Here is a 144,179-nt window from a genome sequence, read left to right as displayed (position 1 = left end):
GTCTGCACTGTCTGAGCAACAGCTTCTCCTTCACTGGGCATGCTCTGGGTCTCCCCACAGGGTTCCAGCACCTTGCTCATGTTCAGTTTAATTAACATGGAACGGGAAAGGGGGTATATTTTTAAAACCCAGTCTCAGGGGAACTCCCAGGATCTCTCACTTCCTCTGAGCAGCATCTGGATTCTTAGACAGCTGGACAGCATGCAGGCACTCTCTCCACTTTGTCTCCCAGAAGCAGCTCATTTTTATCCTGCTGGTTTCTGACTCTGGTAGGGATTCAATATTGCCTTTCTCATGCGTGATCTTCCTCTTGCCAATGCCAGGCTCCTCTCATCAGTCCCAGCTGCCATCCTAGCTATTTCAGCTGCTGGGCATTTCCAGGGGGTTCTGAAATATTTCCTCTGCACTTGAGGTTATTTCCTTAAAGAGTCCCCTACCCATTATTCCCCTGCTTTTGATAAATCAGGCTTACAAAGAAAGTGTGCTTCTTTATAAAGTGACTGATGTATGGAGAAGTAGGTTGGTCTGCCTGTGGTTCTCAAGCAGACTGTTTGAGAACAGATGGTTCACTGAGGTCCTAGAGCTTACCCAGGAATTAGCCTGTACCGACCCACAAAACACCACATCCACAAGCTTTCCCCAGTTTTTCTGGAAGACAGGCTTTCGGTCCTCCCACTCTGAAACTTAGGGTTTACTCACTTTGCCTCTAAGGAGCCCATTCTACTCCAGCCAAACTTAAATACCGACTAGGGAACCTGGAAAAAGTCTCCATGTCCACTTGCGATGTTTTATATTCCTCTTCCCCACAGAGCTGAGGTATAGTGCAAATGACCTTTCCAAGAGGAGCCCTGCATACCCTCTTACTATCCCCAGTAAACGTAAACCTTTTTTTTTTTTTTTTTTTTTTTTTTTTTGAGAACATGTCTATCACTCAGGCTGGCGTGCAGTGAGGTGATCCTGGCTCACTGCAGCCTTCACCTCAGGTTCAGGTGATACTCCCACCTCAGCCTCCTGAGTAGCTGGAACCACAGGCGCACACCACCAAGTCTGTCTAACTTTTAAAATGTTTGGTCAAGACAAGGTCTGACTATGTTGCCCGGGCTGGACTCAAACTCCTGGGCTCAAGCGATACACCCACCTCAACCTCCCAAAGTGCTGGGATTGCAGGTACCAGCCACTGCGCCTGGCCAAAAAACCTACATCTTAATTATAACCATAATTATAATAAAAATAAAATGTAAGTACAAGCCCTTTATTTCAACAGTCGCTTTTCAGTGCAGGCTAGGTCCTGGACTCCATAATCTAATCTGATAGGGAGCAGAGATTCTCAGATTTTTACATTTTGAGAGCCATGGAGAAGAAACGCAGAAAACATCTCCATTAGCAAAATAGAGGACAAACAAGTCGTTTAGATCTCTTGGTTTTGGATAGCTTACTCTCTGTGATGACATATTAAGGTTGGAGGCTAGATGTCAAACCTAATCTAACTCTTGACTTAAACATTGTTCAAATTTCTAAAATACATCCCAGCTTCTCCTCCTCCTCCCCAAATGAGGAAAACTCACAGCATCAAATTACGTCTGCTGTAAATTATCTGCTGTTCTTTTTAACTTGGGAGTATTTTACTCAAGCTGATTGCTTGTGTTAGCAGAAGATGCCCCAAAGTATATTTGACCTGTAAGTTACTTCCTGAGCTACATCATCTGCTGTCTTTGACAGCAATGTCTTATTTCAGATAGCATCCAATTAAGAGCCAAGCCCCACTTCCTTGAACCTGCCTCAAATCACTCACAAGCCCAATACCTGTAAGTCCACCCTACAACATATCTTTCCTCTGCCGTGTTTCTCCATGGTGTTCACTCTCCCTCACTGTAAGTCAATAAACCCAATTCCATTTGGCTGCAGGTGTGTTCCTGGTGGCTGCCCGCTGAGGCCACTGATGGAGTGAATGAGTAAATAAGTTCCAGAAACAACTCTGCTGCTCAGTAACACTAAATCCTTGAATAAACCACCTTCTATAAAAGAAATCACTCTCCTTTTTTGGGCACCATTTATCATCCAAAAAATAGAATAGCAGATGTGACTTGGATAATCATAAATAGTCTATATGCAAGCATAACATTCACTTTATTTTTATAAATATTTTGAAGTCTCTTTTACAAGTACTCATCCATTCTTAGCAATGACAAAACTAAATATAAGCCAAAGTGGAAAACTGCCTAGCCTAGTAATTCTCCTAACATTTCAGGTTTAAATGTCATTTTCTTCAGCATTGTCATCCTTGTTATGAGTCACCATGCAGTCCTAAGTTTCCCACTTGACCCACCTGAGCCCTAATCATTTGTCTATAAACTTCCAGGGAACCTTATACTTGACTGCAGTGCCACAAGTCTACAGTGTTGTGGAGAAAAATCCAAACCTCTGGAGGCATGGAGGTGATAGAGCATTATTCATCAGATTCTTGTTTGTTCCTCTGCTAATTGTCTCTCACTCAATGAGCTGTCATAGATGACCTTCAGAGGCAGTCCTGTTTCCTCCCCTATCAAAGTCAAAGTAGCTCAGCTTGTCCCACGGACAGCACAGGCCTCTGGCAGTGGTAACGGGACAAGATAGTCCCCACTCTCCACTCACTTTACAGCTCCCTCAGGGACTGAGGCAAGTTCATGTGTCTCCACTACGGGCTGCAGTGGAGATGCAGTTGCTCCCTTTCTCCCTCTTGCATCTTCTCAGGTGCACCCCTCTGCAGTCCTCCACGCTCAGTACTCACGAGGTTCCAGATACCAGGAAGAATCAACCCAAACCTCCAAATTGGTGCACAACCTCGTGGCAGATTCCCGTGGGCTGCCTCCCAGGTCCAGGTCCCCTGACCCCCTCAGAAAAGGGAAAAGGAGAGAGAGACTAGGGTCCTGTGCTCACCTCAGAAGGCCCCTTGCTTCCTCCTGGCACTCTTCATATCTACTTTTCCAGCCAGCAGAAAAGATGATCCAGCTCAGTTTCCCTCAGGCATCGTTGCCTGCTGCTCTCCACAAGGAATAACCCCCGAGATAATGAGGTAGAACCCTAGAGAGGTAGAGTCCATTTTGAAAATCCACAGTTTCTTCTTCCTCCACTAAAGAATTTTTACATTATAACATAAAATGAGCCTTGAGACTTCCTGAAGTGACACTGCTCAGTGCCCAGCTTTCTTCTCACAGCCAGAGACAGGAACTAGCCTCCTCGTGGGGCTTGATGTAGACTCAACTCCATGTGGGAGCATCATTGGCAACATGGAGCTGGGGTGTGAGTGGAGCTGAGGTGTGAGAGTGAGTGGGATTGAGACTGTGTAAATAGTAACAATCATCACACAGACATTTTCTCAGTCTTTTCTCCTTCCTTTAATTCTGTATGTGACTCTGTGTGAGTCTCTGTAGGGTGTGTGGGTGTGTGTGTGGTTGTGTGGGTGTGTAATCAGTTACATAGTAATTGCAGAGGTTTCAACCTCCATGAAGCGCTGTGATGCTCAGGTTAGTTTCATCTTCCTATGCTCTTAAGAGAGAGACTGAAGTAACAGTAACATAGGAAAGAGAAAGGAATGAACAGCTCTTCTTTCCTTTAACATATAGAATTTAAAAAATGAGTCATATTCATCAAGTAAAATCTGCTGCACAGCTGTGGTTTAAAAGTGAGAAAAGCGGGACTGCCATGGAGATAAAGCAGGTCTTAGATGGTTAATAGGGAGAGAACAAGGAATTGATTAGTTTTAGCGTGAGAAACATTGAACAAAACACAGAGTAAAGCCTGGCCATAAAAGTGGGTTTATAAATAAATGTAAATATTTTATCTATTAATTAATCTAAGGGGAATTAACTCAGTGCTTTATGTGTCTTAATCTGTGGCTCCAATGCTGTTCAGTAGAGGGTTGTTTTTAATAGGGTAAACCTGGGAAACCTAGATGGCCAAAAACTGTGGCAGGGTAAATAAATTATAGTACATCTCTATGATGGAAGAGTACATAGTCATTAAAGACTATGTGGGAATACGTGTAATAAAATGGAAAGATAGTCACTATTTATTGTTAAATGAAAATATAAGCTGCAAACTGGTATGTTTATTTGCTTCTATTTTTGTTGAAGGAAAAAATATATATTCAGATATGGGAAAACTTTCAAGAGGATATACCTTAAATGTTTTACTTCTCTTCTGCACCCCCGGTGAGGTAGGATTACAGATTACTTTCTTTTACTTTTTAAAAACTTGATATATATTTAAATTTCCATAATTAACATATTAATACATGAAAAATAAAAATTTTTCATTTTTTTCAGCTCTATTGAGGTATAATTGGAAAATAAAAATTGTACATGGTACATATTTAAGGTACGCAATATGATGTTTTGATACACATAAACATAGTGAAAAGTTTACTACAACCAAGCTAATTAACATATCAGTCATCTCACATAGTTACCTTTCTCGTTTTTTTCAAGTGAAAACAATTATCTACTCTCTTAGGAAATTTCAAGGACACAACACAATATTATTAACTATAGTCACCACACTGTATATAGATCTTTAGAATTTATTCATCCTGCATATCTGAAATTTTGTATCCTTTGACCAACATTTCCCCATTCCCCTCTGCCCCATCCCCTGCCCTTGTAACCCACCATTCTACTCCATAACTGTGAGAGTTCAACTTTTTTATATTTCACTTATAAGTGAGATCATATGGTATTTGTCTTTTTGTGTCTGGCTTATTTCACTTAGTATAATGTCCTTCAAGTTCATCCATGTTATCACAAATGACAAGATTTCCTTATTAAGGATGAATACATTCTTAATAAATAGTGTCTGTATGTGTGTGTATACATATACAGGTATATCTTGTTTTATTGTGCATTGCTTTATTGTGCTTCACAGATACTGCATTTTTTACAAATTGAAGATTTGTGGCAACCATGAGTTGAGGAAATTTATTGGCAACATTTTCCAAGCAGCGTATGGTCCACTTCATGTCTCTGCGTCACGTTTTGGCAATTCTAACGATATTTCAAACTTTTTCATTATTATTAGAATGTCTATTATGGTAATCTACGATCAGTGATCTTTGATGTTACTGTTGCTTTTCTTTTGGGGTGACACAAACCACATCCACATAAGATGGTGAAGTTAATCAATAAATGTTGTAAGCATTCTGACTGCTCCACCAACTGGCCATTACTCCATCTCTCTCCCTCTCCTCAAACCTCCCTATTCCCTGAGATACATCAATATTGAAATTAGTCCAGTTAATAAAATTACAATGGCCTCTAAGTGTTCAAGCGAAAGGGACAGACATACATCTCTCACTTTAAATCAAAAGGTAGAAATGATTAAGCTTAGTGAGGAAGGCATGTCAAAAGTCCATATAGGTCAAAATATAGATCTCTTGGGCAACACAGTTAGCTAAGTTGTGAATGTAAAGGAAAAGTAGTTTAAGGAAATTAAAAGTGCTACTCTAACGAACACACAAATAAGAAAGTGAAACAGCGTTATTGCACATATGAAGAAAGCTTTAGTGTTCTAGATAGAAGATCAAACCATCCACAAAATTCCCTTAAACTAAACCCTAATCCAGAGCAAGGACTTAACTCTTTTCAGTTCTGTGAAGGCCAAGAGAGGTAAGGATGCTTCAGAAGAAAAGTTTGAAGGTAGCTGAAGTTAGTTCATGAGGCTTAAAGAAAAAAGTTATCTCCCTAACGTAAAGATAAAAGGTGAAGCAGCAAGTCCTGACATGGGAGCTCTGCAGGTTATCCAGAAGATCTAGTTAAGATAATTGAAGATGGCTACACTAAACAACATATTATCAATGTAGATGAAACAGCCTTCTATTGGAAGAAGATGCCATCTAGGACTTTCATAGCTAGAGAGGGAAGTCAATGCCTGGCTTCAAATCTTCAAAGGAAAGGCTGACTCTCTTGCTAGAGGCTAATGCAGCTGGTGACTTTAAGTTGAATCCAGAGCTCATTTATCATTCTGAAAATCCTAGTGCCCTTAAACCTACATTGTTGTAAACCTGCTCTGCCTCTATAGATGGGATAACAAAGCCTGGATAACGGCTAACCTGTTTACCGCATGGCTTACTGAATATTTTAAGCTAACCATTGAGACCTGCTTCTCAGAAAAAAGATTCATGTCAAAATATTACTGCTCATTGACAATGCACGTGGTCACCCAAGAGTTCTGACAGAGATGTACAAAAAGACTAATGTTGTTTTTGTGCCTGCTAGCGTAACATCCATTCTGCAGCCCATGGATCAAGGAATAATTTTGACTTTAAAGTCTTACTATTTAAGAAATACATTTAGTAAGACTGCAGCTGCCCCAAATAGTGATTCCTCTAAAGGGTCTGGGCAAAGTAAATTGAAAACATTCTAGAAAGGATTCACCATTCTAAATGACATTAAGAACATTCACATCTGGGTGCAGCGGTTCACGTTTGCAATCCTAGCACTTTGGAAGGCCGAGGTGGTCAGATCACTTGCACCTAGGTGTTTGAGAGCAGCCTGGGCAACATGGTGAAACCCCTTCTCTACAAAAGATACAAAAATTAGCTGGGTGTGGTCGTGTGTGCTTGTAGTCACAGTTACTCAGGAGGCTGAGGTGGGAGGATCACCTGAGCCTGTGAAGTCAAGGTTGCAGTGAGCTGAAATCACACCACTGCACTCCAGCACCAGCAACAGAGTGAGACCTTGTCTCAAAATAATAATAATAATAATTTTCATGATTCATTGGAGGTCAAAATACCAAAATAAATGAGTTTGAAAGAAGTGAATTCCCACCCTCATGGATCATCTTGACAGGTTCGAGACCAGTGGAGAAAGTAACTGCAGATGTGGCAGAAATAGCAAGAGAACTAGAAATAAAAGTGGGTCCTGAAGATGTGACTGAATTGCTACAATCTCATGATAAAATTTAAACAGAGAAAGAGTTGCCTCTTACGAATAAGCAAAGAAAGTGGTTTATCAAGACAAAATCTACTCCTGGTAAAGATGCTGGGAACATTGTTAAAGTGACAGCACAGGATTTAGAATATTACATAAACTTAGTCAATAAAGCAAGCAGCTGGTTTGGAAAGGATTAACTCCAATTTGGGAAGCAGTTTTGTAGGTAAAATGCTATTAAACAGTATTGCATGCTACAGGGAAATCTTTCATGAAAGGAAGAGTCAATCGATGCAGTAGAATTCATCGATGTCTTATTTTAAGAAATTTTCACAGTCACCACAACCTTCAGCAATCACCACCCTGATCTATCAGCAACCATCAAAATCCAGGCAAGACCCTCCACCAGCAAAGAAATGACAACTCACTGAAGGCTCAGATAATCATTAGCAATTTTTAGCAATAAATTATTTTTAATTAAAGTATACATATTTTTTGACATAATGCTGCTGTATATTTAACATACTACAGTATAGTGTAAACATAACTTTTATATGCACTGGGGAAATGAAAATTTTGTATAACTATTTTTATTACAATATTCACTTCTTGTGATAGTTTGGAACCAAACCTGCAATATCTCCAACGTATGCCTGTGTGTATGTGTATTTTTTTTTTTTTTTTTTTTTAGACAGAGTCTCGCTCTGTCACCCAGGCTGGAGTGCAGCGGTGCAAAATCGGCTCACTGCAAGCTCCGCCTCCCGAGTTCACACCATTCTCCTGCCTCAGCCTCCCAAGTAGCTGGGACTACAGGTGCCCGCCACCATGCCTGGCTAATTTTTTGTATTTTTAGTAGAGATGGGGTTTCACCATGTTGGCCAGGATGGTCTCGATCTCCTGACCTCATGATCTGCCCGCCTCAGCCTCCCGAAGTGCTGGGATTACAGGGGTGAGCCACTGCGCCCGGCCGTATGTGTGTATTTTTATATACGTATGCATACACATATATACAATAAAATTCAGGATTTTCAACCATTATTACTTTGAACATTTTTTTTTCCCCTTTCCCTCTTCACCTTCTAGGACTCCCTTAATATTCATATTGGTTCACCTGATGGTATCCCATAAGTTTCTTTGACTTTCTTCACTCTTTTTTTCTTTTTGCTCCTTTGACTGGGTAATTTCAAATGACCTGTCTTATTCACTGATTATTTCTTCTGCTTGATTAAGTCTGCTTTTGCACCTCACTAGTGAATTTTTGGTTCAGTCATTGTTTTCTTCAGCTGCAGGATTTCTGTTTGGTTCTTTGTATTGTTTCTATCTTTTCTATTGAACTTCTTTTGTTCATTACTTGTTTCCCTGACTTCATTTAGTAGTTTATCTGTGTTCTCTTGAAATTCACTGACCTTCTGTAAGATGAGTATTTTTGAATTATTTATCTTGTAATTCACAGATCTCCATTTCTTTTGGGTTGGTTACTAGAGATTCACTTTGTTTCTTTGATTGTGTCATATTTTCCTGATTCTTCACATTTCTGATATGTTTGCATTGTTGTCTAAATATTGCAAGAAGCAGATACTTCTCTCAGTCTTTATGGGCAAATTTTGACCAGGAGAGACCTTTACCAGTTCAGTGCTTAATTTGAAGCACCATAGTGACTGACAACTGAGGGAGTGCATTGTGAGACTAAAGCAAGGGTCTCTTTACTCCCTTCTCTCCCACTAAAAGAAAAAGCCTCGTTTATGGCTTTTCCCAATAAACAGAGTAGCTCTGGCTTTAAGGGATGCAGCCCCTTTTCTTAGTTACTAATTGTCCCAGGAGGCTGAGATCTGTCAGCTTCAGGGCTTATTATGAGGTGAGATGGAAACCAACTCCACAGAGGGCACCCTGAGATGCCGCAGACAGACTCCCATCACTTCCTTCCCTCCTTTGTGGAAGAAAAATGTCAGTTCTGTGCCTATTCCTAATCTTAAAGAGCAGTAGCAGGTGTAAAGGGCTCACTCTCTCAGGGAACCAGGCTCCACAGACCATCCAGTGCTTACTCTGATGCCAAATGAAAACTGGCCTTTCAAAGGGTGCTCTGAGAGGCCAGAAGGCCAAACAGCCAAGCTCACCCTCCAAACAAATCTCTTGCCCCCACAAGAGAAATCTTGGACAGAGGTATCTTCTCAGTGTTTAGCTAAGGCAGTTTGCAGAAGTAACTGATGTGGGTAAAGTGAAATTGCTCTTCTTACCCAGATAAATGTTACTGTTCTCTGTTTATGCTCCTGTTGAGTGCTTTTGCTTTTTAGTTGGGCTCTGAATTTCTCTTCAAGGTATTTTTGCATCAGCATCATTCTTTTATCAGTGTTTCTGTGGAGGAATGTGCAGCTCAGCTTCCTATGCCATCATCTGTCTGACATCTTCAGAAAAATGTTTTTTAAAAACCAAAAGAGAATGAAAAATAACTGATCTTTTAAAGCTGTGTCAAAATGTTGAGGTTTGTTCAAACGTGCACCTCAGAATTGTCAGTGGCAGGAACACAAAGACAAAGCAGTGGGTTCAAACAGCTTTGCTGTGAGCCTAGGGGTTCCTAAAGAGAACTTATGCTGAGTCATGTAAAATATTAAAGGGAAAGATAAAAGAAAATAGCAATTGAAAATAAGGGTGATGCTTAAAATTACCTCTTGGACTGCAGACCTGAGGACGCATCACACTGTTGGAGGAGATTGAGTCTCAGTAATGCATTTTTGAGAAAAACTTGTTATGACTTCATCACCCTAAAATTGAACAAAGACAGGACTTCTAATAAAGAGAAATGTCCTATATCACCAAGACAGATTCAGAGATAAAAATAAGAAGTAGAAGAATTGTTTCCTTATAAGTTTTAGGAAAAATATCTGAAAGGAAGTAAGGTTTCAATGAGAACAAATGCAAAGGAACAGGAACTGTGAGTGGGACCAATGTTCAGGCAAATATTTTATTTGTAAGCAGTAAAATACCCAGTACACAGTAAACCTCACAAAACAGCAGATACAATTACTTGTGCACAAATTTTAGCTCACTGACTAAATCAAGAGGTCATTCTAAAAATTTCTATTGATATTCTCCCTTCAAAGTACATAGTATTTTACCTTGTCTTTAGAGACTGCTCAACAAATGTCTGTTGAGGAATAAATGAAGATAGTTAATAAGTCCATTTTATCCTTCCTAAATGCCACTTTTATTGAAAATACTTTTCTTTCCTTATCTTTACAGCCTTTTCTACTATAAATAGGGAAGAACAGGCTATGACTAACCACAAACTAGATTATTTCTCCCTATGAAATGAGTGCATTTGGACTCACAGACTGTTGCAGGTAGAAGGAATTTTAGAAATCATCAAATCTAGGAGTTTTTAGGTTGTGCTCCATTATTCCACGTTGGGGTCGGGAAGGACCTACACTCAGCTTCAATAAGTAACTCAGTTCTTATTTGTTTTATATATTGGTCTTTTCAGGAAAATTTTATTTGCTCAAAGCTTGTGAAGCTAAGCAAAACCTAAAAATGATTGAATCTGAAACTCTCACTTCATAAAGCGATAACTAAGAGATGCATTGCTGTAACTAAAAAAGTTTTTCTGTATAAAAAACAGTATTTATTCCTAGCACATCAAGCAGCCCCTAATTTGGGATATGTTTTCTCAAGTCAATTCTATGTAGAGTTGCCAGATAAAACACCAGATGTCCAATTAAACTTGAATTTCAGATAAACAACAAAAAATGTTTCATATAGGTATGTCTCAAATACAGCTGCACTTATCCCACTGTCCAAACACCTGGGTCCATAAACACTCCATCTTAGAAGTTGTAGCATCTATGCTTTCAGTGTATTGCTATCAAGAGACTATTTCTCAACTCTCAGTTTGAACTGCAAAAACTCAGCCCATAAATCATACTCTCAGGTGTGCTATCGTGGACTGACTCAGGATCAAACAGCCATTACCACAATAATCCTGACCACATGTTAGGGTAAAATGAGGGATTTCCTGTTAAAATTGGAAGGCATAACTGATCAGTATTAAATACAATACTCTGCACATGTTCACAATTTAGTGGATCAGGTGGATGTGCCCTGTTGGGGCTGATGAGAATATGTGTCTGTTTAAGGAAGTTGTAACATTTGTGCTGTTAACTTTTGGTGCCAACCGGACAATCAAACTTTAAATCATCTATTGCTTTCCTGTTGTAGGCATCAAACTAGTTTTCTTTCCAAGTAAAATATCTCTTCACTTCCAATTCCCTTCAGTAATAGGCTTCATTACAAATTCCACTTGCCAAGCATAGTGCTGGACATAAAGTAAGGTCTCCCTCCTTAATGTGCACACATTCAGAAAAGGAGTCAAATGTGAAATATACAAATATAGTGTAATGTGCTGTTCTGTGCGTGAGACGCATGAAGAGGGAAGAAAAGGCACACACACAATACCTTTGAGGGTAAACAACCTTTATCCCACATAAATGGCAATGCAGATATAATAAGCAAATTGATATAATAAGCAAATTGCAACGGGAAGGGAAGAAGGGAAAAGATATAGATACACATTCACCAGACTATGGAGGAATCATCACCAGACCGGGAAGCAACAGCTTGAGCTCCGGAGTCAACCACTCATCCGTGCACAGACAAGTAGAGGTCTCATGAAGCTTCAGCATGGTCTGGGACCCTAGCTCTTTTTGTAAAGAGTGGTTTGGCATGAGGCCCAGTCACGAGGGCCCTTCGCGACTTGGCTCAAGGAGCACAAAAAGGTCAGCTTGTTTTTGCGATTGTTTGTTGTTTTTCGATAACTAACATATAGGAATAGACTGAAATAGAGATTTCTCTGAAACAGTGCTGAATGAATGCCTCAAGGGGCTCACACAACCTGTTCCAGGACTTGGTGACCACTGACTGTGTCCATGTTCAATTGAGTTCAAATTTAATATTTAACTTTTTTCTCCACATGTGCTGAGTGCTATAATGGGGTAAATAAGAACCACCATGAGCATAGAAAAGGCATGTGAAACAGAAGTAAAGTGGGAGTTAAACCAAAATCAAAGAAGAAAGTGGATCTACAGGTACAGTACAGAATGATCAAAGGCTCAGAATCATGAAATGCCATAGTGTGCTCAAGAAACTGTGAATAGGTTGGCGTTGCTCAAATGTAAAGTTCAAGAGGAAGAAAACAACAACTAAGTTAAAAATCTAGAGTAACTTTATAACATAAAACACTAAATCACTAGAAAAGCTTTAGCCAGGTAAGTGAGATGGTTCTTTTCCTTATAAATTACCCAGTCTCAGATATTCTCTTATAGCAATGCAAATACACTAAGATAGTATGAATATAAAAATTTGAGACATGGCCAGGAGCGGTGGCTCCTCCTGGCATTTTGGGAGGCTGAGGCAGGTGGATCACTTGAAGTCAGGAGTTCAAGGCCAGCCTGGACAACCGTGTCTCTACTAAGAATACAAAAATTAGCTGGGCATGGTGGCACACACTGATAATCCCAGCTACTGGGGAGGCCGAGGTGGGAGGATCGCTTGAACCCGGTAGGCAGAAGCTGCAGTGAGCCGAGATCACACCTCTGCACTCCAGCCTAGGTGACAAAGAGTGATAGTCCGTCTCAAAAAAAAAAAAAAAAAAAAGAGTGAGACATGGGTTTTGGATAAAGCTACCTGGAAGCAGAATGGAAAAGGATGGAAGTTGGAGTGAAGGAAAGGGAGGAAGGTATATGAAGCTTGGCATCAAAGAGTAATGCATGCTCCATATAGAAGACGGTGACAGTCTCAACTAAGATAATGAGGAAAGGAAAGGGAAGATAGGTTTGAAAAATATTTAGGAGGTCAAATAGGCAAGATGTGGTGGTTGGTTTTATGTGACCGCTAAGAGAGAGGGAAAGGAAAGGATGACACCTAGTTTTCTAGTATGGGTGACTAGGTAGATAAAAATTCTGCCAAATTAAACCATGAAGTTTCCCTGTTGACTCTTAGCTCAAGTCTGTTCCTTCATTATCACTAATCGAAATATGTTAATATTTGTGTGCTTACTTGTTTAGCAGCAGTCTACTCCTCTAGACCAAAAATATAGTGGGGTAGAAGTGTGTCTGGTCTTGTTCGCCCTTGTATCCCCAGCCCTAGCACACTGAGTGGCACAGAGTAGGCACTCAATAAACAGTTGTCAAAAATACAGAATGAGAAATGTAATGTACAGGAAGAAAATACAGTTTAATGAGTTTATTTGCAGATATGGTGAATTAGAAGTAACTGCAAAAATCCAGGTGGAGATAACCAGGAGAAAGCTGGAATATTTGGGAAGATTAGGTTTGTGCTATGGTTTGGATATTTGACTTCTCCAAACGTCATGTTGAAATTTGATCCCCAATGTTGGAGGAGAGGCCATGAATGGGAAGTGTTTGGGTCATGGGCAGATAGCTCATGAATGTCTTGCAGCCTGTCCTCACAGTAATGAGTGAGTTCTAGTGCTAGCTCTATTAGTTCCTGCCAGAGCTGGTTGTTAAAAAGAGTCTCTCTCTCTCTCTCTCTCTCTCTCTCTCTCTCTCTCTCTCTCTCGCTTCCTTTTTCACCACGTGATCTCTGCACACAGAAGCTCCCCTTCACCTTCTGCCTTGGTTGGAAGCAGCCTGAAGTCCTTACCAGAAGTAGATGCTGGTACTAGGCTTCTTGTACAGCCTGCAGAACCATAAGTCAAATAAAGCTCTTTCCTTTATAAATGACCCAGTCTCAGATATTCCTCTACAGCAACACAGACTAAGACAGTTTAGAAATAAAAATCTGAAAGTTATCCAGCACATAATTAAAGGCATAAAAGTAAGAAGTGTGTCAGAAACAGACCCCAGTGAAATTCAACATTTAATGAGATTCACTTCCTTCTACTTCTCAGTCAATCACTTTTGCCTTATACAAGTAGACCATCACTGTCCCCTATGCTGCTCATAGGACTGGAATATGACATGGCCCCAGTGGACATATTTCTATGTTTTGCTTCAGGGAAGGCCAACCTTTGTCTTTAAGACCTTCCAAAGAAGCATCCCGTGCCTATAATATATTGCAAGTAATGGCAAAAACTGCAATTACTTTTGCACCAACCTAATATTTTCCCCCATTTGCCAATTCAGTTCTCTCCGATTCTTTAAACAGCCTGTGTATTCATGGAAATCCTCTTCCATGAAATTGTCCTGCTGTGAACCACAGAACAGCAACTATTCCTGAATATCCTCAGCATCAAATAACGAATTACCCATCTGCTTTTCAAAATGTGGAACTCTTACCCTTTCTCAGTTCTTTTTCCAATTAGATACCTTTGTTTGTTGTTTACCCTTAAGATCAAATTTGGCCTGTCATAATGCAAACTCCTGGTTGTCTGTTGCTATTTCATGTATTGTTTCTAGTGATGTGTTTGCTCTGACTTGGTGCCTACCCTGAAGAAATCACAGACTGTGTCAAGTAGAACAACAGACAGACTGGATTTTCTAGCACAGTTCTGCTGAAAATATTCACCCCATAATCAGGTGTTATGTCAAACTATGTCTTTGGCTCAGGAAATACTGTTAGAGCAGGAACACTTGGCAGATTGCCTGGTATTGACAATTAGGCACTTAATACATGCTTTTTAGAAATAACCACAAAGAAGCTTGAACTTGTAAAGTCTTAGCCTTGTCTAAAACCCACAGGTCTTCTTTAGAAAGGATAATGTCTAAAGTCAACATTATAAATATATTTATGGTCTATATGCCAATATAGTACCTTCTCAGTGATGGATCAGTTAGGAATAAAATTTATCTGAGACCAATAGGAAGCCTGATCAACAATTGCTTTTCCCCTAATAGCAAGTGCAAACATAGGCAGTCCCCCACCAGCATAGTAGCTGCTCAGAGTCGCCATAAAAAAGGGACCCGGGCTGCTCTCACCTGTCCATTCTGCCCTTCTTAGTTACACTGGCTTTTGTCCTCAGACTTGTCATCTCATGGACAGTGGTGGCTGCTCCTCTTCTAAGTTTCATGTCCCCGGGAAGATGGTAGCAAGAGGTCGGGGGTGGAGGGACAAGGGAAAAAGACATTTCTTGTACTGAGGTATTGTCATTTTATTCAGGAAGGGAAACCCTCCTTAGTGATTCCACTTACATCTCATTGACCATCTGTCCCTGCAAGGGAACAGAGAGATGGAGTTTGCAGGTTTTACAGCTTCTATGACAGAGCTAGACAAGCGAGATGGGAGAAATGAAAGTGGGAGTTGCCAATCAAGTACTTCAGACTTAAGAAAAAATCAAAACCATATTATCGCATCTGCATATTTCCTAAAATCCTATGAGCAACACATCTTACGCTAATTTACTTGTGTGGATGTTGACATCCATTTGCATAATTCTTGGGTGATCTTATTTCAAAAATTTCCACGCTATAATATATGAAAAATACTACACTTCTCATTTATATGGTCTATTTTATCAAAGTAAACTAGGAAAAGGTTTGAAAATATTTGTACATGCTAATTCAGGTAACTGAATGAATGAAATAAATTTTTGGCCACGTGTTATTTTTTAATTAGTTCCTGGAATTTTCCCCAGTGGTGGCAAGAATTTATTTGGTTGGAAAGCAACAGTACCAAAGATAATTTTACCTATCTTTCCACATTTTTGCCCTGTTTAGTATATTACATAAATTGGAGTTGCATACCTAAGGCCAGAGAGTGAGTCTTGTCCGGGGTCTTTTTCATTGAGAAGTGCTTTGTCTCCATCTGGTGGACAATTATAACTTTGCAATGTTAGCGGTTAGACGCTCTGAAGCCTGGAGGTACATTAGGATCAGAGCGGTGCTTGCAAACAATCTAATACCTATCCCCTCCCCGGATCAATTCAGTCAGAGGGTGTAGGATAGAATCGGGGTTAGTATTTTTTTTTAAGACTTGTAGGCAACTGTATTGCGTAAATAAGATTAAGAACCATTGAGTTAGAAGAAGTTCTAGATCAGTGATGAATGTTGGACAACGATTCCTGTATGAGACTGCTGTAAAGTAAAAAGAGCAATCTATATAAGTAAACTATATAATCTTCCAAAGGCCCTTTTACATCTTCCAGAGCAGAAATCACCAACGAGCAGCTAGCAATGTAAGAAATCTAAATCTAAATCCAAATTTCTTCTTGTGCAACTCTCCCTATAATGAGGCAGAAAGTGCTATCAGAGACATACAAATACACAATCAGACTTGTCCCTGGGCCAAACTGTCAAGTACAGTCCATCTTTCAGGTCCTCGGGTTCCACATCCATACATCCAACCAACCACAGATCAAAAATATTTTTTAAACCAACAATGTAGATTTTAAAACAACACAGCATAACAATTACACATCATATTTATATTGTATTTGGTATTGTAAATAATCTAGAGATGAATTAAAGTATATGAGGGGATGTGTGTAGGTTATGTCCAAATACTATACCCTTTTATATGAGACTTGAACACCCACAGATTTTGGCATTTGCTGGAGTCCTGGAACCAATGTACCAAGGATACCAAGGGACAACTGCAGTTTCCATCTGATTTTGATATTTTACGTGTTAACAGGCAACTTTCTTATGTATATTCTCATTTAACCCTCCTTTCTTCCCGTGAATGCCAATACTTGCCAAAGAGCACAAGGCCCTCGAGTGCCTTGGGTGCCTGCTCAGGCCCTGCTTTTTCCTCCATCTTCTCTTCATTAAAACTGACTTTGCCAGTATCTGCTTCTTTCTGAGCTCAACTTAAAAAAAAATGGTCACAGATTTACTTAATATTCACTTGTCAAACACACAGTTGATAATCTTGAGAGAAAATACATCCAAGGCACATATACAACTATAGAAGTTATTATGCATGTAGTGCGGAAGGTCCATTTTATTATTTATTACATATTCTGGAAGACACACAGATAAATACATTGAAAAAGGTCGTTATCCTTTTTAAAAGTTTCTCAAACCAATTTCGATGGATAATGGCTCAATCTTCATCAAGATATAGTAGTTCCTCTGCTTATCCATGGTTCCACTTTCTGTAGGTTCAGTTACCCGTGGTAAACCCTGGTTTAATACAGTCTGAAAATATTAAATAGAAAATTCTAGAAATAAACAATTTGTAAGTTTTAAGTTGTGCCCCATTTGAATAGCATGTTGAAATCCTACGCCATCCAATCCAGGATATGAATCATTCATACTGTGAACACTTCCCATTAGTTCCTTAGTAGCCTTCTGGATTATCAGATTGACCATCAGTTATCAGAGTACTTACTTAATAAAGGCCCCAAAGTGCCACAGTAATGATGCTGGCATATTGTTATAATTGTTCTATTTTAGTATTATTGCTAATTTCTTACTGTGCCTAATTTATAAATTAAACTTTATCATTGGTATGTTTGTATAGGAAAAACGTAATATACATAGGGTTCAGTATCTGCAATTTCAGGCATCCAGTAGAGGTCTTGGGATTTATCCCCCAAGGGTAAAAGGACTACTGAATAGCAGGAAAGCAACCATAGGTAATATGTAAGTGGATGGACATGGCTGTGGCCTAATAAACAGACCCCTGGTCTACTGGATCATCAGTCATGATATGTACCTTGTCTTAAAATTTCCACAAAACACTTGAGAAACACTTGAGATTTAAAATCTACTTTTCTTCTTTCCATTAAACATTTCAAAAATGAGTTTTAACTTCAGCTGACTAATAACCGATATACATACTATATCTCAAGTATGACTTTTTGGTGTTATGATACTCATAGTTAATTTTTTATGAACATTTTAATAGCATATTGAAAAAAGTCTTCTAAAGTAATGATAAGAATTTATATTTTTCATGAAGAATCAATATGTCTATCAAGACTAAGAGTAATAAAATTACTTGATTTAGGACTGAAACACCTGTTTTATTTTCCCAATCTAAACAAAATTTCCTTGACGTTAGAGTTGTCACTAGCAACAATTCTTTTTTAATTGTTTTTGTTATTTATAACATGTAGTTAAAAGTATTCATAGATACACAGTTTAAAAAACAAAAAAAAATGCTCAGAAGATCTCTACTTTTAGAAAATGAAAAACATTGGGCACATTTGGAGGATCAGGTATTATCGTTATAAGTGAAGCAATGTAGGAAATAAAAACACTTTTGTTTATAGCAGCACGATTCACAATTGCACAATTCACAATTAGCCTTCTGCTAAGAGAAGACTAATTGATGGAAGGGAGTCAGGGGTAGGATTTAGAATAAATGCTTGTTGAAGCTCTCATGTGTTGGAGCAGAAGGGAGGATAAGAGGAACCATGCTATAGCTAAAATAAAGCCAGTATCTCCGATGCGGTTGTACAGAACTGCTTGGAGGGCTGCCGTATTAGCATCTGCTTGGCCGTACCATCAGCTAATTAGTAAAAAAGACATGATTCCTATACCCTCTCACCCGATAAAGACTTGAAAGTGGTTGTTGGAGGTAACCAGAATTAATATTGTGATGAGGAAAATAAGTAAATATTTGAAAAATCGATGTCATAATCTGAGTTTATGTATCATATTGATAATTCCACAATATGTTAGGTGACAAATAGTGCTACTGGAATAAATATTGCGGAGAAGTAGTCTAGTTTGAAGCCTAGTGAGAGTTTTAGAGTTTGGATCATCATTCAATGTCAGTTTGAATTAATGGCTTCCTGATCTGTACATATAAACAATATTTTAGTGAATTCAATATTTGGGGAGACCAGGAACTTTCATGTGTATGCAAAACTCTGACAGAGGCCAAATCTTTTTCAAAGGTGTTAGTCACCTAAAATAATTGAACGACTTTGAGGAATCAAATCAGCAAGTAAGAAAAATTCCCATGGAATGTCCCATCTGGTCACATTTTGGAATCTGGCCAAAGCAACCTTTATGCTCCTGCATAAGCATATTGCAGCCTATCTGCTTTACAAAATGTATGGAGAGGAAAGAAAAATGCCCATTTTGATTAAACTGCAATCGCTGCAGTTACAGCTGTAGTGATGGCTGGAAGCAGAGGTGAAGTAATATCTAAAGCACTTCTATCTTGATCCAATGTAGTGAAGATCAAGATTAGGAAGGCCAGGCAGTCAGGAGGTGAAGTGCAATTTCATATAATAGATTAGGGTGACAAAGACATCTCATTTATTGTTCCTCCTTCGGGCTGTGATAATAGGAGACTCAGGTCAGCGAGAATATTCAGCATATTGGACAGTGACTACAAAAACCAAGTGGACCAAGTGATGAACAAACGTTCTGAAAAGCCATTGGGATAAAACATAATTTAACATGCCCACCAATAAATCATATTTTCCTGAATTTCTTTGAAGTTATTCCCTTGACTTTAATATTCTTAATCTCTCTTGAATGTTACTGAAGACTAAAAAATCATAATAAAAGAAGAATGAAGTAGCACATACCCTATTTCCATTTTTAGACATAAAATAAACGGCTCTCTTGTGCTTTTAGATAGCACTTATCATCAATTGTTGGTAAACACTTGCTAAATGACTTGTAATCATATACAGTCGTAACCTTCTGTAAGAAAAAAATAAAATTTTAAACTTGTAAAACAGATTAGAAAGTGATTCTACTAATAATTAAAATTTATTTCCTTTACAAAAGGCTTCACACCAGGATTCCTCTAATGATCTTCCTCACGGCATTTATAATTAATTCAACTTATACACCATTTCCAGCATCATCTATTGAGGTAGAATACGGTCTGGAGGCAGGGAACTTAAGGTCGATTCATACAGACTTCCTAGAACTAAATCAAAAGTAAAACTCCAACTTTCCACACCCGAGTAACAAAAAGACCAGAGGCTACTCCCTTTGCAACCTCTGCCACTTTTTCTGTGTGGCAGATGAAAAATTGAAAGTACCTCTGATTGGCCCCCTTCTGCAACCAATCAGGCTTGTGGCAGGCCAAGTCTTCATTTGCATAGAGTATAACTTTGTAACTTCACTTCAGCCTCTGATTGGTCATTCTCCACAACCAATCAGACATTTGCATATGGTATAACTTTGTCACTTCACTTCAGCCTCTGATTGGTCCCTTCCCTCAACCAATCAGACTGATTGTGGGCCACTACTTCATTTACATAGGGTGTACATCAAGTAATCAATGGGAAACCTCTAGAGAGTATTTAAACTCCAGAAAATACTGTAACTGGGCTCTTGGGCCACTTGCTTGGGCCTGCTCACATCCTGTGGAGTGTACTTTCATTTTCAATAAATCTCTGCTTTTGTTGCTTCATTCTTTCCTTTTTGTGTTTTGTCCAATTATTTGTTTGATATGCCAGGAACCTGGACACCCTCCACCCATACTACTACGGAATTTCAAATTGTCCCCAAATCTGCTTCTCATCAAGTGGAGTTATTAAAACTTGTATTCTAAAGTGAACTTTAATAAAATGCTTCAATTATAAATTGTATTTCTAACTCACCACATCTTATATAATTCTTTGTCAAAAGATGTGTCTAAAAAAGCTTATCCACAGTATGAGCTCTTTTTATAATAAACAACTCTATAGCAAGGAGGAAAAAACATGTGCTACAAGCCAGAAAGTTTTACTTGGTAATGCCAGTTTTCTAATTTTACCTTCTAATCTCCAAGGAATAGTATCATGAGAGTGTGTGTGTGAGAGAGAAAGAAAAAAAATATTACCTTTTCCAGCTTTCTATTGCGGTAAAATGTCATACAATAAAATTCACTCAGTTTGAAAGGACAGCTTAATTTTTAATAAGTGTATACACAACAATCAAAGGTAAAGGATAACTCCATTTCCCTAACAGTTCTCATGTCCTTTGATCCCACATCCTGACCCGAGCCTCCAGGAAATTCCTAATCTTCCTTTTCTCCCTATAGATTTGCCTCTCCTTCTGGCTTCCATTTGCATTTCCCTGATAACCAATGACTTCCAGTATCTTTTCATATGCATTCTGACCATTGCCTGTATCTTCTTTAGTGAAGCACCTATTCAAGTCTTTTACGAGATTTTCTTTGAATTGTGTTCTCGTTACAATTTTAGGAGTTCCTTATATATTCCTACACATAAATCCTTTGATTAATGTATTGCAAAAAATATTTCCTTCCAGTCAGCAGCTTGTATGCAATGTGTTGTGTTTTTGTCAGGTTGCTTTTGCTTTCAAGATACTATCTTTATGGGGTTTTTAGCAGTTTGACAATGATCTTCCTAAGTGCAGTTTTATTTGGATTTATCCTAGTTGGGATTTGCAGGGCTTCTAAGTCAATACATCCTCATAGAAGCTGGAAAAATTGTGGGCCATTATTTCTTCAAATAGTTTATTCTGCCTTATTTTCATTATTTTATCCTTCTGAATCTCCAACTACATGTGTTGTTAGCTCTTTTGATATTGTTCCACAGGACCCCGAGGCTCTGTTTTTTCCCTTCAATCTCCTTTATTCAGATTGTATAATTTAAATTGATCTGCCTTCAAGTTCACTGACACTTTCTTCTGACACCTCCTATGTGTGGTTAATTTTATCTAGTGGATTTTCCATTTCATTATTTTACCATTCTGTTGTACAATTCCATTTGCTTTTATCTTTGTACTTTCCATTTGTCTTCCCTTATCTCTTTACTCATTAAGATGGCATTTCCTTTATATCCTTGAACATGTGCATAATAGCTCCTTTAAAGATTTTGCAAAATTCAACATTTAAGCAATGTCAAGGTTTTTTCTTGACTGCCTTCTGTCTTTACTATGGGATTTCCCTGTTTCTTTCTATACCTAGTAATTTTTGACTATATACTATACATTTTAAAAGATAATGTCGGCCGAGCGCTGTGGCTCACATCTATAATCTCAGTGCTTTGGGAGGTCACGGCAGGCGGATCACCTGAGGTCAAGGGTTCGAGATCAGCCTGGCCAACATGGTAAAACTCCATCTCTACTAAAAATACAAAAATTAGCAGGGCATGATGGTGCACATCTGTAATTCCAGCTACTTGGAAGGCTGGGGCAGGAGAATCATTTGAACCCAGGAGGTGGACGTTGCAGTGAGCCAAAATCGCGTGCCACTGCACACCAGCCTGGGTGACAAGAGCGAAACTCCGTCTAAAAAAAAAAAAGATATGTTGTCAAAAATCTGCATTGTATCTTCCTCTAAAATGCTAATTTTTGTTCCAGCAGGCATTTTAATTACTAGCTGGTTGCTTTCAACTTAAGTAGGCTTAGTTTTATGCCTTGTTAGGGTAGATCTGTGAAAAGCTCAACGTGTTTCACAAGTCCTTTTAATTTGGCAGGACTCACTCTGTAAATTCTGACTCCCTTGTGGATCAAACCTTGATTTTAATCCATATTCTAGAAAGGGACACTTATTTACAGTATAATAGCTGAAACAAGAAGGTAGAGTGTTTATCTTATTCAACCTCAGCTGGGAATGTGCATGTTGGGAAACTCAAATTTTTGCCACTGTGCTCATATCCATGACTACAAAAGCACTGCATTAATTTAGGGGTTACAAATAGATTTTAGCTGGTCAGCAAATTTACAAATATAGAATCCATGAATAATGAAGACTAACTACTTTTTTTCTAGATAGCATAATGAAAACATTTTAATGCTTTAAAAAGGCTGTGTATATAATGGCTTTAATGGAAAATTTCCCTAAATATAATGTGTAGAGCTCCTAAACAAGAATCAAAGATAACTTGCCTTATTGACTCGGGATCATCTTTTTAATAATCAAGTCAACAATGCTAAAATTCAATAAAAGCTTTGTTTTAGATGTATAAATGTATGTTCTTAAATTTAAAAGCCCCAGTTGGCAACAATTCTTAAGGTTTCTGCTTTATTTACCTTGTGTTTTTTGTCTCTTATTGGTGTTTTTTAAAACCAATAGCTCAGTACATCTTATTTGTATGACCTTGCAGAATTAAGTAGTTTATGGCTCTGGGTTTTCTCATCTGTAAAATGAAGAAAATGTATTTCTAATGTCCCCCTAGGTCTAAATTCGATTCCTTTTCTAACTGTCACTGTTTTGGCTTCTAGATGCTCTCTCTTCTTCCTTTCTAATTTTCTAAGTCTAATCTTCTGTGTCCTGAAAAAAAATCAGAAAGCCAACTGTATTATTAAAAAATAAAAGACAAGAGGGGGTGGAGCAAGATGGCGGAATAGAAAGCCCCAACCAACCAACCCCAACAAGGATACCAAGTTAACAATTGTCAACTATCTACACAGAAAAAACATCTTCATTAGAACCAAAAATCAGGTGAGAACTCATAATAACTGGTTTTAACTTCATATAGCTGAAAGAGGCAGTGAAGAGACAAAAAAAAAAGTATCCCTGAATCATCTATGCCACCCTTCCCCCACCCCCAGCAGCAGCATGGTGTTGAGAGCTTCTCTGGGCACTGAGGAAGGGAGAACACAGAAAATTATGAGGCACTGAACTCAGTGCTGTCCTGTTAGAGTAGAAAGGAAAGCTGAGCCAAACTCAACTGACACCCACCATGGAGAAAGCAATGAAACCAGCTGTAGCCAGAGGAGAACCACCAAAATCAGCAGTCAGAACTTGAGTTCCTGCAAACCTCACCAATGCCAGCTACAGGACTCTGTGTCTCCAAGTAAACTTGAAAGGCAGTCTAGGCCGTAAGGACAGCAACTCCTGGGAGAGTCTTAGTGCCAAATTAGGCCCAGGGACAGTGAACAGGAGGGGCATGTGACATCTGAATGGCAGCCAAGGGGATGCTAGCATAACCCCTACCCCCTAACACCACGCTACACAGTTCATGGTTCCAAAACAGACCCCCTTCTGCCACTTGAGTAGAAGTGAGAAAAGAGTGAGGAGCACTTTGTCTTGAATCTTGGATACCAGCTCAGCCACAGCAGGGAAGGGCCCTAGTCAGAGTCGTGAGGCACCCATTCCAGGCCCTAGCTCCCAGAAGATATTTCTAGACACACCCCGGGACAGAAGAGAACCCAATGCCTTCAAGGAAAGGACCTATCCCAGCCAGCATTCATCACCTGCTGAGGAGCCCTTGGGCCTTTAATAACCAGTGCAATACCCAGATACCACAAGAAGGCCCTGGGTGAATCTCTGAGGCTTGCTGGCTTCAGTTGAGACTCAGCACATAACCAGCTTTGGTGGCTATGGTGTAAAACTTCTGCTTGAGAAAGCACAGGCAAAAGTGAAGGGGACTTTATCCTGCACCTTAGGTACCAGCACGGCCACAATGGGGTAGAGCATCAAGCGGACCTTTGGGGTCCCCAATTCCAGGATTTGACTCTTGGATGGGAATTTCTGGAACTGCCCTGGGCCAGAGGGGAACCCACTGCTTTCAAGGATGGGTCCCAGGCCAGGCAGCATTCAAGACAAGCTGACTTAAGTGACCCTAAGCCTTAAGGGAACATCTGCGATACTCTGGCAGTACTCCTTGTGGCAGGGGGTGGTGGCGGCTACAGAGTGAGGCTCCACTCCCTTTGGAAAGGTGACAAAAGAGTTAGAAAGACTGCATTATGTAGTTTGAATGCTGGCTCAGCCACAATACAACAGAACACCAAGTAAATTTCTAAGGTTTTTGACTCTAGTCCCTGACTCCCAGACAATACTTCTGGGCCCATCCAGGGTTTAGGGGCACTCACCGCCTTCATGGGAAGGACGCAGGCCTGGCTGGCTTTGCCACTTGATGATTGTAGAGCCCTGGGGTCTTAAGCCAACATAGGCAGCAGCCAGGGAGAGGTTATAGCAGGCCTTGGGCAAGACCCAGTGCTGTGCTGGCTTCAGGTATGACCCAGTACAATCACAGTGGTGGTGGCCACAGGGGTTCTTGAGTCACTCCACTCCCAGCTCTACATGGTTCAGAATAGAGAGGACTCTGTATGTTTGGGAGAAAATAAGAAAAGGGAACAAGAATCTCTGCCTAGTAATCCAAAGAATCCTCCCAGGGCTTGTCCAAGACCAGCAAGGCTATACTCCTGTAAGCCTGGAAGAACCACAGTGTTAGTGGGCTTCAGGTGCCCCCTAAAGTAGATACAGCTTAGATCACAACACCCAAGTCCTTTCAAATATCTGAAAAGCATGACCTCATTTTGTAGGACAGCTACAAAAATGAGCCCAGACAGTGAAGACTACAATAAATACCTAACTCTTCATGGCTCAAAGAACATCTACTAGCATCAACACCATCCAGGAAAGCATGACATCACCAAATGACTAAATAAGGCACCTGGGACCAATCCTGGAGAAACAGAGATATGTGACTTTTTAGACAGAGAATTCAGAATAACTATGTCGAGGAAACTCAAAGAAATTCCAGATAACACAGAGAAGGAATTCAGATAAATTCTGTAAGATAAATTTAACAAAGGGATTAAAATAATTTTTTTTAAATCAAGCAGAAGTTCTGAAGCTGAAAAATGTAATTGGCATAGTGAAGAATGCATCCAAGTCCTTTAATAGCAGAACTGATCAAGGAGAATAATTAGTGAGCTTGAGGACAAACATTCAAAATACGGTCAGAGGAGACAAAAAAGAATAAAAAACAACGAAGCATGGCAACAGGATCTATATAGAAGACAGCCTCAAAAGACAAATCTAAGAGTTATTGGCCTTAAAGAAGAGGCAGAGGGATAGAAATTCAAAGGGATAGTAACAGAGAACTTCCTAAACCTAGAGAAAGATATCAATATCCAAGTACAAGGTTATGGAACATCAAGCAGATTTAACTCAAAGAAGACTACCTCAAGGCATTTAATAATTAAATTCCCAAAGGTGAAGGAAAAAGAAAGGATTCTAAAAGCAGCAAGAAAAAAGAAACAAATAATATACAATGGAGCTCCAATATATCTGGCAGTAGACTTTTCAGTGGAAATCACACAAGCCAGGAGAGAGTGGCAAGACATACTTATAGTGCTGAAAGGAAAAAACTTTTATCCTAGGATAGTATATCACACATGAAGAAGAAATAAAGACTTTCCCAGACAAACAAGAGCTGAGGGATTTCATCAATACCAGACCTGTCCAACTAGAAATGCTAAAGGGAGTACTTCAATCAGAAAGAAAAGGGGATTAATGAGTAATAAACAATCCCCTGAAAAAACAAATCTCACTGGTAATAGTAAGTACACAGAAAAACATAGAACATTATAACTCTGTACCTATAGTGTGTAAACTACTCTCATCCTAAGTAGAAAGACTAAATGACAAACCAATCAAAATAACTACAACAACTCAAGACATAGTCAATACAATAAGATATGAATAGAAACAACAAAAAGTTAATAAGCAGGGGTATGAAGTTAAAAAGTAGTTTTTATTAGTTTTATTTTCGCTCGTTTATGTACATAAATAATGCTGTTATCAGGTCAAAATAATGGGTTATAAGATAGTATTTGCAAGCTTCATGGTAACCTCAAACCAAATATATATATACACATATATATATATATAATGAATATACAAAAAATAAAAACCAATAAATTAAATATTATCACCAGAGAAAAATCACCTTCCCTAGAGGAAGTCAGAAAGAAAGAAGACCAGAAAACAAACAACAAAATGACAGCAGTGAGCCCTTACTTATCAATAACAACATAAAATGTAAGTGAACTAAACTCTCCAATCTAAAGATATGAACTGACTGAATGGATGATAAAACAAGACCCATTGATATGTTACCTACAAGAAACACACTTTGCACACTTTGCCTATAAAGACACAGACTGTAATAAAGAGAGGGAAAAATATATTCCATGCCAATGGAAACCAAAAGAGCAGGAGTCACTACAGTTATATCAGACTAAATCAATTTCAACAAAATAACTATAAAAAGGGACAAAGAAAGTCCTTACATAATGAAAAAGGTATCAACTAAGCAAGAGTATTGATATAACAATGGTAAATATAAATGAATCCAAACTGGCACATCAGATATATAAAGCAAATATCATTAAAAGTAAAGAGCAAGATAGGCCTGAATACAATAATAGCTGGGGACTTTATCCCACTTGCAGCATTGGACAGATCTTCACAGAATATCAAAAAGAAACATCAGACTTAATCTGTACTACAGACCACATGGATATAATATTAAACAGATATTTATATAACATTTCATCCAAGAGCTGCAGAATACATACTTTTTTCCTCGGCACATGGAGCCTTCTCAAAGACCACATTTTAGCTCACAAAATAAGCCTTAACACATTCAAAAAAATTGAAACATCATCAAGCATCCTCTCTGACTACAATGGAATAAAACTAGAAATTAATAACAAGAGAAATTTTGGAAACTATAAAAATACATAGAAATTAATATGCTCCTGAATGACCAATGGGTCAATAAAGAAATTATGAAACTAAACAATTTCTTGAAACAAATGATAACAGAAACTCACCACACCAAAACTTAGGAGATATAGAAAAAGTAGTACTCATAGGGAATTTATAGCTCTAAGTGCCTACCTACATCAAAAAAAGAGGAAAAACTTCAAATAAACAACTTAACAATGCACCTTAAAGAACTAGAAAAGCAAGAGCAAACCACACCCAAAATTAGTAGAAAAGAAATAATAAAGATCGGAGCAGAAATAAACAAAATTGAAATTACAAATACAAAAGATCAATGAAACAAAAAGTTGGCTTTTGAAAAGTTAAACACAAACCTTTAGCCAGACTAAGAAAAAAAGAGAGAAGATTCAAATAAAATCAGAAATGAAAAAGGAGATAATACAACTGATACCACAGAAATTAGAGGCTACTATGAGCAACCACATGTCAACAAATTGGAAAATCTAGAAGAAATGGACAAAATTCCTAGATACACAAAACCTACCAAGATTCAATCAGGAGGAAATCCATAATCTGAACAGGCCAGTAAGTAACGAGATCAAAGTCATAATTAAAAGCCTCCCAGTAAAGAAAACCCCGGGATCCAATGGATTCACAGCTGAATTCTACCAAACATTTAAAGAACTAATACCAATCCTACTCAAACTATTCCAAAATACAGAGGAGGGAACACTTCCAAATGCATTCTACAAGGCCAGTATTACCCTGATACCAAGAACACACAAAGACACACCAAAAAGAAAACTGCAGGCCAATGTCTCTGATGAATATTGATGCAAAAATCCTCAACAAAGTACTAGCAAGTTGAATTCAACAATACATTAGAAAGATCATTCATCATGACCAAGTGGGATTCATCGCTGGGATGCAAGGATGGTTCAACATACACAAATCAATGAATGTGCTATATCACATCAACAGAATGAGGAATAAAAACCATATGATCATTTCAATTCATGTTGAAAGGGCATTTGATAAAATTCAACATCCCTTCATGATAAAAGCCCTCAAAAAGCTGGATATAGATGGAATATACTTCAACATAATAAAAGCCATATATGACAGACCCACAGCTAGTATCATACTGAATGGGGAAAAACTGAAAGCCTTTCTTCTAAGATTTGGAACACAAGGATGCCCACTTTCACCACTGCTATTCAACATAGTACTGGAAGTCCTAGCTAGAACAATCCGAGAAGAAAAAGATACCAAAGGGCATCCTTGAAAAGGAAGAAGTCAAATTATTCTTGTTCACTGATGATATAATCTTATATTTGGAAAAACCGAGAGACCACAAGAAAATTATTAGAGCTGATAAATTTAGTAAAGTTGCAGGATACAAAATCAACATACAAAAATCAGTAGCATTTCTATATGCCAACAGCAAACAATTTGAAAAAGAAATTTAAAAAACAATCTCATTTACAATAGCCACACATAAAATTAAATACCTAGAAATTAACCAAAGAAGTGAAAGATATCTATAAAGAAAACTATAAAACACTAATGAAGAAAATTGAAGAGGACCCCAAAACATGAACAAATATTCCGTGTTCATGGATTGGACAAATCAGTATTGTTAAAATGCCCACACTACCCAAAGCATTCTACAGTTACAATGCAATCCCTATCAAAATACCAATTACATTCTTCACAGAAATAGAAAAAACAATCCTACAATCTATATGGACCCACTAAAGACCCAGAATAGCCAAAACTATCCTAAGCTAAAAGGACAAAACTGGAGGAATCACGTTACCTGACTTCAAATTATACCACAGACCTACAGTAACCAAAACAGCCTGGTACTGACATAAAAGCAGACACATACACCAATGGGACAGAATAAATAACCCAGAAACAAATCCACACAACTACAGTGAACTCATTTTTGACAAAGGTGCCAAAAACTTACAATGGGGAAAAGACAGTCTCTTTAATAAATGGTGCTGAGAAAATTGGATATCCCCACGTAAAAGAATGAAACTGGACCCCTATCTCTTCACTTATACAAAAAACAAATCAAAATGGATTAAAGAGGTAGATCTAAGACCTCAAGCTGTGAAACTACTATAAGAAATCATTGAGGAAAATCTCCAGAACATTGGCCTAGGCAAAGATTTCTACTAGATAAATACCCCACAAGCACAGGCAACCAAAGCAAAAATGGACAAATGGGATCCCCTCAAGTTTAAAGCTTCTGCACAGCAAAGAACACAAACAACAAAGTGAAGAAACAACTCACAGAATGAGAGAAAAAACATTTGCAAACTATCCCTCTAACAAGGGATTAATAACAAGAATATGTAAGGCGTTCAAACAACTCTATAGGAAAGCATCTAATAAACTGACCAAAAAAAAAAAAAGGGCAAAAGATTTAAATACACATTTCTCAAAAGAAGACATAAAAATGGCAAACAGGCATATGAAAAGGTGATCAACATTACAGATCATCAGAGGAATGCAAATCAAAACTACAATAAGATATCATCTCACCCCAGTTAAAATGACTTATATCCGAAAGATAGGCAATAACAAATGCTGATGAGGATATAGAGAAAAAGGAAAACTTGTATACTGTTGGTAGGAATGTAAATTAGTAAAACCACTATGAAAAACAGTTTGGAGCTTCCTCAAAAAACTAAAAATTGAGCTACCATATGGTCCAGCAATCCCACTGCTGGGTATGTACCCAAAAGAAAGGAAACAGAAGAGAGATCTGCACTCCTATGTTTGTTACAGCACTGTTTACCATAGTTAAGATTTGGAAGCAACCTAAGTGTCTATCAACAGATGACTAGATAAAAAAAATGTGGGACACAAACATTCAGCCATAAAAAAAGAATGAAATCCTGTCATTTGCAATAACATGGATGGAACTGGAGATTATTATGTTAATAAGCCAGGCACAGAAAGACAAAGACTGCATGTTCTCATTTATTTATGGGATCTAAAAATAAAATCAATTGACCTTATGGACATACAGAGTAGAAGAATGGTTACCAGTGTCTGGTAAGGGTACTGAGAGTTGCAGGGGAAGGTGGGGATGGTTAATGGGTACAAAAACAAATGAAATAAAAAGAATGAGTATGATCTACTATTTGATAGCACAATAGGGTGACTATAATCAATAATAACTTACTCGTATATTTTTAAATGATTTAAAGAATGTAACTGGATTATTTGTAATTCAAAGGAAAAATGCTTGAGGGGATGGATACCTCATTCTCCATGATGTACGTATTTCACATTGCATGCCTGTGTCAAAGCATCTCATGAACCCCGTAAATATATACATGTACTATGTACCCACAAAATTTTTATAAAAGAAGTGAGACATTCTAATTAAAGACTTGAGATCTTTTCTAAATAATGTATATACATGTTTTGTGATCTGTACACACTCTCCAAATCCTAGCTATAATCTAAACAGATATGTAAAACCAGTTGTATAACAGATAAAGTAAAAAACAATTCATAAGACATTGTTAAATATAAGTAAACCAAGTATCTGACCTATTACATCCTGTATAGCAAAATACATGAGAATAACAGCCTCTTTCCTAGGCTCTTCACTGATCCAATGCCTGAGATAACAGGGAAATACAGTTTGAAAGAAGCTATTACAAAAAAGGCTTATAAAAATACACAAATTTTGACTTATTTATTGAATTAAAATTATACTATGTATAAAACAGCAAATCTATATGCAGAGTGATTTAATGCATAATATATACAATTATCTTTACAAAGTCAGGATGCAAGTTCCAATGATTATGACTATAAAATTTATATTAAACATTTCCATAAGTGATTTATTTGGCTGTTTTTGTTCGAAGTCGTCGTTTGATAATCTGGTGATCACTCTCCTTCATTTTCTGGTCCATTAAAATCTGAAATTAAAAATTCCATAGTTTTTCAAAGCTTGTAAGTGAAAATAAAAATCAAAGCTCATTTATAATGAATAAGACATGTCCATGTGCTTAATAACAGAAATGAATGATACACTGGAGAACTTTTTTACTTAAACTTTTATAAGAAGATGGTACTTATACCATTTCTATAAAAATTTCTTTAAAAAATAGACTTTGTAAAAGATTCAACACTACCAAATTCTAGAAGTAAAATAACCTAGACTCTATTGAATTCAAGGCAGATATAGCTTAAAATAATTATGAAAATATTTGGAGACAAGTGCCTCAAATAATTTTTAAGAAATGATCTTTCATGGCAACAAATGTCTAACTTAGAAAGTAGAAAGCACATTACATAGTAACTAAGAAAACAATTTTCAGCCAAGGGAAGAAATTATGTACTAATCAAACAGATGCTCAAAAATGACTGACAGAATGATACTTACAACACCATGCCCTAATTTACCCTAACTCTTTACATCTTGCATTCAAAAAATCTCATATCTGAAAGCTGTTGTTGCAAAAAAGGTTTCTCCTGATTTTTCTTGGCCACTTCCTTTTAATTTTTTTTAATTTCTTTTAATTGCTTTTTTACCTTCACTTGCATCCACTAAGCAAATGCAAGCATGACAGAAAATTTGAGCTTTCCCTGTGGCAGGACATACTGTTCTGAATCAGAAGAATGAGTCATAGAGTCAGGGTGATAGCTACAGTCTCTTCCTAATAGATCCTCAAAGGCTTAGGGGAAAGGTGGGAGGAAATGGCTGAATGTCAATTTTATATTTTTACCAGGAACACTTGGGTGCAGATTTGCACAACTCTTGTGATTTAAAAAAGAAAAAGAAAAAAAAAGATTTTGGAGGCAAATAAGTTAAATGGTGACAATTCTATTATTGGAAATAAATTCCTCTGATGCATTTTCAAATGCAAATACATGACACTTGTATACATTAACACAGTATTTATATTTAATTAGTATAAACTTAACACATGTGAGACTAAAAGCATGACTTTTAAAGCATGTTTTCAGAGATCTAAAGAACTGAAATTCAAACCACTGTAAAAAATTAAAAAGAACATGAACAGTTTTACATTGATGAAAATGGAAATACTACTAGCTTACCACTTGGCCTGATATATCAATAGGAGATGAAATTTCAGTTGTGTATAATTTCCGTTTGACTCGTTTGGGTTGAGACACATTTTCTTTACTTGCTTCTACATTTGAGAGCTTTGAAGAGCTCATTGTTTCAATTATCTTCTTTGCTATAAAATAAAAATGTTAATTAGTTCCTGAAATAATTTTCTAACTGCAAAGGTGGTTTGAAATCCTTAATAAAGATGGTTTGAAATCCTTAATAAAGAATGAACATACACAAATTAAAAACACTGCAATACATATATGGTGAAAGGGCATGAATAGACAAATCACAAAGAAAAAAAGTAAATGTCAAAAAAACATGAAATAATGATCAACAGCAAAAAAAAAGCAAATAAATAAAGTATTTGATTAATGTTCAATGTAGTAAAAAATCTCAGGCATCTTTAATGACTTGGAAAATGTTTATGCTATGTTAAGCAAAAAAGCAGGATACACACATACTGGATCATGCAGTATTAAAAATAAGGTGGTAGATGATCTACTTCAATGCTCATGCATAAAGTTATGCACAATGAGTACTGCGTGAACATACTTCGTAAACCCTTTACTTGGAGTCCACACGCAAGCGGACAGAAACCAAAGTGTTAACAGCTGATTGCTTTTAGGAAGTAGAATAGGAATTTTAAAATTCCTTACTATGTACATTGCTTTTTTTTATTTTAATAGAAAATATATTTCCATTTGGGAAAATTCCTGGATAGAAATTCACACACATGTGGTATCAAATATATATTTTTTTAAATGGAAAAAACATTTAAGGAAATAGACTAAACTGAGAGACTACTTGTTAAGGGCTGAGTTGGGCTTGAAAGAGCTGAGTCCAGGTATCGGAGGAGCCAATTAAGACAACAAACCAAAATGAAAGTAACAACCCAGCTTTTTAACCACTTATTTCAACAGTATATGCAAGAGGCTAAACCTGAGAAAGCACCAGCTCCTACCCACCCTCTTCTATAGTCCCCCACAGAATAATCCAGATCAGCGTAGAAGTGGTGATCATTTTACTACCCAGGCAGCCCCAAACAAAAGGCTCCTGCAGTTTTATAGACTTCAGGGCTGGAGGTTGGAGGGAGCTATACGTGAAAAAGTACCCAGTTACAGTAGAGAAAAGTGTCTTCAAGGTTCCCCCTCCCGTTCCCCTCCATAAGAAGGCCTCTACCAAAGGCCTCAATAAAGAGGCTCTGAATGGAGGCACTCAGGGTAAATATGCAAATATGAGTAAGAGCATGACTAGCTTCGGCGGGGGCTGGATCCTTGACTATAACTCCCTTAAGAGATTATAACGCACTATCTATGCATCAAGTCTGGTGTGGAAAGGGAGGCTTGTCAGGTAAGTCTTTGTAATTGCCTATGGTACAGCCTAAAAAAAACAGAAATGTTTAAAACTCATATATATGTTGGCCTAGAGCCAAACTCATCACCACTATGTGCTAGCCACTGTACTAAGAGCTGACAGTATGAACTAGACAAGACATTTTGTCCTTGTGCAGATTATATTCTAGTGTAAAAGATAATAAGAAAGCAAAGAATTATAGTTTAAAAAGTGCTAAGACAAAAAATAGGAATGAACAATAAAGATTAAGCGATGCTGGGGATAAGGTGTAGTGAAAGGCTGATGAAGGAAGGTGTCTCCCTAATAAAGTTGCATCAGCTATGAGGGCTCAAGTGTAAGAGGGCAGCTATGAGAAAAGCCAGGGTGTGTTCCAGATAAAAGAAAGCACAGGAAAAAGAGAAAGAAATCAATGATATGAAGGTAAGAAAGAAATTGGCAAATTCTAGGAACTGTCAGAAGCTAGCAGGATTGAAGCTGGCTAGTTATCAAACCGTAGAATAATAAGAGATAGACTGGAGAGAGTCAGAAATCGGGTCATTCAGAAGAACGAGAAATCATTAAAGGCTCAGAGGAGTAACAAAATTCAATCTGCACTCTGAAGGGAACATTCTGTCATGTATGAATGGATGGGAGATGACAAGAGGGGCAAGCTGGGAGACCGGTGATACTAAGCGATGGATTAACAGTGGTTACAAGGAGCAGCAGAATTTTAAGAACTAATCTCCATTTTTTCTTTTCTCTCTATATTTCCAAGTGGCCCAAAACAACAAATATGTATTACAGTTACAGTCCAAAATATGGATATCTTATATTTCTAGAAATAAGTGAAAACAAAAAGAAAAACGGAAAAAAAAAATGTATGTCAAGTGCATTGGTAGGGAAGCTGTTAAGGAACCAAGTCAATGAAGTAAGAGAATCGTTACCCTTACCTGATTACGTACTTATTATAGCTACCTACCTCTCCTTGAAAATACATTGCTTTTTAATATAAAAGTAGTAATCAATAAGCCTAAAGGACTCTAAAGAAAAGATGCCCCTCCTCTCCAAATTTAGACATTTAACAGTTTGCTGTTTGTCCCTCCAGATATTTTATCTGTTTACACAAACACATTTTTTAAATGTATGTATTTTTTAAATGTATATAAATATACAAATGGGTCTGATAGGTCAGAAGTTCCCAAACTGTGTACTAAGGCATGCTGCAGCAAACCTATAGAAGCACCTCAGGATATTTTCAATCTACAGGGGAAACAATGATGCTCAATAGCCCAAGGTTGTTCAGTTTCAAAATGATACTGAATTACATTTCTTTTGATTATGACATCATCTTTGCAATCTGGATTTTCAGAAGCTGAATTTTCAGTGGTTGTTTGGTCTTAAGTTCTAATGCATGAGACTGCTAGTGGTTCTTTGGGTGCAGAGGCAAAATGGAAATTAATTACTGAGACATTAAGGGCACTGTGAACCAACAAAGTTTGGAAACGTCTATGGTAAGTTTTCACAAAAAGTATTCTCACACAACCTATTTGATTCAATTTAACTGCCCCCTGCTTCTAGTTCCTTTACCTCCCTATACTCCTCACTCTGGTCTCTAATTCATCCTATTGCTGTCACTCAGGTAACCTCACAAAAACCCACTCCTCCATCTCACCCCTAAGATAGTCCTTCCACATTCTACATGCCAGATGCATACTGCTGCCTGTAATTGCATGAACATTTCCTACATTTTTCTGATACTCCACCTGTGTTAAAACCATTCCTTCTACATATGTGCACACACACACGTGTATATATCTTAATATACACACAGGTATCAATATGTCCACATTATATTATCAAGAAAAAAAGCACTAATCATACTGTTTTGCAGCTAAACTCAATAGGTATTTATGAAAATACGTGTTTTGACATATACATAAATAGATAGTGTTTACATATGCATAGAAAAAAACACTAGAAGGATATATACCATAATACTAATACTGGCAAACTTGTCCAACCCCCCTTATTTTGTTGTTGTTTTTGTTCTGTTTTATTTTGTTTTAGGCTTTTAGCAGCCTGAAGCCATGGTTTTTAGTTTCTGTCTCTAGTGATAAGCAGAAAACAGGGATGAGGAAGGGGATTTCCTGGCCCAATCAAAAACAGAAACTAAGAACCCATGACTGTATTCTCACCCTTGGACACCCTAGAGAGTGTAATCCTGCCCACATTTCAATACACAGGGTAAATCCTATCTCTCCCATAAAAATCTTCCCAAAGCCCCCCAATCAGAGTAGCTCTTTTCCCTCCAATACTATCATACCTTTGCTTGTACCCCTATTACTATATTAAGTAGCCAGCTCTGGATCAGTTACTTAAATATTGCCTTTCTCCTCTACTACATAGTGAACACCTAGATCTATCATCCTTTTACATGTTTCTTCCCACAGTACCTAGTACAGGACAATGCCTATTTGAAGTATAATATTCACTGAACAGTTGTTGAGTTTATATATCAATTAGGTATTAAAATGTACCCCACATCTAACAAAAAAAGGTCATTATATTAATTTTCTGCAAACCTTTTGATTGAAGAATTGAGGGAGAATGTTGTAAGAAGTCTCCAAATTTCTGTAGTGTTCCTTCTTTTTTCTTAGTGGCCAGGTTTACACCAATTATGGATGCCTGACTCCGTAAAGAATACGTTTTCTTAGATGATGGATGTGTGGGAACCTAATAAACAAACATTTTTTGTTATTGTTGATAAGTGTTAGAAGGAAATAGTTATGGCCATAGCTGAATTAAAGAGGCCAGAGACGGGTTATGAATTCTCAGGTAGGAAACTTGAGATTTAGTGTATAAGGACAGGGATAAAAGGGTCAGACAATGGCAAAAAGAGTTTTTCAGGCAGAGTGTTAAAGTCAGAAGTAAACACATAAAGTAGCTGCTACTGGCCAAATGCTAAAGGTTACATCTCAACTGAATTAGACGTATAGGAAAGAGAAGATAAATGAGTTATAATGGAACACAATTGGATTTCTGGATAATTGCTATAATTTTGGACAAATTAAAAGACACACCTTTTGTTCCTTTTTGACAGAAGAATTTCTATCATCTGAAACAGGAAATTTCAAATTAGTTCTGGGTGTAGCATTCTTCTTATTTTCACATTTCACCAAGTCCTAAAAATAATGAATTTTAGCACCGGTTAATTTGACAATATTTTCTTTCTCTAGACTCAAAAAAGAAAATATGTAAAAAGCTATATTATCACTTAAAACAGTGACTCTTAACCGAGGGCAATTTTGAACTCAGAGGACAATGGCAATCTCTGAGGTTATTTTTGGTTGTCTTTGCCAGGGAGAAGGGGATATTATTGGCCACGAGTGGGTAGAGGCCAGGAATACTGTTAAACATCCCTATAATGCATGGGATAGCCCTTAAAACAAAGAGGTATACAGCCCAAAATGTCAACTGTGCTGGAGTTGAGAAACCCTGATTGAAGGTGTAAATTTTTCACACATATCACAAGTAATGACATTACATAAGCTAAATGAAAAACATGGAAGGAATAGTATCTTTTATTTGAAACTGAGCTTTAAAATACAGCATAGCAATATACCTACCTATTGCCTAACTCCCAAATAATGTAAGCATCTATGTCTAAGTTCTCTCATTGACATTTGACAATATCGAAAATAAAATAAAAACAAAACTTCATATAACCACATGTAAAATGTGAAAACTTTTAAAATATTATCTTTCTTCTCTATAACATGGGTATGGCATCTTACTCTTCTTTTTCCCAAATAACCTCACATAGGACAAAGCCTTTACAGATATACGCACTGACTTGAACTGCTGCAAATCCTAGTTGAACCAAAGACAAAAGCGGAAAAAGGGGGCAAGAAGAGAAGCAGAGAAAAGATCATGACTGAACTTCAGAATTCGAGTTACAAAGCAGAAGTTATAAGGGTCATAAGAAGCAGATGCCATGACAGGGAAAAGACAGATGGTAATCACGGGATGCAAGTGAAAAGAGGCCATGAGGCTACCTCCACACATAGAGGTCAGTAAGGAGCTCTTTAGAGTCTTCACCGGATTAGAATATAGCCTGTCGGGGGATGGGGGGCTAGGAGAGGGATAGCATTAGGAGAAACACCTAGTGTAGGTGACAGGTTGATGGGTGCAGCAAACCACCATAGCATGTGCATACCTATGTAACAAAACTGTACATTCTGCACACATACCCCAGAACTTAATAATAATAATAGTATGTGTAAGAAAAAAAGAAAATAGCATTGCATAAATGATTTTCATGGGAGCCCATATACTTAGTTTATTATAGCAGTGAAGATGTAGTAAAATCAGTTTAAAAATTTAAAGTTTCTACATGATGTATCTACAACAATCTGTAAATCTTTTCTGAAATAGACATGAAGGATATATGCCAATAGTAAAATTAATAAAATATTTATATTTTAACATTCTTGAGAACTACACTGTTTCCTTCTTCGCTGAAAAAAAATGGATCAAGAAAAAGCCAACTAGATGATGAAACTCAGTGTTTTAATGGTATTTTTAAAAATTAAATAAATATGAAACAAAAGTTAACTAGTAAGACTCCACAAAACAATCTCTGAAGGTGTTACATGTGTAGCAGAAAAACTGCGCTAAACAATATTCACTCAGCAAAATTATTACCGGACAGACAGCCTCAGGAGTATGGTTAATACTATTTCTGCTCTTCCACCAGCTTGAAAATATACTACTCTTTAAAGAAGTAAAAGAAAGTTGAAGAAAAATTATTTTGCTAGAGAGCTTGTAATTAGTTTTAAGCTTAAAACAAGTTACTTTAAAAATAAATATTACTATTTATTATGTATCTGCCACTTGCAGGGCAAAAGCTAAGCATTTTAAACACATTAATCCAGTGTTTCGAAAAGGAGAAAACAGGATCAGAAACCTTATCTGACTTGCCAAATCTCCACAACTAGGACATGGTAGGTTTGGCAACCTTTCAATTAAGAAACTGCAGCTTAAGAGGTTAATAGTTTTTAGCCTACCACTATATAGAGGCCCAAATTTTAACATTGGCTGATGAAAAAAGAAATTCTCTTTTAAAACTTGCTATGACCATAGAGACTAAAGATTTTAGTTAAATGACAAAGATTATACTCAAGCAAGTTAGCCATTTCAGTTTCTCTGATTTCTACATAACCCTCTTTTCCATTACAGGGAAAGTGACTAAGTATGAACAGGACTGGTATACTGAAATGGCTCTCCAGTAAAATCCACCATCATTTGATGTATTATAGTTCAACTGAAGCAAAGGATAAGCTATATCTTTTAATATACATAGCTTTTTATCTGAAGATTATTAAACCACAGTAATATTCTTTATTTTTCTGAGATAGAGTCTTGCTCTATCACCCAGGCTGGAGTGCAGTGGTGCCATCTCATCTCATTGCAACCTCCACTTCCTGGGTTCAAGTTGTTCTCCTGCCTCAGCCTCCTGAGTAGCTGAGATTACAGGTGTGCACCACCACTCCTGGCTAATTTTTGTATTTTTAGTAGAGACGGGGTTTCACCATGTTGACCAGGCTGGTCTTGAATTCGTGAACTCAAGTGATCTGCCAGCCCCAGCCTCCCAAAGTGCTGGGATTATAGGCATGAGTCACCATGCCTGGCCCATAGTGATACCCTTGAAGGGTATAAAATATAGCATAAATTGTGATTTTGGTCTCTAACAGCAGTGCCTATGAACAGGAGGGCAATATAGCAGAGTTTAACTCTACACTGTAACAGCTTTATAATAAGATTTGTTTGTTAAATATACTCATCAGTTAAGTATTTACCTCCTCCATTTCATTACTCTTCCTCTTCCGAGCCTTAGGAATCTTAACTGTCACTGGTGTGGTACAACCAGGGTGTTTCACTGCCATTTTGTTTGGTTGTAAAGGTGTAAACTGAATCTCTAATTCAGGTTTTGGAAATCGAGTGCTTTGATCATTTTCTGTTGACACTTCACAAGAGTCAAGGACTACAGATCCATCCTACAACAGAATTTAAAAGGAAAAATATTATTTGTAGAGTATATATTTATAAACCACAGAGAATTAGTTCTCTCAAATGCCTATTCAAGACAATGCATCAGGAAAGACAAAAAGTGTGCTAGGTCACAGCAAGACAGAAAGATTGAGTTATCATCTACCTTCTTCAGGCTCACACATGGTATGTTAAAATTAGGGGCAACTTAAGAGATCGGTATTTCCCAAACTTATATGATCATAAGAATTACTTACAGAATTTGTTTATAAGACTCCTGGACCCTACCACAAACCCAGTAAATCAGAAACCTCCAAGGGAGGAGGCTGGGATTTTTGACAAACAGCCTGGTTATATTAAAGTAGGCTGCAAATACTTTCCTACTCTTCCCATTGAGAGATGGAGTCTCTCATTCCCCTGTATTTGAATTTGGGCCTTATAGCCAATAGGATGTGGTAGAAATAACATTATGGTCGTCTAAGGCTCAATCATAAGAAGCATTACAACTTCTGTCCTGTCCTCTTAGAACATTTTCAGGACACTCTCCCTCAAAATGCCCCATCTGAGACCAGCTACCATGCCATGAGAGGTCCAATCCACAGGGAGAGGCCACAAATTAAGTCCAGGGGAAGTCCCAGAATCAACTACCAGTTAAGTGAATTAATCATTTTGGACTTTCAGCCTGGTTAAGTATATCGATTACATGAAGGCAAGAATAATACAAAATAGCCTAACAATATGATTCCCCAAACTGTGGAATATACAATAACTGCTGGAATTAGAAAACTGGAACCAGGAAATTAGGACAACATACATACATTTATGGAGAAAGAAATGTTCCTTTATATGTGTTTGTCCATGCAATCAAGAATTAAGCCTTGTTTATGGATCAACTTCAAACTTTTCTGTGAAATTTATGATTTGTATTAGTCCCCAAGGTCAGTGCTAATTATTTGAAACTGCTAATAACTGTCAAGGAAAAACCAAGAGAAAATGAATGGCTGATGTTATTTTCCCAGATTAAAATGTCCTTCTTAGTTGGCCATGGTGGCACATGCCTGTAGTCCCGGCTACTCAGGAGGCTGAGGCAGGAGGACCGCTTAAGCCCGGGAGTTCAAGTCCAGCTGCCAGAGAAACATAGCGAAACCCTTTTTTTTTTTTTTTTTTTTTAAGACTTTTTCTTCCCATTGTCTGCTTAATAAGCTTCTATTCATAAGATACAATATGGCATCACCTTCTTTAATCCACTTCCACAACCACTCAGGCAAAATTCATTTCATCTTCTTCAGTGTTACTTATGGTACTCATTTTATATTTCTACTATAACACTTGGCCCATAAGTAAAATCAAACAAGTCAGTCACTTATGTATCTACCTTACACTCCTTGAGGATGACAATCATGTCTTATTGATGTTTGTATCCTCAGCGCTTAAAAAGGTTCCCAACTCTGAATGCTCCCAATAAATGTGTTTTAAAAAGTAATTTTATCTTCAAAAATTTTAAGTAACATAGAATTTTTATCTATTTCATATCCAACCGCAGAATCTCTATATTATCCAAAGTTATTCACAGAACCCTAAGTCCAAAACAATTAAGGAAACTCATGAGTTGTTACTGAAGACTGGTGACAAAGCTATTAAATGGATACAATTCCAAAAAATACTATTTAACACAATGTTTATTAAAGCAACCTTTTATGAGAACAAATTATCCCTATTTTCTCTTCTGTAGGATTTCCTATTTCTGACCATCATGTTTGTTTATATTAACAGATCTAGTGCTTTTAAGATAAGATTAACATCATCTGGGGATATGATCTCCCAAAAGAATTTCACCTCTCCTCAAAAGCCTCTAGTTTCTTTCACATAGCCCAGAGCACATAAAGCTAATTGTGCAGTAAGGTATCTTCAGCAACTGATTATATTACACTTGCAAGTGTTATTTAGCAATAGTGGATAAAGAGAATCAATAAGTGGACTGTGCTGCCAAATACCCACCTCTACTTTATTTCTGGAAATTTCAAAACTTGTCAATTGAGGTTCAGTTTGAAGTTTGTCAGGATCTGCTGAACTAATACGTCTGGGCTTGATATCCATGATTTGTGTTTCCTAAAGTAAGGTAATATTAAAGCAACAGGGCATTGTAACCTGAAAATATACTGGAAACACTTCACATAAAGAATATAAAATCAAGATTTGTGTGAAACTAAACAGTGGAAATAAGTAAAGACATCTTTAATGACCATCTAGCCCTCCTATTTCTCTTTCATCCTCAGAGACTCAGGAAAGGCTGGGTCACTTTCCAGTTTATTGACTCTGATCTAAGGAGAAATCTGAAAGATTGCTTGCAACTTCCAAGTGTTCTGCACACATTTTCTTGCTTTACTTTCATTGCAACTCTGCAGGTAGGTCTGGCAAGAAGCATTATTCCTACCTGCCAGATGAGGAAATAGAGAACTACACACGTTAAATGGCATGGTCAAGGTGTGTACTGAGTTAGAATTGCTCAGTATCCCAACAGTTGCTTTTGATAACACAATTTTGAAAAACTGGAGGCTTCTCAGGAATGCAACTATAGCATTAGAGTATAAAAGACCATAAGGAAAGCTAAACCTTTTCTTGCAGCACATTCTTCATCCCATTTTCTCAGTCATAAAGTTCTATTTCTAAACTCTACTTAGGCAATTTATAAAGAAATATCAGATTACATTTTAAAACTTAATAAACTGTACACAGACCTCCTCATCACAGCCATCAAAATCAAAAGTCAAGTAAACCTCTTATGTCACCTCCCCATTACTGCCAAATAAGAAAGACTCTACTGAATTCATAAAAGGGGAAGTAGCATGTATTGATTTCCACTGGAGTAAGAACTGTGCTACTTGTTTTACAATCTTCATTAATTTCACAACTCTGTTAGGAAAACACTATTATCTGTTTTAGATAAAGATCAGAAATGATAAGTAATTTTTCTCAAAGGTCCCAAAACCACAGCGACAGCAGTTGATACCTAGTTTTTCTGACTTTCTAGTCTATATTATTAAACAACACAATACTACCTCTTTTTAAAGCATGTAATCTCTCTTACAGTCATAGTCTTTTGATATGACACACACATACATATTTTTCCTATTGTCTGAAGGCTTTAGAGCAGCATATTTTTAAGTAAGATTATTTACTCCAGAAAGACTAGCTTCAGATATACCCAGATTCTATTTACTATCTCTAAAAGGCAATTCTCTCCTCTTTCAGGATTTCCAGTTCCAAGGTAATATAAAAGTAACAGCTGAATGACTCATGTCTCTCTACCATTAGGCTTACTTTCAAAATAATTTGTACCTTTATAAAATAAAGTTAAGGATGGGTCCAAGTATTCAAATCACCAAGAGTTCATGTTGAATCACACATCCATATTTTAAAGGTAGATTAGGTACTAAACCATAAATTGTTGATTTTCTAATTACTCTACTTGAGAGATATAACCAAAATATTGTAGAAAATGCTACATCTCAGTCATTGATTGACAAATCAATCTTAATGATAAATTTCAAAACTCAAAATCATGAAAAATCTCCACATTTTAAATACTCTGATTCCTTTTTGGTCTATTGAGACTTATACTTTTTTATCCTTTAAGAGTTAGTCAATTAACTATGTTCAATTAAAAAGGCATAGCAAAAAAGACTACTGACTATTTTAGAAGTCTCTGATATGATCCTTTTTAGTTGTTCAATTTCATTATCTTTCTGTACATTACTGGATATCAGGGCTTTTAGCTGTATTTCTAAAGCTGCAACCAGTTGATCTCGTTCTTCTCGCCACTTTTGAAGGTCACTATCTTTCTCTGTCAGCTGGGCTGTCAGTATTTCCTAATCAAGAAATAAAGAAAATATTAAAATCAACCTTGATATAGTATGAATCTAAGAATGTTTAGAAATTAGTACATGTAACACCATAAATATAGCTGCAAACAAGATTACCTAACAAATTAAGTAGTCTAGATAAAATATTTAATTATAAAACAAAATACATATCATTTTGTAAATGTCCACGTTATTTTTATCAATATTCCATCTCATTCCAAAAATCAGTTTACTGGTAACTTCTTTCAATACACAATTATAGCTATAGCTTTCAAACTAGTATCAACATTTCTGCCAAAATTTGGAAAATTAGTGGGTAAAATCACAGTAACAGCAACAAACAATAGAAAAATGAAAATAGAAAACAAGACCATTTACAATCAGTTCAAAAATCATGAAATACTGATATAGAAAATGTGTAAAACCTAAATATGAAAAACCATAAATATTGCTGAAAGAGATTAAAGAACACCTAAATAAATGGAGAGATTGGTCTGTGTTCAAGGATCAAAATACTCAATATTGTTAAGATGTCTCCTCCAAATAGATCTATAGAGTAAAAGCACTTTTAATCAAAATTCTGGTATGTGTGAATGTGTGTGGAAATGGAAAAGGTGACTCTTAAAAATTATATGGAAATGCAAATCATCTAGAATACTCAAAATTATTTTGAAAATGAAGAACAAAATGAGAGCAATTATCTATAATTTCAAGTTGGCACATTAATCAAGTCAGTGTGTAAAGACAGAGAAATCAATGGGACAGAAGAGACAATCTACAAATGTATGGTCAACTGACCTAAAAAAGTGGCAAAAAAATTCAATGAAAGGAAAGACAATCTTCCCAATAAACGGTGCTGGAACAACTGAATAGCCAAATGAAAAAAAAAAAAAAGAACCCCAACCCTAATCTTACATCACGTAAAAAATTAACCCGTGGGCAACTGATTTATGACAAAAGTGGCAGAGCAATGAGAAAGAAACAGTCTTTTCAATAAATATTTCCACGTCAATTGGTGGTAATTCACATTAAAACAAACATCAAGAGCTTTGACCACTATCTCACACCAACATAAAAATCAATTCTAGTATCTAAATATGAAAGATGAAACTTCAAAGCTTTCAGGAAATAATATAACACACCATCTTCAAGTCCTTGGGCTTCATAAAGAAAAATGTTAGGACAATTATCCACAATACTATAAAATTATCTACAATAATTGTAATATCTACAATATCTACAATAATAATTTATGAGAACTCCTACTCACAAAAAGGCAGTAAGAAAGAAAAAGCAAACTAGAGATAGAAAGAAGGTACTTGCAAAACATTACAAAAAGGGCTTCTATCCTGAAAACTATAAAGAATTCCTACAAAGCAGCAGCAGCTAGACAATCCAACAGAGAAACAGGTAAGGGAACTTGTATAAACACAGCCAATAACCAAATGAAACAATCTTCAACTTCATTGGTAATGAGGGAAAAGCAAATTAAGACCATTTTAAAAACTGACTGACAATACCATACCTTGGTGGGACTATACAGCTACTGCAACAGCAGTTGAGGTATAAATGGGTACAACTGCTTTGAAAATCAGTGCAGCATTCTACTAGAATTTCACATACATATACCCCATCATCCAGCAATTGTCTTGTATATATATATATACACACAACAGAGATACATGCAAATGTGCACCAAAATAAATGTATAAAAATGTTTATAGGAAAATTTACTCATAACAGCCAAAACCAGAAAACAATCCAAATATCTTCAACATTAAAATGAATTAGCAGTGGTTTATTCATACACTTAAATATTCTGCAATGAAAGTGGACTAACTCCAGATACATGCATGGAAACATGGATGGATGATTCTCACAAATACAAAATAGTGAATGAAAAGAAGTCAGGTACAATCAAATGTATTCATATATTTCAATTTACATAAAACCCAAAAACAGACAAAACTGAAGTGTAACACTGAAGGACAGATTAGTTATTACCACTGGAAAAGAGGCAGAAGAAGGAGCTTCTGGGGTGCAGCAGTGTTCTACTTCTTGAAATAGGTATTAGTTAAGTGGGTACTGGCTTTACAATAACTCACTGACCTATGTTCTATTTGCTTTCCATGTTACTTTTACATCAAAAATTAACATTACATCAAAAACGTGTTTTCTAAATATGGCAGACACATACACAACCTAAGTATGATTATAAAGAAACATATGAGAGAAAAGAGTAAACTAGCTTTCCCTATGATTAAAAATTCAAAGTGGGATTACTTGCTGGCATTGCTACCAGAGAAACCACTGGTTTGGAACTGGAGCAACTATGACAGGCTTCTGTTTTGATTTCACTTATTGCCTCTTACTACTGGGTCAGGAAGGTTCGGTGATAGGTATACAGGAATTCTATGTGCTAGTTCTGTAACTTTTCTGTAAAGAAAGTGATTTCAAAATAAAAAAGTAAACTTTTTTATGGGAGCAAATTTATGAGGACAGAGCATTCAATGGTACACTCTCTAGCTTCAGAAAGGACACATACTTCAACCAAGGGCTTGATTTCTGGTGTACAATATATGTATGGTCTGGAGTTTAGCAAGTGTGCTGGAAAGTTTAGCTCACAACAATCTCATTTTAATAAAAACTGGCCAACTCTGTTCAATATCCAATGTTAAAAGCAGCTTTAAAGCTAGGGAGGAAAAAAAGTGGAAAAACCGTCCTTACCTTATTGAAAACTAACATTCCAGGCCAGGTACAATGCATAGTCGCTCACACCCATAATCCCAATACTTTGGGAAGGTGAGGCAGGAGGACTGCTTGAGACCAGGAGTTTGAGACCAGCCTGGGCAACACAGCAAGTCTCTGTCCCTACAAAAAATAAAAAATGTACCTAGGTGTGGTGGCATGTGCCTGTAGTCCCAGTTACTAGTCCCAGTTACTTGGGAGGCTGAGGCAGAAAGATTGCTTTTGCCCTGAAGTTTGAGGCAGCAATGAGCCATGACTGCACCACTGCATTCCAGCCTGGGTGACGAGCAAGACCTTGTCTCTTTAAAAGAGGAAAGAAAAGGGAAAGGGAAACGGGAAAGGGAAAGGGAAAGGGATGGGGATGGGGAAGGGAAAGAAGAAAGGAAGGGAAGGGAGAGGAAAAGGGAGAAGGAGAAGGAGAAGGAAAGGATGAAGGAAAGGAAGGAGGAAAGGAAAAACGAAAGGGGAGGGAGGGGAGAGGAGGGAAGGGAAGGAGGGAGGGAGGGAGGGAAGGAGGGAGGAAGGGAGGGAGGGAGGGAGGAAGGAAGGAGGGAAGGAGGGAGGGAAGGAGGGAAGTAAGGAAGGAAGGAAGGAAGGAAGGAAGGAAGGAAGGAAGGAAGGAAAATCTTCCAGTTTTTACAGGAAAGTTTAACTGTCTTTAGTCAAATGCAGTCATAAAAAAAGGAAATGCCAACAGATGACAATATGATACTGCCAAGTTACTATTTTTACAGACACTGGTTTTTCATTTTAAAATATTTGTTGCTCAATAGCTTTCCTTGGATTAACAATAACGTTTAGCTTCTTTTTTCTGATTGCCAACATTGCATGTCAAATAGACTAAGTGCCAATTAGAAAAAAAGAACAGGCTAAGACAGAATCATTACAAGAGCTACAACTGGTAAACTGTAGGTCATTTTACAACTGACGGTCATTTCTACTATATATACAGTCTTTTAGAAACTAGGTGACTTTATGTGATAAAATGTACACAATATTAGAATCTACAGTTCAAAATGCAAAAAGTTTTAAAATATAATAGGGAATACTCCATAACGGTCAAAAGGAAGAGATTTTTAACTTCAGTATCTAGACAGTAAGAAGCAATAAGGTATTCTCTCAACATGCTAAATAACTGAAACAAGTTAAAACAAGAACGTCAGTGAATATCAAGATAAACTGGAACAGAAAAGTTATCTTATAAATATGATAACCTGCCTTTAAAAAACCAAAAACAGAAAACCATGTAGAAACTGGTAATTCCAGAAATACGTTTAACACACCAAGGAAAGCAGGTGAAATACATCAAAGATACAATTGTTACTAACCACTTCATTCTGTTGCTTTAAAAAACGCTCCCTGTCTTCAGCATATTTTTTCATCTCTTTATTTCGTATATTCTCTGCTTCTTTCACTTGAGTGATAAGCATCATTTTTTCTTCTAACCATTTCTTTCTATCAGCATTATATTTTTGTTCGGACTCCTATATATATAAATGGTATAAGTTATTATCACATGCCTACAAAGTAGTCAATACATGCTTCTATGACATTTTCATACAATCCATTACTTTTCACCTCTACAAAAACTTTAAATGTTTTACTTTAAATAATGACATGATCAAAGTTTCAGATTATTTAAAAATAATAATAATAACTGGTTTGCTTTCCTGAACACATTTCCTTTATAAATTTATTTTGCTATGAAGTCCATTTAAATACTTTTATCAGTGACCTTAAGAAAAAATAAACAATTCAAATTTCTGAAACAGTTAAACTGACTCAAATCTTCCTAAATGCCAAAACAATAAAAAAGGCTTTGTTTATGGTGGTCATTTCTAACTGGATAGTTTTAAAAATAAAATATTCCTGGGCCTACAAGATGCCAAATAAAAAATAACTTGTGCAACAGGGTATTTATTAAAAGAACATCCAGAAGAGCTGGACAGAGAATACTGCTGATCAGTAATTTTCAAACTGGTACCACAGATTCTTTGGGTTCAGAGGCATTTAATATTATATATAAAAAACCCAAGTAGAACTTAAGTTGAAATAAAAACAGTAATACCACTTAAAAAAACTTCTAGGCTGGGTGCGGTGACTCACGCCCGTAATCCCAGCAGTTTGGGGGGCAGAGGCAGGCGGATCATGAGGTCAGGAGATCAAGACCATCACGGCCAACATGGTGAAACACCGTCTCTACTAAAATACAAAACAATTAGCCGGGCATGGTGGCAGGCGCCTGTAGTCCCAACAACTCAGGAGGCTGAGGCAGGAGAATCGTTTGAACCCAGGAGGCGGAGGTTGCAGTGAGCCGAGATCGCACCACTGCACTCCAGCCTGGTGACAGGGCAAGATTCCATCTCAAAAAAAAAAAAAAAAAAAAAGAAAATGTCTAAAATCACTATATTACAAAGTGTGGCAGTCCACTCCAGGATTACAAAGTTTATAATCTACACTAATGTGATTATATCATCTTAGAACAATGCAAAATACACAAATACTTTTGAATGCAAACATTCTCAATATGGTTGATACACTTTTTTCATAATATTTTGTTCTAACTGCTTTTGGAATTTCACAATGAAAAGGGTAAATTTTAGAATATATAATATGTAACAAAAAAAGTAGTTTTTTGTATTTGTTTTCAGCCTCTGATTAATATACAGCCAGAATTTTAAAAAAAATTAGATGCAGCCAATCTCCCAAAACCATTATTATTATGTTTCCTTCAATCCCACAGCTTCTGTTATGAATGCCACTTCTAATAAAATGTACAAAATATAACAGTATTTGGTACATCCTATGAAAAAAAGTTTCCCCTATATGTTTTATGTTAAAGCTGAACAAGAAAAAAACACACACACACAATAAAATATCTTCTACATAGTATAGTTTTATATGTATGTCAGTGTTCAGATACACAATTCTATTCCAATTTAATAATTAAACTTTGAAGAGATTTACAGTAATCAAAATAATTCTCCTGGTCATTTTCTCCACAGCAGTATTTGATGAGTAAGAAGTTTAAGGAGTAGAAAAATGGGCACAAGGACATTAGAAGCAGTAGTTTAAGAATTATATAGGTAAAATATAAAACTGAGGACCCAATCACTATATTTCAATGGCACTTAATAGGTTGTATCTTGGAATTTCTTCCCCATATCATTTCAATGTGCCCTGAAAAGTTATATTTACATATTAACATTTGCCAGGTATTATTTCACCCATATCTAAGTTAATTACAAAATATAAAATACATAAAATACTAAATTCTCCTATTAGAAATATAATGAAGACAGACACATACAAACATAAAAACATATATAAAGTCATACCTGTAACTCATCTTGAAGATTACTGAGCTTTCCAAGCACATCTGTGTTGTCCTCATGCTCTTTATTTGACCTTTGATTGTTTTTGGTTTCCAAATCATTGCATTTTTCCTTCCATTTTTCCAATTCTGATTTGAAGACATAAAATTATGTTTTAAAGCATACTCAAAAGTTATACCATGTAGAGATACACTTGACATGGGCTGCAGACACAAATCAGTACAGCCCAGATAAAGAACACAGACCAAGATGGAACTGAGGCTATTCTATAGTTTAACTTTTAGGAGTTCTTACTAAATTCTTAGTGAAGAGGAACTACAGGGACTTCTCAGGAACCCAATGAATAGTATTCACAGTATAGTATAATAAATTCATTATCAACCTTATTATATAGAAAACTTCATGCAGTTCTCAAGAAAAAAGTTTCCCATGTCCATGAAAGTGGCTAGAAAAGTATGAAGTCACATAGACTCACTGTCCTCATCCTCATCACAATTTCATTCACCAAAATACAGTTATAAAAGAGTTTTAGGGTTTACACAGTACTATTACATTTTTTCATCTCATCTGATCTTGACAAGAATAATATACAATATGAATCTTCAAGTCAGATGATTTCAAAAAAAGAATAATGTGCAACAGTATATATGGCATTATCATCATCAACCACATTTTACAGATGAGGAAAATTAGACTGAGTAAGCACAAGTACCCTGTCCAGGTTATATATAAAATGGCATAGACAATTTCTTAATTCTAAATTTCTTGCCCTTTCTACAAAAATCACACATAACTTTTTTATTTGCAAATGTTCTATTTTTCCATATACTCTAGAAAAACTCTGATGGTATTCTGAAAGCAATGAAATCAAAGTATTTATTGAGATCAACATACAAGATAATGCTAAAAGCCTGACAAAGGTGAAACTCAGTTCAAAGTGTACTCTTAACATCTAGGGAACATGGCAAGTTATCATCCATAATTTGCAATTTATAATTCGTAAGTTATCATGGATTGTCCTTACTCCTTTACTGCATATAATTTTACTGAAACAATTTTCATCACAGTGGAAAATGACAAGTAATAGGACATTCAAAAAACACCAAATACTTTTCCATTATGAATCATTATAAATACATACTACTTTAACAAGGGAAGCAATCTAGGAAAATTTTTTTTTAATGAAAAAGTATATTTAGAGAAATGTATGCAATCTTGTTTTACCTGTGGCCAGCCTTTCAACTTCCTCTAATTTAGCCTCAAGCACTTGATCTTGTTCTACCTGAGTTTGTTCCTGTTCTTCTAGTGTCATTCGCATGTCTTCGATTATTTTCTCTTTAACATTTAGATCTAAAAATTGGGGGAGAACACTTTAGAAATTAATAGCCTCTAGATATCCAATTTTTCTTAAGTTCTTCTAAAATTAAAATACATTTTTATTAACTGTAATAGAATATTAGTTCCACATAGGCAGAAACTTTGTCTTATTCATTGCTATATCCTCAATGTCTCAACAGTACTGGTATATATGACATACTAAATATATATTTGGTGTAAAGATGGATGCTTGTATGATTGCAAGAGTGCATGAATGGAAAAAAGTTTTTTCAGGTAAAATTAACAATTTCTAATACAATTACTCTATTCCAATATAACTATTACTATAAACATAAATCTTAGGATTTAGGGGGAAAAAATATTATTTGGCAAAATATTTATTTTCAGTGTTAATATTCTCCAACCAAACTAAAACCTTTACCTGCTAAAACTAAAAAAGCTCAATCCCAATTTGAACTATTTTTTTAATCTCAAATAATTACTTTTTCTAGAAAAATATTCAGAGTCAAACATTTATTTCTATTTTAAATTTTTATTTAAAACCAGCTCCTCAGAAATGGCTTTTGAAAAGCTAGTATTAACAGTCTTCCTAAAATTGTTTCTGGCCCTTGAAGAATGACTACAGCAATTAATTGTAAGCAACTCTATATTAACCCTGTCTGAGGAAACGGATAAAGAGGGAAGATCAGTTTGTCGCCTCTGGTGATGGCACATAGTAGCAGGGCTCATTTCAGAGAACTCTTACCAACCATTACTGATGTCAGAGGTGATAAAGTTATAAATGCATATCAGGATGCTTTTAGTAACACAAATACCCAAAGATGGCTCCCTCAAAGTGCACATAAAGCAAAGGTAAAACAAACTAAACAGTAAGAGAAAACTGTATGAGCAGTTTTTAGTATTTTTCCATTGATGCAGGCTTTCAGGTATGCTAGTAAAACAGAATTCCTCCTAGGATTAAAGTCACCTTCATATTATCATATAAATCTTTTCTTTCAAAAAGCATGATTTTCAAATATATTCATATTACACAATTATAATTTTATTCAAAGAATTCCCTCCCTCTTACACTTTGCATTTTTGACTCTAAACTGAGGACTAGAAAAACAATTTACAAATCTAGTTATCAATTAAAAAATTTCCAGAACACCAATGATAACCTCACTAATGGCTAGTCACCTATTATTTGAAAGCTTGCAAACTAGAGCAGTAAAGGCAAAAAGATAATTATTTAATCAGCCATTGACTCCAGTAATTTACATTTTATTTCAGGAAGGAACCCCAAAATAAACAAAGATAAAATGGAAAATAAAGCAAAGTAAAGAAGTCTGAGATAGATATCTCATCATAGCTATCTAAAGATATTATCTAAGGAAAGCTATGGGCAATCATAGTGAAATAAATGTCTACTAAATGAACAAGCAATCAAGTGTTGCATATTCAGCACTTGCTGACCATCTCCAAGAAAATTAAAAATATAAGTTTACCCAAAAACTTGCATATAAATGTTCATAAAAGCCAAAAGTGGAAACAACCCAAATGTCTATCAACTGATACATAAAATGTGGAATATTATTCAGTCATAGCAAGGAATAAAGTACCGATACATACACAGTATGGATGAAACTTGGAAACATTATTCTAAGTAAAAGAGTCAAACACAAAAGGCCATATATTGTATGAACTGACTTAACATGAAATGTCATAATAGGCAAATTCATACAGACAGAAAGTAGATTCGAGGCTGATAGGAGCTGGCGGGAAGAGGTAAATGGGGTATGATTGCTGATAGGTACAGGGTTTCTTTTTGAAGGGTTTCTTTCTTTATGTAACTATAAACATACAGTAATTAGATAGTGGTGATGGTTGTACAATTTTGTGAATAGAAAGTACTAAAGCCCACTAAACTGTATACCTTTAAAAGGTAAATTTTATGTTATATGTATTAGATCTCCATTGCTTAATAATTCAATATTAAAGATAGGTACGTGAAGGGCACTCCGTAAATAAACAGAAATCTAGAAGGCAGGGAAAGCCTTAAAAGTTAAAGACATAGTTTTGTTTATTGTCTGTTTGTAGGGAAATGTCTCATACGCAACTAAAATCATAGGAGCATCTTCTCTCTAACGGAAAAGATAAATAAAAAAAAGATGATGACATCTTAATCAGGAAAGTTGCCAGAGTGGCTGAGACTCACTCTGAGAGAAAGGTGGTAAGTAGTACATAATAGATCATAAAAGCTGAGACAAGAGAATTTCAAAAGGTGGGAGGAGCTATAGATTACCTTGATATTTAGAAAAAATACACATACAATAAATACTACTTTATAAACATAACTGAGGAAAAGAAGAGTGTACAATAACATCAAATAATAAAAATAAAAAGGAGGGATTGCAAAATGCTGACAGATTTTAACATATGTAGGTTACAAGTGACTTAGAAGCATAGAAAAGGTGGAAGTCAGATTAAAATAGTCACAGTAGGCCTACGCCATACTTCTCCGCATTTGGCAAAGAAAACAAAAATTAAAATACGATAAAAGCTATAGGGCAACCTGGTCCAAGGGTAGACTTTTCCAGAATATCTAAGATGTGTCCACATTCACCAACAGGGACAAGGAGCCAGAGTAAAGGGGAATCCTAAAAGAGAGCTATGAACTATTTCCTATGAAATAGGAGCTGTTAGGGTGACAAGGCCTGAGAAAAGCAGAAGAAAACAGTACTGTGTGCAGAGATATATCTTCACATCCAAGTTATCCATCCAAGTTAACCCCACCAATGTACAAGTCAGCTAAATAAGTAATAATCTGGTTGTCTTACCCTTTCTTTTGTTGCCTAAGTACAAATAACATGGATTAGTAAAGAGAGTCTGAGACTTAAGAGTGAAGCACACCTGGGTTCAAATCCTAGTTCTCTCACTCACAGAACAAAGAAGTTAAGGGGTAATGAGGAGGAGAGGAGTCTGTATCATTTTAATAACAGAGATAAGTATCATCTATAAAAGAAATTCCGTGGCTGGGCACAGTGGCTCACGCCTGTAATTGCAGCACTTTGGGAAGCTGAGACGGGTGGATCACCTGAGGTCAAGAGTTCAAGACTAGCCTGGCCAACATGGCAAAACCCCATCTCTACTAAAAACACAAAAATTAGCCAGGCATGGTGGCGGGTGCTTGTAATCCCAGCTACTCGGGAGGCTGAGGCAGGAGAATCACTTGAACCAGGAAGGCGGAGGTTGCAGTGAGCTGAGATTGTGCCACTACATCCAGCCTGGACGATAACAGTGAATCTCCATCTCAAAAAAAAAAAAAGTAATTTTGCAATATTTCAAGCAACAAATCAATACAATCTGAGTAAGAAAAGCATAACTCATAATTCAGCACCTAGGATTTGAATATAAATTACTAAGCAGCTTTTTAAAACTTTTTTAAAATACACATTTTAATTTTAAAGATATTTTATTTGAAGTTTATTCTTTACACAATTTTGTCCAGAAATCTACACCATTCATTGTGACCTATATAAAACTTTGACCGGCTTTATTTTTCACAAAATACTGGCCATTACAAGAAATCAATGTTGCTTTGACTATTTATTTTAATTTTCTAAGAATAAGCTTTAAGTTAATAAATTATTCATTAGTATCACTACTTTTCTCCTTTAATAAAGCTGCATCTTATGTTGCCCTCACTTCACTTCAGAATTTTCAAAGGAAATGTTAACCAATTGTCATTGCAACTACCTATTTTGTAATCATTTTAGTACTACAAGTGATACGGGAGGCAGGCAGGGAAGTGCTGGGTACAGAAAGGCAGGGTCCCTGGCGAGGGCTCCACCTTCGGGCTTGTGCCCACAGACCTAAGTGAGGACAGGCACTCCTGTTTTCACACCCAACTGTTGCATTTTCCAAGACCACCCTGGCCTGCCACACCCCCATCCTGTGCCTATAAAACCCCTGAGACCCTGGTAGGCACACACACAAGCAGCTGAACGTCTAGAGGAACACACTGGCAGAAGAACACACCAGCAGATACCAGCAGATGCTGGCAGGCTCTCTACTGTGAGACGACACGGAATTCGGTTGGGGGCAGTCAGATGAGAGTCCGGCCGCCCAGGGGAAGACCACCTTCCCGCTCCATCCCCTTCTGGCTCCCCATACATCCGCAGAGAGCTACCTCCACTCAATAAAACCTTGCACTCATTCTCCACGCCCACGTGTGATCCGATTTTTCCAGTACGATAGAGCAAGAATCCCGGGATACAGAAAGCCCTCTGTCCTTGAGATAAGGCAGAGGGTCTAACTGAGCTGATTAACACAAGCCACCTGCGGATGGCTAGGCTGAAAGAACACCCTGTAACACACGCCTACTGGGGCTTCAGGAGCTGTAAACACTCAACCCTAGATGCTGCCATGGGGTCGGAGCCCACACTCAAGACCTGCCCATCTGCATGCTCCCCCTCTAGGGGTTTGAGCTGCAGGGCACCAATGAAGCAAGCCATACCCCCATCGCATGCCCTGCAAGGGGAATAAGGGAACTTTTTCCGTTCTAGAAGTACAAACTTGTTCCTGACCTTTGCATGCTCTCTCATACTGTTGTATAGCTTCTTCCACTTTCTGATTATTTAACTGCTCCTACAAATTGAGAGAATATGAATTAAATGCAAATTAACTTAAAAACACAATATTTAACAGTGGATCTTGAAAACAGGGCTCAATATTAAGTTTGAAATCAGTCTCCTATATGGCTGGTATACCAGCTAGTACCAGTCTTCCAACTTTCTTTCATCTTGGAGAAAAGAGTAGGGTGAGAGCAGGGGAAAGAAGAAGTAGAGATTGCAGTGAGCTGAGATTGCAGTGAGCCAAGATCACGTCACTGCACTCCAGCCTGGTGACAGAGCGAGACTCGGTCTCAAAAATAAAAATAAAAGTAAATTTAGAACCACTTTATACTTATTATTATTTTTTTTTGAGATGGAGTCTCCCTCTGTCGCCCAGGATGGAGCACAGTAGCGCAATCTCAGTTCACTGCAACCTTCACCTCCCGGGTTCAAGCGATTCTCCCGCCTCAGCCTGCTGAGTAGCTGGGATTACAGGCACGTGCTGCCACGCCCAGCTAATTTTTGTATTTCTAGTAGAGATGGGGTTTCACCATGTTGGTCAGGCTGGTCTCGATCTCTTGACCTCGTGATCCATCTGCTTTGGCTTCACAAAGTGCTGGGATTACAGGCGTGAGCCACTGCACCTGGCCTATACTTTTAATCTGAGTTATGACCCAGTTATTTTACTTATTCAACGTTTTAGGTAAATATTTTCTTACAAACCACAAAAACCAGAAACAGGGGAAAATGAAGTTCTACTGTGTATTTAACATAGAAGGAACAAGAAAAACCATTAAAAGATTCCTCACTGGTAAACTTAAACTCAAAATGGAGGAAAAAAAGAGCTCTCCACCCCTTTTACCTAGAAAGTAGCTGCAGGATTGGAAAAAAATAAGCCTTAAGAGGCAAGATTAAATTATGGGGACCAGATATCCTACACTTCTAGTTTTAACTTATCATGTAATCCAAACTTCACCCCCAATCTTATCTAATGTCACCACTATCTCCTCACTTTGTAAGTCTTAAGAGTGAATCATTACAGAACACGGAGATCTAGGATCCTATTGTTATAGAATGCTTTATTACGATTACATTCAGTTAAGAATTAAAATCATGTATTTATACCTGAATATTCATTAGTTTGCTTCATTTAAAAGCAAACATGAAAATAATATGACAAATTATATTTTTTATTGTTGCCTCATCCATTTGGTTGATAACAAGCAAGAAATAACCATATACAATAAAGGGATTTTGCCTTTTAAGTATCATTTTTAAAAGGAATTTGCTGTAAGACCTGGACTACTTCTGTTTTTTTGCATTTTATTTCAAAATAATTTTAGCTTTGCAAGAGTTCTAAAGAACTTAGCTTCCCCTAATGTTATCATATTACACTACCATGGTACATTTGTCAAAAATCAAGAAATTAACATTGGTATACTACTATTAATTACACTCCAGACTTCACCATCGTTCCCCAGTCTTTACTTGTCTTTAATGACCCTGACACTTTATACTTCATACTGGTCAAGCACTAGAACATTCTCAATTTGGGTTTGTCTGATGCGTTCTCATGAAGAGATTGAGGTTATAAATTTAGGGAAAGAATACTAAAGAGGGGATGTGCCCTTCCGGTCACATCAAACCAGGAAGCACATAGCATCAATATGACTAACGGTAAAGTTATTCTTAAACACTTGGTTAAAGTGGTATTTGCTAGGTTTCTTCACTATGAAGATATTACTTTTTCTTTTCCATATTCTATTTGTTAGAAGAGAGTCATTACTGGCCTACTTAATTTTATCTTTTTTTTTCTTTTTTGCCTATTTAATTTTAAATAATTTATTTCTAGATTCTAGAAAAAGTCAAAACAGGATGTTATTAAAAACAAACTTGTACATTTTTGTACACTAAAATATACCAAGAGAATGCATTTAAACCATCTTTAAAAACAAAGCTGTTTACCTTGAGTTGCTGAATGGTTCGCTGTTTCATATCTAGTTCCTGAGAACACTGGTTTTTCTTTTTCTCCAGTTCATTAATTTTAATCCTCAGTAATTTCTCCTCATCACGCATTACAGATACCTACAAAATAATGTTTATAAAACAAATTGAGTATTTTGAAAATACCAATTGCTTTTTGTTATTTAAAATTCATGGCAACTATGTTCAAAGTTCACATCCTTTAAAGCTTAAAAAAAAATGACAGATTCTAATATACTACAAATCAAACACACTATAGCTTCAAATTATTAGAAAATGTTTTAATACTCTAATGAAGAATGCATATGAAAAATTCAATTTTTCGTTCCATTATTTTAAGAATCTCAAACTTTGTAAGTTCTCTCAAAAAAGAATCATAACATCTGTACACAATAGGAAAATAATTACCAAGGAGAAATCAATAAAGATATTCTGAGGGTAAAATATTGATTCAAATTTCCAAAGTTTACTGAGTAATATAATCCAGGAATACAAGAAATACTTTAAAAGCTAATAATGACATGAAGAGAAGAAAACGAAACAATCACAAAATCAAAAGGTAGCCACGCAAGTGAAGGTCAATTGATTTCTGCGGTTGCCAGTAATCTAATTCCATAAACATAGGGAAATCGAGGTACTATGGACTAATAAATAATTCCTCACCCAAAAAAGCTAATATAGGTACATCCTTATACCAGATTCCATCATACCAACCCTGTCTGAAACCTTTCAGTACATCTTGCCAGGATTTCCGGAGGGAAATTATCTAACTGGGAGCAGAGCCTTCTCTTCTATTCCCTTGTGGAGCTTTACTGCCAAAACTCCATTTTCACACCCGCTAGAGAGCTCAAAAATGGAAGGAAATTAAATGAAAAGATGCCCCATAAAAAGCATGAAGAAGGCCAGGTGCGGTGGCTCACGCCTGTAATCCCAGCACTCTGGGAGGCGGAGGCGAGTGATCACGTGATTAGGAGATCGAGACCATCCTGGCTAACACAGTGAAACTCCGTCTCTACTAAAAATACAAAAAACATTAGCTGGGCATGGTGGCATGTGCCTTTAGTCCCAGCTACTTGGGAGACTGAGGCAGGAGAATCACTTGAACCCGGGAGGTGGAGGTTGCAGTGAGCTGAGATCATGCCACTGCACTCCAGCCTGGGCGACAGAGTGAGACTCTGCCCCCACAAAAAAAAAAAAAAAAAAAAGGCATGAAGATGCCCTTATTACAGTCAGAGTGGTATGGTTTCAGGGGATTCTTACATTAAGCTTTATGTTCCAATAATACATACATGATAATCACATATTCACAATATTTGCTTATTTTGTTTAAAAATATGAGGCTTCAAGTAATAAACACCATCTTCATCAACCATATAACTAATAATAATAGAGGCTATGTGCTGCACAAAGATGCATGTAAGGACTGCCTCAGTTTCCATTCTGTCTCTAGCACTTATTACTGAGTGAACTCAGACAAGTCATATTAAGACTAAGACAAGTGAACTTAGACAAGTTCCCCCTTATCCACAGGGGATATGTTTCACGATCTCCAGTGGATACCTGAAACATTGGATAGTATTTCAAGATCCCCAATGGATAGTATTGAACCCAGATGCCATCAATCGAAACACATTTCTGTTTGCATCCTCCACCCACAAATGTAATGCCTTTTCCATCTTAGTTAAGAAATTATCATGAATTGTGGCCATAACTTTTGCAGTGAAGTGCACCAGCAAAACTAACATAAATTTCTTTTTCCTTCTTCGCAATTTCACAGATGAAAGATTTGTTCTTACCATAGGTCTTAGCAATCACAGGTTACAATATTTTTTTTCTTTATTTATTAAGAACTTTTACCTTTTCATTTAAAGGAAGCCCTTTACAAGAACGTTTTGGCTTATCTGAATTGCCAGCATCACTACTTTTGCATGTTGGGACCGTTATAAAGTAAAATAAAAGTTACTTGAGCACAAACACTGTCCCTGATACCATGACAGGTGATCTGATAATTGAGATGACTAAGTGATTAACAGGTAGCACAAACAATGTGGATATGCTAGGCAAAGGGATAATTCCAACTCCAGGCAGGACAGGATAGCACAAGCTTTTGACCCACTACTCAGAATGACCTGCAACTGAACTGTTTATTACTGGAATTTCTATTTAGTATTTTTAGCCCATGGTTGGCCACAGGTAACTGAAACCACAGAAAGCAAAACTGCCAGTAAAGGGAGACTACTGTATCTCTCAATGTCTGTTTTCTCATCAACAAAATGGAAGTTAAAAACAGTGTCTATACCCCAAATTGTGTGAGGATTAAGATAATTTGTCAACTCAGCATAGTAGCTGGCCTAGACTAAATTGCTACAATTATTATCATTTGCTTTAAAACTACACATTTGAGAAATAGAAAATACTCTTAATACCCATTACTAGAGTAATGTTAAATAGTCACCTATATGAGGGGGGATCCCCAACCTCCTGGTCACAGACAAGTATTTACCCATAGCTTGTTAGGAACTGGGTCACACAGCAGGAGGTGAGCAGCAGGCAAGGGAGTGAAGCTTCATCTGTACTTACAGCCACTCCCCATCGCTCACATTACTGCCTGAGCTCTGCCTCCTATCAGATCAACAGAGGCATTAGATTCTCATAGGAGCACAAACCCTATTGTGAACTCTGCATGCGATGAACCTAGGTTGCGCACTCCTTATGAGAATTTAATGCCTGCTGATCTGCCACTGTCTCCCATCACCCCCAGATGGGACCGTCTATTTGCAGGAAAACAAGCTCAGGACTCCTACTGATTCTACATTATGGTGAATTGTATAATTGTCTCATTATATATTACAATGTAATAATAATATAAAGTGCGCAATAACTGTAATGTGTTTGAATCATCCTTAAAGTAACCCCCACCCTAGTCCATGGAAAAACTGTCTTCCACAAAACCGATCGTTGGTACCGAAAAGGCTGGGGACTCACTATCTATACAATAAAACATTACTTGAAAACAGATACCTCTATAAGTAGCAATACAAAAAGACTTTAACAATACAATAAATTTAAAAGTAGCTAGGGCATGGTGGCACACCCGTAGTCCCAGCTCCTATGGTGGCGGAGATGGATCACTTGAGCCCAGGAGTTCAAAGTTACAGTGAGCTATGATCATGCCACTGCACTCCAGATTGGGTGACAGAGTAAGATCCTGTCTCAAAACAAAATAAATAAACTTAGAAAAAAGAGCCCCCTTTTTATCACACCTGAATTTATGCTAATGAAATAGCTTTGACTGGAGGCTCTTCTGAAATAGCTTAAGGTTAGGGCTACTCACCAAAAGACCAAAAATGATTAAAGAGTTGGAAATTTCAGTCCCACCCACCAACCTCTGTGGAAGAGAGCAGGGTTGGAGATGGAGTCATGAAAACCATTGTACAGTGAGGTTCAGAGAGCGCCCCACTTGGTGAGCACATCGAGGTCCTGGGAGGGTGGTACAGCCAGAGAAGGCACAGAAGCTCTGCACCACCCTCCATCCCCCTTAATTTGTCCTGTGCATCCCTTCTATTTGTCTGTTCTTGAGTTATATTCTTTATAATAAACCAGTAAATTTTTTAAAAAATAAATAAATACAAAATAAAAACTGTATACTCCTTTTTTTTTTTTTTTTTAAAGGACAGCACGATTAAAATGAACAAATGACTTCACACAGCAGAAACTGGGATAGACAAATAGCAAACAGAAATATGAATAGAAGCTGTACTTCATTAGCTATCAAAAAAATACAAATTAAAACTACCATGAGATAACCTTTCATATCCTCTGACCCAGTAACTCCCCACTTGGTATATAAACTTTTGCATATGTGTACCAAGAGCATATAGAAGATATTCGCACTATTGCTGTGGGCAAAAAAATCATAAACCATCTAAATGGTCATCAGCAAGAGATGAAATAAATTGCAGTAAGTCACACAACAGAATACTATACAGAGGTGAAAATGATTAATTACGACTATAAAATAAATCAGTCTCAGAAATATCATGTGAAAAACAAAAGTCTGAGAAGAAAACAGTTTAGAAATTAAAAACCAAATATGGTGAAATTATTTTTTTTAAAGTTTAGATAAACACAACTTTCTGTAGTCACTTTTATAGTGGCAGAAACAGCATTTGTTGTATTAATATTTGTCAGACCATACACATTTAAGTATTCTTTAGTAACTACCTCAAAGTAAAAAAAAAAAAAAAAAAAAAAAAAAAAGGGTTCCAATCTTTCGAGAAGGTCTAAGTACAACAGAAAATGAAGTGGTCATAAAAGAAAAAGGGAAGGAGGGAGAAGTGCAGAAAAAGAAAGAAACTGGTAACATTTGATGCCATGAAGGTAAACCTGACAGCTCGAAGGAGTGGGAAGTATTTCTTTCTCATTGTATACATCTTATTATATTTCAAATTTGGAATAATGTGTTTGCATTCCCTATTTAAAAATTAAATTATAATAAAAACTAAAAAATCATACTGCACATTCTCCTAAGTACTATCTGTAAACAAAAGTTGCTTTCCACTTTTTTGTAAGGACTTACATTTAGCAATTCTTAAAGAAGAAAAAGACTAATCTTTCATAAGGCACATACTTCTCTTAATGTTGGACATTCTTCAGCTTGTTTAAATCAGCTAAATTTTCTCTTGTGAAGTAACTGTTCTAGTAATTTTAAGAAAAATTATAAAGTGGATAAATGTTCTATTCAATCCTAAGATTAAAGTCTAAGTTTGATATATAAGGAAAACAATCTTTATCATAAACTGGTCACATAACTTTTCAAATAATCTACCTCTTTTTGTACTTGCTCAATCTGCTTTTTGGCATCAGTCAGTTTCTCTTTCAGCTCAGCATAATCTTCTTCCTTCCTCTGAAGATCAGCTTTCAGATGCTGGGTACAAGCAGAGCTTGCAGAGAGTTCCTCTTTCAATCTAAAAAATACAAACCACTTTTCTATGGTAATGTATTATTAACTACTTAGGACCACACATGTGAAATGGTAACAATCTTTACATAATTACATCTTTTCACAAATTTGGAATATCCAAACTATGAATGAGTTCTTCAGAAAAGATTTCATATGATTTTTATAAGCTGATCTTTTCATATAACCTATGGTCCAAAGGTTTATATGGACAAAGTTCAAGTTCTTCACTCATCATACGTAATACGCTTTACCAGATTAAGTATGACCATCTAATTTTTTTAAAGCTGCATAGCAAAATGAATGCTTTGTGTATTTTAAAATATTTTGAATAACATTTAGCTTACTTTTCTGTTTCTTGCCTGTTGGTTTCCTTTTCTTCTTCTTTTAATTGAAGTAAATGCTTCATATCTTGCAAATTATTTGTTAAATGTGTGATTTCTTCTTTCAGTTTGACTTCCTTTACACTTAAATCTTTGGTGTTTTTGACAGAGTCCTGAAGATGTGCTTGCAATTCCTTCAGATTTCTTTCTAGCTTTAAGATGACGGATTCCTTTTCCAAAATGTCTTGTTCTAATTTGGCTGAATGACTACGTTCCACTTTCTGAGTCTCTAAAATTGTTTCAAGTTCCTTTATTTTTGCCTTATAGCAAGTAACACCTTGTGTGAGTTCTGAAAGTGCTCTCTTTCCTTCAACTACATGCTGTATTTGAATGTCAAGACTAGCATTTTTTTCTTGCAGTTCTTCTTTCAGCTGCTGTATAAGAGTTTCCTTTTCTTTTAGTAGGTCATCTTGGTTTTTATGCTCATTCTCCTCTACTTTTAGTCTATTGTTTTCATCCTTATAGCCTTTTACTTCTGCCTGCAATTTTTCAATTTGTTGTTCCAATTCCTGAATCTGATGACTTTTTTTGGAGGAGGACTTCACAATCTCCTTACATTCTTCCCAAATAGCTTCAATACTAGAGTGGAAAGAACTTTCCCTATTGGGTTCTTGAATTCGATATTCTTTAACTTGCTTACTTACCAAGTAATCATTACCTAAAAGGTGTAACTGTGTATTTGGCAAATTATCCTCCTCAGAACCATTTGACAGATCCCTGAGATTGAGCAAATCTATGTTTGAGATCTGAGAAACTGAATCAAAAGTACGTAGTTCGTCTATTTTCGTGTGCATTAATTTTATTTGTGAAACATTATTTGTAATGCTTCTTGTAGCAGTTTCTATCTCATGGGACAATTTCATGATCTTTTCCTCCTGTTCTTGATTTTTACTTTTTTGCACATGTAATTCAGCAATTGCAATGTCATAATTTGACTGAATTTGTTGGACCTCTTTACTTAAAGTTAAATTCTTTTTTTCAGAAAGAGAAAGTTCCTGCTGAAAACGAACAATCTGTTTATTTAATTCTGCTTTTTCTTCCTTTTCATTTTTAAGTTCATTCTCAATAGTGAGTAAAAGTGCTTTCAGTCCTTCATTATTTTTTTGTAAAACTCTAATGTCTTCATTTTCTGCAATGTTTGGTTGCACTTCTTCACTTTTCTTTTGGTCTTCAGTGATAGCTGAACTAACATCGATAGATCCTTTAAAAATAAGAAAATTGTTATTAATCTGGCAAACCTTAATAAAACCAAAAAGTCACCATATAAGCCAATATTCAAACATACAAAACATGCAAAAGTAAACTTCTAATTTAAAAAAATGAAATAAGCTGTTGAGAAAAAAAGAAAAACCAGGTTACAAAACGTATGGTATGAGCCCATTTATGTAAAAATTATTATTTCACAAGGTAATACAAAATTAGCAAAGGAAGTACACCAAAATGATCGTAGCTACCTACCTCTGAGTAGCATTACCAGCTATTTCTAACTTTCAGTGTTATTTAAATTTTGTATCAAAAATCTTTATTATCATTTTAATATGGGACAGAGAGGAGGAGATGACGAGAAACCCTAGGCAGACATTCCAGATCCTAAAGAACAGTTTTAAACTATAATTATATTGCAGCTTTTACTATATTAGTGATAGGCAAATGGAATATCTTAAATTTTCATAGCTAAAATTGGAAGGGAAATGTTAAAATTTTGGGAATTCATATAATATAGCCTTACTAGCTATAACCATCAATAAACTGCTTCATACTACAACTGTTTCCTCAAATGTGATATAGGAATAATACCACCTATCTCAAAGTTGTGAAGATCAAGAAGACAAATGAGTTTACAACACTGTGCGTTGGATGGATTTAACTATTAATAGAACCTGAAAATCTGTACATGAGGGTTCAACTAATTGAAAATGCATAAAAGTCTGCCTTTTTCAGGCTTAGTATCTATATTTCTAGAATAAGGATATCCCTACCTGCCCAACTTACTCTACAGAATAATGCTAAGAGACTAACATGAGCTAATATGTAATTTAAGTTAAATGACTTTGTAAATGTTATGCACATGTAAGAACTTTAACCATTATAATCAATACAAATTAAATTATACCCAGAACAGATACACTATTAGCTACAATTTAATTCATAAGTTCACTCTGACAAATAAACTCACCCCACGTAAGTGCCCAGTATAAATTACACAATTTTAAACTTTCCTCATAGGTTCCATGATTAAATCTTGAAATATAATTAACAATCTTCTAGATATATAAATTTATATCTACATATCTTTTTATATTTCATACAATTTCCATTAAGGGTCAGATGAGTGTCTCAGATCCTTGAAACCTTACTTCAAAACAGGCCAGAATCTGACTCTTCATTTTTAGAAATTTTTTCCTGTTTTGTTATACTTCACGGTTTGATGTCTATATGATGTTTATAAGTGGACTTTACAACATTGTTCTGGTATAATTTGTATGTGAATTTTCTGCACGACATTGCTCTAATACAATCAATTCCATATGTTCTTCTGACCCCCATTCACTCCCTCATTGACCATTTTTGTTTAATTAACCTGTATTTTTATGTGGTATCCTCACTAAGTATGTAAGAATCAACTTCTCCATGTTTAATGATCCCAGATATAATATGAAGTACAAGGGTTACTAATCTATAAGAGCAGAAGACAATTACAAGGTAGGGTTGGCTTGAAATCCTTCTAGTTAAGAAATCTATTACTTTCCATTGGTATCTAATTGACTCTAAAAAGTATATTGTACAGTTTTCTTTTTAATGAGTCCCGAATATTATCCTACGCATCTCAGCTCTTTATATTTTATTGAAATATGTTTGTCTCTCTCATCTACTAGATTTTAAACTCCCTGATGGCAGACTCCCTATATCTCACTCATCACAAACAATAAACCTAAATAAAATAATAATCCTAAATGTAATATTTTGGAAACTTAACTACACCACATATGTTCTTCTTTTCTATCTCTAAGACATATCATGGTACAGAAAACAATCTTTATAAATATGGTTTTTGCAATAGTAATTTATTCTGCTTCTAGATGTATGTAAGTTCATGAATCTGACATATTCCAGTTATATTAATTTTGTTACTTTATGGTAACTTTATGTTTAAAATTTTAATGTTCTCTCTTTAAACACTAAAAAACATTTATTTACACAAGGGTGATTTTCTAGTTTTTTTGGGAGGAATTATCCAGGGAGATTATTAAAATGCAGATTCCTACCAAACACCAAATATACTGATATGGTAAGTCTAGGATGTATTTTACATGCAACATTTTGAGAATTAGTGTTCTGGGGTACTATTTTTGAAAATTTCAAGAAGTTGACAGGGACCTCTGTAATACCTTTGGGATCTTAACATATCAGTTTGTTACATTACAAAGTCCTTAATTGACAGCACTGCTGCATGTAATTGTTCCTTAAGAGCCAAACGTCAAACCTCTTGTAGTTATGAGATTCAAACTCCTAAGTTTTAGCCTGCCTCTCACAGGCTCTTGTACATCCTAGTTGTGAGATGATAGTAGCCCATGGGATGCACATGTAATGAATCTGTTTGATGAAGAAGGCAGCACTTTTGAGATCATTAAAAAGCTCATTAAATTGAAATCTGCCATGCCATATACAAATGAGTTTCTATTTCCCTATATACTAATCACAGTTGAAGTTATGAGCAAAATAAAGGAAAAGTCAAAGCACTTATGAAAGGTCCCTCAGGTAATACTACAATGTAGAGAATAAAGAACTTATGTGATTGTTTGTTCTCAAGGTTTTTTAATACTATGACCACTCCCCCACCACTTTTTTTTTTTTTTTAGACAGAGTTTCAATCTTGTTGCCCCGGCTGGACTGCAATGACGCAATCTCGGCTCACAGCACTCTTCGCCTCCCAGATTCAAGTAATTCTCCTGCCTCAGCTTCCCAAGCAGCTGGGATTACAGGCATGCGCCACCACGCCAGGCTCATTTTTTGTATTTTGAGTAGAGATGGGGTTTCACCACGTTGGTCAGGCTGGTCTCGAACTCCTGACCTCAGGTGATCCACCCACCTTGGCCTCCCAAAGTGCTAGGATTACAGGCATGAGCCACCACGCCCGGCCTATGACCCCTTTTGATAAATTAAAATCCCCTAGCTCTCTCAAGATACTGATTTCCCCCCAGTGAGAATATGCCCCCACCCAAGAATCACTATATAATATGGGAATCTTACCTCCCTGTCCCATCTAGAATTTATCTAGTTTTACCTTCGATACTGTATATATGTAAAACAACCTTTATTTGTAAGTCTTTATTTTTCAAATGCAATCCATGTTCTTTCTTGTTTCACTCAATTGTCTAAATGCTCTTGGGAAGCTGTAATTGAGAAATCTCGTTATAGGATTCCAAGGTCTCTTTTCTTTTAAACAGATTAATTTTAAAAGCTCACTGGACAAGGTTTTATTATCTATAATTTACACTCTCTCTCCAGCCTCAAAGAGGAGGGGTAAAATATGGCATTATCCCTGCTGTATTTTCTTAAAAGCTGCTAAGTTTATTTTTGAAGCTTTTCTTAAGTTTACAGTTTACATTTTCCTATTCATTTCCTCAAGACTTTCAGTTTATTCTAAAGAGCCTACCTCCTCTAAAATTCAAAGGTTTGCCCTTCTTTACATTTAAAACAAACTTGCCCACTTACTCTTAAAGATTTTTTTTAAAATAATCTTCAACATATATTATCTTTCATCAGACTGTGTCCTGGCATCACAAATACAGCTTGAATACATTTATTATTAGTAATATTTAGCTCAAAGTCTTACTGTAAAATATCCTTTTCTCCACATGAATAAAGAATGCAAACTAAGAAAACAAAATAATGTGCTGGGATTTAGGCAGAAAATACTGTATTTATAAAAATCAAAGTAATGAGTTTTACCTATTATAAGCACAGAAATTATTACAGACATGCGAAAGAAATAATAAAAGCACAATTTCTAAAAGCATATTTATTAAGATAAAAGCTTTAACTATGCCCATCCCTAGACAGTTTATAACTTTCCAGAATAAAAATTCACGACACTTAGATTTTCTCAAGATTTTTCCTTAGACAAGTGAATGTCCCTCTGTTTGCCTTGTTCTATTTACTGGTTTAGAAATTAGCTTTCTTAAACGCCTGCTGCTGGCAGCTGAAGTAGTACCTTTCTTTGCTGGTGGTTCATCTTGTTGAAGTTCATTTTCATTTACTCTTTTTCTTTCTGAACAGATTTTAGTTTTGCTGTCCTGAGGCACTTCAACTGTTTCATTACAAATCAATTTATTGTTTATTATTAAAGAAGATGTATCAGCCTTGTCCTAAAGCAAAATAAATTAAAAATAATTCACATAGAGAAAGCCACAAAAAATGTACAAACCACATAAATTACTTTCAATAGTGTACCACAAAAATTTTATTTTCAAATTTGTTGAGACATTTTCTAAGTTATTTCTTAAGTTTCGTCCTAAAATAACTGATGGCTCTAGCAAATAAGTAACATTTGGGGATAACTGGAGAATCTTAAGAAGATAAATCCCTGAAGTCACATCAGAAATGTGCTTTGAAAAGAAAAATATGAGACTCAACTATTTTGTTTTGTAGCCAAAGCCTCTTAAAAATTAGCATTGTCTTAAACATTAACAACTCCTAGAAAAATAGTTTTGAACTTAGCTTTAAGTAGACATATATTCAAAGATATACAGTCTACAGACAGCTTTGCAACTGAGCTTCTAGATACGTCATTTAGACTTTTTTTTTTTTTTTAAGGCAGACTGCCTCCCTTAAAAAGGCTAGCAGCAACCAAGCACAGGGGCTCATGCCTGTAATCCCAGCACTATGGGAGGCTGAGGCCAGAGGATTACTTGAGCCCAGAAGTTTGAAACCAGCCTGGGCAACACAGTGAGACCCCATCTGTACAAAAAATTAAAATTCCAGGTGTTGTGGCCCAGGCCTGCAGTCCTAGCTATTCAGAAGGCTAAGGCAACGGAATCTCTTGAGCCCAGGAGTTCAAGGCTGCAGTGAGCCATGGTCACGTCACTGCACTTCAGCCTGGGCAACAGAGTGATGAGACCCTACCTCTAAAAAGAAAGAAACAGGGGGAACTGGGGGCGGGGGGAGGGGGAACTTCCCAAAAAAAGGGTATAATATGAACTTAGAAGAAGGGTAAAACTCAGCATTTAAGTGCAAGTCTATAGTGTAATCAAATGTATGGTAAAGGCAGAAACTTGTAGCAATCAATTTGAAAAAACAAAGTGTATGATAAAGAGTGCCGCTTAATCAGCAAACATTTTATTAGCAGGAGATACAGATAAAAATAACTTTTTAAAGTCATAAAGTAATGAGTTAAGAAAAAAGGCAAAGTTTTTCTAGCTATCCCTAAACAAAGGATGTCATAAAGAAGAATCTCCATGCTTTCTCACTATTAGTCCCTTAGTGTCACTGATAAATGAAAATCACGGGACAGGCAGATCACACCTCTGACACAGCTCCATAACAAGTCCAAGTTGTTCCTTTCCCGATCCTTAGTACCTATCAGAATGATCCCGTCATTTTCCCCCACTTCAAAATACACAATCCTCACCAAAAATCTACCCTTCAGAAGTCATAGTTATTGAAAGGAGGGTTTTCTGCTCCCAGGGTATGCTTGAGTAGATAAAACAAAGAATTGAAACTAAATTTTTTCATTGGAAAGAGTTTGCTCTCAAGACAAGATGTGGAACAGTGACCCTACATCAACTGTTAAACAATTAGGTAAGTTTCAAACTACGTTGCATATTTTTATGTATTTAAGTGAACAATTTAAATTTAGCAAACTGTTATTAAGTTAGTTGATAAAACAACATCTAGAATCTATAAAGTTTATTTACAAGCAAGGACTAATTTACAAATATTGATTTTTTTAACTATCACTTCCTTAAATATCTCTAATATATTATAGTATGCAAACATACTACAGAAATAAATATAATCCCACGTGAAATTTCCAACTATTTTCTTTGAGGCTGTAGTCGCCAGAAATGATCCGTCTCTGGCTTTCCTTTTTGTTTTTATTTACCAAATCAAAGAACAGACTTAAAATCCAGATCAACAGATGAGAGCAAAAAGCATGTGATGACTAACCAAATAAAAGTTCCGAGAGCCAGGAGGCCCAGCAATTAATTTACTGCCCCAAGTCTCAAAAGTTTTACATCCCCTTACTTCGCAAATCAATTTCCTCTTCCTTAATCTCTACCGCTACCACCCTAAATCGAAGTCCTCATCAACTATTAGCTGAACTCTACCAAGAGGTAGCTATTTGGTCTCTGCCTGTAGTCTAATTCCATCTCAATCCTATCTTCCAAGTTTCCAAAAATATCTACTCAAATGAAAAACTCCTCTTTGCTATTCCTCTGGTGAAAATGACTCCCCACTGACTCCCCGAACTCTTTAATGCAGTATTCAAGGTCTTTCATCTTATCCTATTCTACTACTCCTAGCCTCATTTCTCACCTCTCCTTGCTTCAAACTTTCTTCCTAAAAAACAAATTGTTTGTATTTTCCTGCACTCATTGAAAGATTTCTCATTTCCACGACTTTGTGCACTCCGATTCTGGTACACAGAAGGCCAATGTATCTTCTTGTCTCTCATGACTACCATTGTCCCCTTCCTCTACTTTCAAAAGGCTAAATTTTACTCACCCTTTAAGGCTCAACTTAATCATTTTCATCTCCACAAAGTATTCCTAACTCCCCACCCACTCTCAGCTTCACACATTGACTACGACTGCACACTGTATTATAACTATATTTATGCTGTTTTTTTCTTATTGGGGGATTGTTAGGGGAGTAGATTTTATTAATCTGTATAATTCCAATAATCTAGCATAGTACCTGGCACACACTGGACACTCCATAAGTGTTTCTTGCTCCTCCACCTTATTAAATACTAATTATTTACTAAATAGTTAATTATTAACATATTAAATATTAGGATATTTCTCCCAGTTCAGGTACAGAAAAGCCAGAGATTGAATAATGTATCTAACAAATACCAAAAGAAAGGCCTGCTACAGGAGATTATATAGAGTGCTCTTCTAGTATGCTCCTCATTTATCCCTGTGGTTTCAAAAGCCCATCTAAAGTTCAGATGATTCAGGGAATGTTGGTGGGTATTAGAGTTTGACTATCAAGATACAAAGGAAACTCAACAGTCACTTTTTATAAGATACCATGCCTGCTTCTTTTGATCATAGAAAAGACAGAAAAAAACACCTTTCAACAAAGCAAAATGTTTGGCTCTAAGTTTACTCAGTTTACTACATTATTACCATATATTTTACCATTTCTATATAAAAAAATAATTTGAAGGAGCTTACCCCCAAAAAAGAAAACCAAAGCCATTTTTTCAAAAAAGGATTAAAAGACAAGCTGATCATTCTAAGCTGAACTAAATATGAAATTATCTAAATTTGTATGAAAGACAAAGAACCCTTTAAGTCTTTACACGTCACAGTGTATAACTTTTTAGAAAAAATCCCTATTATTAAGCATATAAACAATAGCAACAAGACATATAATAAAAACAAGTTCTAAGGAAAAACCTAATTTTACTGAATTTCATGTTATAGTTCCCTGAAACATTATAATCTGGTTTTCTAAGTATGTCTAAATTCCTTTCTCCTCAAAGGTCCCCTTCCAACTAGCTGAGGCTTAAACGTCCAAAGGCTACATATTCTTCTCCTTTTTACGTGCAAAGCACTGCCAGCATATTTTGTGGAAAAGTATGTTCAAAGGAGTCAAACACCCTCGTTTAAGTTCTCAAAAATTCAGATTTGGAGAACAGTAAATTGAGTTCAATGTTGCATACGCAATTCAACATTCTCGGTAAATTAGTCTTAGTTGCATAAGCTATTTTAAATTACTTCCTTTCAATAAAAACATACACTTGTTTATCTAATTTATTAATATAACACAAAGTTAAATTCTTACATTGCATTTAAATGTTTTCTCCATATGAGACTTCAGGTTCTGAAATTCATTGATAATACCTTCTTTTTGATCAATTGTATTTATCAATTCTTGAATTCTTTGATTCTGTGTAATTATTTTCTTTGGAAAGAAGAAAAAGCAATGTTTCATGAATATACTTTGGGATAACTAGAAAGCAAACATGATTAATAATGCAGTTTCATAACTCCTTCAGATTTTAAAGTTAAATAATCGGTGGCAACACACTATGCACATCTTATTTTTGCCTTTAAAAAAATTACATACACACACACACACACACACACACACACGTACACAAAGAAAAGAGAAGCTATATAGCATGTAAGAAGAATCTGGAGCCAGGCTGCCTGGGTTCAAATCCTAGCTGCTATACTTTTAATATGTCACCCTGGGCCAGGCACAGTGGCTCATGCCTGTAATCCCAGCACTTTGGGAGGCCAAGGTGGGCAGATTACCTGAGGTCAGGAGTTTGAGACCAGCCTGGCCAACATGGTGAAATCCCGTCTCTACTAAAAAATACAAAAATTAGCCTGGGGTGGTGGTGGCCACCTGTAACCCCAGCTACTCGGGATGCTGAAGCAGGACAATCACTTGAACCTGGGAAGTGTAGGCTGCAGTAAGCCACGCCACTGCACTCCAGCCTGGGGAACAGAGCGAGACTCTGTCTCAAAAGAAATAAATAAATAAAAATAAAAAAACCATGTCAGCCGGGGCAAGTTGCATCATAAAGTTGCTCTAACATTTAAATGAGTTAATAAAAAGCACTTAAAAGAGTATCTGGTAAATGGTAAGTGTTCTATAAATACATATATAAAGTAACAGTCTAAAAAGCTTCCAAACAAGTTGGTTTGGTTTCGTTTTAAATTTAGGAAGATTATGGGAAATTCTTTATTTTCTATTTTATATAGCTTAATATAATTGGTACAACTAGTGTCTACTATTCAGTAGAAAAAATACTAGATAGGAATTGTATAAACAGTAGGTGTAATGTCTTCTAAGTACATTTTAGTTCTTTAAATACTGGATATTAGATACCAAGATCTTGAATTATTTATATCTTATCATATTTTAAAATATTCAGCTTTTTGAAAGGATAAATGTAAGTTGAAATAAGAAGACTCAAGCCAGAAAACAGAAAAAATAACAGAAGAAAACTATTCCCCATGTATACCAAGAGACTATATTACTGTTTATTTTTTAAAATAAAAACATCTAGTCATCATTCATACTCCTTTGTTAATTAAATACCTTATCAAGACAAAATAAAACTTAAAGCATTACCTTATTAGATGTTTCAAGCTCTTGAATCAATGAATCTGTTTCTGAAAAAGTAAAGAATTTTGAAAATAAATATCTAAGCATCTGAAAATATGTATCACTGAATAACTATGAAACATATGCTGCTATAGTGACACTTTACTGTCACATTCAATAAAAAGGATTTTGATAGCACTAAATGCACACCCTACTCATTAAAAAAAAATCTGCTAATTCAACCACAACAGGGTAATGTTTCAGAAAAAGCCACTTCTAAAACTCAGGATAAAAATACGTAGCATATGCTAAATAGTAAAGAACTGGCATAACGTCAGAGAAGAAAAGGAGCTAGTGCCTTCTTAGTACATCTCATAATGCAGAGGCACCACTTACATGTTATTTTCTACCCATCCTGTTTCACACAAAAAAGGACAGACCAGTTATTGCAACTAATTCTTAAAATGCAGATATTACAAACAATTTACGTATATAAAATGCCCTCAGCGTGGTGGCACATGTCTGTAATGCAAGTTACTCAGGAGACTGAGGTGGAAGGATCACTTGAGCCCAGGAGGTGGAAACTGCAGTGAGCCATGATCATGATCATGTCTCTCCACTCCAGCCCGGGTGACAGAGTGAGACCCTGTCATTAAAAAAAAAAAAAAAAAAAAAGGAGGAAAGAAACAAAGAAAATGCCCTCCTAGTTAGAATTAGAATGAAGTATCAAACTAACAATCTACTTTAAACCACTCCACAGTAGTTACTCTCTCCCAGGAGTGAATCTTCTATACTGCAAAACTTCATCAAGAATATAGAACAATGCCAAGCACAGCATGGCTCATGCCTGTAATCCCAGCACTTTGGGAGGCTGAGGCAGGGAGGATTGCTTGAGCCTAGGAGTTCAAGACCAACCTGGGCAACATAGCAAGACCCCATCTCTACAAAAAAGAAAAAAAAATATGCAGCCGCTGTGGTGGTACACACTTGCGGTCCCAAGTATTCAGGAAGCTGAGGCAGGAGGAGGGATCGAGCCCAGGAGTAGAAGGCAGCAGTGAGCTGTGATGCCACTACTGCACTCCAGCCTTGGTGACAGAGTGAGACACTGTCATTTAAAATTTACAGCTTTACTCATAAAGTTAACACTTTTTTGATTTTTTTGTTGTTGTTGAGAAGCTCATTTTCTAATAATACTGGTCTAAAATAAATGAAGGTCAAAAAATATTTTTAGTAGTAAATTACTACAAAGTCATACAAATGGTAAAATACTAAAATATGTTAACTAGATAAAAGAATTTTCTGGTCACTATGGTAAATGAGCTACATAAATCTCTCATACTTACCAAGAGTATTTTTTATGTGTTTACAATATCTACATAGAGGTAAAATTTATCCACTTACCATTTTCTCTCTTTTTTAACTCTTCTTTCGTTTTGATTAATTCTTCTTTGGTTTTAGTTAATTCAGCTTTAATTTGATTAAACTTTAGTTCTAAACAAGCAATAGCTTCCTGGGGGTCAGGAAGAGATGCAATATATAAGTGAGCAATTTCAGCCTGTTTCTTAATATCAGCCACATTATCTTGAAGAGAATCAATAATATCTTCAAATCCTACATAATTATGTGTTTCCTAAAAATAGCAAAAACCACATGCCTAATATTAACAGTAGGGTTCACCGTTTACATGTGGCACCATCTAATTTAGACAGTTTTTTAAAAAAGCAAAAAATTCACCAATAGAAATTCTTTAAAATAAATTATATAGAAGCATTTCCAAATATGAAGAACCTGTGTTCCATTATTTATTTTCTGTTGTATGGATCATGAGGCATATTTTCTCATAAAAACAATGTTATAAACTGTGACAAGTCATTATAAAACAATTATGATTACCTAGTTCAAGTACAGTTTCAATTACATAATGAGACTTAAAAGGTTTTGTTGGGATGGTGCACAAAACAAACCTCCATTTTCACAACTCAGTCAATCCCAAACCATGTCAAGGATACACAAGGTTTGCTTCACAGCAGACGTCTGGACATCACTGTCACAGGCCCCTGAACTGAGTGATTAAAAAACAAAACAAAAAAAACAACTCCCCCAAAAAACTGATCAATTTCAGCTTCAGTGTAAGTAGCAGAAAAGGATAATTTTTCTTATATTACAAGCAGAGAATAAGCTGAGCCCAGTGGCATGCACCTGTAATCTCAGCCACTTGGGAGGCTGGACAGGAAGACTGCTTGAAGCCAGGAATTCAAGATCAGCCTCGGCAACACAGCAAGACCCTATCTCTAAAACTATAATAAATAAATAAACAAATAAAATTTTAAGAGTAGGAAATGGTAGTTGCCCAGCAAGGGCAACCCTTTTTATATATATAAACATTTTTGTTTTAAACAGAACAGCAAGTAAATCACGTCTTAGGTCTCTTATACCTTTAAAATATTTTTAATTTAAAAGTGAGACAAATCTGAGGGGGTTATTCTGTAATCAGGCAACAAAGAATCTATCTGCCTACAATACAATGATTCAAGCAATACCAAAATAAGATATAAATATAACAGAGGTACAAATTTTTCAATGACCAATCACTATATTTAAATTCTTGGTGCCTTACACTCCTAACAAAACATGCCTAATTATAATAAAGCTACACACTAAGCATTGTTTTAATTCTAATCTTGATGTTTCTCATCATTGATGTGGTACACTAAACCCTGGTACCAAAACCTCATTGGATATTTTTAAATACTTCAATTAACGTACTTCAGTTTCAACTTTTGTGGCACAAACGTCTTTCGTCGTTTCTTCTCGAGTGTCACATTTACCAACCAAATCCTTGAAGATAGCCAAACGACGTTCAGCATTTTCTTCTAATATCTCTCGTTCTTGAAGCAGAGTTTCCCTTCAGAATACAAATTAATCCCATTAAGAAACAGAAACGGAACTACTTTGTGTTTTTGTTTTAAACATCTAAGATTAAGTATATTCTGGATTAAAAGAAAATTTAAGCCAGGTACAGTGGTTCACACCTGTAATCCCAGTAATTTGGGAGGTGGAGGTGGGTGGATCACTTCAGGCCAGGAGTTTGAAACCAGCCTGGCCAACATGGCGAAACCCTGTCTCTACTAAAAACACAAAAATTAGCCAGGCGTGGTGGTGTGCACCTGTAATCCAAGCTACTCGGGAGGCTAAGGCAGGAGAGGCTAAGGCAGAAGAACTGCTTGAACCCGGGAGGTGCAGGTTGCAGTGAGTCAAGATCGCACCACTGAATTCCAGCCTGGGTGACAGAGCAAGACTCCATCTCAAAAAATAAAAATTAAAGTTAAAATTAAAAAAAAAAAAAAAAAAAAGGGAGAGAAAATTTAAATAGCCATGCATGGGATTAGCAACAGGTATATTCATTTTTTTCTTTTTTTTTTTTTCCTCTGAGACAGAGTCTTGCTCTGTCACCCAGGCTGGAGTGCAGTGACACATTCTCAGCTCACTGTAACCTGCACCTCCCAGGTTTAAGAGATTCTTGTGCCTCAGCCTCCCAAGCAGCTGGGACTTCAGGCACACACCAGTATGCCCAGCTAATTTTCCTATTTTTAGCAGAGACGAGGTTTCACCATGTTGGTCAGGCTAGTCTTGACCTCCTGACCTTAAGTGATCCGCCCACCTAGGCCTCCCAAAATGCGGGGATTACAGGCATGAGCCACCACACCAGACCAATAACAGCTGTTTTCTAGCTTGCATAAAGAGATCAGAATTCAGAAGCCATCTAATATAAAAACAAGTAAATTAAGTAAAAAAAAAAACTCTAAAAAAGTAAATAAAATTCTCAATTTTTAACTGGACATGAAAGAAATAACTTACTTAAAGTCAGCTTCCCTTTGAGCCCAATATTGAGTAAACTCCTGTGTAACTTCTTCTCGAATTTTAAATTCCAAGGTTAACTTTTCCTTTTTTTCATTTATCAGTTTTTTTTTCAAGTCTTCTATTAAGTCCAACAGTTTCTATAACATGTAAATGATAAAATTCTTATAAAAGAATAAATATATCCCAAGAGAAATACCGTCCAACTGTCCAAAAAATAAAACTTTTCATTTAGTCAATTATGTGTCCTTTTTAATAGTGATAATGTTCTCACTGAAAATTATATGCTTGCAGAGATTCGTTAACCTGAAAAATCAGGTTGGCCTCTCCATATTTAAGAAATAGACCTTTGGTAACTGAAATGTCTCACCGTCTACCTATACTAAGAAAAGAAGCAAAGTTAATTTGAGCATTTATTATCTATCAAGAACTACTCTGGCGAGTTCCATATTTGCTTCATTTAATCCACACAACTTTCTGTGAGCTTGGTATCATCCATATTTCATAGGTGGGAAGCCTAACCATCAGATATCTGGTAAGTGCTAAAGGTTGAGTTTAAAAGTGGCCTGTAAAAGTCTAAAGCCCAAGGATTGTACACAGCAGAGAAGTTGCTAAGAACACACACTTACTAATCTGTCAAAGAAAGATGTTACATAAACTTATCTTATTAGGCTTTATAACTATCCAGATGTCAACAGCAATTCTATAGCCTTTGAAACACATACATAATCATGAGAAATGTATAATATGTAAATAAAGCAATAAATAAAACACTTAACATGACCATTATTCAACATAAATTGTAGCATTAACAGCTACATATTCTTTTTAATGCTTCTAATTTAAGTTACTCAACAACAAATAATAAACTCTAAGCTACAGATCTTCCAAGGTATCAACTTTATATTTGAAAATAGTTCTATAGATATCCTAACTTCAAAACTCTGCCTCCAAGAATTCATACTGAAGAAATAATTATAATATAACCCTACGTTCTGGCTGTATGAATGCTGATCAGTGTTGTTGTTTTGTGGTAGTAGTTGTGTTTAAATAAAGAAAAAGTGAACCCAACTCAACCAACCTTAAGGGATTGGTTTAATTACAGTACTATCATACAGCAAACTATTATAATCAATAATGATAACCTACATTAATAATTCATGGACCGGGCGCAGTGGCTCACGCCTGTAATCCCAGCACTTTGGTAGGCCGAGGCGGGTGGATCACGAGGACAGGAGATCGAAACCATCCTGGCTAACGTGGCGAAACCTCACCTCTACTAAAAAATAAAAAAAATTAGCCGGGCAAGGTGGCGGGCGCCTGCAGTACCAGCTACTCGGGAGGCTGAGGCAGGAGAATGGCGTGAACCTGGGAGGTGGAGCTTGCAGTGAGCTGAGATCGCCCCAGTGCACTCCTGCCTGGGCGACAGAGCGAGACTCATCTCAAAAAAATAAAAATTAAATTAAAAAATTCATACTTTTCACAATTTATTTTTATATAAAGAATACCAGGTTACAAAACAGTAATATATAATAAAAATCCATTAACGTGAGTGGTAGATTTGAAAGATACTTATATTTAAATTTTCTTTTTCATTCTACTATAAATATATAACACTGTTTTAATAATTTTAAACTACACACTTTCTGTGTAAAACAATAAATAATAACTATTGAAGGAGAAATCAGAATGCATGTGGAAAAACCTTCGGAAGTTTATTTTTTTTGAGACGAAGTCTCTCTCTGTCCCCAGGCTGGAGTGCAGTGGTGCGATCTCCACTCCCTGCAAGCTCCGCCTCCCGGGCTCACGCCATTCTTCTGCCTCAGTCTCCCCACTAGCTGGGACTACAGGCGCCTGCCACCATGCCTGGCTAATTTTTTGTATTTTTAGTAGAGACGAGGTTTCGCCGTGTTAGCCAGGATGGTCTCAATCTCCTGACCTCATGATCTGCCCGCCTAGGCCTCCCAAAGTGCTGGGATTACAGGCGTGAGCTGTGAGCCACCGCACTCAGCCGGAAGTTTAATAGTTTTCAAAAACTAGATTTTATCATTGTTAGCATCTGATAAAGTTTTTGCTGAAAAAATTCAGGCTGGCTATTATAGCTAAATGAATTTAAGTATATATATGCTAATATCAAGGTATTTTATAATGGTTTTTAGAAGTCCCAATCCTTTGATTAAAATGTGAATAAAGGGCTGGGCACATTGACTCACATCGGTAATCCCAGCGCTTTGCAAGGCAGGAGGATTGCCTGAGCTCAAAATTTCAAGATTAGCCTGGACAACAGAGCAAGGCCTTGTGTCTACAAAAAATTTTTAAAAATTAGTTAGGGGTGGTGGCATGCGTCTGCAGTCCTAGCTACTCAGGAGGCTGAGGCAAGAGGATCACTTGAGCCCAGGATTTCCAAGCAGCAGTGAGCCGTAACTATACTATCGCACTCCAGCCTGGGCAACAGAGCAAGACTTTGTCTCTAGAAGAAAACAAATAAAGCATGCCAACACCTAATCATGTTGATTTTTAAATGTCAAATATTAAACAACATTTTGATGAATTTCCTTAAAATACCTAGCCAATCAGATAAGCATTTACACTATATAATCTATCATAAACTATAGCATTAAATATTTTTCTCTAGTAGTTTCAGAAATTTTACTAACCAACATTATAAAAAATTTCAACTTTGAGATGGAAAAAAAAATAAAACTGGGTTTTTTGGTTTGTTTCTTTAAGACAAGGTCTCACTCTGTCACCCAGGCCAGAGTGCAGTGGTACAGTGATGGCTCACTGCTGCCTAGAAATCCTGGACTCAAGCAATCTTCCCACTGCAGCCTCCCAAGTAGCTGGGACTACATGAGTGCGTCATCATGCCTGGCTAATTTTTTTTAATTTTTTTGTAGAGATGGGGTCTCACTATGTTGCCCAGGCTGGTTTTGAAGTCCTGAGCTCAAGCAATCCTCCTACCTCAGCTTCCCAAAGTGCTGGAATTACAGGTGTGAGCCACTATACCAGCCAAACTAGACTATTAATGGCTCCTTTCGTCCCTGAGGAGGTACTATTTAATACATTACAAAAGCCCAAGTAACAAGGTCTAATCACATCGTGACCAGATAAAGTGGGACTTGTACTACATCTGAAGCTATCATTCTTGTTTCCAAACATATGTTTAATAATCGCTTTCAGGGACATGAAGGTAAATTATTAAAATGAGAGTATTTAGCCCAATACATCATCGATCTACTAATACTTCTACAATCCAAAAAAGTACTGATTTGTGATATGTCAACAACATTAAAGCACACCCATGAAGACAGGTCTACTAGTGTTTCTAGGACACTGGTAAGAGGACTCCATGTATACTCATGGAGTTATGGCCAATTAAAGAGGGGATTAGGTGGCCAGGTAAGGTGGCTCATGTCTGTAATCCCAGCACTTTGGGAGGCTGAGGCAGGCAATCACAAGGTCAGGAGTTCGAGACCAGCCTGGCCAACATGGTGAAACCCCGTCTCTACTAAAGATACAAAAAAACTTAACTGGGTATGGCTGCGCATGCCTATAATCCCAGCTACTCAGGAGGTTAAGGGAGGAGAATCACTTGAACCCAGGAGGTGGAGGTTGCAGTGAGCCGAGATTGTGTCATTGCACTCTAGTCTGGGCAACAGGGCAAGACGCTCTCTCCAAAATAAATAAAAAAATAAATATATACACACACACACACACACACACACACACACACACACTATAATTGGACAGAAGCTGAAAAAACAACTGTTATATCTTATTTATCATAATAAGATGACAAACAATTACTGTTTTTGAAGATATGGGATCACAGGTACTTGGTAGATATTTTTAGCACTTGTACTTGAGACTGCAAAATAAAAGTCTGATGGAATACATAAAATCACTTAGTGAAAGGATACTCACATGGTCTATAAGTATCACCCCATAGATAACATGCTTTTGCAATAAAGATCTGAAATACTGTATCTAAACCAAGTGAGCAAAACTTAGCATCTCTAAGAATGGAAAAATCAGACATCATGTGGCTCTTAGTGTGATGCAACGGAAAATTTACAACTTAACCTACATAAAAAGCTTCCCTAATGTATTAAACCTAAGTGATGAAGAAATAATCAAACAAATCTAGATTGCAGGTATTCTATGAGAAAACTAGGACCCACTTTTCAAAAATGTCAGTGCTAGATTAGAAATAATTAAAGAAACACAATAATCAAAAGCAATTTGTTAACTCTGGCTGTTGACAAAAACAAAGTGGCAATAAAGAACATATCGGGAACACTGGAGAAATCTCAATACAAACAGTATTTGAGGTTATATTAGTGTATCAATGTTGAATTTCTTGGGTATGAAAATTTCATGGTCTTGTGATCATGACGAAAATGCCCATGTTCTTAGAAAAATATGTTCAACTATTTAGATGTAAGGTGTCATTATGTCTGGATCTTATTTTCAAATTGTACAGAGCAAAAGATGTGTATTTGCATACTCATAAAATGGTAACTGGAGAATCCAGGTGAAGGATAAATGAGTATTCATTGTACTAGTCTTTCTACAGGTTTGAAATTTTTCAAAATATAAAATTGAACACAAAAACTTCAGTGTATTGTCGAAAAAAACTGAAGAGAGAGCGCCTTAAGATTTAACCTTAACTTCAGAATAAGAAGACAAGCATAGAAGTATGAGTTCTTAATACATACTCTTTTCTCCTCGTGGCTAATGAAAGCCTTATTTTCCTCTAATGTTTTATCTAGATCTTCATCAATAAGTTTAGTTTCCACATTTTGAGTTTCTTCAGAGTTTTCTAGCTCCTCAACTAAATCCTCGTCTTCCATCAAATCTTCCAGACTATTTTCCCATGAAATGGTGGCTCTTTTTACATTTAATATTTTATTATTTGAATTATTGTCTAGTGATACATCTTGAGAAGATCTGACAGGTCCAAATAATTTCTCTTGAGAGGAATTTAAAGTGTCTGGGACACAAACCTGTTAAAATATTCAATGTGACTTTTAAAACAGAAAAGACAAGAACTGTCCACTAGAAAATGATTATTTTATAAATTTAAGTCAAATGAAAACTCAAGTGTTAAAGGAAAAACTATTCAAACAAACATACAAACAGGAATCACCATCCCTAAATGAACATTCTGATAGGAAAAAAGCTACTTACACATGCAAACTAGAGGAAAAAATCTATCTTCCTGGGCTAAGTTCTCAGTATTAATCTTAGTAGAGGGTTTTCTAATTACCCAGAAGTACCAAATGAACAAGATGAATGGCAGAGCAGACAATTCATTCCAAAAATACTCATTAATTTGTAACTGATGTTTATTATTAACTCTTATTACTAAAGGTCATTTTAATCCTAGCATGGGCAACTTTCAATCCTTTCTCATGTCTTCCTACTTGGTCAAATATTTACCTTTTTAATTTTCAATTATTTCCTAGGCTTACAGTATTAAGTACAACATATTTATTTCAAGAAAAAGTATTAATATTCTAAGAAGAAGCTTAATAAAATAAATATTTACTTTTTGTGCAATGGCTGAGAACTTCAATACATTGAGTGTTTCATCATAGGCTAAATAACATTGGCTGATGTTGACAATCATACATATTTTCCCTTTACCATTAAAAAAACTTTGAAAATAGTGAGTCAGTTTACTTTCCCGGAAAGGCACATGCTGTTGAAACCTATGGAAAAAATTTTCAGAAAACACTGTAAGTTAAAACACATCTCATGAAGTCGGGGTGCTGACAAATTTTACAAAGAAATAATTAAGCCACCTATCATGAAATTAAACTTTAGGGTAGCAATTAGTTCCAGATGTAATAGTCCTTCTCAGTTTTCATTTTATCTTTTCTTGCTTGTTTTTGTTTTTGTTTTGAGACAGGGTCCAGCTCGGTTGCCCAGACTGGAGTACAGTGGCACTCACAACTTACTGCAGCCTCAATCTCTTAGGCTCAAGCGATCCTCTCGCCTCTGCCTCCAGGTTAGCAGGGATTATGGGCGCCTGCCACCACATCTGGTTAAGTTTTTATTTTTATTTTTAGTAGAGATGAGGCTGGTCTTAAACTGCCGGGCTCAAGCAATCCTCCTGCCTTGGCCTCCAGAAGTGCCGGGATTACAGGCATAAGCCACCAGGCCTGGCTATTTGTTTTAACTGCTGCTACTTACTAACAATAATTCACTATGTAAAATATAAAGAAAACCACATTTAACTGGGTTATGTTCTCTAGTATAGAGCAAGTATATAAGAGATGTCATGAAACACCCTAAGTAGAAATGGTGAAGGCTGATTTATATTTACTCAGCCTAAAATGATAATTAATACAAAAATCTATTGCATCTAGAACCACACACAATGCACTAATAAGAAAAAGGTGGTTTTAGATCCTAAACCAGCATTAGAAGCTTCTCATTTACAGTGTCTATTGGTACAGATTTGCCATAGAAAATACTGACTTTACTTGATGAGTTACTGGCATCAACTGACACTTCTATCATTGTCTTTAATCCAAGATCTCTTAAGCACTTGAATCACAATCTATACACAGTCATTACATAAGAAGCAGGTTAAAAATCAAAAAAGAACTTTCTAAAAACAAAAAATTTGAAAGTTTAAATACTATAATATTTAATAAGCTAATAACACTTTCAGAAACTTACTTTGACTTTTCACTATTCTTCAAGACGTTAATACACTTTCCCAGAGTCAATAAAGAAGTGTTGATATTCCCAGTCTCTCTTAACCTCTCACCTTCATTCTGTGTCTTCATAGTTCGTTCTGAACCAGCAAGATCACATAAAGATAATCTGAATTAAGAAAAGAAAAATTACTTTAAAAGTTCTTCAAAACAATTACAAATAATTACAATTTAAAGAAGATTCAACTTACTCACTGACTCGAATTACACGAGACATTTCAGAATCTTCAATCTGTAATATTTTAATAGTGAATATGCTGTGACTGAAATACAAAGATCAAATGTTATCATTTTAATTTCTGCATTCTAAATAGGAGAGACAAGTATTCAAATCAACCTTATTTATACCCTAGTATTAACTACAGTCCACCATTGCATTTTCCAATTAGCTGTTAGATATTTCAACCCAGTGTTCTACTGTCACTTATATACCCAAATGCCTAAAATCACCTTTTGCCTAGCTCTAAATCCCTCAAATTACCTCCTGACAGTTCAACTTCTACTAACAGTATCATTTATAACAAAGTCACAATTTGTTTGAAAAGATAGTATTAGTTAACACGGTATTATATATAGCTAATACTCTGAATACACACAAAAGCAAAGCATACATTTGACCTATAGATCCAGATCTTGTCTTGTCCCATGCCCAACTGACTATGGGAACAGGGCTCCTTCTCTCTTAAGAAAAAGCCTGCTTTAATTATCTCACTGCTTAAACTTATTTCCTTTGCCTCTCATCCCCCAAACCCATCAAAACATATTTCCTTAACCCCTTGAGATTATACCCTCACTGAGTATATTTATATAGTATTCAGGGGATAAGTGAGAAAGACCCAGAGAAAAGGCCACCATTATTATCAACTCCAAAAATACTGAGCTTAGATACTGACATAAAGAAAAAGTAACAATACCTCAGAGATTTCCTATAAATTAATAAACCTGTCAGGACAGGAAACAGTATTGATAAACGTGTTTAGTGTTATTCTGTTTACCAAATGTTTTTTATGCCTTATAAATTTATTTAACAGACGAGAACCTACTGCCCACTTTAATGTAAAATTAGTTGTGTTTAAATTAGCATAGAATACCATACCATCGGTGATTCAAGTTTACTCTTACAGAGTTTATTCTTTACCTCCTACTGGAAGCATTATTCAATTTTGTGAAGGCAACACTCTGGTGCTTTATTCCTAGTTTTAAAAGTCTATAGGCTTCTTTGGAATCAGATACTTGAATCCATTGTAGATCTGTAAAAAATAAAGAGGATATATATTAATTTATTAAGACAAAGAATGTACTCTACAATGCAATCTCTTTGGAAGTCTTTTCCTAGTGACATATAATGAAATCTTCCTTCTGACAACACATCCTAGCTGGAGTCAACTCAGTTATTTCAGGTCACACCAGAGGGGAAGATTATAACAATGTTCAATGTAATTTAAATTACACAAACACACAAAGTAAATGTTTGTCAACAGAGTCTGCCAAACGGAAAATTAAATACAGTAACAATTCCTTAGAATTAGACACTCAGGGAAAAAAAGAGAGGCAAAATACAGTACAGACAAAACCTGTAAAATTACCTAGTTATTAAACACTGAAGATTGTAATTTATTAGTGAATCATAAAATCAGATTTATTGAATAATGACCAGTATTTTAATTGTTTTTTATTTTTTATTTTTGGAGATAGGGTCTCACTCTGTTGCCCAGCCTGGAGTGCAAAAGTGTGACCATGGCTCTCTACAGCTTTGACCTCCTAGGCTCAAGTGATCCTCCTGCCTCAGCCTCCTGAGTAGATGGGACTAAAGATGCATACCACCATGCCAGGCTAATTTTTGTATTTTTTGTAGAGATGGCGTTTTGCCATGTTGCCCAAGCTGGTCTCGAATTCCTGAGCTCAAGTGATCCACCCACCTCAGCCTCCCAAAGTGCTGGGATCACAAGTGTGAGCCACTGCATCTGGCCAGCATTTTATAGAAATGACAAAGAATATAGAAAATATCACAGTGCATTCCTTGTAGTAGAAGTATAATTAAGGAAATTTTTCGTTGTAAATATTACATATGTATATATATACATGCATGTAGGTACTGAGTCATGATGTTATTAATATGTATTTCCTACTGTGAATTGTTTTAAAAGATTAGAAAAAACACTCTGGAAGGATTGTAACATGTCATAGCTGCAAAATTTGGACACTGTTACAAAGTAGGAGAATAACGTGAATATAATCATACATAGCTTTTCCCATCACCACAAATTCAATTAATGATACTCAAGCAAATACAATACCAAAATAGACCCCTTTATATTCAAGTTTAATAAATACACCAAAACATACTTCCAAAACACAAAATTATCTTCTTCTCTTAATGTTAATAATTAGCATTACAATTTTCAATTTTCTATTTGCTTTAGTCTTACAGCTAGCACAAAGCCCAAGGAGAGAACTTCAGAACAATAAAATAAAAATATTCAGAGTATACCTCTTATAAAAGAATAGCCCTTTACATCTTGGGAAAGGCGCAGCATCTTTCTCTTTTGGAATTTAGATGATACAGGAACAAACAAGTCATAAATATATTCATTGTAAATTTCAAAGAAAGAAACCCACACAGAAAATTTTATATCATTAGCCATATTCAAGCTGGCTTGTTCACAATCTTTTATGGATTCTTCAAACTCTGAGATATTCAAAGAGTTAGTTAAACTTCCTACAAAAAAAAAAAGAAAAAGAAAAAACAATAATCACAAAAGTAAGCAACTGACTAAAAATGTGACAAAAGTACAGATCGATTCCCAGACTTGAAAAACCAAGTATGCTTAATCTTTTGACCATCTATGTTAAACACTTTTTGGAACAAAGGAAGATGTAAATAATATTTGGAGTAACCAGAGTTAGACTACTCCCTATCATTCCTTTCTTTTTCAAAATATGTTAATGAACCAACAGAAATTAAATGTAAAGGACAAAGAAAAACAAAACTGTCTTTCAAATTCAATATTAAAGTTGTAACCAGTAAAAGGGGTATCTGTAATATTTAATACAAACAAAACATTACAATGACTGACATTTCATACAAATATGTATCATTTTCCAGGTATTACCGACTATGTCATTACAGAAAGTAAATCCTTAGTAACCAAAGAAGAGGTCTATAGAAAAAAAATAAACACAATGTATAAACAATTTTTTTTTTTTTTTTTTGAGATGGAGTCTCACTCTGTCCTCAGGCTGGAGTGCAGTGGCGCAATCTCGGCTCACTGCAACCTCCACCCTCTGAGTTCAAGTATTCTCCTGCTTCAGCCTTCCGGGTAGCTAGGACTACAGGCCCACGCCACCATGCCCAGCCAATTTGTTTATTTTTACTAGAGACGGGGTTTCACCATGTTGGCCAGGACCTCATGATCCACCCGCCTCGGCCTCCCGAAGTGCTGGGATTACAGGCGTGAGCCACCACGCCTGGCCTAAAAATTTTTTAATAATAAAAATAAAACATTAGAAGTGATTTAAAAATTAAAAGCTTTTCAAATGTACTTCATATAATCAATATATCAAAGATAGGTGAGCAATGAAACCTTACCATAAAGAGTATCATCACCGTCATTATGCATAGTAACCTAAAATAGAAAGATTGTTTTAAAAGAATTTAAAAAAATTTTCATTAAGGTTAAATAATCAAGATATTAATTACCTATCCAAATAAGTCACTACCAAATCACAACCTTTCATCCACCCAATTCAATGAATTCTTTAATTTTTCCCAGTTAAATAATATAGTTTCACGGGAAAATACAGAGAACTATGAAAAATATTATCATGTATAATCCCTGCCACTCTGGTTGGTTACTATCAATATTTTAATATATTCCCCTTCTATGGTTTTCCCCACACTTATGTTGTAAGCTTTTTCTCCTTATAATTAAAAATTGTTTACAACAGTTGATGGCTATATAACTCATGTGAAATGACTTAATTATTCCCTTATTATTAAACATTTAAATTATTCAAGTTTTGCCAAATATCTTTCTGTATTTTCTTCTGCATTCTAATTATTTCCTTAGAAATAGAAATAAACCCATTTCCTTGGAGTATACACCTAAAACTGAACTGGAGGATGAAAAGATATAAAATATTTTAATGTTCTCACTCTTAACATAGTATTGCCAATTTGCTTTCTAGAACCATTTACAATGTATGAAAGTACATGATCTGATTTTTTTTTTAACGTTTTAATCATTTCATAGGCAAAACAGTATCATGTTTTAACTGGATAACTTGTTAGAATTTTTTCTTTTTTTCTTTTTTTTTGAGACAGAGTCTTGCTCTGTCACCCAGGTTGGAATGTAGTGGCACAATCTCAGCTCACTGCAACCTCCACCTCTGGGGTTCAAGAGATTCTTGTGCCTCAGCCTCCCAAGTAGCTGAGGCTACAGGTGTGAGTCACCACGCCCAGCTAATGTTTTGTATTTTTAATAGAGACAGGGTTTCGCCATGTTGGCCAGGCTGGTCTCGAACTCCTGGTCTCAAGTGATCTGCCTGCCTCAGCCTCCCAAAGTTCTCAGATTACAGGCATGAGCCACCATGCTCAGTGAAAAAATTTTTTTCATTATTAATGATTCTAATTTCCTTTATGAATTGGCTATGGAGTTATCCACCAATCTCCATAAATTTTGTTAAAATACAATGTTACTTTCAGAGACCATAGTCTTAGACTCAACTTTGAACTCCACTGGTAACACACTTTTTACTGCCTTAAAACCCTGGTTTCTAAATGTTTTAAAAAAGAAAAATTCGCATTAATAGGTTAAAAATATTTACAAAAACAATTAGTAGTTTTTAACAGCCTTGAATAGAATAATGTCTGAAAATATACTACAAAATCCAGAAGGCACAAGAGGAATAAACAGACCAGTATAACTTCATTTTTTAAAGTTGATATGGTACCACCTTCTATAAAATAATGCCTCCTCACAGTATTTTACATATGTATTTATTGTCAGTCTCCATGAGGGCAGTACCATTTGTCCTCAAAACTGAAAATGTTGCCTGGAAAAAAAATAGGTGACTGAATAAAATTTGTTGAGTAGATGAATACTGAAAAACACAATGGGCCAGGCTTGGCAGCTCGAACATGTAATCTCAACACTTTGGAAGGCCAAGGGAGGGGGATCTCTTGAGGCCAAGAGTTCAAGTCCAGCCTAGGCAACATACCAAGACTCCATTTCTACAAAAAAATCAAAACAGCCAGGAGCAGTGGCATGCCCCGTAGTTCCAGCTACTCAGAGGAGGTTGAGGCAGGAGAACCACTTGTGTCCAGGAGTTCAAGACAACAGTGAGCTATGATCATACACCACTATACTCCAGCCTGGAGGACAAAGGAAGATCTTGTCTCTAAAAACTAAAAAAAGGAAGAAAAAAAAAGAAAAACACAATGGGGGCAGGGGAGAAACAAGCAATAAGCCAGAAAATTTGCAACCCATACAGTAATACAATAATAATGTATTCATTTTTTAAATACATTTTAATAAATCAGTAAACAAGTCATACAATACTAGAGAAATGGACAAAAAATGTACGTGACAAATCACAGGAAAAAATCCTAAGATGTACTAATCACCTAATTTACCATTAAAGAAATATAAAGTAAGCTCAAGTGAGCCATTTTTTACCTATCAAACCAGACATTATTAAATATCCAATCTTGGCCTGAGTTTGGGAAAATTAGCACCAAACATATTTGCAATGGAATGTTTCTTCACTGAAACACTGTTCAAAATAGCAAAACATAGAAACAATACAAATGGCCATCAATGGAGACTTGGCTTTAAAAGCTGATTTAAAATTTAAAAAAAGAAGTTAAAGACATAACAGATAAAAGGTACATGATTTAAGGTTGGAAAAGTTTTAGGATATGCTAAATGAAATACCAAGTCACAGAATGGTAAGCATAGTAAGATCTCTTTTTTGTTTTTTTAAAAAAAAAAACCTGTATCATACATATAAAGACAAAGGTATGAAGATATACACATCATATATATGTTTGTGTATATACAGATAGAAAGCTCTGCGTATGGATTTTATACAGAGAGAGAAAAGGCCCAAAAAAGATGCTTTCCAATCTATTAATAATTTTTTCTTTAGGAATGAAATTAAAGGAAACTTTTACTTTTTACTTCTCACATTCCCTATTTTAAATTTTGGGTACATATTACTTTCACAATTAAAAAACAGAATTTTAAAAAATCATTACATAAAAAGCACAATGCTGGCTCTACAACAATCAAAAAAGATTTCAGAACCATTTACATTTGTATTGTTTAAACATTCTTGCTGTTGGTACAAATAGAAAAGATGTCTTCAAACTTTAAGCTTTATTTTTCTCGAAAAAATAAATAATAAAAAACACTAACACCACAAAACAGATTCCAATATATGTTGAAACAATCTAAAGGGTTTATAAGAAGTCAGGAATTGTACATATTTTACATACTAAAATATTTTCATACCTCTTTAATTTGTCGAAGCAATGCACTTTTGCCAGCAATTTCTTCTTTCTCTTGTTCTGATGATAACCGTAAGTACTCTCTGGATCTATGTGGTTTAAGGTTCATCTTTGTATACAGTCTTTCTTGAAGACTATCAAATAATACATTCAAAGTTCGAGGCAGAATGCCCATATTTTCTTCTGTGCCTGCAAAAGGAATTTTTGTGTTGCACTTTCTCAGTCTACTAGGAAAGAGGAAACTTTCCTTGTTTATTAAAGCTCCTTTTATACTACCAATAGGCAAGAGTCAACAATTAAAACGAAAATGTTAGAAGGTGAGGATTACTCAGTTTTCCATCACTTTGTTATTCACTGTAGGTAATTACCAACATTTTATTGACTATTATTCTGATGTAAACCTGAAATTTTACATTCAGATAATGCAACCATATTAAGATTTGTAATCATCCATAACCACAAACTATAAAGGTAAAATGAAATATAAAATTTCTTCCTGGTCATTTATGCTTAATTCTCTGTATCGCATCAATACTTTTTACGGATTTTAATCATCATCTAAATCTCTATCAATGGGTATTTTTGCAAATGAATTAAATAAATTTGAATTAAAAGCCAATAGCAAGGCCAGGCGTGGTGGCGCTTGCCTGCAATCCAAGCACCTTGGGAGACCAAGGTGGGTAGATCACCTGAGGTCAGGAGTTTGAGACTAGCCTACCCAAAATGGTGAACCCTCATTTCTACAAAAATATAAAAATTGGCTTGGCAAAATATAAAAAACTGGTGGCGCACGCCTGTAGTCCCAGCCACTCGGGAAGCTCAGTAGCTGAGGCAGGAGAGTCGTTTGAACCCAGGAAGCAGAGGTTGCAGTGAGCCGAGATCACACCACTGCACGCCAGCCTGGGCGACAGAGTGAGACTGTCTCCAGAAAAAAAACCAACAGCAATACATAATCAATATGCTAGTACTATTAAAAATAGAGCAAACACATACTAGGTAATACCGACATAACTACATGTATGTATTATAAAAATACTGAGTGATTATTACTGCTTCCTTATCCTTTCCAACCAAAATAAAACAATATTTACCTTGAAATGTATATGTTTTTCCTGAATTGGTTAGCCCGTAAGTAAAAATCAGACGACTTTGTCCTTTCAAGAGGTCTTTTACTGGTTGCATAATGCAACCCTGAAAGAATTCCTTCTGTGTAGTTGCTGGGCCAAAAACCTAAGCAAGTATTTTTTAAAAACTATTTTTAGAAAATTCAAGTTAATATTAATAGTACGTTCCAACCCAACACACTGTTTAAAAATTTTAAAGATTCATTCTTAAAACAGGTGCCACATTCCCACTCCCACAAATACATTTGATAGTTTTACTACCAGAAAGTTTTCAAGATAGAAATCTATACCAAGGAATCAAGTATTCACCTAAGTTTTGAAAAGAATATTTCTTAAAAATATATTAATAATAATTTTAACACTACAGTAATCTGTTTACATCCAATTATATATTTCCAGACCTGAGATTTGAGTCTTATCCTTAAGGAAAAAATACTAGAACCTAAAATCTAAGTTGCATAAGCACAAAATGTATAGTTCACTATATATAATTATATAGCAATTTAGCCTAAGCCAAGTCTCTTTATCTTTAAAACAAAAAACAAAAACACTTTAGTTTTACCTTGGAAAAACTGAATTTCTGGGCCATCTGCCCCGAGCTTTTCTCACTTAACCGACCAAGGATGCATTGAGGCTCTTTCAGCACAACAGTCTGTGAATCCAGAATATGCACACAGCCCTAGAATACATACCCCCAATAAATAAAAACTAGTATTTTGCCAATTTAAAAGAAAGTAAAATATTAAAATTCTATTAAATTCAACACAAACCTCAGACTCGTGTTCTTTTTCTGACTGTGTAAATGGTCTTATTCGAAGACAAACCTGGAGATAATCTTTAGATTCGAAACTGTTTGCCTTAAAAAATAAAGGAGAACAATATTGTGTTTTTGAAAGATATGGCTTTTCAGAGACCATCTTTCCTTAACATAGCTAATTTTTACATAATAATCTAAGATCATAAAGAATTTCTAAGCAGTCACTATCCGGCTTTTAATCATGTTAGAAAAAACAAATCTATTTAAATAAAAACAAAATACACCAAAAAAGATCCAATTTCCTCCATCTCCTGTATTTATACGTGAAGTTTACAAAAAGCCTTTATTCCACAAAAGCCTAATATAATCAATGAGGCCCTAAGTCATTGGAAAATATAACTCTAGAATAAATCAAAAGTAACTAGAATATTCTATTATTCAAATGCTCAATTCCATGAGGCATTCAGAATTTTTTTACTATGTACCATTCTCCTTGCTACTTTTTCTGAGGAAGAAACGTGCGTAGAAAATATAATTTTAAAGAAATGTTTTAACTTTAAAAAAAAAAAAAAAGGAAACAACTACTTGACAAATGCAACTTAACCAAAACAGACATAACTAGAAAATCTGAATAACCCAATTTCTATTAAGCAAACTGAATCCATTTTCAAACTAAATAATGACACACAAAAAAAATCCAGGCCCTAGTAGTTTAACGGTAAAGTCTATCAAACATTTAAGAAAATAATCAGCCCAGGAGCGGTGACTCATGCCTGTAATCCCAACGCTTTGGTAGGCCGAGGCGGGTGGATCACCTGAGGTCGGGAGTTCCAGACCAACCTGACCAACATGGAGAAACCCCATTTCAACTAAAAATACAAAATTAGCCAGGCATGGATTAGCCAGGCATGGTGGCGCATGCCAGTAATCCCAGCTGCTCGGGAGGATGAGGCAGGAGAATCGCTTGAACCTGGGAGGCTGAGATTGCGGTGAGCCGAGATGGCTCCACTGCACTCCAGCCTGGGCAACAAGAACGAAACTCCATCTCAAAAAAAACCCACACAAATTGTACATAAACTCTTTAAGAAAATACAGGAAGAGAAAATATCTTAACTAATTTTGAGTTTGACATAACCTGAATAACACAACTGACAAAGATAGCCTCAGAAAAAAATTAGAAAACAAAATAGCACATTAAGATATACGCAAAATTTCCCATGCAAAATTTCCCACACAAAATACTAGCCAATATATAAAACAGGATAATAATATCTGACCAAGAATGGTTTATCCTAGGACTATAAAGTCAGTTTAACACTCAAAAATCAATCCAGGCAATTAACCATATTAAAAGAATAAATGAAGAGAAACTTTTATCTCTACAGATGGAAAAACAGCATTTGACAAAATCCAACGTCCATTTGTAATAAAAAATCTCAGCAGAGTGTAATGAACGCAAACTTCCTCATCCTGATAAAGGGCACTTACAAAAAATCTATAGCTAACAACACACTTAACAGGAAAGACTCAATCTAAGATAAGTAGCAAAATGAGTAATAAGAGGATTTCTGCTTCCCCACTTCCAGTAACACTGTATTAAAGGTTCTAGCTGGTGTAGTTGGGCGTGAGGGGGGAAAGGAAATGGGGGAAGAAAAAAGGAGGGGTAAGGGAAAGAAAAAGAAAGGGAAGAGAAAAGGAAAGGAAAAAGGTAAAAGGGAAGGGAAGAAGAGAAAGAAAGGAAAGAAGGGGAGGGGAAAGAAGGGGAAAGAAAAGGAAAAGAAAAATGGAAGAAAAAAAAGGAAATGAAAAGACAAAAGTCATCCAAATTGGAAAGGAAGAAACAAAATTTTCCTTATTTAGAAACAACATGAACATATGCATACAAAATCCAACAAATCTACAAAAAATTAACGTATACTAACAGAATGCTAATCAGAGGTTACTTGGAGGTGTGATGGGAGGGAGGACTTACAAGGAGCCTCAAGGAAACTTTTGAGGGTAATGGATATATTCATTAGCTTGACTTTGGTGACAGTTACACAAGTGTATGCATATGTCAAAACTTATCAAACTGCATATTTGAAATACATGCAGTTTTTCATTATGCCTAAATAAAGCAACTAAAAATATTATTTACAATAGCATCAAATAACCTAAAATGTTATAAATATGTCTGACAAAAGACATGAAAGGCCTCTACACTGACAAGTAAAAAATACCGCTGAGACATTAAAGACCTAAATAAAATGAAGAATACCATGTTCATGGATTAAAACTCAATATTGTCAAGATGTTAATTCTCTCCAAATTGATCCACAGATTTAACGCAAACTCAATCAAAAATCCCAAGATGCTGCCTTGTAGAAACTGGTAAGCTGATTCTAAAATTTATGAATATGCAAACGACCTAGAAAAGCCAAAATTTTCCTAGAAAAGAAAAGCAAAATTGGAGAATTCACACTACCTAATTTCAAGAATCATTATAAACCTACAGAAATAGATGGTGTTGTGTTGAAATAAGGACAAATAGGTCAAAGGAAGAGAATAAAATCCAGAAACAGATACATATATACAGTCATTTGTAAAGGCACCAAAACAATGGGGAAAGTCTTTTCAATAGATAATGCTGAAATAACTATTTATGTAGTTCAAAAAATGTATGGAAGCTAAAACGAAAAAGAAAAAAGTTAACCTGGGTCCCTGTAACAACTGCACACAAAAACTGTTCAAAATGGACCATAGATATAACTACTCAAATGAAAACTATAAAATTTCTAGAAAAAGTAAGACAAAAACTTCGGGGAAGGCAAAAGTTTCTTAAAGAGAACACACACACACAAATTCACCAAAAAAGAAAAATAAATGTTAAATTGAATGCCTTTAAATTTTAAAACATCTGATCAAGACACTATTAAGCTGACAAAGGATTTGTATACACAAAGATTTCTCACACAACACTAATTAAACAACCTAATTTAAATGGGAAAAAGACCTGAAGAGACACTTTACAAAGAAAGTAGAAAAATGGCCAAGAATACTTGAAAGAGTGCTCATTAGAGCAAACTAAAACCAAAACAGGATACCATTACACATCCACTAGAAATAAAGATTTACATTATCAAGTGTGGGCAAAGAGGTAGAAGCACTGGAACCTACACACATTGCTAGTGCTGGAACAGCCACTTTGAAAAACAGTTTTGTAGTTACTCATAAAGTTAAACTTACACAGTTTGTATTCCTAGGTATTTACCAAAGAAAAATGAAAACGCAAGTCCACAAAAAGGCTTGCACAAGAATGTTCAGAGTGGCATTACTTATAATGGCCTCAAACTGTAAACTACCTAAACGTCCATCAAATGATAAATGGAAATGTGGCATATCTGAACAACAGACAACTACTTAGCAATAAAAAGGAAAAAACTACGATATATGATGCATGACAAATCTCAAAAACGTCATGTCAATCCAGGAGTCAATAAATTTTCTCTGTAAAAAGCTAGATAGCTAATATTTTAGGTTCTAGAGACCCTATAGTCTCTGTCACAACTACTCAACTCTGCCATGATAGTGCCACAACGGATGTAGTAAATAAATAAACCAAAAAGTACAATTGTGATGCAATAAAAATTTCTTTATGGACAGTGATGTTTGAAATTCATATAATTTTTGTTATGTGATATTATTCCTATTTTGATTTTTCTTCCACTATTTAAAAATATAAAAACCATTCTTAGCTTGTATCTAAGTACAAAAACAGGTAATACAAAAATAGGCCATTGTTTGCCAACCCTTGCATTAGAAGGAGGCATGATAATCAACACAATACTTTTCTTGTACTTACCTCAGTGTTTGGAGCAACTAAGGAAAATTCATGAGACAGATCAAGCTTAATGCCATCAAAATTTATTTCTGAAGGCCTTGCAACTGGGTCAGCACTAAAAACATAAGATGGTCGAGGTACTCCCTCTTGATTAAAATTAGATTCCATTCTGCAAGAATAACAGTAACTTCTTTAATAACATTAGTAAGTCAGCATATAAACCACCCACACTTTCAAAAGTCTAGCCCACTACTTCCTTCCAAATAACTAGATTTTAGAAAAGAAAAGCATTACATTTCTTCATTTATAACACAATAGCCTACAGGAAAGACAAAAGATCAAATTATATTTACAGACTCTGAATCTAATAATACTGAACACAGCCTACTATTTTCATATAATATCCATTCAAAGAGGTTTCATGAGTACAGGTAATCTGTAAAGATGGTATAAAACGTTTACTCTCTCCCTGAAATCCTCTCAAAACTCAAATAGTAAGGAGATCACAGAGTAAATTATAACCTTGTGTTCTCTACTTAGTGACTCCTGTAGAATGTTACTTACAGACTTTCTTTTAGCATTTAGAAGTTAAAACTCAGTTATCTGGGCCTGGCGTGGTGGCTCACGCCTGTAATCCCAGCACTTTGGGAGGCCAAGGGGGTGGGGGTGGATCACAAGGCCAGGAGTTCAAGACCAGCCTAGCCAAGATGGTGAAACCCCATCTCTACTAAAAATACAAAATAATTAGCCAGCCGTGGTGCCGGGCGCCTGTAATCCCAGCTACTCGAGAGGCTGAGGCAGAGAATTCCTTGAACCCCAGATGTGGAGGTTACAGTGAGTCGAGATCGCGCCACTGCACTCAAGCCTGGGCGACAGAGAGAGACTCTGCCAAGGGGAAAAAAAAAAAACACTCAGCTATCTGAAAAATTACTTTCAATTTCAAATTCAGGTAAAAAGTAAAATAATATATGTAAACACATTCAAAACAGTACCTGACACATCACAGGTTTTAAGTTAAATAGGAATAATGCATCAGTAAACTATTACAATTGAATTAAACATAAAATCACTAAACTAAAAGGTAAACTTAAGGATAACATTAACTAAAAAATACTAACATTCTAATATTTACTGAGAATCTACTAGATGTACAATACCAGAGAGAGGGGGAGGACTCTGAGCTGTTTTTTGACAAGATTATAAAATATCCACATCAGTGACTCCCAAACTAAGGTCCCTAGCTCAAGAAAGTAGTAACGAGCAAAACCCACAGGTATTATACAAAATGAACCAAAGATGGCCCTTGCATGACGGCCCTAAATTGTATACTTCTTCACAGCTGGTAGGGATCTGAGCTCAAACGCCCACTGGATCAAAGACCATAAATGTTTAAAATAAAAATTAAAAAGCCTATGGCCGGGAGCAGAGGCTCACGCCTGTAATCCCAGCACTTTGGGAGGCCAAGGCAGGTGGATCACAAGGTCAGGAGATCGAGACCATCCTGGCCAACATGGTGAAACCCCATCTCTACTAAAAATACAAAAAAATTAGCCGGGTGTGGTGGCGTGCGCCTGAAGTCCCAGCTACTAAGGAGGGTGAGGCAGGAGAATCACTTGAACCCAGGAGGTAGAGGTTGCAGTGAGCCAAGATCGTGCCACTGCACTCCAGCCTGACAACAGAGCAAGACTCTGTCTCAAAAAAAAAAAAAAAAAAAAGCCTGCTGGGGTGCCAAACTCAAATTCTGAAGCATCCATTTACTTTCAATATGGCCCAAAATAAGCATATTTTTAGCCATTTAGAACCTGCCAGGTTTGAACGCCCCATGAAACTGCACCCAACATTTGCCAGACACATAAAACCTGGGATTATCAAGACCCCCAAGCTGCTGCTGCCCTTGAGAGTTCTATGATCTAGAGACTCTCCACTGTGCAACATCACTTAGACATGTAAGCCCCTCTATGATTCTTTCCTCCCCACTCCCCATCCCCCTTGCCCTCTTTCCCCTCTGGATGGTGGCCCCTCACCCTGGTCTAGAAAACGTCCCATACTGAGAGGGATTTCCTTTGCCTACAATTCTGTCAAAGTCCTTGTTTATTCCTGTCACCTTGTTGACAATCTTTTTCCTTGATCAGGCTGAAATTCCTAAACGTATCACAAGAACGTGGCTGGATTTTTTCCCCTAAATTGCAAAAGGACTAAGGAAAGCACCGATCTAGATCATGGGGAAAGGGGTGCAGAGCGGGGAGCATTTGCAAAATGTCAAAGTACCGGCTTGACATTTCAAAACACAGAGTTCATGGAAATGCCCAGAAAACTAAAAAACATCTGTGGTTTCAAGAATATTCCTGTGTACGAAAAGCAGTTATAATAAAGTATTTGTTCATATGCTCATTTTTCAATGAACAAACTACTTCCTAGCATTTCTAAAAGTGTTGAGATGTAACTTCTTGCAATTTTATATGACTACTACTTATACATGGCCTACCCAACTAAACTGGAAACTTCTTGATGGCAAGAACCTTATCTTATACCACTCTGTAGCCCCTACAACAAATTCAGTGACTTATGTAGGGATAAAGACTCCCTGACTAATGACTTAAAATAATGGTTATAAAGAAAAAACTCTTCTCCCCTCCCCCCCCAAAAAATCGGTCCTAATCTGCAATACTATATTTCGTGACAGCAGGCTTCAAGACCTCATTTTTCATTTCAAAAGGCTGCTCTGACTGGAAAACTGCATCTTTATTTATCTTCTCTCCAATAAGAATTCGCAATTGGAGACTTTAGTGAAAAATAGTAGAATCTGTTACTGAATGAGGTTTCTAAATGTGGTCTACAACACACAGCCTCAAAAAGTCTTCACAACTAACTGATGAGTATTTTACGTTATTTTACAATTTAAAATCTGGAGTCTTGGACATGTAATAAAACACATACACTGTTACACTACCTAACCCATAAGGCATGAACTTGTGTAAACTAGTACTTTAGCAAAAAATATTAGAGAATTGTGCCAGACAGGCATCACTGAACCAGGAAGCGAATCGAGATGGAGAAAGCCTTCTAAACTGAGAAATAACAGCAGTCACTGTGCCACGAACTCTTCAGCCTGGCACTGCAAAACCCTAGAAGGGCAAGCCTCAAGCACCAGTAGGAGTAGTCTGGAAATAAGTGCACAGAGGCCACCACACGGCTCCCCCCGCAAAAAGGCCGTGTTACCTACCTGCCGAGCAAACTGCTCACCTCAGAGCTTCAGAAAACTAGCTGCGGCAAAAGAGGCCTGTTTCTCAACAACAGAAGCAACAACAATAATAACATTAATGACTGCAAACATTTAGTAACTACTGTGTGCCAGCACTAACAACTTTACACATTACCATTTAATCTTCACAAAAGCCGAAAGAAATCGATACTTTATTGCCGCCTTTTAACCGATAAGAAAACTAAGATACAGAGAGAGTAAATGAATTGTCTTGCGTCACTCAACTAATAAGCACTGGAGGCGAGATTTAAACCCTAACCGAAATAGTATGACTCAATGCTCGCTGCGTACCTGGTGTTCCCATCACTCCGCAACCCAGTTCCTGACAGTAACCTCCACGGGGGTACGAGCACTGTCGGAACATGTCCACATTGCCAAAGCCGTTTCCCCACCTTAGGCCCCATAAATATGTAGTCACCCACCTCCTTCCCTACACCTTCCCCCGGGCCACCTTCTCACCTGCAAACGTCGCCTGGTTAGCCGGACCCGCGAGAAGCACTGCGATGTTAGCGTTTTCAAATTCAAACAATGGCGGCCAGGGCACCGCACTGAACGCTGGGAGTGGGTGTGGCGTCCGGAGCTCCGCCAGGGAGCGCCGCCGGCTGGCGCTGCGGACTTTCTAGTGGCTCCCGGAAGAAGCTCTCCAATGTGGGGGCGGGTCTTGAAAAGCGGGCAGCCAAAGAGCGGAAGCAGGCGTGGGAAGCCCGGGTGCCGACGGTCTCGTTTACCTAGCAGCTCGGCTAGTCGGGCACTAGTAGTGTGCTTCCTCGCGGCTGTCGTTAAGTCCCACGCTGTTGACTGTGACACCGATCTCCGATTCTGTCCTCGAGGCACTAAAGATGTGGCGAAGGCCCGAAGTGAGGCCGCTGCCACTGCACTTAGTCCTGCGACTCCCCAAGGACTGGCCGAGGAATGGAGGGCTAGCCACTTCCCAGTCCTGTCCCTACGGGATCTGAAAAGACTCGGCATCCCGGGGTCCGGAGGGTCACTTCCCTCGCTGCATCCCCATTGTGCAACTGCCAGTCTCAAAATTGATGTAGGTAAGCTTATGAATGTTAAAACTAATGAATGCAAGATGCTAAAACAAAACATTAACTGAAAGGTTGTCGGGGAAGAGGATGTTAGTATCTCAAAGAATTTCACCCTACAGATCATTTATTATAAAGGGAAAATAGAATTTTACACTGAAGGGATTTATTAGGCATACCTTAACCAAGTGAAGATACTTAGCACCGCTAATAGCACCTGATACTATTTGTACTAGAAATGTTTGACATGAATCTAATCATGAGGAAACAATCAGAAAAAAACAATGTAGAACATTCTACAAGACAAAAGGCCTAGGCTCTTCTTCAGAAGTGTCAGTGTCATGACAGGAAAAAGAAAAAAACGAAGTGGAAAATTGCTTTAGTCGAGAGTCAAAAGAAACCAAATGAAATCTGTGAATCTTAGTTGGTTTATAGATTTAAAAAAAAATGCGAAATACATTTGTGGACAATTGGGGAAATTTAAATATGAACTACATATTAGATGAATCAGTTTTAAATTGGTTGCATGTGAGAATGAATTTGTGGTTAAGTGGAAGAATGCCTTTGTTTTTGGAAGGCGCTGGCGCTTGCTAAAGTAGTTAGCAAAGTGTCACAGTGTTTGCAGCTTACTTTCAAAAGATATGGCAAAAAAATAAAATAGAGAAAGCAAATGTGGCAAAATAATAGTAATTGGTGAATCTAGGTGAAGGGTATAATGGTGTACATCGTACTAGTCTTGCAACTTTCTAAAATAACTGAGATTTTCTAAAATAAGAGGAGGGGGAAAAAGGAATAAAATTCTGATCTTTACCATGGCCTCCCAGGCCCTGCACAATCAGGTGTCAGCCAACCTCACTGCCCACTAACTGTACAGTAAGGTGATCTGCTCTGGATACCTCAAACACAACTTCTTTCCAGCATGTATGAACCTTTGCATGGATTATTCCCTCTTCCTGAATTCTCTCTTCGCCATTCAACACGTGGCACTTCCCTTTATCCTTTAGATTACATCTAAAATAGTACCTTCTTAAAGAAGACTTTCCTGACTACTGTATCTCAAGTGAGCACTCTTTTTTTATTTGCAGGTTCAATTTCATTTTTATACTTTTTACAACTAGCAATTGTTGTTTTTCCCCTGCCCCATAAAATGTAAGTTCTGTGAGTAGAAGAACTGTGTTTTGTTTGGTCACTAATGTATCCTCAATGACTGTAACACAAGACAAGCAAATCAATCTTTGTTGAACAATGAATGAAGGCTTATGTGGCTGGGTAGAGACCATGGGGAGGAGTCGGGGGAGTGAATCTGGAGGCATGGGCGGAGGCCAGACCCTGTGAGTCTTAGCCAAGTTACTGACTTGAGTATTATGAAATGCTTACTGGATAACCGGTTTTAAGCATGGGCATGGTACAATCCAATGTGCGTCTATCTTTTGAAAAGGTTAATCTCCTGGAGAAACTAGAGGCAGCCAAGGAGGATGCTGTTGCAAGAGATTCCAGGAAAAGATAATGATAATGTGGACTTGGAAGATGGCAGAGGAGTTGCAGAAAAGTGACCAGATTTTAGAGGTATTTTTTCCTACGTTTTTCATTTCAGCACCAGCTGCTGGGTTTTTCCCTTAGGGAGATGCAGAGCCAGCTTGATTGGGAAGTGCTTAAGATTTAGTACCCTTTCCAAAGAATTCCATCTGTGCCCTTGAAGTGAATATTAACATAAAATGGAAAATTTGGTAAGTTAAGTTACATCAAAGTGATTTTCTGCCCTGGCCACAGTCTCTACTGTTAGTAATAGCTAACTTCCTTTATGCCTGGTAGTATTCTTAGCACTTTATACTCATTTAATCCTAAGAGTAACTCTGTAAGGCAATTTGTTGTTAACTCCTATTAATAGAAGAGGAAACTGAGGCGTGGAGCTAGTAAGGAAAGAGTAAAGGTATCTACTAAATAGAAATGTTGAAGATTAAATCAGGTAATAGTGTAAAGTATTTATAAAAGTATCTGGCACATGTTAAATAATAACTTGTTTCAATTTATATAACAAACAGTGAGACTGGAATTTGAATCTGGGTGATCTGGTTTTAGAGTCCATGCATTCTTTCTCCTCCCAAAGTTTGGATCCAACACCCCTGGAATTCTCTTAAGAAAATACTAAGTGCTTAACTCCTACTGCAAAGCCATTTCTAGAAGCAAGACTGAAGCAACTCACTTTTCAATCCCAAAATAATACTTTTGAGGATGTATTAATCACAAAGGTTTAAATAACAAGTTCAACAAAAATTTATCAGTCACCCACTAAGTGGCAGATTTCTCTACCCTTGAGAGGCCCTTAACAGGCCTTTTTCTAAAGCAGCCCTTCTCAACCTGGGATTTCAAGAGACAATTAATCCCTAAGCCTTTAGGCAGCCATTATATATAATGTATTAACTTCTTTCGTGTACATCTAGAATGGCACTGGTTCTATACCATCCTGAAAATAATTTTTTTATCTCCTGTGGTTCATATGGGGAAATCCATATGCAAAGTATTTCAAAACATGACAAATGCTATAATAGAAATGAACAGGGAGTAATGGGAGCAGAGTGAGCATAGCTTAAAGGTAATGCTGTGAAGTCAGACTTGAGATTGAGTGCAAGCCCAGCCACTCATAGGGCTCATAAAATTGTTGTGAGGATTAAAATAGCTTATGTAAGTTATTTAGTATAATCCTGGCACATAGTAGGTTTCATAATGGTAGTAAGGTAGTAATATTTATTAAATCTGTTTATTAAGTCATTAGAATGCAAACTCATTATTATCTTGGTCCTCTATAGCCCCCACATCTAAAACCGTACCTTGCACAAAACAAGTACTCAATAAAATACTTTTTGATGTAATAAGGGACATCTACTAGGGAAGATTTCTTAATGTAGCATGTAGGCTGAAGAAAGTGATTGGGATTTGCCAGTGAATTGTAGGAGGAGGCCATTCCAGGCCATGGAAAGCTGTGAGACAATGATAAAAAGAACAAGAGTTCACAAAAGATTCCAAAAACTACCTACTTCAGCATGACTGTGAACATTAGCTGAAGTGGGTAATGGCAGGAGATAAGAAAAGTAGGCAGAGGCTAGATCATAAAGGGCCCTGTATGACATGCTAAAGAAGAGCTAGAATTATATTCTCTAAGGCCTAGGTTTTGCTCAGCAGAGGTAGGAAGGAAAAGTGTAGGAAGAGAAGAAACAAGAAGGATTGAGTCTTAGTCTGTAATACCAGAATCTTACAAAGTGCAAATCAAGAAATGAGACAACAGGATGTAGAAGTTTAAGCATATCATTTCAGTGTGCAAAGGTAACTGGTACAGGAAAAAATATATGTAACTATCTAGAGCTAAGTGCTTGTCTGTAGGAAGTACATAGATATCTATAATTGATACCTGAAGAAATAACATTAGGAGGAGCGTATCATTTAAAGATACAGTATTTGGTATAGTAATTGCCAGAAATACTAAAAACAAATTATAAGAATAGTTGCCCCTGGAAAGCAGGCCTGGAGATGTGAAAGGGTGAGATTTTTTTATTATAAGATCTTTTTGAATTTGTGATAAACATTTTTTAAAATTTAATGTGTCCTAGCTGGACTTGGTGGCTCATGCCTGTAATCCCAATGTTTTGGGAGGCTGAGGTAGTAAGATTCCTTGAGCCCAGGAGTTCAAGACCAGCCTGGAAAACATGGCGAAGCCGTGTCTCTACCAAAAGTACAAAAATTAGCCAGGTGTAGTGGTGTCCTCCAGTAGTCCCAGCTACTTCGGAGGCTGAGGTGGGAGGATGGTTTGAGCCTGGGAGGCGAAGGTTGCAGTAAGCCAACATCATACCATTGCACTCCACCCTGGCAACATAGCCAGAGCCTGTCCCCCCCCCCAAAAAAAAAGAGAAGAAAAGAAAATTTAATGTGTGAGAAAAAAAGAAGCATTTCTTTGTTAATCATTCACTATGTATTAGGCTATGAGATCCCATTACCTCCTTAGTGAAGGAATCTGTAAGCTGTGGTGGTGATTTTTCTTCAGAGTCAACTTGACTAGCTTTAGTCTCAGGAAAAATGCAGTTAAAAAGAAAAACAAAAGGTTAGCTGTAAAACAGCCTCAAACAGGTCCTGTAGGAGTTATTCCAGAAGAAGGCATTGTTATCATAGAAGATAGTTTGAAGTATGTTACTGCCCCTGAAAACCTTCCAGTAGAACAAAATGTGAATGTGGAAGACAGTGATATTGATGATCCTAATCCTCTGTAGGGAGAGGCCAATGTATGTACATCTTAGTTTTTAACAAAAAAGTTTTAAAAGTAAAAAAAATTTAAAAAATTTAAAATTAAAAAAAGTTGATAAAATAAGAATATAAGGGAGGAAAATATTTTATCCAGCTGTACAGTGTGTTTGTGTTTTAAACTAAGTGTGATTACAGAGTCAGAAAGTTAAAAGAAATGTAAGCGTTTATAGGAGTAAAATTATATATTATATATATTATATATTATATATAACATGTAAATTATATATAACATAATATATAACATAATACGTTGTGTTATATATGTTATATATTATATATAACAGTATATGCTATATATAATATATATTATATAATATAAATTATATAATACATGTGTATTATATAAAATATTTATGTTATATATTACATATTTGTATATTATATATAATCTATAATACAATATATATTATATAAATAATATGTAATATATAATATAGAAACAATATATAAAATTATATAATATATATTGCATATGATATATTTTTATATAACATAGTCTCAATGTTATACCTTTCTCATATTTACTAGAATTTTTTTCTTTCCAACTTGTAGGCTCAAGGGGTACATGTACAGGTTTCTTACATGAGTAAATTGCATGTCACGGGTATCGTACAGATAATTTTTGTCACCCAGGTATTCCACGTAATACCCAATTATTTACTAGAATTGAAACATTTCTGAATTATACTAGCCGTTAATGAAAAAGAGTCAAATTCTGGAAAATATTTGAGGAGATTTATTATGAGCTTAATATGAGTGACCAAAGCCTGGGGCACAGTCTCAGGAGGTCCTGAGAACATGTGCCCAAGGTGGTTGGGTTACAACTTGATTTTATACATTTTAGAGGGGCAGAAGTTAACAGGCAGACTATCAATACATGTAAGGTGTCCATTGGTTCAGTCTGAAAAGGCAGAACAACTCGAATTGGCGGTGGGCAGTGCAGGGAAACTTCCAGGTCATAGGTGGATTCAAACGGTTTCTAATTGGCAATAGGTTGAAAGAGCTAAATTATTATCTAAAGACCTGGAATCAGTGGAAAGGAATGTCTGTGTTAAAATAAGGGGTTGTGGAGACCAAGGTTCTTGTTAAGCAGATAAAGCCTCCAAGTAGCAGGCTTCAGAGAGAGTAGATGGCAAACATCTCTTATCAGACCTGAAAAGGTATTATGTAAGACCTTTAGTTAGTCTCTCCTGGATCAGGAAAAGATCTAGAAAAGAAAAAGGGTTATCTATAGGATCCTTATCCCCACAAGAGACAGCTTTGCAGAGCCATTTCAAAATATGTCAAAGAAATATATTTTGGGGTAAAATACTTCAGTTTCTTTCAGGGCCTGCTGTCATGTGATGCTATACTGGAGTCAAGTTAGAATTTGGTATCTTATTGCTACAAAGAGTCTGTTTTGCCAGTGTTAAGATCTCTGTTTTATTGTTAACGCTGATCACTTGTGCCTGAATTCCAAAGGGAGGAGGGTACAATGAGGTATGCCCAACCACCACCCTTCCCATCAAGGCCTGAACTAGTTTTTCAGGTTTAATTTGGAATGCCCTTGGCCAACAGAGGGGTTCATTCAGTCAGTTGGGGGGTTTAGAATTTTGTCTTACAGAACTGTGCTTTTACTCATTTTTATAACAGTCCAGCCAAAAGGACTGCTGTTACACCCAGTAGAAAAAGAAAGACTTGGGAGTGAATCAGTAAACTTCAGGCATTTGTAACAGTTCATATTAGATATATGAAGAAGATCTAAATATGGGGAAGATGAGAATGAGGAAGAAAAGCTGGCCTTCCAGTAGGAACTTATAAAAGAGTGCATGAAATAAGGCTCAAACCACAGAAGCTTAAAAGTCATTAAAAATGCTAATGAATTCTTTTTGAATTCTAAATTAAAAGAACATTTTATTAGAATGTATAAAATGTATTTTAATTCTGAACTTGATTAACAATTCTGAGTCACAGTTGGGATGTACAATTTTCAGAACAGTTTAGAAACAAGCAAACAAAAAAGCCTTTTAAATGAGTGGATATTTAGGGAATACTTGTGGGAGTGTTTGGGACATTTGCAGTGAGCTCTTTCATTTTTCCTGATTGCTCATTGTGAAGCAGTAAGTAACAGGCAGTAAGTACCAAACAGATCATTTGGTACAAAAAGAAAAATCTATATTCAATAACTATAAATTTAGGAACTCTAACCTCTTGCCACAGCATCTCCATGTTATTCAGCATTGGGGCTCAACTACTGACTGTGTCAGTCAAATAAGAGTATCAGGTTCCTGTGCTAAAACTATTCTAGCTCAAATCATCTTGGCAGACAATACCAGAAAAACAAACATTTTTCTGTCTGTTAAAGTGACCAAATATTAGGAGACTAAATATAAGCAGAAAAGACAAGTAGTAGCTGCATAACCTTGAGCAAGATACTAACTGAGCCTCAGTCTTTTCATCATTAAAATGATATTTTTAATGCAGGTCTACAGTCTCTACTCTGCAATTCCAAAACAGGACAAAAAACAAAAACACTGTGAAACCCAAAAGTGTTTTTGTAAGTTTGGCACCAGGATTATATGCTCAAAAAAAACCTACTGTAAACAAATATGAGGCCTCTATTGTCTCAGCACTTGTATCCATAAGTCACACATGCCTCTATTTGCTGACATTTTCTGACTTGGGGATTAATTCCATGGAAAATGTCGAAAAGAGCTAAAGATATACCTACGGGTAACAGTGAGAAGAAGAAAAGGAAGCATCTGTCTTTATCAGTATCTCAGAAAGTGGAGTTATTGCAGAAACTTGATGTTCGTATGTTTGTGAGGTGTCTTACTGAAGAATATGGTATGGGAAACACCACGATATATGACTTAAAGAAACAGACAAGGTGTTGAAATTTTATAGTGACAGTGATAACCAGGAACTAATGAAAATTAGAAAAATAACGCATAGAGCCAAAAATGAAGACCTTGACCCTGTGTTGAGTGAATGAATTCGACAACAAAGAAGTAAAGATATACCACTGACTGGTTTGTTGGTCATGAAACAAGCTAGAATATACCATGAAGAACTGAATGTTGAAGGAGAGTGTGAATATTCAGAAGGCTGGCTGCAGAAATTTAAAAAGTGTCATGGAATCAAGTATCTTAAAATCTTGGTGAAAAAGCTTCTCCTGATGATGAAGCTACTGAAAATTACATTGATGAATTTGCTAAGATAATATCTCATGAAAATCTTAGCCCTGAACAGATTTACAATGCTGATGAGACAGCTCTGTACTGCTGCTGTGTTCCTAGAAAAACCTCAACAATGGCTAACAAAAGAGCAACAACAGATGTCAAAGATAACAAGCAAAAGTTAACTGTTCTTGGGTGTGCTCATGCTGCAGGCACACACAAGATAAAATTGGCAGTGATCGGAAATAGCCTATATCCAAGGCGTTTAAAAGGTGTGCATAATTTACCTGTACATTATTATGCACACAAGAAAGCATCAGTAATGGAAAATCTTTTCCAACTGGTTTGATAGGCACTTTGTGCCAGCAGCATGAGCTCATTGCAAACTGGACCAGAAGACAATTGCAAAATTTTATTGTTTCTAGATAACGGTTCTGCATATCCCCCTCCTGCACATCTTGTGAAGAGCAATGCTTTTGGCATTGACTTTTCCCCCAGTGTGATGTCTGTAATACAGCCTTGTGACCAAGGAATTCTACACTCTGTGAAGAGCAAGTATAAACACTTTTTTTTTTAAAAGTATGCTTGCTTCAGTTAACAGAGGCCTGAAAATCCAGGACTTCCTTAAAGAATTTAGTCTTAAGGATGCCATCTACACAGTTGCTAATGCTTGGAATGATGTTGATAAGTCAACATTAACAAATGGTTGGCACAGACTTTAGGCTACAATGATGTTTGAAAATGACCTAGCTGATGAAGATTTTGAAGGATTTCATGACTCTAATGAGAAGACAATGGTAGCATAACTCATTACCTTTGCCAAAAGTTTATCAGCCAAAAGTGTAAATAAGTTAGAAGAAGCTGACATTGAAGAAATGGTTAATATTGATAATGATGAACCCATAGTGCACCCTAAGAGTGATGGGGAAATTGCTGAGATGATGTTAAATGCAGATCAATATGAAGGTGGTAGTAGTCATGATGATGACATTATGCATTTGGGTGAAAAAAATTTCCATAGATCATATGGTGAAAATGTGTGACTGATTAATTGCTGGCCTTGAACAATGTACATTTATCAGTGAGCAAGAGCTGATGACAATTTAGTCAATTAAAGAGAAACTGCTTAGACAGAAACCAGTGTTAAGGAGGCAGGTGAAACTGGGAAAGTATTTAATAAAGCTCTCTGTGGTAATGCCGCTTCATCTCTTGACAATCCTGTTTCTGGCTCATCAGATGTCCAGCTCCAACCTGGTTTCATAGACATGGTAATACTGGAACAACCTCTTCTCCAAGATTCTCAGGCAGTCAGAGGTAATGAACATTCATTGCATGTATATGTGATATGGGTTAGTTTTCATCAGTATAAGTTTTAAATTTTACTTAAAATTTCTTTAGAAATAAGAAGCTTTTTCACAAGTGACAAAACACATTAAAAGCTTATAGTATGTGTGGTCTATATTTATCTTCCTATTTCATACACCAAGAAACTTATTTATGTAAAAATGTTATTTACCAATAAATTTACTAATATATTTTTGTAAGTAAATTGTAATATTACTTATGGTTTTGTTTCATTTAGTGTGAATTTTCATACATTTATTTGCAGAAATAGTAAGATTAATGTGTTTCATTACATAGTACTATCCTGTACCCATTTGGAATGTTACAAAATATATGCAATTTATGTACTGTATTCGAAAGGATTCCAATTTCTTCCTGAATTCCAAAAACCTCTCATTTCCAAAACACATCCAGTCCCCAGAGTTTTAGATAAGAGATTGTGGATCTGTGATTCTTTTTTGTTGTGAATGATCTAGTGAAGTGATCAATGTAAAATGTCTGGCACAAAGTAAATACTCATTAAGCGTAGTTGCTATTATTAATATTCCATTACTCTACTTTTAAAATGTAAGACAAGCTTTTTCTGGCATTGAAGTTAGGAAGTTGACATAGCATAGGTAATAATAAACATTCTTCAAGTTTTATTACTCTAAGAGATGCTTTGGCAGTGTGATGCTGATAAAGTGTATTAGAGTATCTCCTAAATCTTCATCCAAGAATGGAAACATTTTGCAAGTCAGAGGATAGAAAATGTTACGCTACATCAAGTTAAATTGCATGTTGATAAAATATAAACACATCTAGTTAGCTCTTATTAATCAAAGAAATATAATATTTTTATCTGATGCTAACTATCCTCTCACCTCCTTGTGCCACAAACACCACACAAACAATAATTTAATCTCCCTTGTGAGCAAAGATTGATTTTTTAACCCTGTTTGTATAATTTCAGCTACTATTGTAAGACCTTGACATAGCTGAATACATAAAATTGGTGTTCTGTTTTGTAAAGAAAGCTGTTATTATAAGCCTGATGAATGTGAATTGATACCTGTAGCCTGGTCTTCTTTGTTTTGTTTTATTTTTTGTAATGTTTGTTCATTTAAAATATAAGATGTGTTGCTTTTCTCTCACTATAAAAGGCATACATCATTCTTGTAGAAAACATGGAAAATACAATTTATAAAGAAAATAAACTCATCCCTAATGTGATAGCCAATGATATAATCACTCTTAACATTTGTTTACTTTCAAAGCTATCTGTTGTATTAAACTGTAAGCCTTATGGGGGCAGAAACCATGTCCATTCATTCCTGTTCTCCGCCCTGTCCTTGCCGTCTTACTGTAGTAGGCATGTAACACATTTAAAGAAAACACACACTCATACACTTAGGGACCAAACTATATTCACAGGGTTTTTTGGCCACATTACTTTTAGTGAACACTGTATTGTGAGCATTTTTCCGTATGAATTCTATTTGATTTGACAAAGCCAGATTTTCTACACTGCATTCAACTTACCCTCTTTTCTTTTGGGACTTTCTACTCACAGGCCCAAGGGTAAGCATTATTCTGCAGTCCCTCTGCCAGAGTACCTACCTCCTCTATTGTCCTCATCATTTTTCCATCATAGTTGTCCCTCTTATTTCCCATTAGCTCATGCCACAGCTTTCTGCTGGTTACTCTTACCAGGTATAAGAAACCGTTACCATCATGTAAACTCATATACAACCTGACTGGCGATTGGCTCCCATTCTTTACTCAACATATTTCTTCAATTGGGGTGAGCTAAATTTGCACAGGAGAGGCTTGACATGGAAGGTAGAGAGAATCCCAGAGGGGAGAGAAACAGCAGCAACTCCATCTTAGTAAGTAGGAATATGGAGGGTGGGTCCTGTGTCCACAATGTTATCCATTCCATTCTCTTAGGATCGGTCATAGAAACAAGTCCCATTCAATTGGAAGATGCCTGGAGTCACTATGCTGACCTGGAAATCTCAGCTACGCACATGGTTAACAGTCTGTCCCACTGATATCTAAACTAAAATGAAGAACTGGCCACCAGGTGATATGAAACCTTGTATCATGAGCCAAACCCTAGGAACTGGCCTCATGTCATTGAATTTTTGAACATCATTGACCATGTTGTGTCAGGCTTTTTCTGTAATTTGTGCAAAAATCTAATGACGGATAATGTTCTCCCTCCTCTCCCAGCTAATATGGTTTACATGAGCTGTTCATTTGTTTAACCTAGGGATAGGAGTCATCTACAGTGTGAATTCCAGTTGCTTAGTAGTGGCTGTCTGAAATGCATGTCTGAAAATTTGGAGCCATGTTTTTGCTTAGTCAGTCAGTGTGTGGTGGTCATTTGTTGATATCTGCCATTGGTACAGAAAGTAGAAATGGCAGAACATATGCTGTCTGTCCCTTATGGGGGCCTTACGTTTTCCTATTTACCTTTGGTTCAGACCTTTTGCTTTGCTCAGCTAGTGTAATTTATAAGTCATCTCACAATCTCATATTCTTATTCTGCATTATATTGCTCTAGCCATGGACAGGGACCCCTTTTCCTTGACATACACACAAGCCATTTGTGTGTATATTGGTCACAATTAAAAGGCTGTAGTGATGGAAAGGGTACTGTCACATAAACCAGACATTTAACTTTGGACACACCTGTCTTTAAAAGTCCTTCAGATGAAATGAACATTCTGATATTGAATAGGAATCTAATGTATTCGTATGAAATCATGATTTTTATTATTTTAGAGACAGAGTCTCACTCTGTCACCCAGGCTGGAGTGTAGTGGCATGATGATAGCTCACTGCAATCTCAAATTACTGGGCTCAAGCGAGCCTCCCACCTCAGCCTCCCAAGTAGCTGGGACTACAGGTGCATGCCACCATGCCAGGTGAATTTTTTGTATTTTTTTCTAGAGACAGGGCCTTGCTATGTACCCACGCTGTTCTCAAACTCTTGGCCTTGAGAGATCCTCCCACTTCAGCCTCCCAAAATTCTGGGATTATAGGCATGAGCTACTGTACCTGTCAACTCATCATTTTTAGTACTTATACAGAAATATAGAAGTGTATACACACAGGGGTATGTACACAGGTCAGTGTATACTAACAGGTTAGTATACATGCAGATATGCCCAGTCATAGGACCTAAAAGCAATGATACTCCAGTAATAGTGAGCATGCCTAGTACCCAGATTTGATTTTTAAATACTATTCTTAAATAAAAGGAACCAGGGTTCCTTCAAGAAGTTGTTGGTCCCAGGCAGGTCAGGGAAATTACAAAATGAGCCTGTAATATCTCGTGGTGCCAGAAAGTAAGGAAATGCTTTAAAATAAAGTAAGATTTGTCAGAGGTACACAGGCATCAACCTAAAGAATCTCCAAAAGACCAAAGCTGGAACAATTTGAACAACAAGCTAAATAATAACCATATTGACCATAGTGGATTATAACCCACATGGTAAAATAAATATTCCTGTGACCATATATTGAAGTAATTGATTAAATAAAGAAGTGGGGGAGAAGGGACAACTCTTCCTTTAAGTAGAATTCTGTGGTGGCCAAAGCAACTCCATCTTGGATGATGCTCTGCCACGTTGGCTTCTGATTAACCCCTGCTCTGGGAAGGCCTCTAAGATTTCTAGTTTATCTGTTGTTTTTTCTGCAAGAGCAGGCACTTTAATCCTGACCTTAGGCTAAACAACCTTGATGTTATCATACTTCAATTATCCTACACATCCTTTCTGAACTACCCCTCCTTTATGGTATATAAGACCTGGGTCTTGGGGGTAATGGCATGGGGACCCACCATCTCATCTTGTGCCCATCTGAGACAGAGACATGGCTTCTGTTCATTTAATGTTTCTAAGAAACTGGATGTTTTATTAAATGTTTCTAAGAAGAAAATGGATTTGTTAGCATCTTTCTTTGGCCTCTCAGCTTCCTCGGACTTGGGGAGCAGGTTTGCCCAGACCTGGCCACCACAGAAAAAAATCCAACTAATAATGGTAGAAGAATAGAGAGAAATAGAAAATGACCACTAGGCAGACATCACAATGATAATTGTAGCAGAAAGGATATATAGATGGATGCTAAAATCTGTGAGCGAAAGTTTGAGTTGAAACAGACTGCATAGTCTCAAAGCATTTTCTCCAGACATTTATTAACTATCCAGAGAAAAATATTACAGTGGAGAAACTCAGCAAAAACCCCCTTAATCAAGTGGTAGGTCAACATCACTAGTAGTACAACAATCATGAATCACATTACGTGATACACACATCATATTACGTGAGGACGCAGTATCATTTGTGTGACATTCTTGTAAAAAATGCATCACCTCAGTCCACTCAGAAGAAAACTTGTCGGGCACGGTTGTGCATGCCTGTAATCCCAGTACTTTGGGAGGCTGAGGCAGGAGGATCGCTTGAGGTCGAGACCAACCTGGGTAATGTGGCAAGACCTCATCTGTACTAAAAATAAAAATAATTAGCAGGGCGTGATGGCGCATTCCTGTAGTCCCAGCTACTCAGGAGGCTGAAGTGGGAGGATCATTTGAACCCAGCAGTTCGAGATTACAATGAGCTATAATCACACCACTGCACCCATCCTGGGTGACAGAGCAAGACCCTGTCTCTAAAAAATAAAGAAAAGAAAAGAAAATACAATCTGAGGGACATTCAACAAAATAATTGATCAGTACTCTTCAGAAGTATCAAGGTCGTGAAAGTGCAGGAAAGACTAAGAAACTTACAGTCAACAGGAGACTGAGAATAAATAACAACTAAATACAATGTGGGATTCTGTTTAGGATGCTGGAACAGAAAAAGGACACTGAAGGAAAAACTGACAAAATTCAAATAAGGGCTTACAGTATAATAAGTAATATTATACCAATGTGGATTTCCTGGTTCTAATAATAGTACTATGATTATGTAACATGTTAAACATTTAAGGAAGCTATGTGCAGGGTGTATGGAAACCCACTATACTATTTTTGCATCTTCTTCATGAACTTAAAGTTTGTTCACAGTAAAAAGTTAAATGATGTTTTGAAAATAAAGAGCCCGTCAGCCACCCCATCTGAAGGGAACGCCTCCTTCCAAGCCACTGTTTTCTACAGGTTCAGGCTCCAGCCGTGATATGCAAGCCCATCTCACTCCACACCTCTCATCCTCCAGCCTTCCCTAAGGTCATCCATCTCAATTTATCATGCAGAATGACTTGTCTCTCCTCTACTAACTGAAGGCTAACCTTCAAAAACTCATTAATATGTTGAAACGCGGGGTAATGTAGTCCAGGTCTTTCCTTCAGCAGCCCAGGGGAACCAGCAGAGGCTTCATAATTTTAGACTTTCCTTTCTCCATTTCCCAGGCCCTGAGAAGAGAGGATCAGAATAAAGATTGATTTCCTCATTGATGTGAATTTTGTCACAACCACCATCTTTGGAATTCAGATGTTACTATGGTCAGTTTGGGTTTAAATAACACTTCTGTTTTCTCTATGTTACACTCCTAAGGTTGTTAGGATCCTATGAGCCTATTTAGTTGTTTTCTTTAAATGATGGCATATCTAAAAATTGTCTCATTTTATACTTGGAGAATATTGTTAGATTATCTTAAAAGCCTCCATTCCTTTGTTAAGTAATCCAGTTTTGTTTTGCTTTGTTTTCTTTTCAGAAGTATTAAGATCTTCCTCTTTAGTTTTCTGAAACTTTACATGAACTGTCAAGGTATGATCTGGAGTCTTTCAGTTTGTGTTTGTATTTATTTTAAATAGCTCATGGGCCCTTTCACTGGCAGTTTTATTTCTTCGATTGATAATAAGGTATTTTAAGGCTGGGTGTGGTGGCTCACGCCTGTAATCCCAGCACTTTGGGAGGCCGAGGCGGGCGGATCATGAGGTCAGGAGCTTGAGACCAGCCTGGCCAACACGGTGAAACCCCGTCTCTACTAAAAACACAAAAATTAGTTGGGCATGGTGGTGTGCGCCTGTAATCCCAGCTACTGGGGAGCGGGGCAGGAGAATGGCTTGAACCCAAAAGGTGGAGGTTGCAGTAAGCCGAGATCGTGCCACTGCACTCCAGCCTGGGCGACAAGTAAGACTCCGTCTCAAAAAAAATGAAAAAAAGAGATTTTATTCTGTTATTCTTTGTATATTCCCTCTCTATCCATTCCCACCATTCTCTCCTTCTGGAACGCCTCTGCAGTTTTCCTCAAATGTGTAGTGATTCTTGGTTGTGTCCTTAGGTTTACATTTTTAGTTACCTGCTAATCTGCCTGTCTGTCTGTCTGTGAGTGCTTATCTGTGTATTGTGTTCTGCTTCCTGTGGTTACAGAGGAGAGGTAGGACATACCACCAAGCTAAGGGGGTCATCAGCTCATCTTCTGGGCATGGGAACCCCCACTTTCTTTTGGTGGTATATATGCCTGCTGAGTACTCCCGGCTTGCAATACCCAAGTGTTCTCATTCACTGGATATTGCTTTTGCGGCTTGCTGCATAGCACAAGTGGAAGAATGAAGGGAGGAACTGCCTAATTGTTCCTACTATTGTAACATTACAAAAATCACACTGAATATTGACTGGGGACTGCCTCTTGTTCCCCATATCTGCTTTTCCTAAGCTTGGAAAGGAAGAAACCTGGACAAACGTATTTGTTTATATTATCAATTTGATCCAATACTCCTGTAGACATGTTCAAACATTTTTAACAGATATACTACTTTTCAAATAAAATGTTATGTAGAGGATCAATATATTAGGTAAAAGCAAAACTGATCTGCTTGAAGCAGAGGAGGCAGCCCTGAACGTGAACTGCTGGTCCCCCCTCTATTCACTGCAGCTCCTGAGACCGTCCGTGGAATCCTAGAACTCTGCAGGGCAGTTTAAAAACCACTGATAGGTCCTTAAGAAGTGGAAGCTATCATGAAAATGATATTTATTACTATGAAAATGTTGCCCCTCATCCTTCCCTAGCCCAAGGCCAGCTATAAGCCCTGATACCAGCTTTTGCCGTTTGTCCTCCCAGTCCCATCTTGCAGAGAGAATGATAGAAAAGCCTGGGCACGGTGGCTCACGCCTGTAATCCCAACACTTTGGGAGGCCGAGGCGAGTGGATCACTTGAGGTCGGGAGTTCAAGACCAACCTAGCCAACATAGTGAGACCCCGTCTCTACTAAAAATACAAAAATTGTCTGGGCGAGGTGGCGGGCACCTGTAATCCCAGCTACTCTGGAGGCTGGGGCACCAGAAACGCTTAAACCCAGGAGGCAGAGGTTGCAGTGAGCCGAGATCATGCCACTGCACTGTAGCCTGGCCGACGGAGCGAGACTCTGACTCTCAAAACAAAAAAAAGAAACGAAAAAAGAATAAGCAGCTGAGCTTCTACTAAATATGCCTAAGCACCATCCCAGGAACTTACATGCCACCTCACTTAATCCTCACAATGAGGCAAGTGTTTTGATCTACAGGATAAGATGAAAAAACAGAGGCTCAAACAAGCATAGCAGGAATGTGTACAAATTCAAATGTGTAAGAAATGTACAGATATTTTCCTAAGTTTTAATTAAAACCAACTACTAGCATGATTACATTGGAATGGCAGGAAATGACATCTCAGCCATTTGAGGGCTTCCGTCACAAGACATGACTCGGGATCCTAGGATCTTGCCCAACATGCCAAAGCATGGAGAGTGCCTGTCCTGTCATCTGTCTTCCGTCTGCATGAGTATCTGCAGGGTGCCCAGAAAAGCTTACTCTAGACTGTGCTGCTCCATGGCTTCTGTGTGATCTACAATGCCAAAAATATTTGAGAGGTTAGGATCCCAGTCTTTAGAACACAGTATCTCAAGCTGTACCTCAACACATAGCTCTCCTGTCTGAGCTTTCTCCTCTGGCCACTATACCAAGGGTATTCAAGATCACAGGAATCCTCTCATCCTCACAAACCCCCTTTTTAGTGATAGGGAGTATTTGTCTCATCCTTCTTGTTGCTCTCAACGTGTCTGTTTCTTCTTTTCTGGAAACACGTAGCAGAATCTAGAAGAGTTTGAACGATTACATGATAAAAGCTGTTCCATGATAACTTCTGCTTTCCTTGTGCAAAACACCTTGGGGAAAGAAAATGCCAAGGGTCTTCCGCTTAGAAAAAGATAGTGAGCATAGGATGGAGAATATGAAGATTTAATTATCTCAATACACTTTCCTGCCACAAAAATTAATCCAATGCCCCCACAGTAATAAGAGGCAGAACTAAAATTAAAAATCACTCTTTCAGTTATGCACACCACCTAAATAGAAAACTCATGTGAAGGTTGAGCTCCAGTTGTTGCTGGGCAGGTGCTCCTGGGCAGGGAAAAGCAGCAGCTGCAGATTCTAGCTGACAGCTGCCCTGTGACCACTCTGATTGAGACCACAGTTGGGCAAGATACACACACTTGAGTCTTAGGGTTTGCAATTCAAACCCAGAGCTGTCTCATCTACAGCAGGACATTCAATCATCTTACACCAGATAAATGCAGTGTTTCCCAAGGACAGAATCTAAATTATTCTGATCTTGGAATTTCCACATAGTTTATGGTTATGTAAAGATGTGCTTGCCAGAAACAGAATGACAGCGCTATTAAAGACCATTTAAATGGAAGAAGTTTAGGCACCTTCTCAAACTGTAATATTAATACTTGCACAGAGGTTAGGGGCGCCAACCCCCTGCACAGTCGAAAATCCACACGTAACTTTTGACTCCTCCAAAATTTAACTACTAATAGCCTGCTGTTGACTGCCTTACTAATAACATAAACAGTCGATTAACACATATTTTGTAAGGTTGTATGTATACAAACGTACAAAATATATACTGTATTCTTACAATAAAGCTAGAGAAAATAAAATATTAAGAAAATCACAAGGAAGAGAAAATAGATTTACTGTTTATTAAGTGGAACTGGATCATAAAGGTCTTCATCATCTTTGCATTAAGTGTGCTGAAGAGGAAGAAGAGGAGGAGGAGGAGGAGAGGTTGGTCTTGCTGTCTCAGGGGCAGCAGAGATGGAATAAAATCCACGTATAGGTGGACCCGAACAATTCAAACTCATGTTGTTTAAGTGTCTACTGTATATCCATTTGAACAATAATTTTCATATTTTCAGGTAGAAGACTTATTTTAATACTGTTTCAAACAACCAAGAAGCTCATTTTGTTCTAAATTAACTTTTGCAGTATAATATGGATTTGTTATACTCAGAAACAAAATTTTAAATAGCAAAAGGCTCTGAGAAAACAGAGCCACTTAATTTTAAATCTGTCTTTATTTTTGTTTACAATAGTATTTTTATATTGACCTCAGCTAATAAAAACATGTTAAAAATTTAAAAATGCAGGATGGAAGAGGTGGTGTGGATCCTCTGAACAGCCAAAAGAGAAGTAATAAAGTTGAGGTTTTCGTAAGTGAGACCTTTGGACCAACAGTATTTTGTTGACCCTAGTCCATTTTTTTCTCTCAGTAAACCTTTTAGATGTGTTATGGGGTATGACAAAAGCAAAAGCAAGGGTAGAAAGAATAACTCTCCAAAGATACACCACCCAAAGACTACCACTGTTAATATTTTGATCTATTAAATCTATTTCTTTTGGAGTCTTTTGCTATATATTTTTTCTTTTTTTTTTTTTTTTGAGACAGAGTCTCACTCTGTCGCCCAGGCTGGAGTGCAGTGGTGCAATCTCAGCTCACTGCAACCTCCATCTCCTGGGTTCAAGTGATTCTCCTGCCTCAGCCTCCAAAGTAGCTAGTATTACTAATTTTTTGTATTTTTAGTAGAGACGGGGTTTCACCGTGTTAGCCAGGATGATCTCGATCTCCTGACCTCATGATCCACCCGCCTCAGCCTCCCAAAGTGCTGGGATTACAGGTGTCAGCCATCACGCTGGCCCTTCTTATATATATTTTCAAATATTGACCACTGTTAATATTGTCTGTTTCCTTTTTTTCTTTTTCTTTTTTTTTTTTTTTCTTTTTTAAGACGGAGTCTCCCTCTGTTGCCCAGGCTGGAATGCAGTGGCATGATCTCGACTCACTGCAACCTCTGCCTCCCAGGTTCAAGTGATTCTCATGCCTCAGCCTCCCCAGTAGCTGAAATTACAGGCGCACACCACCATGCCTGGCTAATTTTTGTATTTTCAGTAGAGACAGGGTTTCACCATGTTGGTCAGGCTGGTCTGGAACTCCTGACCTTAGGTGATCCACCCACCTTGCCCTCCCAAAGTACGGGATTACAGGCATGAGCCATGGCACCTGGCCTGTTTCTTTTATAGTCATGTTCAAACAGTATTTATGTAGTATTCTGTTTCTTCCTTTATTACTTATTATTATAAGTATTTCCCCCATTTAATAAATAGACTCTTCATAATCCTTTTTAATGGCTAATAATCGTTCATGTGGCTGCATTATTTACTTAACTAATTCCCTATTATTGTACACAGAAAGAATTGTCTTCCAGAAAATTCATTCCTGTGCTTTGCCTCTCAAATTAGCCTTGGTGTATGTGGCTAAGTCTCAGGAGTTTCTGGATACCAAAGGATAAGTATCTTCTTAGACTCAAAAATTGTTCACAAAATTGGAAGCAGAGATTCATCTAAAATAGACCCAATTCTGATATATTATGACATATAATTAGAAATGTGTATGAATTTTTATAATAAACCAGGAAAATAATTTTAAACATTAAATGTGGTTGAAAACTATTTTGTGTATATATTTGTGAATTATAGATGCAACCTGTATGAATAGAACTGTGTAGGGTCTTTTGTGATACTTAATTTTACATCTTTTGTAGGTGTACAAAAGAAAGCAGAGTCTGTATGATTACATAAGAAAACAAAACCTTGCCTTGCTTTCACTGAAGGATTTCTAGAACTGTGTATCTGTACTCCTGCTCTATTTTAAGTATGTCTATCCTTGATTGTATTTTAGATAATAAAACAAGAAACTCTTTCTTGTTCAGTACTTTGGCGTTGTTTTCCTTATTTTTTCTCTTTTTGCATTATTTGAAATGAGTTTTATTCCTTTTCTGTATCATTTTCTTTTTTATCGGAAACATGTTTTATGTTTAAGAACTGATTTATAAAGCGGCTTTTATAACTTCTTTTTCCATATTATAAAATTTTATTCTGATTGAGAAGACACAACATAAAATTTACCACATTAACCAATTTTAAGTGTACAGTTCAGTAGTGTTAAACATATACACATCGTTGTAGAACAGATCTCCAGAACTTTTTCATCTTGCAAACTGAACCATACCCATGAAACAGTAACTCTCCACTTCCACTTCTCCACCTATCAGCCACTTCCCTGGCTGGCCGCCGGTAATAACCATTCTGCTTTCTGTTTCTATGAGTGTACTTCATATAAATGGACTCACAATGTTGGTCTTCTTAATTCACTTAGCTTAATTCTGGCTTAATTCACTTAGCTTAATGTCTTCATCCATGTTGTAACACATGACAAGATTTCCTTCCATTTTATAATACTCTATTGTGAGTGTCTTCCACATTTTGCTATCTATTCATCTGTTGATGTAGAGTTGGGCTGCTTTCACCTCTTCTCTGTCATGAATAATGCTGTTATGAACATGAGTGTGGAAATTGAAATTCTGCTTTTAATTCTTTTGGATGTATATTCAGAGATGGAATTATTCAATCATATAGTGGTTCTATTTTTAATTTTTTGAGGAACTGACATACCCTTTTCCACAGTAGTATAACCCTTTTTTAAAAAGAGAGATATCACAGAAATATTCTGCTGGTAGAAGGTTCTGTTGGACCAACACTCTAGATTGACAAGGGCGGGAATTCACTTCCTCAGCTTCCACTGCTCCCATTCCTTCCCCTGACAAAGCCCTGGTTTTCTTTAGGTGTCCACTTTTCCTTCACAAGGCCCATGACTCAAAGGAATTTAACCTCATCGCCAGCTTTAGCAATGTATCTTGCTTACTCTTAACCACTCGTGGTAATCCCACCACCTTACCAGTGAATGGTTTTGAAACTCAGACTTCATTTATTTCATATATGACTTTCCCCTGGGGAGTGTTATTGGTAGAGGAGTGGGCATGTGACTTAAGTTGGCCCAGTCAGACTGAAGGGAAAGGTTTCTGTAGTATGATTGGGTAAAAGGTTTTGTTTTTTTTTCTGTAGTATATGAACAAAGAAACGTGTACCTATTTGCTGCTGAAAGCCCTTGCTTAACAGTTAGGGCCTTAATCTGGAGACAAACCTGATACACCCAAGAGAATATCAAAGAAATGGAATGGAGCCCTTATAGCATTGGGCCTGGAACCCTTCTGAGCTCGGGATGGTCTGTTAGTAAACTTCATTGTTTAAGCTAGTTTGAGCTGAGTTTTCTGTTACTTGCAGCCGAAAGCATCCTACCTGATACAATTCTCCCTTGCTGTTCAGGACACTTGGGGGAAAGTTTTAGAATCATCTGTATTACACCTCTGAGGTCTAACAATAGCTCCTGCTACATTTCCTCTTTACATATTGGCTGGTCAATGTTGTCTTTCAACAACCAACCTGGGGATGTCACTCCTCAGGTATTTTTAAATCCTGAGAAAAGGTTTCCATTCTGTTGCTGAAGGAGGGATAAGGAAAGGGATTATCTCTTCTTGCCAGGAGATAGTATGTGACTAGATCTAATCTAGAAGAGTAGAGGTTGTACCTTGGTGGTGGCTTTGGAAGGGATAGAATGCAGGGCCACTGCTAGCCCATACAGTTCTTTTATGTAAATTTTTTTAAAGCTTCTTCCCAAGACACTACTTTCACATGATGGCAAACTGTCATAATATATTAATTTTGTTAGAGCAAAACATTTTTCTTTCATTTGCCAGAAAATTTTCATAATGAACATACAAAAGCTATCTAGGGTATAAATAGCTCTCTGTCAGATCTGCCACCACTGAAGATGGCACCCTATTAGAGAGAGACAGAACACAAAATGCAGAGCAGATGAGAAAGCTGCTGGAGATATACTTAGAGTCCATTTACTTTTAGTTCAGACATAATTTTAATAAGTAAACAAGTCAACTAGGAGATAAGTTTTTTTAACTTTTTATTTTGAAATAACTTCAGACTTACAAAAATGATGCAAAAAAAACCCATCAGCAAAGAAAGTATATAACAGTTCTCATATATTTTTCACCCTACATAATAATAGTACAATTATAAAAACCAGGAAATTAACTTTGATATCATACTATTAACTAATATACAGGCATTACTCAAATTTTACTAATTGTCACACTAGTGTTCTTTTTATGGTCCTAGATCCAATCCAGGATTATATATTGCACTTAGCGGTCACATTTTCTTAGTCTCTTTCAATCTAAGACATTCCTCATTTTTTCTTTGCCTTTCATGACACTGACCCTTGAAGAGAGAACTAACTAGTTGTTTTGTAGAATGCCGCGTAAGGTGGGTGTGTGGTGTCCTCAAGATTAAATTCAAGTTACACATTTTCAATAAGGATACCACGTTAAGTGATGCCGTGCTCTTCTCAGTGCATCATTTCCAGAATCACATGATGTTGGTATGTCTCATTACTAGTGATGTTAAGTTTGATTACTTGGTTATGGTGATGTGTGCCTGACTTCTCCACTATAAAGTTACTCTTATTCTCTTTGTAGTATCTCTAGTATCATGTGTGGAAATACTTTGAAAATATGCATATATTCTGTTTCTCATCATAGTTTCCCCACTAGTTTTAGAAATGATTGATGATTCTTATCTACAACAATTATTATTGTGGTATTGGTCACATGGTGAGACCAAGATTTGAAATTTAGAATAAAGTGTGGAAAGAGTCCTCAGAAGTAGGTGTTAAACATCTTGCAAGCTGATGGTATAATATGGTGACCAGGAGCAGGAGTTTTGCTATCAGACAGATCCAAATTCAAATATTGGCTCCACTGTACAGTTGCTATATAATCTTAAGTACATTATCTTCTCTGAGCATCAGTTCCCTATTAGTAGGGTAGGGATTATGAGTCTACATTATGGAGTTTTCATGGTGAACATAGTGAATATAAAATATTTTGTACAATGTCTGGCAAATAGTAAATTATCAGTAAATTTTAGTTCTTATGACATGAAAATGATTGTTGTTATTGTAGCAACCTTCAGCATAAAGAAAACCCAAAGTTACTTTCTTAGCATACTTACATAAAAAATACCCTTTCTCTTTTTTTTTAATTTTTAAGTTTTTATGAAGATTACCTAGGAAGAATATACTTCTGATGCACCAGCTAAATGGGCAAAGAAACTAGATTGAATGTGCATGCATGTGCGCACACACACACACATTATATGCCCAGCATTTTGAATAATATGACAAGGAAGAGAGACTAGCTGAGATGAAAGTCACCATATAAATAATATTTTGGATTATTGAGCCCTGTGACAGATACTGCTGGTTGTTTTTCTTTGTTTTGTTTTCTACTCAGTAGCCAAACTCTCACTGATAATATTAAAACTCTGCCATCCAGGTGAATGGAAATGTACCCAGCTAAAAAAAAAAAAATCCTAATTTCCCAAGTTCCCTTGCAACCAGTGATGGCTAGTATGGCTGATAAGCAGAAGTCCACTAGGTGTGACTTTAAGAAAGCTACTGAATTTTGATAAGGAAAGCATGCTCACCTGACCTAGTCATTTAACCTTCACTCTTCTCCCTTCTTCCTGCCTAGAACTCAGAAGCAATGCTTGTAGATGCAACAGCCACCTTCTTATCAAAGAGCTGAAAGTTCCACATTGAAGACAGCAGAGCAGGAAGATAAAAGCAGGCTGATTCCTTGAGCAGCTGTTAATTCTCTTTTTATAAGTGAGGAAACTGAGGATCAGGGACATTGATTATCCCTGGTCAGTTACTGCTTAAACCGCAGAGCTGGGGTTCAAATCCATGTTTATATTACCTCAAAGTTATTTATTTTTTTACTATATTTCAAAGTTTCCTAAAAGGATGAACATATTTAGAACCCTTTCTCCCCACATCTACAGATTGTGATGGCAAAGCAACCTGTGATGGACAAAACAAAGTATCCAATATCTTTGACTCAGAACTACAAATATTTCTTACATGTTCTCTTTATTAAATACTAACAACTCCAGCCTGATTAACAAAATGACCACGCAGTTCTCTGGCATTCATCTTCTATTCATGCCAGTAAAAAAAGGCGTCAGTGATAAGCAACTCGTGATGAGTGTCAGCAACAAGTAGTTGCCACCCAAAGAACACACACAAGAAAATGGCCTAACAGAGAGGTCACAAACAAAGGGATGATAAATGTGGATTGGTTACCATGTATGTTTACTAACTTGCTTGAGCTCATGTAAATATCACTAATAATTAAGGTTTCTTGCTGCTCTTTTAAAACTCTGGAGCTGAATTCTTAGGTGGCAACAAATAACCGGAGCTGCTCCCTCCCAGTATACCATCCCATTCTACGCTCCTTCTCTGACTCTAAGCTAGAATATTTGTTTCCATCTATCATCATGTTTATTCTATTGTTTTTCTTGTAATAGAAAAATATTGTATCTCTATCAAGTATTTGATGTTTACCTAAAATAAAAATAGATGGCTAGAGCTGCCTGTTTCTTATACCTGGCCCACTAAGGCATTTCAGCTACCTGCCAGAAGGCATAGAATTTGAACAGACACTCAGATGTTTGCTTCCTAAATCTGTTTCCAGCTCATTCGCAGACTCCCATTTCACATACCTTACTTCAGCAAGCCTCCACAGCAACTACTGAAGTGAACATTATTATTCTCATTGGGATCCAAGAGGTTAGCTGATTTTTCTGAGATCTTGTTCTTGTGTAATAGCTGTGTTGTTAGAATTGTGATTGCTGTTTTGTTGATTTACAAAACTGTTATCTCTGAATATCTGTTTTGGGAAAACAGAAATGAGTAGGATAGGTAGACTAATGGACCTTTGTCTTACCTAACTTGGGACCTAACATTATCACTTCTTCATTACCTTTTTCCTTTCTTATAAGTTAGCTAACATTATTGTACACTATGTACCAGGCACTGTATTAATTGATTTACATGCATTGATTAATTTAATCATAATAACACTCTGAAATATGTTGAAGGATAAGTTTTGTAAGAGGAATCATGATTCACACACAAATATAAAATAAGCATGTGTCTATGATTTTATGTCAATGACTAAATCAGTAAGATATTAAAATGAGGATCCAAAGAGCAGACAAAGTAACCCATCAGGAATGCTAAAATGAATTTACTTTATAGGTACAAAACTGATAGACAGCCACAGGACAATCATCAATGGCATACCACTAGTTCTTTGTGGGTTTTTAAATTTTGTTTTGTTTTAGAGATAAGGTCTCTCCCTGTTGCCCAGGCTGGTCTCTAACACCTGGATTTAAGGAATCCACCCACCTACGCCTCCTGAGTGGCTGGGATTACAGGGTCGGGCCCCCACAATTTGCATTCCTTTGAATAAGAATTATTTGTATTACTCTGTTTTTTTGCAATTTATAGAGTCATAAAGTACCTCAAAGACAATGAAATGCAGAGAAAATCCAGAAGTATAAGCTAGATAGGACATCCAGTAATCTTTTTTTGCTCTCTTTTCAAAGTATCTCACAAATTTTCCTGAGTACTTTTATTGTTATTCCCCTTTTACAAGTGAGGAAATTATTAAGTAAATTTTCCAAGGTCCCATAACCAGTAAGTGGTAGAAACATATGTGAACACAAGTCTAACTGAATCTGGAAAAATAATTCAGTTTATTGAATCAGTTTTCCTCTTGGAGGCGGAGCTTGCAGTGAGCCGAGATCGTGCCACTGCACTCCAGCCTGGGTGACAGAGCAAGACTTCCGTCTCAAAAAAAAAAAAAAAAATCAACTCAAAGCAAGTTTAGGTAAGAAAAAAACCTTTTTTTCCTCTACAATTTTAGGTTCATTGGCTGGGGCCCTGCAAATTAGACTGACAAAAGACAGATTAACAAGAGAAAAACAGAAATTTATTTACACATTTATTTATTAACACTCATCAGTGATGCGTAACTCAAAGGGGTGGTTAGAACTTGGTGCTCATCTAGCATCTTCACAGAAGAACAAACCTATAGAGAAGTGACAAGACAAAGGAAAGGGGCTTGCAGTTCGTAGGGGAACAAATTGTACGAAGGTGAATATATGGAAAAACTAATGGAAGAGAAATGTTGTTGTAGCAAGGTTTGTAATATAGATTTCTCTGGTGCCATTCTGGGCTGGTAAGAGTCTAGAGTTTGGTGATTAAGTATATCCTGCCCTACTTGGTAGAGAAGGTGAGGGCAGAGAGTTTTCCTTGTCTGCTTTTTCTTAACTGCCTGCAGCTCAGAATGAATCCCTGTACCACAATGGCATATTTTGGGTGGCATTCTCTCTATAGATACTATCTCAGAATGAATCCCTGTACCACAATGGCATATTTTGGGTGGCATTCTCTCTATAGATACTATAAACTGGCAACCTGAATTCAGGCCAAGGAAATTTTTTTTACCAGCACAATGTTTAAGTGGTATAAATTCCTTGTGCACTTTATTAATACCTATTGCTGTAGAACAAATTACCTAGAAACTTAGTGGTTTCACCAGCCTGGCAACATAGCAAGACCCTGTCTCTACAAAAAAATAAAATATTAGCCAGGTGTGGTGGGACACACTTGTGGTCCCAGGTACTTGTGGGACTGCGGGGGGAGGATCACTTGAGCCCAGGAGATAGGGGGCTGCAATGAGCTATGAAGACACCACTGCATGCCAGCCTGTGTGAGAGAGTGAGACCCTGTCTCTAAAAAAATAATAATTTATAAATAAATAAAAATAAAAAACAGTGGTTTAAAATGACAATAAAAATCGATTTTCTCACAGTGTTATAACTGGGTGGTGCTGACTCAGGGTGTCCCATGAGGTTGCAGATGTGAAATTGGCTGGGAACTGAATAATACAGCAAATCCATGCGTGAGACGGCCTTGAGTTTCAGTTTTGGCTCTGCCACTTACTAGCCATGTGACCTATACAAGTACCTTAGCCATTTTAAGCTCTTAATTTTCTCATTTGTAAAATGAGGATAACAGTAGAACTTACCTCGTAAGACTACTGTGAGCATTAAACGAAATAACATCATTAAATACTTAATATAGTGTGTTGTAGACAGAAGGCACGCAGTATATATTTTCATTGTTCACAGAGATTCTATCCTGTACAATGATTTGTTTATTTCCATATACACCTCACAGGAAGGGAAGGTACTCGTGTTTTTTTTTTCAACTTACAAATCAGGAAACTGGCTAGGTGCAATGCCCCATGCCTGTAGTCCCAGCACTTTGAGAGGCCGAGGTGGGTGGATCACTTGAGGCCAGGAGTTCCATACCAGCCTGACCAACATGGTGAAACCCCTTCTCTACTAAAAATACAAAAATTAGTTGGGTGTGGTGGCGCATGCCTGTAATCCTAGCACTTTGGGAGGCCAAGGTGGGTGGATTACTTGAGGCCAGGAGTTCCAGACCAGCCTGACCAACATGGCGAAACCCCTTTTCCACTAAAAGTACAAAAATTAGCCAGGTGTGGTGGCGCATGCCTGTAATCCCAGCTACTTGGGAGGCTGAAGCAGGAGAATCTCTTGAACCTGGGAGGTGGAGGTTGCAGTAAGCCAAGATCACACCACTGCACTTTAGCCTGGTGACAGAGTGAGACTCTGTCTCAAAAAAAAAAAAAAAAAGAAAAAAGAAAAGATTAAAAAAAAAGAAATCAGGAAACTGAGACTCAGGGCAGTTAAGGTACTTGCCCAAAGCAGCCACTTTTTAAGTGACTAAGGTAAGGCATGTCATCTGCACCAAGCTTAAGAGTTCTTGCCATTTGTGTCAGTCAGGGATCAGGAAGTAGAGACCACTGCAAATATTAATACATTGAATTATTACATTGACTTAATACATTGAATTATTTGCATACAATTCCACTTATTAAGGTTGGGGGAGTTCTGCTTTCGATATTTTGAGTAACTAGGAGCAATGTGTGGGCACTGCCACTCCACAACAACTAGATTCCAGACACAACACACTGTGTGAAGAATTTCTTATCTCAAGAAGGTTGGAAAGGTCTCTAGCAATGCTCCTAAGTTAGCAAATGAAAGCTGACCCCAGAGCAGGTAGGGGACAGCAACTGAGATACCTAGCAGTGGAGTTTTTGCAGAGTGAGATTGTAAAATTCATTTTAGAAAATTAGAAATCATTTCACATGATCTTTTTTTTTTTTTGGAGACAGAGTCTCACTCTGTCTCCCAGGCTGGAGTGCAGTGGCGCAATCTCGGCTCACTGCAAACCTATGCCCCCTGGGTTCAAGAGATTCTCCTGCCTCAGCCTCCTGAGTAGCTGGGATTACAGGCGTGCACCACCATGCCCAGCTAATTTTTGTATTTTTAGTAGAGACAGGGTTTCACCACGTTAGTCAGGCTGGTCTTGAACTCCTGACCTCTTGATCCACCCTCCTTGGCCTCCCAAAGTGCTGGGATTACAGGCGTGAGCCACTGCACCTGGTGACATGAGTTTATAATATTGAACTTGCACATATCTTGGGATACTGCAGCTGCACTGCACTCCTGTATTCAGAAAGTCATTTTTACACATACATTGTAGAACCTATTTCCAATAATGTTCACAGAAGCATTGTTGATAACACAACACTCGGATAAATGCTGATTAACTGTATATTGGGGTAAGAATTGTGGTTTGTGTAATGGAATATTATACTGTATTGAAAATGAATGAATTTCAGCTATATGCAACACCATGGACACAAGAATGGATCTGAATAATAGTGAGTGAAAAAGACAAATCCCAGAAGATGGCCATCTTTGTAAAGTACAGAAACAAAATGTAAACAATATTTTGTTTAGGATTACATACATATGAGATAAAACTGTAGAATAAAAGGAAGGGAACTCACTATAGTGCTTATCTTTGAGGTGGGGTAGGAAGATGGGCTGAAGGAAGAGCACATAGACAGGACATATAAGTTATTGGCCATGTTTTGGTTATTGAGTTCAAGATGGGTGCATGGATGCTAATTATGGATGTTAATTGCATCATTATAAACACAGAAATAAAAATAAATAAATAGAAGTAGGAAATAAAAAATATATATTTTATTAGAAGGACTGAAAGACTAGGCTCTCAGTGGAGCTTCCAGAAGCCCTTACCTAATTGACCACATGGGGAATCCCTACATGGGAGGCCAAGACAACTGAATTCAAGAACACTCCATTGTATCTGTGAGCTACATATTGGAAATCACAAAGCCACTGCAATTGCCACTAAATCTTGGTACCCAGAAAGCTGAAAAATTGACACTGGGGGTTGTGCTGCAGAAAAAAATCTCTGCTTTTTATAATGCATTTACCAGTAGAAAGCAGCCAGAGGGTAAGATGGCCTTTGCCTCATTTCCTCCCTCCAGATTTCATTTGGGTAACTGGCAGAACCAAATTAGCAGACCCAACTTAGCCCCCAGAACTCTAGCAGCAAGGAGCCTAAGAAATAATAACTTTTAGCTTCCCAGCCTTGGAAGTATAGAAATGAATACTAGAAAGGTGAAATGGAAATTGAGCAAGCCAATTAATAGTGTCTGTGGCAGAGAAAATGCTATGTTTTCATCAAACCTATTTCATTTTCTTCTTGGACATACAATTAAATTTCCCATTCTCCCATGATGTTAGTAGTGCCATGTGATAGACTCTAGCAAGTATACAGAAGTGATATGCTACTCACAGGCCTGGCTCCTGAAACATGCTGTGTGATCATGTTCTCTGTCCTCTCCTAGCTGCTGGCTGCATGTTGGTGAACCTTGGGAGTCATACACTAAAGATGGTGGGGCCTCTGTTAGCTTAGGCCCTGCTTGACTGAAGGGAGCAGAGTTCCCTCTCTCCACCCCACCCTCCTACATTGGACAGTAGAGTGGGAACTGAACTTTATGTGTGTACTGTGTTAAGCCACTGAGATCTGGAGATTGTTTTTATACAACTAGCACTACTATTATGACTAAAACCACAAATGGGACCTTGAAGTAGGTTGCTCCTAAAACAAAAACCTAAAATAGATGCCACTGGCTTAGCATACCAGTTGTGGGAAGAAAGGAAACTAATGCCAGAGGCAGAAAAGGCGGCAATCCATGCTATGCAGCAGTAAAACATTTGGCAAAAATTCTCGCTTATAGTAACTTAATAGAAAGGCCATATGTTTACTAATCTGTCAGCTCCAAGAGAAGCAGTTGGAAAGAACCAAACTGTTAGTGTGTATTGGCTACTACTGGCTGGCGAGTATAGGCATGTACAAAGAGAAATGAAAGAAAATAAGAAAGTTACATAAATTTGGAGTCTTAAAGTAGATTCCTACTTCTAGATCCCAAATAGAAGGAAATGAGATTGGGCAAACTCTGAGAAACCAAGGCCTGCGAGGTCACTGCCTATGGCAAAGATCACATTAAAGTTGTGGCCTTCCCACTCGGTCCTAACGGAATCAAGGTGGCTGCCAATAGGTAGGCTGTCTCTTGGAAGAGGCATGGGAAAAAAGACATAAAGAAGATGAAGAGCTATGTCAGGAAAGTATTTGGGATGTTGTTTGTGGCACAGGATCTGTCTAGAAAGAAGTCAATGAGAAGCCTGTTAAGTTTCTGAGGAAGTTTTATTTCCAAAGAAAACGTAAGTCTGGGACAAAGAATAGTCAAGGCATAAAACAACAACCACCCTTGGGCTCTCAGCTTTCCATGAGAAGGAAGCTGACTCCAAAATCTACGTAGCCCAGAGATAGCTTACTCCCTATCACCCACTTCAGATATCACCACAGAGGATAATGGCAATGAAGAGAATTCCCAAAGAGTGGAGCCAGGGATCACAGAAAAAAATGGGCAAAATAATTTCTGCCATAGAACAGAAACAGTCCACGTAAATTTCCTAATGCTTCTTGGTTAGTGAAACTTCACAGTGCCTACCAGCCTGCTCTAGACAAGTGACGGCTTTGTGTCTTTGATCTTTCCCCTTTCCAAATGAGACACTGCAGTTCTTTTGTCTCTGCTTACTATTGTATATTTGGCGATGGGAAAGGAGCAGGAGATAGAAAGCTCTTCTTTTTAGTTTATAAATTGCTCAACCAGAAAGAACCACATCTATACCAGATGGACATGAGTCCCAGGGCTTTTAGCTGAACACAATGACTGGGAATAATCTCCAGGTGAGTTTGGTGGGGGAGTGTACTCTATTTATGAGATGAAGAATAAAATAAAAATTTATTGACCAAAAGGGCAAGCTGTGGTAGAGACTGGTCATATGTTCTCCAAAATCATTTCCTCCTAAGCACTAGAACTACATTTCTCAGCCTATCCTACAATTAGGGACCATGTGATTGAGTTCTGGCCAATTAGATGTACAAAAGGTTGATGTATAATACTTCCAGACCTGCTCCCAAACACATCCCACACAATCCTCTATGCTCTCTTTTGCTCCTCATCTGCTAGCTAGATGTCAACACGTAAGGTCCCTAAATAACTGCATGGTGCAGAAACCCTCAGCTGACCACACTGAACAGTTTGTGAGCAACTAATAAATCTCTTACTATACTAATTTAATATGAAAAATTATACAAGAGAAAATGGCCAGCTAAATACTTATTTAAGATTCCAGACCTACAAATGTCTTATTTCAGCTATTAGATGATTGCAGATCAGCCTATTTGAAAAATACATTTTCATTTTATAACAGTTGCATTTCTGACACAAATATACCCACTCATATTAGAATAATGGATGTCATATCTAAATGTGCCTAAGGGTTAGACCAGAAAGGGATGCCAAGTGAAGTGGTTAAAGCCTTAAAACTATTTTCAGGTATGGTCCTAGGTTTAATCCTGATATTTGGATCTGTGGCTCCACCCAAATCTCATATGGAATTGTAATCCCCAATGTTGGAGGTGGGGGCCTGGTGGGAGGTGATTGGATCATGGAGGTGGATCTGTCGTGAATGGTTTAGCACCATCACCTTGGTGTTGCTGTTGTGATAGTGAGTTCTCACAATATCTGGCTGTTTGAAAGCATGTAGCACCTTCCCCTTCTCTCTCTCTTCCTCCTTTTCTGGCCATGTGAAGTGCTGCCTCTCCCTTCACCTTCCGCCATGACTAAGTTCCCTGAGGCTTCCCCGGAAGCTGATGTCACTGTGCTTCCTGTATAGCCTGTGAAACCATGAATCAGTTAAACCTCTTTTCTTTATAAATTACCCAGTCTCAAGTATTTCTTTATAGTAGTGTGAGAACAGACTAATAAACATCCTGAGTCAGCATTATAAATGGTCTATCATTCAAGGTTCAGCCAGGAGAACAGAAACCACCCTGGGTATTCAGGGGACAGGGAATGTGATGTAGGAAGAAGCAGACAAGCTAATTAGATGACAGCAACCCAGACATTAGCAACAGCAGGAAGCTATTGGTCTGGCAAGGCAAGGGGTAAAGGTGGTATAATCAGAGCCCAGGAGTTAGGAAGGCAGAGTCAGAGCAGACATGTCCTGTAGGTGCTAGAGACTCCAGAAGAGGGGCAGCAGCTGTTGGCGACGCTGTCCAAAGCAGTGAGGGAAGGAGAGAAAAACTTTGCTATTCTCTCACCAGTGACTCTCACTGGCTAACGCCAACTGGAAGACAGCTGGCAGTGGACCCTGAGAAACACAGCCTGCCGGAGTCAGCTCTCCTTCCTTACAGAGCAGGGTACACTGAGGACAGGCAAAGGGTCTGTGCGCACATTCAGCTTAAGACCAGCAGAAACTGGTGAAGACAGTAAGACATTCTATTAAGTAATATCAAAGCTCAAGTATTAGAGCAACTTAAAAGAGCATTACAATCAAAAGTGGGGTATTTAACATTTTTATTGCATTTTAGAGGTCCTGTTCTAGTTTGGAGATTTAAGTTACCACTTTTTTTTCATTTTTATTCTAGGTCATGGAAGACCCAGCATGTGGGGGAAACTTCTTTATTCTGCTATCCAAATATAAAATCTATACAGAAGTAGCTCCTTTGTCCCTTAACCTTAGTAAGCAAATTTGATTAAGCATTTGAAAGCTATAGAGGTGCAAGGTGGGAGAAATTCTGCCTCTGCTACTTGGCAGCTCTATGATATTGGGCAAACCACTCATACCACATTTATTTTCCTTATATCCAAAATGGACATAATAATACCTTCTTACTTATCTCACTGGGTTATTGGAATGATCATAGTGTTTGGGTGGTTGGTTGTTTCTAGGAGGTAATAATGTATGTGAAAATAATTGGTATATGGAAAAGGATTAAATACTAGTGCTGAAACATTATACATATTAACATGCCTTTAAATCTGTCTCCCTACCATTCCATCATTTATTTTCAGAGTCAGTTTTACTGAGATACAATTAATGTATTAATGTAAGTGTACAGCTCAATGAGTTTTGACAAATGTATACAGATATATAACTACTACCACAATCATAATATAGAATATATCAATGGCCCCCCAAATTTCCTCATGCCCCTTTGCATTTTTATACTTTAAAAGTCAATATATACCCAAGAGTGATTAAAACATACCTTCCCAAAAACTTGTGCGTAAATATTCTTAGTAGCATTATGTGTGATAGCCCCCAAGTGGAAACAACCCAAATAGCCATCAACTGATAAATGGATAAATAAAATGTATATCCATGCAGTGGAATATAATTCGGCCATGAAAGGAATGAAGTACCAATGTCTGCTACAACATGGATGAACCTTGAAAACATTATGTTAAGTAAAAGAAGCCAGTCACAAAAGACCACACATTGTATGACTCCGTTTTTATGAAAGGTCTAGAAGAGGCAAATCTATAGAGACAGAAAGTAGTGTTTGCCTCATATTGGGGGCTAGGGAATAATGATGAATGACTGCTAATGGATGTGGAATTTCTTTTGGGGGTAATGAAAATGTTCTAAAATTGATTGTGGTGATGGTTGCAAAACTCTGAATATAATAAAACCATTGAATTAATGCCATTTAAATGCGTGAATTGTATGTTATATGTGTTATATCTCCATTAAGGTGTTAATTTAAAAAGTTAAAGAATTAAAATCTAAAACAAAGGCAAAATTTCAAATACAATATTTCATAATTTTGCTATACTAATTTTCTCTTCAAAGTTATGAGATAGTCATGAAGATTTTTATCTACAATCTTAATATCCTAAGAATCAAACTATTTTGATTATTTTTTGTCCCCTCCTCACCTCATTTTTGAATATATTTGCTTGGTTTGTAGTCATAATGGTATAAACATGATTAGGGTGCTTTTGTCAGTTAACATTAGATCATGAACATTTTCCCACAGTGTTATGAAGCCTTTTTAATAATCATTTTAGAGATCATATGACATTCCCTCTAACTTACCACTTTCCTCCATCTGCTCAGGCACCCAAGCCAGAAACCTGAGTTATGCCTAAGTTTCTCCTGCCACTGATTTAGTTCAGAGCATACTCTCTCACCTAGATCACTGCAAATGTTTCTTTACTGGTGCCCTTGCTTTTTGGTGGGCTTCTATCAATCTGTCAAACAGCATGCAGCAGCTACACATCATGTAGCAGCCAGGCCTAAAACATGTTTCTTCAATGACTCCCAACCAACTACCATTGGAGGCCAAACCGCTTCTAATAGTTCACACAGCCCTTGGGATATGGGCTCTTGCCTATACTTTGAGCCTCATCACTGTCCTCCCCATTCCCTCTCCAGTACATATTTCCTGTGTTCCCTGAAAAGCACACAGTGTAGTGTATTATCTGCCCAGAATAACTCTCCCACTCCTCCTTCTGCTATTTACTTGGCAAGCTCCTACTCACCCTTTAACATTGGGTGTAAACATCACCTCCTATGGGAAGCATCTCCTCTCCTCCACAGAAAAAAGGAGGTGCTCCCACATCCACACTCCTAGATGTCTTTGTACATGTCTCCATTTTGTTCTGTACTTCCCATGCATGCTTCATGCTTATCTTTCTCACCAGAGTAGAAATTATGGTCTGTTCAACTTGGTATTTCCAGCACTTCAGCATCTGGCACATAGTAGGTTCCAGTAAATGTTATTTCAATAATTTAATAACTACTAGTAATTCAGCACTGTTTTCCAGCCACTGTTCACATTGCTTTTCACATATTATCTCACTTAGTCTTCTAAACAATCCCATAATGTAGATACTATTATCATCACTATTTTAAAGATGAGAAAACTGAGGCACAGCTTAGGTAACTTGCCCCAAATCATCGCACAGCTAGGAAGTGAGTGGCACCACCAGCACGTGAACTCATGTAGTGTGATTCTAACTCTGGAGTTCATGTTCATAGTAACTACACTACATAAAAAAACTTGAACGTATAATCCATTATCTTATTGCCTAATACATAAGCTACTTGTACTCTGTCTGTCTCCTCCCAATCACCCCACCTTTCTTCTTTTGACTTTTTTGAATTTGGCTTAAGATAAATTCCCAGGAGTAGAGCTTAAAGATGTATTTACAAGATGAGGACATTTTTCTGGATCTTCATATGTCCAATGAGAACTTTACTTAACATAATATAGTACATGCCAAAGAAGTGAAAGTTTCAAGGCCATCACCCATCCCAGGCTAACATGATATGATCGGGCAAGTTGGATCAAGAACTCTGAAGACAGCTGCAGAACCAGTGCAGGAAGGTGCAGACTGCTGTGAACTAGCCTTGGCCAGCAGTTGGCCTAGCTTCACAATACAGCTTTTAATCTAATTTTAGGATGAAAGAATGGAAAGCCCTTCTATGTTGCTGCTGCTTCAAAATGTTCAAATATTGATTTAGTGGTTAAACTGCAGCACCAGTTTTCACAATAACATTTTTTATGCCATAAAATAGATTAATCTATGCAGTATGACTGTACATTGTTGAAGCTGGCCACCATGTAAGTCTGGCTATCCTGAAATTGCTATGCTACTAGGAAGCCCAAGCTACCTGAGCAGAGATACCATGTGGAGAGAATGATGACCAGCTAGCCTAAGCTGCCCAGTCATTTCAACCTAGATGCCAGGCATGGAAATGATGAAGCCACCTTGTACATTTCAGCTTCAGTAGCTATGATGTGGAGAAAACCGTGAAACCCAACTGATAGCCAGAATTAAGGCCTCAGTATTTGCCTTAGTTCATTCGGAGCGCTATAACAAAATACCATAGACTGGGTGGCTTACAAACTCACAGTCCTGGAAGTTGAAAGTCGAAGATCAGGTTGCCAGCATAATCGGGTTTTGATGGGAGTCCTCTTCTTTCTAAGCTGCAGATTGGTGACTTCTCCCTGTGTCCTCACATGGTGGAAGGAGGAGGATCTCTCTGGGGTTTCTTTTATAAGGACACTAATCCCATTCACAAGGGCTCCACCCTTACGACCTAATCACCTCCCAAATGCTCCATATCCTCATACCATTTTGGGGGTTAGGATTCTAACGTGAATTTTGGGGGGCACAATCAAACCATAGCAGATACGTGGTCCCAGTTAAATGATTCCAACCATTTATATCCTTTTGAGTCATCTCAGTCATCCCAGTCATCATGGAACAAACATAAGCTATTCCTTCTGAGCCCTGTTTGAATTCCAGACCCATAAAGTAGGGAGTATAATAAATGTTGTTTAATGCCACTAAAAAATAAAATAAGTTCTACTCCTATCCTAGCTACAGAATTTGTTACTATGTTACAAAGCAGTTGCTCACCAGTGGCACTGACTTTGATCCAGTCACGTGTATGACCTCTCCAGAGCTGCAGCAAGGATGGCAGCTGAAGGCTTATCCTGGCAGTCTTCTTCAGCTGCTTCAACCCAAAGGACCACAAGTGATCTATGAAAACTGGTGTTTCTCCAACTGCCAGAGGGTGCTCTAGCCATTCAGGATGTTTGCCGGATACCCCAAACTACCAGCCTGTCTGGGATGGTGATGAGAGCTCTGGCTCTAATAGTAGCTTAATTTGGGTTCAAATCCCAGCTCTACCACCTGAATTAGTTGCATGATTCCAGGCAGCTTAGTGAACTCCGGGTACCTGAATTTCCTCATCTTTAAAATGAGGATAACAACATCTAACATTGTAAGTTTGTAATTAGGGTTAAATGAGCCTTACTTACTTAGCATTTTAAAATAATGAGAATGCCTGTAGTCCCAGCTACTTGACATGCTGAGGCAGGAGGATCACTTGGGTCCAGGAGTTCGAGGCTGCAGTGGCACCACTGCACCCCAGTGTGAGCAACAGAGTGAGATCCTGTCTCTATAAAAAAAATAAAAATGATAGCTAATGTTTACTGAGTGTCTCACAAATGACTTTATATTCCTTATCACTATCCTCAATGCAATATTATGCTGATGGCTTCCAAATGTATACTGATTGTTCAGGCCTCTCATTATCTCCAGTTTCACATAATTAATTGTCTAATTGACCTAGTCACTGGGATATCCAGTTGACACTTGATGGTTACCTTTTCTATTTTGCTGCTAAAACCTGAAAACAAGGAATCATCCTTGACTTCTCCGTTTTCTTAATTTTCCACATTCATTTAATAATTTGTTAATTTTACTTCCAAAATAGATTTCAAAACTGTTCACTTCTGTCCATCTCCCATCATTTCTCCTCTGAATAGCTGCCTCCTCTCTGGTCTCTCTATGCGTTCCCTTTAGCCCCTGCCCCAGTCCATTCTCTATGGAGCAGCCTGAGTTATTTTTCTAAACATAAATCAATTTCTGTCATCTGTCTGCTTTCATAACTGTCAGCAGTTTCTTGTAATGCTTTGGATGAAATCCAGACTGCCTACCATGGACCACAGTGTCCCAAGCCTTCAAGCCTCTGCCTACCCTTAACCTGATCTCACCCCACTCATCTTCCTCATGATGCTCCAATCACATGGGCCTTCTGCACGTTTCCAGTTCCTTCCTATCCCTTTTGACTGTGGTGTCATCTAGCTTGCTCTTCACCTCGATAGCTTCTTTTCATATTTTGTATTTTAGCTGTGTCAGTTATGAACAGCCTTGCCTGCAAATAAAATAAATCCCATCTAAGAGTGGTTTAAACACAGGAAAGTTTGTCTGTTTCTTATACAATTTCCAGAAGTAAGCATCCTAGGGCCGGCACAGCAGCTCCATGAGACCATAGGGACTTAGCTTCTTCCTACCTTTCAGTTTTATCATCCTTCATGTATTGACCTCATGTCGTAGTCTGTTTTCTGCTGGTATAACAGACTACCACAGACTGGGTAATTTATAAAGTAAAGAAATTTATTTCTCACAGTTTTGGAGGCTGGGAAGTACAAGAGCATACACCAGCATCTGGTGAGGGCCTTTGTGCTGTGTCATAACATGGCGGAAGGGCAAATGAGCACATGAGACAGAGAGAGCACGAGGGGTAGACTCCCTTTTATGACTACCCCTCTCTCATAACTAAGCTACTCCTATGATAATATTAATCCATCCGTGAGAGCAGTAGGCCCCAACTCCCAACACTGTTGCATTGGGGCTTAAGCTTTTAACACATAAACTTGTAGGGGATACAGTCAAATCATATAGCCTCATAGGTCTGACTTCATACTTGCTGCCTCATGATCACAAGACAGCTGCTGCACTGTTAAAGCAGAAGGGGGAAAGCAAAGGGGTAAAACCCACTTTTGATTTAACTTTGTATTATGCAGGATTGCAAATATAAAAACCATAGAATAGTATAGAAAGCCCCCCATGGATATACCACACACTACAATAATTATCAACTTGTGGCCAATCTTGCTTTATCTATTATCCACCCCCACTTGACTCTCCCTCTCTCCTCATTATTATGAAGGAAAATCTAGACATTCTATCATTGTTTTCCAAAGTATTTCACTATGTATTCTAAAAGATAAAGCTTTCCCTTTTTCAGCATACTATTGTCACACAAAAAATAGCAATTCCTGGCCAGGCGCAGTGGCTCACGCCTGTAATCCCAGGTGGGAGGCCAAGGTGGGTGGATCACCTGAGGTCAGGAGTTCGAGACCAGCCTGGCCAACATGGTGAAACCCCCGTCTTTACTAAAAATACAAAAATTACCTGGACATGATGGTACATACCCGTAGTCCCAGCTACTCGGGAGGCTGAGGCAGGAGAATCACTTCAACCCAGGAGGTGGATAGTGAGCCAGGATAAGTGCCACTGCACTCCAGCCTAGGTGACAGAGCGAGACTCTGTCTAAAAAAAAAGAAAGAGAGAGAGAGAGAGAAAGAAGGAGAAAGAAAGGAAGGAAGGAAGGAAGGAAGGAAGGAAGGAAGGAAGGAAGGAAGGAAGGAAGGAAGGAAGGAAGGAAGGGGAGGGGAGGGGAGGGGAGGGGAGGGGAGGGGAGGGGATGGGAGGGAAGGGAAGGGAGAAAAGAAAGAAAGAAAGAAAGAAAGAGAGAGAGAAAGAAAGAAAGAAAGAAAGAAAGAAAGAAAGAAAGAAAGAAAGAAAGAAAGAAAGAAAGAAAGAAAGGAAGGAAGGAAAGGAAGAAAGGAAGAAAAGAAAGAGAAAACCAATTCCTTAATATCATCAGATTTCCAATTATTCCACAATAATTCAAATGTCTAATTCAATAAAAGCAACATTTTTTTTTTTACAGTTTAAAGTATCCAAATACTTGCAAATAAGTATTTGGACTTATTTGCAGTCCATGCAGTGGACATGTCCTTGAAGTCCCTTTTAATCCATAGGATCCCCCTCCATCTCTTTTCTTTTCCCCTTATTTTTTGAAGAAACTAGGTCATTTGTCCTATAGAGTTTCCCACAATCTGGATTTTTCTGATTGCATCTCTATGGTGTCCTCTGTATGTGTTGTAAGTTAATAGTTGAATATACATGTTTGATTAGATTCAGATGTTTTATTGTTCCTTTTTTCTTCTTGGCAAGACTACTTCGTAGGAGGTATTATTTTCTGCTATCCAGAGGTGCCTAATGAGTGGTTGTCTCTCTTTTTGTGACATTAACAGCTTTTGATGATTAATGTCTAAATCCATTAATTCCTTATGTTATAAAATGATAATGTTTTAAGTCTATCATTCCTTCTTCATTTGTTAGTTGGAATACTTTTATAAAGAGAAACTTTCCCATTCTATTTTTAAGTTACCCAACAGGTACAAACAATAAAGGAACGACTAATGCTTGATACTTTTCCTTAGTTTACCAGTTTTCTTTGAGACAGAGTTTCACTCTTGTTGCCCAGGCTGGAGTGCAATGGCATGATCTCGGCTCACTGCAACCTCCACCTCCTGGGTTCAAGCGATTCTCCTGCCTCAGCCTCTCGAGTAGCAGGGATTACAGGCATGTATCATCATGCCTGGCTAATTTTGTATTTTTAGTAGAGACAGTGTTTCTCCATGTTGGTCAGGCTGGTCTCGAACTCCCCACCTCAGGTGATCCACCCGACTCAGCCTCTCAAAGTGCTGGGATTACAGGCATAGGCCACGGTGCCCAGTCACCAGTTTTCAAAATAGTGAATTGATTCACTAGCATCCTCCAATGGTAACCAATCAGACTTTTAAAAAATTATCTTAGTGAACTCATTGATTTAAACATATTGGATGTGTGTTAATGCATTGCAGTTATTAGCCTTACTGATATTCAAATAGTCCAATTTTGGCCATTGGGAGTGTCCTCAAGTTGATTTATGAGTTCCTTCTTCATGAGAAAACCCAAAACTTTCCGGAAACATCACTTGGACAGTTTCTTCTCTTATCTCACTGGCCTGAGTTGTGTCAAATGGCCACCCTGAGCTGGAAGATGGCAGTGGATGGAGTTTAGATCATTCATAATCTCCTCAAAGAGGTTTCCCCTGATGCCCCACCTAAAGAATGCACCCCCTATTATTCTGCAGAATGCTATCCTGTTTATTTCCTTTATACTAGTAATCATAAACTGTAGTTACTGTATTTGTTCATTTGTTAAGGGTCTGACTCCCTCACTGGGTTGTAAGCTTCACGATGTTTTCCCTAGCACAACATTTGCAGGTGCTCATAAAATTTACTTAATAAATATATGTCGAATTAATAAAACAAATGAGATAGAGACCATTTTATTCCTATTGTATCCACCATCCAATACAGTATCCATTATTTACATTTAAATTTAATGTAAATTAATTACAATAGAAAATTAAAAATCCATTTCATTAATCTCATTAGTTATATTTCAAATACTTGAAAGCTATGTGTGGCTAGTGACTATCACATTGCACAGTGTAGATACAATGCATTTCCCCCATCACTGAATACTATTGGATAATGCTGGAGAGAAGAAGAAACTGGCTATTAGATAAATCAACTTAATCAAGGTCATAGTTACTAAGATTACACAGCTACTAAGAGAAGGAGCTGGATTCGAAGCTATGTCTGAGTGACTTCAGAAATAGAACTCATAACACCATAACATAGTCATCACTGTTGTTATTACTTGATTAGTCTTGCTTTCAATTTCAGTCTCTCTAGGGGAATTTAGGGGGATTCAAGTCTCACTACCGCATAGGTTAACTGACTATCTCAGTTTGCCTGGGCTGAAGAAGTTCCCAGGATGCAGAAAAGTCTCAGCAAACCATGCTACCTAATTATCAAAATCTTTATTGAGGTTTGTGGCAGGTAAATAGATGGGTTCACTCAACTCCATTTCAACCACTTTCAATATGCCCTATTGCATGCTAGAAGTGAGAAAGTTGAAGTCTTTTCCCAGATTTCCTTACAGCTTTGGTCCTGTACATGGGGTAGCTCTGCCAAGCAGATGCACTTGGGCAACATCCAGAAGGCCTGATTGAGGAGGAGGCTGCACTTCTGCTGCTTTGTCTGGAAGGCAGTGCAGTGGCAGCAGAGGTCTCAGTGTCCTGTCCTTAATATCATGGACTTGGAGAGGCAGAATATGGGGCATATGTTTTGCGTGTATAGATTCGACCTGAGATGGTCAGTCCTGAAGCCAGCAACAGGAGCATTGACTCCCTGATTTCTTGTTTTATGATTGTAACAGAAGTAGCTACTCCCTTAGTAAAATGATTCTGTCATGGAAAGAATACCACCCAAGAGAGTCATTACTGGGAGCCAAGCCAGTAATGGCTGAACCTTTAGCTTTTCCAGTGATTTTTACTCACTCAGTTTCCCATATTAATTCATTTTATGCTAAAACGAGTTAAAGTGGTGAGATATAGTGATATAATAAGAAATGTGTATTTGGTTTCTTCTCCCAGTTCCTGACACAAAGCTCCTAATCCTTTGGAATTTCCCGGGTGATAGGAGTGTCTTTTGTTCTAATGGAGCAAGTCTTGGTGGACTCCTGGATGGAGACTGGTCACCAGAAAGACTAAGCCATAATTAGAAGCTTTGAACTTTCCAACTCACCCCCCATCCTTTGGGGAAAGATGGAGATTGGGTTAATTGATCATGTCTATGTGATGAAGCCTCCATACAAATCCCTGAACTAGGGGGTTTGGTGAGCTTCCAGGCTGCTGAACATGTGGAGATGTCTAGACGGTAGTAAACCTGAAGAGATCATGGGATCTTTGCTTTCCTTCCCACATACTTTGCCCAATGTATCTCTTCATCTAGCTGTTCATCTGTATTCTTTATAATACTCTGTAAAATGACTGGTAAGTATAAATAAAGTGCTTTCCTGAGTTCTGAAAGCCATCCTAGCAATCAGACCTGAGGAATTCGTAGCTGGTTGGCCAGAAGTACAAGTCACAACCTGGGACTTGTGATTGGCATTTGAAGTAGGGCGCAATCTTGTGGGCCTTAGCCCCTAACCTGTTGGATCTGATGTTATCTCCAGGTAGCCGATGTAAGAACTGAATTGTAGGAGACCCAGTTGTGTCCACTGGAGAACTGCTTAGTGTATGGGGAAAACTCTCCACATATATTAGCCACAGGGTTGTTCTATGTTGTGTTGTGTATGAGAGGAGAAGGAGGAAGTTTGTTTTTTTCCCTTACAAGTGGATTTTTATTATTATATGCAGCTGATGACCCCTTACTATTCAAAGGGGATTTCATCTGGAAAGCAAGACAGCTATAAGAAATCTGAATAAAATCTGAATGTCTAGCATGCTAGGACCCTAATATAAGGTTCTCCTTATCACTGCTGTCATTCTTTAAGAACTGTGCATACATCCTATTCACCAGAATCCTGAAAATACTTGAAATTTGATTTCAGAAACATGACTATATGCGTATACACACACACACACATACAAATATTCCTTGACTTGCAGTGAGTGGGGTTATACCCCAACAAACCCATCATAAGTTGAAAATATCATAAGTGAAAAAGGCATTTGCCACCTAACCTACCGAACATCATAGCTTAGCCTAGTCTACCTTATATGTGCTCAGAACACTTATGTGAGCCTATAGTTGGGCAAAATCATCTAACACAAAGCCTATTTTGTACTAAAGTGTTGAATATGCCATGTAATTTATAGAACATTGTACTAAAAGTAAAAAGCAGTGGTTGAATGAGTACTTGAAATATGGTTTCTACTGAATGCCTACCACTTTTTCAGCGTTGTAAAGTTGAAAATTGTAAGTTGAATTATTGGAAGTTGGGAACTATCTATACAAATAGAAATCATTATATTAATAGTTAGAAAAAAATTTAAGGGCAAAAAGGCTCTTTCAGAAACAAAAATAATAGCTTGAAGAATATCAATGAGAAATAAAGGAACCTAGTAATTTTTATGAAAGGTAATGCTATGTAGGCAGTGGAATATTATAACAGGCATTTGCAACCGTGATGTAAAGTCTGCAAGTAAAGGGAGATACACTGCCTTTTGGGAGGCACTACAGCTGAGTTATGGAATGTATAGGTGTAAACAGGAAAAAAACCCTGATTTTCTCTCTACTCTCATACTCACCACACAGAACACTTTTGTGACCAGATGTGTGGGAGTTTTCCCCATATACCAAGCAATTCTCCAGTAGATACCAACTGAGTGTCCTACATTTCTACGTGGAGATAATGCCAGATTCCAAAGATTGAAGACTCAGTCCCACAGGACTGCT

The 144,179-nt window shown here is 37.0% G+C and overlaps 2 protein-coding genes across 3 annotated transcripts; one reads left to right on the top strand and one right to left on the bottom strand.

Moving 5' to 3' along the window:
• Positions 1 to 30,163: 30,163 nt before the first annotated feature.
• On the bottom strand, positions 30,164 to 99,787 carry KIF20B (kinesin family member 20B). 2 transcript variants are annotated; one of them, XM_002808505.4, is made up of 33 exons: positions 99,693 to 99,787; positions 95,993 to 96,140; positions 92,165 to 92,251; positions 91,957 to 92,073; positions 91,362 to 91,500; positions 90,275 to 90,459; positions 87,349 to 87,385; positions 86,251 to 86,478; positions 84,898 to 85,009; positions 83,951 to 84,022; positions 83,722 to 83,868; positions 82,583 to 82,745; positions 81,750 to 82,037; positions 77,032 to 77,171; positions 75,940 to 76,078; positions 74,575 to 74,803; positions 73,201 to 73,241; positions 71,899 to 72,018; positions 68,096 to 68,249; positions 62,845 to 64,081; positions 62,366 to 62,504; positions 57,520 to 57,639; positions 55,528 to 55,588; positions 50,846 to 50,971; positions 49,625 to 49,749; positions 47,615 to 47,770; positions 43,368 to 43,544; positions 41,674 to 41,784; positions 39,486 to 39,683; positions 36,708 to 36,809; positions 36,210 to 36,360; positions 32,277 to 32,419; positions 30,164 to 31,132 (listed from the first exon to the last, which is right to left on the bottom strand). In XM_002808505.4, exons 2-33 carry the CDS (start codon positions 96,137 to 96,139, stop codon positions 31,055 to 31,057), a joined length of 5,469 nt encoding a protein of 1,822 aa, XP_002808551.4. In that variant the 5' UTR covers position 96,140; positions 99,693 to 99,787; the 3' UTR covers positions 30,164 to 31,054. The 2 variants fall into 2 exon arrangements, with proteins under 2 accessions (XP_002808551.4, XP_015003140.3); XM_015147654.3 differs by having other exon boundaries at positions 74,575 to 74,683.
• LOC144331446 (uncharacterized) lies at positions 98,228 to 134,158 on the top strand. Its single transcript, XM_077947982.1, has 4 exons — positions 98,228 to 98,343; positions 99,648 to 100,269; positions 101,700 to 101,827; positions 133,095 to 134,158. Exons 1-3 carry the CDS (start codon positions 98,228 to 98,230, stop codon positions 101,766 to 101,768), a joined length of 807 nt encoding a protein of 268 aa, XP_077804108.1. The 3' UTR covers positions 101,769 to 101,827; positions 133,095 to 134,158.
• Positions 134,159 to 144,179: the final 10,021 nt, after the last annotated feature.

This window comes from Macaca mulatta, chromosome 9 (assembly GCF_049350105.2).
Source record: "Macaca mulatta isolate MMU2019108-1 chromosome 9, T2T-MMU8v2.0, whole genome shotgun sequence".
NCBI lineage: Eukaryota > Metazoa > Chordata > Mammalia > Primates > Cercopithecidae > Macaca > Macaca mulatta.
This window is presented reverse-complemented; position numbering and strand designations above follow the sequence as displayed.

Bases quoted from the DNA above. Each gene is read 5' to 3' on its own strand.
- KIF20B (XM_002808505.4), bottom strand. From the start codon at position 96,139: ATGGAATCTAATTTTAATCAAGAGGGAGTACCTCGACCATCTTATGTT. The intron at 82,746-83,721 runs GTAAGTTTCTGA...TTTTTTCCATAG, and splicing joins AAGAATAGTGAAAAGTCAAA to GTTTCAACAGCATGTGCCTT. The intron at 49,750-50,845 runs GTAAAACAAGAT...TCTTCAAATCAG, and splicing joins AGTTGAAAGGCTGGCCACAG to AATTGGAAAAATGGAAGGAA.
- LOC144331446 (XM_077947982.1), top strand. From the start codon at position 98,228: ATGTCAAAGTACCGGCTTGACATTTCAAAACACAGAGTTCATGGAAAT. The intron at 98,344-99,647 runs GTATTTGTTCAT...ATAAATATGTAG, and splicing joins CGAAAAGCAGTTATAATAAA to TCACCCACCTCCTTCCCTAC. The intron at 100,270-101,699 runs GTAGGTAAGCTT...TCTTTTGAAAAG, and splicing joins CTGCCAGTCTCAAAATTGAT to GTTAATCTCCTGGAGAAACT.